This window comes from Artemia franciscana, unplaced genomic scaffold (assembly GCF_032884065.1).
Source record: "Artemia franciscana unplaced genomic scaffold, ASM3288406v1 PGA_scaffold_29, whole genome shotgun sequence".
Lineage (NCBI taxonomy): Eukaryota > Metazoa > Arthropoda > Branchiopoda > Anostraca > Artemiidae > Artemia > Artemia franciscana.
In genome coordinates this window covers 85,143-187,572 of record NW_027062660.1, presented here as the reverse complement: position 1 = coordinate 187,572, position 102,430 = coordinate 85,143, and the positions used below count along the sequence as shown (strand labels likewise).

Here is a 102,430-nt window from a genome sequence, read left to right as displayed (position 1 = left end):
GTTCTTGACAAGTTACGGTGCGTTTGCCTTTTGTTAATGAAAAAACTTTAAGAAATTATTTTAGAATCCGAACTGAGACCTTATAAACGACAAAGTGATGTTATAAAACATTAGAAATGACTAAATTGATTATCTACATCTATCTCTTCTCGCTTCCTCAAGCCCCAATTTGTCGTGGGCTTGAAAAACTGTTGTATCACGTGAAACTTCCAAGCTTGAAAATAATAGACAAATTAAATACGTGTGTTTTGATTGCCTTGAGACAGGGGTCCTCACTAAGAAACATTACATCGTGTTAAGCAGAGGGGTTCGCTGATGAAAATATGTCCTTAATTACTTTGATCCGTATTATGAGAATAACAGAGAATTTATAGTAATAATAATAATAATAATAACACAAGACTAGGATCCTCCTTGTGAATACGCTTGTCGCTTGTCCCGCTTGGCATCCATCCGACCAAATATCAGACGCTTAAAATTGAAAACATTGAAAGAAACGGTTCTAAAAATTATCCTTAGCTATTCGTTTACTTCTTATTAAGGTGGGTTAAGTCAGCCTCATATGATGCCCCTTCGTAATCAACTGACATAAACTCAACATAGACTTGAGACTGAAATACCTTCAGTCCAACTTTCACCCTCATATTCTTCCTGCCTATCAATACAACTTGTCAACTAAAAACCAGAATAGGCTAACATGAACTCTTGCCATTAGACTTTCATCTCAAGAGGATAGCATTAAGCCATATCAGATTAAATCATTACTAGAAAGAGTAATGATGGCTTACTTATGAAATGATGGTCTTGGTCCTTGGATTTACCTTAAATTATCTTAAATCCCATATCCACCTTGATAAGGTGGTGTTGAAACTCCTGCAGAAAGTCTAGCTGGTGGTGTTTCGAGGTTATTATCTGACATCCCAGTTCGGCCTACATTTAGGATTGGTCCAGTCTTAATAGACTCCCTCCTTGGAGGCTTCTAGGGTTTGAGACTAGACGGTGGATTCAGATTGGCAGTCTCAGATTTGGACCAAACATACTGAAAAGAACTGTCTGGGCTCTCGCTTGATGCGACGGGGCCCTGCATCTTATTGGTGTGTCCTCTTGTGGTGGTTAAGAGCGATGGGAAGAGAACATGACTTAAAGGGTCTTTTCTTATAGCTTATGAGTTGTTATTACGGCTCCTCTTTCCCAGTGATATATTGAAGTTAGGAGTTTGGGTGAATTGAGACAATCCTCATAGGGTTTGTCCTGTAGTGCAAGTAGTATAGGGTCAATAGGTACCATCAGGCCCATAGGTACTACTGGTACTTTACTGGTTTAAGATCACTAAGAAGGTTTAAAAGCGATTCCACTAGTCCTGCCGTCAACCTAGGTGAAAGTGTAGATGACGCTATTAACCTTGTTTTTGTTCAATAAAATCGTGACAACTACAGCCGTCCAGGTATCCTTGTTTTATAACGGTCCCCGACCACACTGGTTTCCCATTATCGGGCTTACACATGAGCCCGAACCTCCATATACCCCTCCAGATCCCTACCCTCCCTGAGCTTTTTGTCCCCCAGCTTTTTTCTTTTTTGACCTTAGCAATTTTTTGAAATGGTAATGCCTCGCTGTTTACACTAAGAGGTGAAACCAAGATCAGAGAAGTTTTTTTTTTAGAATTTTCATAGCCCAGTTTTTTTTTCTTAGTGACATTCTAATAGCAAGGAAAAGAACGACTATTGAATGCCTTGCTGTTTAGGCTAAAAGGTGAAACCAAGATCAGAAGAGCTTGTGATATTTTCTTAACGTCTGAGATGCACACAATGGGGCACTTCTTTTTTCCGTTTATTAAACTATAAAATAAGAACCTACATTAAGACTAAAAATGAACAGAATTTGTTCTATAAACTTGTGAATTATGCTCACTTAAGGTCTGAGGGTTAACAGCCCTACTCATGTTAATTTTTGCTCGTTTGGCGTTTGACTCGGCGAATTATTTTTGCTCATTCTTGGCTTCATGGAGCTCTACTTTTCTTCAAAAAACTTGTCAAAAAACTTGTTTTGTGGAAAATTTTAATTAGAGAATATAAACAAATGTGTGATTCATAATAGCAAATATTTTCATCAATGTTTTTAAGCATGAAATAAATGAGGAAATATGCGATGATGTTGACCAAAAATTTATTATTTCTTGAAATAAGATTGACATAAGCAAATACATTAATTAAAATAAACAGTATATTTTCTCAAGATGTTTCGCTCATTTAAATAAGATGAGGAAATATACAATGATACTGCTTAAAAATTATTGCCTCTCGAAATAAATCGGGAATAAGAAAGTGCGTTGTTCAATATGTAAAATAGTTTCATCAAAATGCAAAAGCGACATTGAAAATTGACAATATATTTCGATTTTACCTCTTTTCGTAAAAATATTAGAAAAAGTTGTCCATAAACGCCTATGTGATTTTTTCCAGGTTAACGAATTAATAAGTGAAATCAAATTTGGGTTCCGAAAGGGACATTCCACAATTCATACCTTGCACCATCTGGTGGGATATGTTAGTGGTGTGTTGGATAAAGGGTACTTGCCGATGTCAATTTTCATTGATATAAAGAAAACATTTGATACTGTAGATTTCAAGAATTTGTTGGACCTACTCCAGTGTCTAGGGATTTTCTTTACATTGGTTTGAAAGTTAGCTCATTGGTAGATCGCTGCAGGTAGTATTTAATGGCATCTTCTTATCGACTAAAATGTGGAGCTCCGCAAGGTTCTGTTTTAGGTCCCAAACTCTACTTTGTATACGTAAATGCGACACGTTTTTATGGTCAAGATGTGTGTATAATAACCTTTGCTGATGATACAGATTTGACAGTTTGTGCTAAATCGATCGGAGAGGTTGTGCTGAAAGTAATTGCCCGAGGATGGTAGATTGAAGTATTTCTTGCCAAAGCGGATTCTCCTTTGATTTATCACTCAGTTGTTCCATATATTTCAAACGACTGTTTAATTTGGAGCAGCAATTTTTACAGTAATTTCAAAAGATTCCAGCTTCTTCAGAACAATACCGAAAGGATCGTATGCAAGTATGTAAAGGGTGTGAATCTCACAAGTGCTTGTTTTAAGTCTTTAAATTTGTTTAAAGTGGGCCAACTACGGGATTATCAAGCAGCAGTCTTCGTTTTCCAATTCTCTACCAGTGAGCATCAGGGTGGCTGAGCATCTTTTGGAGTTAAAGAGTTAGTTAAAAGATTGTTTAATAAGGAATGGTTAAATTTGTATTTATTTGTTAGGAGATAGGAGGCAGTAGGGAGGTCTGGTTGTTTGGGGGTGGTAAGAAGGAGTGAATGGATGGGCGGTAGTGAGGAAGTAGAGCTGTTGGGAGGTTTTTTTGGAGGAGATATTGTGATGAAGATTGATCTTTTTTTCTTTTTTTGTGGCATGTTTTTTTCTTTTTTGTTAGTTATTTATCATGTTATTTTTTGGTTTGTTTAGAAAATGGTTAATTTTTACTACTGCATGCCAACAAAAATGTATGTTTTTCCATCAGTGCAGTAGATGCATAAAGTAAAGAGTTACAATTGTCTTTATGAAAAAAGTGTCGTATCGTAAATTATCGTATCCTCCATTTTCTGCATGGGTCCACGTCAAACTTTAATTCTGTTAAATTTTTTCACCAAAATTTTTCTGATTAAAAAGAAACAAACAATTTTGCTTTTACACTGCTAGAATTATTTGTCTTCTTTTTTACACATAATCTAATTTTTTCAGAGGAGAATAAGACTGTACCTGTTCTCTCTAGATGAAATATTAACACCACGGCCCATAATCTTTCAAATATTAACCTTACTTTCGTGTTTGATCAATCTCACTGATTCTTCCCTAGAGAGACACCCCCCCCTACTAGATTCTGAAAAACACATTATCTGGTATTCCCTTTTAGAAAACGAAAAAACAGCTCCCCCCCCAAAAAAAAATTGAAAAATACCTTTTGTTTAAACAAAAGAAGAAGACTCGTTGCCCCTCATATTTTCGTGAAATTGCACACCTGGCAAGGTTACTTCTACAGTATTACTTTTACCATGGAGTAATAACGGAAGTGAGGCTAGGATAGTTGTAAGACGGCAGTCATTCTCTAAACTACTCCAGAAGAAATTGACCAGGGGATACAGAACTAGTAGAATTTTATTTTAGGTTGTTATTTTTCTAGCTCTTTGCAAGGTTGGGAAATTTCATGGGAAGGTAATATTTTGTTCAATTTCCCGTACAGACGTAAAAAGGCTGGTAACCCTTGAGTACTAGATAAGAGTTCTGGATGATATAAAAATGAATTGACATTGGAGAGAGTCGCCATGCGGAAAATTGAAAGGGATGGGCTTCAAGTAGACCTTATTAAAATGACCTTGAAAAATAGTTTGAAATGAGGTCCTCAATTAAATAACTGAGGTGTTATTTAATTGCATTCAAGATTGCTTATGTGCCTTACTTAAACTAAAATTGAGTAATTCTTTCTTTCCTTCAGTGTTGCCACTGCTTGACTCTCCCTGTCTAGTGTTGCCACTAAGATTCATCGGGAAAAATAAGTACAAGTCCTATATATGTGATTGACATAACTGGAACCGATCTGCTCTCTTTGGGGGAGCTGGGGAGGGGGATTAATTCAAAAAATTAGAAAAATAAGGTGTTTTTAACTTACAAATGAGTCATTGGATCTTAATGAAATTTGATATTTTAAAGGACCTCGTAACTAAGACCTCTTGTTTTATATCCTGACCAGATCCAGTATCATTGGGGAGATTTGGGGGGGGCAGACATCTTGGAAAACGCTTTGAGTGGAGAGATCGGGATGAAACTTAGTGGGAAGATTAACCACAAGTACTAGATACGTGATTGACATAGAACGAACGGATCCACTCTCTTTGGTGGAGTTGGTGGGGCAACCTAATTAGGTAATTGGGAAAATGAGAAAAAATGAGGTATTTTTAACTTACGAACGGGTGATTGGATCTTAATGAAACTTGATATCTAGAAGGACCTCGTGTCACAGAGCTCTTATTTTAAATCCTGACTGGATCCGGTGACATTGGCAGAGTTGGAGGTGGAAACCGGAAATTTTGGAAAACGCTTAGAGTAGCCTAGAGAGATCGTGATGAACTAGGACTAGAGAGTCCTAGAAACGTGATTGACATAACCTTACTGAATTGGCTCTCTTTGGGAGAGTTTGGGGGCGTTGGTAATCCGGACAAAAATGGACAAAATTATGCATTTTTAACTTGCGAATGGGTGATCAGATTTTAGTGAAATTTGATATTCAGAAGAATCTCGTGTTTCAGAACTCTTATTTTTAATCTTGACCGGATCCGGTGATATTGGGAGAATTGGAGGACTTAGTGTAATGAATAGTGTAATGAATAATGAAACTTAGTGGGAAAAATAAGCACAAGTCCTAGATATGTGATTGACGTAACTGGAACCGATCTGCTCTCTTTGGGGGAGCTGGGGGAGGATTAATCTAAAAAATTAAAAAAATAAAGTATTTTTAACTTACAAACGAGTGATTGGATCTTAATGAAATTTGATATTTTAAAGTACCTCGTAACTAAGACCTCTTATTTTAAATCCTGACTGGATCCAGTATCATTGGGGGGATTTGGGGTGGGGGCCAGAAATCTTGGAAAACGCTTAGAGTGGAGAGATCGGGATGAAACTTAATGGGAAGATTAACCACAAGTACTAGATACGTGATTGACATAACCAGAACGGATCCACTCTCTTTGATGGAGTTGGTGGGGTGACCTAATTTGGTAATTCGGAAAATGAGAAAAAATGAGGTATTTTTACTTACGAACGGGTGATTGGATCTTTATGAAGCTTGATATTTAGAAGGACCTCGTGTCTCAGAGCTCTTGTTTTAAATCCTGACTGGATCCGGTGACATTGGGGGAGTTGGAGGTGGAAACCGGAGATTTTGGAAAACGCTTAGAGTAGCCTAGAGAGATAGTGATGATACCTGGTGGGAAGAATAACCACAAGTCCTAGATATGTGATTGACATAACCTTACTGAATTGGCTCTTTTTGGTGGCGTTGGTAATTCGGAAAAAAATGGAAAAAATTATGCATTTTTGACTTGTGAATGGGTGATCAGATTTTAATGAAATTTGATATTTAGAAGGATCTCGTGTTTCTGAGCTCTTATTTTTAATCTTGACTGGATCCGGTGATATTAGTAGAAATGGAGGGTGAAACCGGAAATCTTGAAAAACGCTTAGAATGTAGAGATCGGTATGAAAGCATCCCACTCGATGGTTAGGACACATCCGGTGTGTGTCCCCAGCCCTACTACCCAAAATTGCATTTGAAGGAAGAATTAATAAGAATCTTCCAAGAGGCTGACCTCCCAAGCAATAGTGGAAAACAAATTCTGACTACCCCTTTCCAGTACTGCAAAGGACTGAAAAATAGGAAGGCATATTAGAAATACTATCATGATGTTATTAGAGGAGGGGCCATGCTATTTTAGTGATAGTGTGTAAGAATTTTCTTAATCAATGAAATAGAACACTTTCCTTCGCTTTGTTTTTCTTTTCTATTCTAAAACTCATGCTCCTTTGTGAAAAACCATTGTAGTCTATTCCACTTTGATAGACAATCGACTTTTCTGAAAAGTGACCAGTCGTATTAATTTGATATTTTGGATGGTTTTTACCTATCTGTGTTCATTTTTAAAGCGATTCAAGAATGAAATATGCTATAAGTGTTGGGCGACCTCCCCTACTTCTAGATCCTTTTAATTTAAATTTTGGATGGTTTTTACATTCCTACATTCAAGTTTAAATTGATTCAAAAATCAGACCTGCTATTAACGACTTTTTCCTACTTCTAAGTCGTTTTATTTGCGTATGTTATATGGTTTGTATGTAACTCTGTTCAATTTTAAGCTGGTTCAATGATAAAAACCTGGTATTAATCGCTCTTTCCTGCTCTCGACCGATTTAATTTACAAATGTTGGATAGTTTGTACACTCCTACCCTCAGTTTTAACCCGATTCAACCCTCAAGTTCATCTTTAGAAAAATGGTAGCATAAAAATTGATGTGTATTTTTGCTATGCTTATAGGTATTCGTCAGGATCAGGCCAACCAATGAAATCAAATCAAAGTGCCTTCAAACACAAGGGAATGAAATTTCGATTCAGTCACTAGGCAATAAAAGAATAAATCGGTTCAACTTCAGTGAAGTGCTTCCAGAAACGGCCAAGCAGAAGGAAGTATTTGACAAGGCCGTTTTAGAGCCTGTGACCGAATTATTACATGGAGAGGATGCATTAGTATTGACATATGGAGCAACTAGTGCTGGGAAGACGTTTACGATGCTGGTAATTAAATTTATTCTCATTTAAAGGGATAGAGTATGGGGAGGGATAAAGAAAAAAATTCTATTTTTATGTTGATGTCAGGTTTACTAGTCAAACACTTAGCTTAGTGACAGAGAGAGAAGAAGGGGAACAGAATTTAATCCCAATAAAGAGAGAAATGGCTAGAAAGAGTCAGGCAAAAGGGATATTAAATCTCCATTTTGCATTAATGCCAAGTTAGGTCAATATGTTTATTTTGTGAGCCGTATATTGTGACTCTTTTGCTTTTGTAGTTGCCAGGAGAGGTCAATGTGCTTAGTTTGTGAGCCATATGTTGTAACTCGTCGACATTTGTAGTTGCCAGGATTAATGCCAGGATAAGTCAACATTCTATTTTGTGAACCATACGTTGTAACTCTTTGACATTTTTAGTTGCCAGGATTAAAGCCAGGATAGGTCAATATTCTATTTTGTGAGCCATATTTTGTAACTCTTTGGCATTTGTAGTTGCCACGATAGGTCAATATTTATTTTGTGAGCCATATGTTATAACTCTTTGACATTTTTAGTTGCCAAGATTAATGCCAGTATAGGTCAATATATTTATTTTGTGAGCCATCTGTTGTAACTGTTTGACTTTTGTAGTTACAGTACACTTTAAGTAGTTTGGCTTTGACAGTAGTTTATGTTATAGTAATTAAGTAAGAGTTGATTTATTATCATTATTAATGTTTTTTAGCCTCTTTGAAGGGACAAAAGAGGTTGGGAAAAGAAAACTTCCTTGTTTTTGACATGTTTTTTTTCTGACAAAGGACAGACCTACGAAATTATTCAGATAACCATTTATTCTAGAATTCTGACTGCTGAAAATTTTGTTGGCTTTAGATTAAATATATTCATAATTACTTAGCTTAATCATAGCTTTGCCCACATTTTTGATTAGTTTAAATTTAACGCTTAGGAGAACAGTAGCGAACAACACTTGGCTATCTTCCATCAATATTTTTGTTTGTATGACGCAAAAAACATATGAGGGCATTGATTTTGGTTTCTGTTTATGGCCCAGATCAGGTACTGTATGTTGTGCCGCTGTGCAAATAGTCGGGTAGCAAAGTAGCAATGCTACTTGACAGTTTTCAAATTTGTTGGCAGATTTTGTCTGAAAATACCATTTTTACGTATAAAAACAATGTTTATGCCCCGTCGTGCAAAAAGTGGGTAGCAAAGTAGCAATGCTACTTTTCATGGCCCACTAAAATTTGTTGCAAGATTTTGTCTGAAAATACCATTTTTTACATATAAAAATAATTTTTGTTAAAAGAAAAGCTGTCAAACCACAAGTTGTGTTCCGCCGCGAAAAAGGTGGGGAGGCATAGTAGTAATGCTACTTGACAGTTTTCATGGCCTACTAAAATTTTTTGGTAGATTTTATCTGAAAACACCAGTGCTTCCACTATTCCCGAATTTTTTAGGATTACCCAAGAAATCTGCCTTCTCGAAAAAAAGTTGGCTCCTCAAAAATTTCCTTTCGTTCACTACTGCCACCCCTAGGGATTTATCATAAGTGGCAATCCATCCTTTGTAACTCTTAATCTGAGTTAATTTGACACAAGTTTTTTACTTCTTTCCAAATTTTTTGTCTCTATTATTTACTACACATCAAAAACCAGAAATAGATCATTGATTTAATAACATTTCTTCCTATGCTAGTAAAAACAGAATGTTTATAAGATTATACCATTTCATCAAAGATTCTCTTGTGACTCCTGGTAAAGAATTTTTTTGAACAGGTTTACGTTTAGTGTAATTCTAACCCAGGGTTACCATGGCTGACACTTTCGTGTCACTTTGGCTCTTTTTTTTAAGTGGCGCTTGTCGTGAAACGTGACACTTTGTAGCAAAAGTAGGATTTTTTTTCAAAAAAGCGCTTTTTTACAAAAAAGAAATTTAAAAAAAAAAGAAAATAAATAAATAAAAAGCAGAAGGAAAACTTTGAATGCAGAAGCATCGATGTTCTTTTTCTTTCATTTTTCAGTCTCTGTTTTCAGATTCGGAAACGCTATATTGCTTTGTTTATGCTCCTTCATATTAACCATAACCCTTATGCTTCTTCATTATCACATTAATCATAAATAACAGCCACTTTGGGAGCCTGCAGGTTAATTGTCACCAAAAAAGGATTGGACGCACTTCCTCCTTTTAGTTGTTTCCTGGTCACGAAGTTTTGAGTGTAATAAGTCATAATTTCCGTAAGTTTTGTCTCTCATATACCTCAGTAGAAGGATATCCTAAAGTTTTGCCAAATAAATTATTTGAAATATTTAATATCTGATCGACTATTAAATGTATTTATCATAGGGTCATCAATAGCTGCGATCTATGATCGTGGCACTCTGTTCAGTATTATCAGAGAAGAAAAGGTTCAAGTACCCGGACGAACTACAATAATTCATTGACTCTATTTTGTGGAGAACTGGATGAAAAGCCCTCAGTGTAGATGAGTATTACTGTCCCTTTTTTCCTTTTTCTCAAGAGAAAAAGAAAACGGAAGACTTTTTCTCTTATCTTTTTTCGTTTCTTTTTTGCTCTATGAGCAAAGACACTTCAGGAAAAAGAAAGAGAAAAAAGTACTCTGTGGGACGAACTCTTGTTTTATACAGTAAGTACCATTCGCGCTTTAGAGGGATTTAAGTGGGGGGGGGGGCTTGAAAGTTGACTAGATTGGAAGTGTAGCACAAAGCGGAGAATCAGCACTACCTAAGTAAAATCAATATTACTTTTTTGTAGTTGATAGATGGAATTAAAGCCAATTTTTCATGTTTGAAATTTAAAGACGAGGAAAACCGCGCAAAGGTGATCCCAAGCGGATTGACAAAGATTTTAAATTCGAAAAGCTTGTTGGTACCAGCGCGAGCGATGCAAAGCATTGCAAGTGGCAAATTTTAGGAAAATGACACTTTTTATACAAAAGTAACATCATTTTGCCACCCAAAGTGGCACCAAAAAAACCAGCTGAGTGGCAACTCTGTTCTGACTATCGATGCAAAGAGGGTTATTTTAGAAAGTTGAACCGTGAGTTTAAATTTTGTTTTCTTTTGCTATTTTTTGAATTTTCAAAGGTCTGAAAACATAAGAGATTTAGCCAGGATTGAAAACAATATTCTAAAATGAAAAAGGGAAAGCATAGTACCTATGCAGAGAGGGGGAAGGGAATTTCGTGATACATTTGGAGATATTTTTATTATCGAGCTATAAATTATATGAACATGCCACTTGAGACCTTTTTTATACTCTTTTAGAATATAACCGTCGTTTTGTTCAAAGATTAAATGGACCCTTTAAGATGATACCACTTTCTCTTATTTTCTGCAATTTAGTTTTGAGTCTGATTTTCTTTTTTCTAAGGTTTTAGGCAAATTATGTTAATCTTATAGATTAAAGGATGCTTATGTATCATACCTCCATCACTCAAGTTTATGCTATGTAAAACTCGAAAATAAATCGGTTTTATCTGTCAGTCAAAAACCTGTTTTTGATGTTTGTACTGTTCCTTTCGAAATCTTACGGTACCAAAGAAATGAAAATAAAACGTTTTCTGTCCCTCTGGATCATCTTGTCATTTTATACCTGAAAACCACACTTGTCTGAGATTTTTTCCTTTTTTTTTTAAAACTGTTAAGTTTTTAGATGAGAGTCACATTTTTGTCAGTGGTGCCACTTTAGACACGGATAATAAAGAAGTCAACATAAGCATTAAATCCAACAACACTTTTCATTGGTAAAAATTCAAACACCAAAAAATTCTTGATTCCAAAATAGAACTGCAACTTCAAAAGGAATCTGCGGCTTCTTAAGCTCTTTGGTAGCACGTGTTTCTACCTTATCTTTAATTTTTTATCTTTTTTTTAAACTTGGTGTCTAGTGCTCTCAAAACTTTGATAGCTGTCAATGAAGGTCTTTTCATAAATAATTTAATACATCAATTTTCATTATTCTTTTTAAGAGATATGCTTGTGTAAGTTTCCATACAAACAAATCAAACAATCAGAGTGCATTTTGAATATCGTTGAAAAAGAAGAAAAACAAGAGCTAAGAGCTCATATGGCACTTGTGACGAGGCGAGAAGAGCTAAGAGCCAAGAGATCATATGGTATGAGCTTTAACAAAATTCTATGAATCAATAGATTGATTTAAAAAGGAAAATAAGAGGCTTAATGCCGGTCAGGATTTAAAATAAGAGCTCTGAGTCACGATGTCCTTCTAAATATCAAAATTCATTAAGATCCGATCACCAACTCATAAGTTATAAATACCTATTTTTTCTAATTTTTCCTGTCCCTTTAGACCCCCAGATGGTCGAATCTGAAAAAAACGACTTTATCAAGTCAAATTGTGCAGCTCCCTGACAGGCCTATCAATTTTCATCCACGTCCAGAAGCACCAAACTCACGAAATCACTGAACCCTTCCCCCCAACTCCCCCAAAGAGAGTGAATCCAGTATGATTCTGTCAATCACGTATCAAGGACATTTGTTTATTCTATCCACCAAGCTTCATCCCGATTCCTACACTCCAAGTGTTTTTCCAAGATTTCCCCCTCCAACTCCCCCCAATGTCAAACAATCTGGTCGGGATTTGAAATGAGAACTCTGAGACATAAATTATTTCTAAAAATCAGATTTCATTACGATCCGATCATCTATTCGTAAGATAAAAATACCTCAATTTTCCCGTTTTCCAAGTATTCCGGTTTCCCCCTCCAACTCTCCCCAACATCACAGGATCTGGTTGGAAGCTTTAAAGCACAAGATACTTCTAAATATCAAATTTCATTAAGATCTGGTCACCCTTTCGAAAGTTACAAATATCTCAATTTTCAAAATTACTCCCCCCCCCCCCCTCCAATTCCACCAAAGAGAGCAGATCCGGTCCGGTTATGTCAGTCACGTATCTTAGACAGGTTTTTATTCTTCCCATCCACTTTCATCCTGATCTCACCGCTTTAAGTATTTTCTAAGATTTCCGTTCCCCCTAACTGCCCCCCCCCCCCCCAATTACGCTTGATCCGGTTAAGATTGAAAATAAGAGATCTGAGTTACGAGGTCCTTCTAAATATGAAGTTTCATGAAGAGTTAAAAATACGTCATTGTTTCTTATTTTTCAGAATTAACCCCCCCCCCCCAATAGATCGGAACTGTTCCAATTATGTAAATCACGTATGTAAGACTTCTGCTTATTTTTTCCAACAAGTTTCATCCTGATCCCTCCAATCTAAGCGTTTTCCATGATTTTAGGCTCCCCCACCCGAAACTTCCCCCAACGTCACCAGATCCAGTCAGGATTTAAAATAAGAGCTGTGAGACACGATATCCTTCTAAATATCAAATTTCATTGATATCCGATAACCTGTTCGTAAGTTAAATATACTTCATTTTTTCTAATTTTTCAGAATTGCCCCCCCCAGCAACTACCCCAAAGAGAGCGGATCCGTTCCGTTTATGTTAATCATGTATCTAGCACTTGTGTTCATTTTTCCCTCCAAGTTTCATCCCGATCCCTCCACTCTAAGTGTTTTCCATGTTTTAGGTTTCCCCCTCCCATCTCCCCCCCCCCCCAATGTCACCAGATCCGGTCGGGATTTAAAATAAGAGCTTTATGACACGATATCCTTCTAAACATCAAATTTCATTGAGATCCGATCACCCGTTCGTAAGTTAAAAATACCTCATTTTTTTCTAATTTTTCAGAATTAGCCCCCCCCCCAACTATCGGGATTCAAAATAAGAACTCTGAGACACAATATCATTCTAAACATCAAATTTCATTAAGATCCCATCACCCATTCATAAGTTAAAAATACTTGATTTTTTCTATTTTTTCCGAATTAACCGGCCCCCACTCCTCCCCAGATGGTCAAATTGGGAAAACGACTATTTCTAATTTAAGCTGGTCCCGTCCCTGATACGTCTGCCAAATTTCATCGTCCTAGCTTACCTGGAAGTGCCTAAAGTAGCAAAACCGGGACCGACAGACAGACAGACAGACAGACCGACAGACAAAAAGACCGACAGAATTGGCGATTGCTATATGTCACTTGGTTAATACCAAGTGCCATAAAAAAGCTAAGTTAAAAACGAAACGGGTACTATTGTTGACATTATCTAACTTCAAAAAGTCAGGCAACAGAGTTCTCTTCTGCTGAAAAGGTCACAGTTCGGCCACAGGTTGAAAGACGTTAGTCAGTAAAAGTATGTTAATTGACAGTCTGATCAAAAACAATGAGAAGACTGGGAAATCCAGGGCGTGAAGGATCTTTCTGATCAATTTTATCAGGTTTTTAGATCAGAGCCAGATTTGAGCAGATCATAACATCAGTTCAGCAGAGGACAAAATCTCAGTATAAAGGGAGTTTTTAGGGAGAGTCTTAAAGATTGCATCAGAAACAACAGTGCAGGCAGACAGTGGTGTTTTGCAAGTGATTGTCATCAAAAATTAATAAATTCTAATAGAGTTCCTTTCGGCAAAGTCAGGGACCTAGGAATCAGTTTAGCAGAGCACAAGAATGCAGCATAGAGTTTCGAGTGAGTCAAGGGGAAAAGTTTAGAGAATTTTTAGAATTTCAGGTCATTGAATACCATTTGAATAACGGGAGTCACTGTTCGGCCGCTAATTGAAAGGCTTAATCAATAAAAAGACGCGAATTGATAGCAGATCAGAAAAATTGAGAAGACTGAAAAATCCAGGCCATGAAGGATCTTGCATATCACTTGAATCCAAAGAACATTAAAGGCAGAGTATTACTAGAAATATTGGAAGTAATAAATACCTGATATGATCTAGTGAAAACGATATTCTGACTTTAAATAACGGAAGATCGACTTAAGAGCTGTCATTTTCGTCAGCATCGCTATTTTTAACTGTAAAGACAAATTAACAAAGAAGTTAATGAACTCTGATAGCCCTTTCTGTCCATAGGTCAAACTATTACATCTGCATGGAAGAGCTGCATCATCTTATAGTTTTATATATTTTGTTTGTTTTTTGTTTTTTTAGCATGATTTCCGCTATTTTTGTGTGTTAAAATTGGCAACCTTTACTCCCAAAAAATATGGGTGCTTTTCCGTTACATATAGAATTCACGACTTCTAATCTTTACAGAGTGGAGCCTATAATTTTTTTTTTTTTTTTTGTAACAAAAAGATTAACAAAAGCAAACATTTTATTGTGGTTTGTTGGATTTTATTGATTTTATTTGATTTCACAAAGATAAAGATTTGTGTTTTATTGTCCAACATGGGCAGACAATTTTGACGGATCATTTCAAAATTGTTCTTAAATTGGTAAATGTTTAGTCACTGCAATTAGTAATTAATCACAGGTTTGATCCAGGCTCCTCGCTACTGGATAACATTTGGCATTCGGCCACTGAAGTTGTTCACATCCCAACATGTCATTCGGATTGCTCTCTTGACGGTTTATTTCAGGTCATCAATTGTGTCCGGGATTTCCCCACACAATATTTCCTTTAAGGAGCCCCAGAAAATGTAATCTAGCGCACTCAGGGGTGGGGGATAGGATGGCCATGCATTATTAGTCCTCTCCAAATTCGGATACAAAGAAAGTATTTCTAGTTTACAATATGCTCGCTTATCATCTGGTCAAATTGATTGCGTTCAGTCTTGCTGGTTATAGTTTGCTGGCTTTTGTAATCTGGCTTCAGTCTGCAGTTAAAAAGTCAGCACATCATAGGAAAATGGCTAATAATTACTGAGAATAATTGAGCACACAGGTTTGATGGAAATACTTGCTGCAGCAGCTATCGGACAAACCTGTGGGACGATTGTTCCAATCAATCCTTGACGTCTTGAACATAAACGGGCGGTCCTGCAGATACCTATGAGTCACAATGGCTTTCGTTTTTATTGAGCAAAGTTCCACTGTTTTAAAGCTTTTCGTCCAAATGTGCTTTTTTGTGCTTTATATATCAAATAAGAATTTTCTTCCAGAATATTCGGGTCAAAACTGCTTCTTAACAAGAATAGATAACTTCCTTGTAAAATCTAGTTCCACATCCGTTTTGCTTTTTTCCGTCGAAAATTATATAGCTGGTCCATTGTGTGTCAGATAATACTTACAAGTTTCTTTTGTAACAAACCGGAAAAAGAAAAAAAAATTCTCTAGGAAAAAAAATTATATACGTTTGTCTCTCTTTTTACCCCCCCTCCTTTGTATGTACTTGCGTCAGTTTCCACTTAGCCATATCAAACAATCATCAAACAATCTTTAAGTCAATTGAGTTACTGGCAAATTGGGTAAAATTAGTAACAACAGTAAATAAAAAATAAAATAAAACATAATGGAAGTAAAATTAAATAAAAATAACTAGTAAATTAGTAATAACACATCTATTACAGGGTACTACCGAAGATATTGGTATTCTTCCACGATCAATTGACGTAATTTTCAACTCCTTGGGACCAACTTTGAGCACTGGACAATATTTAAAACCAGAAAGGTAAGCTGTTGTCAAGGATGAACGTTCATCTTATCGTTACTCTTGTCCTGGACACAACTTAGATCTTGTTAGCAATGAGATTTTTAGGGAAGAGAGGGGGAAACGGCTTATAACCTGCTTATTTAGCTTCTACAAAATTTTGTAGAGTTGTATTATAATACAACTTTAATATAAAATTTAATATGCATATATTTTTCAATTTATTTGCATTAGGTATATTTTAATATATTTATATTTTTATGTTTTAATATAACCTTAGCCGTTTTAACAAAATCCTTTGTGAATTCCAACACTAAAAAAACTTGATCTGTAGTGTTCAAATTCTTTGATGAAGTCTAGCAAAAATAAGCTAGGAATCATTCTGAAAGTTAATAAAACTGTTTTTAAACTGAACAATTCCTTTTTCTTTTAAGAAAAGTCAAAGAAATATATGCAGAGAAACCCGAATTCTTTGGAATATTAAACTTTTGTATATGTGGCCTTACGACTTAAAAGCTTCACTTTTCGTAAAACCTTATTGACATTATCCACGCCATGTGAAGGCTGGATATCAGGCTACATTATTCGGTATTTTATATCTTTTAACATTTTCTTCACAGAATTCTCCTGGAGCAGAGCACAAGATGGTATTAAGTTTCCCCCATAGCCACACGCCTTAAATTTTAGCAAGCTTAAAAGAGATGATACCAAGTTGATCTTAGCTGTCTTTATCCATTTGTCGGTTGAGTAGATGAGGAGGTAGAAGCTAGTAAACTTTATTTGCCTCAAAGGGTTGCTGTTTTCGGTTAGAAACAATCGTTGCAAAAAACATTATTTTTTTTTTATTTTTGCCATTGTATCGTTATAACATAAAATTGAATTAGAGTTCTTTAAAATTCGAACTTATTTTAACGTCTTTTAACGAAAATATATCTGGTGATAAGAATCCCTGGAGGCTTTCGAGGAGGAAATTGAGGGGGTAGTGGAATGTATCGTCAGTGACAAAATCCTCACGGTGGCGAATGTTGAGTTTGAATTGAGGACAGAATAGGTCATTGGGCGGTAGTTTTCCATTATTTTATTGTTATTGTTAGAGTTTTCTTCGACATTTTTCTAGTTCAAAAACATGAAACTTGTTCTAATAAACTTTAGATGATTTTTTTGGGGTTTTCTCAAAGTTTTTTTGTGTTTGTGTCTCAAAAATGGTAATTTTTTGTCTAAAGCTAAAATTACTGGAAACATAAGTGGTAAATTTCACCTGACAAAACTTTGATATCGGTTATTTTTCATGTATTATATTATAGTTATTTATTATATAAGTAAAGTATTAATCGCCACCACTATTTCGCTTGAATTTTACGAGTTTATGGGGTTGTAAATGATGTTATATATTTACCTTTACACGAAAGTGAAATTTTCTGTCAAAAGCTTACAAGGCTGAAACGTTAATCACCTTAACTTTCCGTTTAATCTTAATTTTCCCCTTAATTTCAAGGGTAAAAGTGCCGCTATTTTAATTTTCTCCTTAATTTGAATTAAATAGTAAATGAACGTTAAATCACAAAGAAAGGCTGTGTAAAACATTTTCCATTGGATTGTTCTTAACTGATAAATTTAATCAGATTTACAAAAAAGCAATTAAACAGCTATATTGCATAACAATCAATTAAAAAAATGTAATTGTATTTATAATTTATGCAATTATATTATATTGCCAAAACCAAGGTTTTGCGGGTGTCTGGAGACCCTACTTCAACAAACGTGCAGCTAAAAATGAAAGGAGAGCCAGTAGAAAATGTTGACTCCTTCGTCTACCTAGAGAGCCTCCTAACTTCTGATAACGCCTGCTCGAGATCGATCAGACGAAGACTTGGCCTGGCAGGCGCCAGCGTCAAGAACCTCTTGAAGCCTCAAGAACCTCTTGAAGCCAATCTTGAAGCTTTAAGAACCTCTTCCTGCCAATCTGGAAAAACAAGACTCTGTCAACTTCTCTGAAGGTGCGACTCTTCAGCTCTCTCATAATCCCAATTGCTTTATGCTCAAGCGAAACCTGGTCAATAAAGGCTGATGATGAGCAAAGAATCTCCGCATTTGAAACTAAATGCCTTAGGCACATTGCAGGGATCACCTACATTGACCGAGTCTCAAATAAAGACCTCCGAAAACTACTCCGTTGTTTCCAAACCATCATGGACCGGGTCAGTAGCCAGCAACTCCGCTGGCTTGGCCATACCCAGTGAATGTCGGCCAACCAGCTTCCAAAAATCACATTAGAAGGACGGGGTCACGGCCCGCGCCCCAGAGGCCGACCTCGTAAGAGATAGAACGACAACTTCCCGGCCAATAACCTCCTCCCCTCCCCCAGCTGCTTCGTCTAGCGCCAGATAGATTGAACTACCGTTGCCATATTCATCGTTTGTTCAGAAGAGAAGAAGCCCCAATACAGCCACAAAGGCCGGACGGGACTGTTCAGCAGCAATGTGCTTTCTATATTTATGTACGCCAGTGAATGTTGTAGACTGAACCAACAACTGGAGAAACGTATCCTTGGATTCGAAAACATTTGCCTTCGAAGGATCCTCAAATTCAGTTGGCATCAGAAAAATAATAATAGGCAAATCCGGCTGAAAACGAACCAGCCCCTAGTGACCGAAGTTATGAAGAAACGAAGATGGACATATTTGGGTCATATTCTATGCATGCCCGAAGAAAGACTTCCCTCAAGAGAGTATCAGTGGTAGCCTGAAAGAAGACGAAGATAGGCCGATCAAAGCACACACTGCGGTGGCAGTATGATCAGAACCTGGAAGAGGCCAACATTTCACTCACTCTACAATGGTAAGATATCACTGCAGCCGCACAGTTTCGAGAGGTTTTGTCGGTGCCCTTTGTGCAACTGATGGCTCAGGAGGGTATATATATATATATATATATACATATATATATATATATATATATATATATATATATATATATATATATAAAGTGAAGATTTATGTAAAGAAATAAGAATAGAAATTGAATATGAACTCTTTTGTCTGTAATTTTTATAGCTACATCTTCTTTGAACTTCTATTTTTAGTTATCTTTAAGATATCACTTATTGAGCCGGTAAGTCTATTGAGTAAATCACAAAGAAAGTCTGTGTAAAACATTTTCCATTGGATTGTTGTTAACTGATAAATTTAATCAGATTTACAAAAAAACAATTAAACAGCTATATTGCATAACAATCAATTAAAAAAATTGCAATTGTATTTATAATTTATGCAATTATATTATATTGCCAAAACCAAGGTTATGAGGGTGTCTTGAGACCCTACTTCAAGAAACGTGCAGCTAAAAATAAAAGGAGAGCCAGTAGAAAATGTTGACTCCTTCATCTACCTAGAGAGCCTCCTAACTTCTGATAACGACTGCTCGAAATCGATCAAAAGAAGACTTGGCCTGGCAGGCGCCAGCTTCAAGAACTTCTTCTGGCCAATCTGGAAAAACAAGACTCTGTCAACTTCTCTGAAGGTGCGACTCTTCAACTCTCTCATAATCCCAATTGCTTTATGCTCAAGCGAAACCTGGTCAATAAAGGCTGATGATGAGCAAAGAATCTCCGCATTTGAAACTAAATGCCTTAGGCACATTGCAGGGATCACCTACATTGACCGAGTCTCAAATAAAGACCTCCGAAAACTACTCCGTTGTTTCCGCACCATCATTGACCGGGTCAGTAGCCAGCAACTCCGCTGGCTTGGCCATACCCAGTGAATGTCGGCCAAACAGCTTCTAAAAATCACATTAGAAGGACGGGGTCACGGCCCGCGCCCCAGAGGCCGACCTCGTAAGAGATAGAACGACAGCTTCCCGGCCAATAACCTCCCCCCCAGCAGCTATAATTTGGAATTCCGATATTTAAAGGCAATCACGCTGCGATAGAGGTGGCAAGAGAAAGGTAAGCAGAAGGGGGGGGGGTGAGTGACTTGGTAGCAAGAGTCGTGGTACCCGCCGGGCGTGCCCCTTAAATTGCGGGGACAAGGTAACCAACCCTCAACACTTCCCTTACTTTTCTCGTAAGGAAACCACCAGTAAAATGGGTGATAACCTAGTGCGGAAAGCAGTGCTGAATTTGAGCTATGATAGCAGGTGTGAAAACAAATGTTTTTACTAGGCGAGGACTCGAGAGCCGTGAAGCGATTTTAGAATCAAAAGAGATTATCTATCGCAAATCGGAATTAGGGGAACGTGTAATAAAACACGTAAAGGACGAGGATAACTTGATGGACATTGCGAAGACGTTCGCTCGCTGTGCCAAAGAAAAGAGACAGCTTCCTGAGTTCGTTATTTTTGAGCCCCAAGAAGTTCCGGCCTGCAATGAAGAGATCGCTGCTTGTGTAGTGTCCACTGTCAACGAGCAAGTTCAATGGCCTTCTTGACCGTTTGAACCAGAAACCATTACCGTGGCCTGAAGGCAACCCTGTTGCTGCTCAAGCTAATGAGTTTACTCCTTCTCCTCCGTCTTACTCAGTAGCCTTGAAAAAACCTCCTCCTACCGTTGTTACCGCAGAAGAAAGGAAAAACTTACTGTCGAATATTTGTGGTGACTAATGTTTAAAGAATTGCCTGTGGCAGGAATCGAACCTGCGACCTTCCGGACTAAGTCCATTGCATCTCCCGCTGTGCTACACAGGCTTATATTTGTGGTGATGCTATGAATGACGACGATTTTGAACTCCGCAGAGGGAAGTACGAATAGCGCCTCGTAACTAAGAACAAGTCTAAAGCAGCAGTACTAGCTGTTACTCGAAGTTCGAAGTGTATATGGCACTTGTGACGAGGCGAGAAGAGCTAAGAGCCAAGAGATCATATGGTATGAGCTCTAACAAAATTCTATGAATCAATAGATTGATTTAAAAAGGAAAATTAGAGGCTTAATGTCGATCAGGATTTAAATTAAGATCCGACCACCCACTCGTAAGTTATAAATACCTAATTTTTTCTAATTTTTCCTCTCCCTTTAGCCCCCCAGATGGTCGAATCTGGGAAAACGACTTTATCAAGTCAAATTGTGCAGCTCCCTGAGACGCCTATCTTTTTTCATCGTCCTAGCTCGTCCAGAAGCACCAAACTCGCCAAATCACTGAACCCCTCCCCCCAACTCCCCCTAAGAGAGCGAATCCAGTACGATTCTGTCAATCACGTATCAAGAACATTTGTTTATTCTATCCACCAAGCTTCTTCCCGATTCCTACACTCCAAGTGATTTTCCAAGATTTCCCCCTCCAGCTCCCCCCAATGTCAAACGATCTGGTCGGGATTTGAAATAAGAGCTCTGAGACATGAATTCTTTCTAAAAATCAAATTTCATTAAGATCCGATCATATAATCGTAAGATAAAAATACCCTAATTTTCAAGTTTTCCAAGAATTCCGGTTTCCCCCTCCAACTCCTCCCAACGTCACAGGATCTGGTCGGAATTTAAATAAGAGCTTTAAAGCACAAGATCCTTCTAAATATCAAATTTCATTAAGATCTGGTCACCCTTTCTTAATTTACAAATACCTCAATTTTTAAAATTACCCCCCTCCAATTCCACCAAAGAGAGCAGATCCGGTCCGGTTATGTCAGTCACGTATCTTAGACAGGTTTTTATTCTTCCCATCCAGTTTCATCCTGATCTCACCGCTTTAAGTAATTTCTAAGATTTCCGCCCCCCAACTGCCCCCGCCCCCCCCCCCCCAATTACGCTTGATCCGTTTGAGATTTAAGATAAAAGATCTGAGTTACGAGGTCCTTTTAAATATGAAGTTTCATGAAGATCCGATCATTCCTTCGCAAGTTAAAAATACGTCATTTTTTCTTATTTTTCAGAATTAACCCCCCCCCCATAGATCAGATCCGTTCCAATTATGTAAATCACGTATGCAAGACTTCTGCTTATTTGTCCCACCAAGTTTCATCCCGATCCCTCCAATCTAAGCGTTTACCATGATTTTAGGTTCCCCCACGCCAAACCTCCCCCAACGTCACCAGATCCAGTCAGGATTTAACGTAAGAGCTTTGAGACACGATATCCTTCTAAATATCAAATTTCATTGAGATCCGATAACCCGTTCGTAAGTTAAAAATACCTCATTTTTTCTAATTTGTCAGAAATACCCCCCCCCCCAACTATCCCAACGAGAGCGGATCCGTTCCGTTTATGTCAATCATGTATCTAGCACTTGTGTTTATTTTTCCCACCAAGTTTCATCCCTATCCCTCCACTCTAAGTGTTTTCCAAGTTTAGGTTTCCCCCTCCCAACCCCAACCCCCCCCCCAATGTCACCCGATCCGGTCGGGATTTGAGATAAGAGCTCTAAGACACGATATCCTTCTAAACATCAAATTTCATTGAGATCCGATCACCCGTTCGTAAGTTAAAAATACCTCATTTTTTCTAATTTTTCAGAATTACCCCCCCCCCCCCAACTATCCCAAAGAGTGCCAAAAGTGCCAAAATTTGTACTACAGTATTGATGCTGTTTGAGTGCTGTTACTAGCGAAAATTTTGTTATCAATTCCAAATGAATTTGCCTTTGAAAGATCAGATATAGTCACTGAATAACTAAATTACTGATTTTACTAGTTATACGAGTAGCCTACGATACTAAAGGCCTTTTTTCGCGTCAACCAAAGAGACTGTTTGAGCTCAACCACTCGGTGTGGTTGAGCTCAACCGCTGTTTTCGCGTGAAACAGTGACAAACCAGGTTGTCATGAAAAGTGATTTTGCGTGAAACAATTGACTGGTTGAACTCTAATTTAACCAGAACTGTCATTGTTTTTAACCGTAGGGTTCTACCATTCATAATTGTTGGTTGACCTTTTCAGGCGTAGATTTCGAAAAGAAGAATTCGTAGGCTATAAATAAGTCTATATAAAATAAGAATTATAAGCTGACAAATGGAATTCTAGCCACGCAAAAGTAAGGTTTAATTTTGTTTTTTTTTCGTATTAGGGCTATTTGGATAAATGTTGAGTTATATCCTGAAATTTGATTCACATAGGCCTTAAGACAGGAAGTCAAGAGTTTGAATATGCTTTTGAAAACTTATGTAGATACTTGGAAATCTTTGTTTCATCCTTTTGATGCCCTAGACTTTACCTTAGCTTGGTAATTTGGCTTCAGAGATAAAACCTTGATGAAGCAAGACCCTAGTGGTTATAAAGCATTGTTAATCCAATTGCTTTTCTTACTAGATGCTTCAAGATGTGTTGCATCTTTGTCAGAACTCTTTACATTTCAGCCTTACCCTATAGGGCCGTGGATAAATTTTCAGGTCAAACTCTAGTTTGGCTACTGTTTGCTATCTTAGAAATGGGTTAAGTCAGGAAAATAGAACTTCCAGTAATGAATCCAAAGCAAAAAATACGTAAAATTCTAGTTTACGTAAAATTACAGTTTCTTTGTACTCCATGTAAGCAGACCTTCTCAGAACATACTTTAGCCTTTAGACCCATCCCTAAAGGTTTTTTTTTTTTAATCTCACCCCCTGGTGCTCTTTTACACATTGTATAAATTGTGAAGAAATGCCTGCCCCCTTGCTAAAAGTCTTAGAAGTATCTTGTGTCAAAATACACCTGATACAGTTTAATTTTTTAGAGATGACACAGAATAGCATTAAAGCTGAGTATTTGCTTTGCAAGAAATGTGTCCCTTCTGTTGTTAAGCATTTTGGGTAGACACTAATCTAACCATGGACATATTGCTGTTGCAAATGGTTTTGCTTAAAATGGTTTGGAAAACAAATAGCAAATGTAAATTTGCTTTTTTATCATTATTTAAGATTAGAATATCACAAAGCTATGCAATCACATTGCTTGTTGTATCTTAAGTAAATACAATCCCTGATGGAGTTTTGTTGATACCTGTCTTAAAACTAATTTGTCTAAATAAAATATATTGTTTATGGGACAGTAGAGAAAATGGCAACAACCATGAATTGAGTTTTTTTCAATATTTCTTTTTTCAAATAATAGTTCTCTGGTCACATTTGTGTTCCTTGCTAAGTTGTTGGCACTCCGGTTTGGGAATCCTTTGTCCAAGGGGTACAGGTTTAATTCCTGGCATTGCTAGTATATTTGGTTTTTACTAGCTAAGTATTCACCATGCTAGTTTGCATCTTAAGTAAAGCAATCCCTGCTAGAGCTTTGTTGACACCTGCCTTACAATAACTTGTCTAAGTAAAATACAATGTGTATTGAAGATTAGTGAAAATGGCTGTAAATCCATCTTGTTTTTTTTTCAATATTTTTTTTTTTTTAATAGTTGTTCTACTCTGGTCGTAATAATGTTCTTGGCTAAGTGGAAAGCACTCTTAGTAAGAAATCCTTTGTCCATGGGGTACAGGTTTGATTCCTAGTATTGCCTGTTTATTTGTTTTAAATGGGGGTCAGTGATGTTAGACAGATCTAAACCAGCTCTAAATAGGCAAATGGAGAAATATGCAAAAGGTAAGCAGGGAGGGTGTACAAAAGCACAAGATTTCTGGCCCCCAGCCCTTAATTGCAATTCTTGGCCAAAGGGTCACAAAGTGGAAATTAGCACTGCCAGTTTAGACCTTGATGTGTCAGTGCTGCCATACTTACTTACTTGCATATTGGTGTTGAGTTTGCCCACATTTTATCTTCATTACTATCTAAAATCATTTAGACATTCAGCAAACTGTCTCAAACCACAATTAGTATTGAATAGTTTTTGGGCCTTACTGACTTTCCCTTTATAGCAAAGGTTTATTGTTGTGTATAATGTAGATATTTTAAAGTAATCAATCATTAAGAAGTCCCTTTTAGTTTTATCAAGTTTTTGAGTAATAAACCTTTTTAATTACCTTAAAATATTTTTTCAGGCCCTTTACTATTGGCTGCCCTTTATATTACAATAATGATTGAAATATATTGTGGTAACTAAAAATTTGGATAATCCAACCTATTTTACCATCTTAAGGTTGTTTACAAAGGTGTATGAAATATTTAAGTACTGACTTAGCTACAGAAAACTTCTAGATATAATAAAATGTAAGCAAGATGGCTCTTACTTTGACCATATCTATGGAAGCACTAATGAGAGAGTGGGTCATTTGATGCATTTGTAGGATTGAGTGAGATGAGAAAAGAAGTGTAGGTTTGATGAGAGATGGCTGGTGAATGTGATGAGGAATGAATGTTTTGCAAGATTTTAAAATTTTGGACAATTTCTCATGTTGACAGTAGAGTGCAGAAGTAAAATTTTGCAATTTTTTTTCTTTGTTTCTGTTATGTTAGACAATGTTGAATATTCTAAAGTGAAGTTTCTTTTTTGTTTGGAATTGTGATGGCCCTAGGGCTTTAGTGCAATACAAATTACTAATGTGTATTCACTTTCTTTAAACAAACACAAGGTCTATGTCTCCTAGCTTTAACAAAGTCAAATGTAATTTTAAGACCATGGATTTCAAAGTAGGTCAAATGAACTTCTGGTAAAAATGAGCAATTTATGAAACATCTAGATTAAAAAAAAGTCTTTTAGACAACAAAGAAGACAATTGAATAAAGAAAAGTACCTTATATCATAATTGTTGTGCACCCTTAAGATAGAAATGAACAAAGCTTCAATTAAGATTCTGTTTGTTTAAACAGACAGAAGGGACAAACCTCCAAGCTTTGACAAATACAATCTCACTTTGTGGCAATCTCACTTTACAATCTCCTATCTTTTCAAAGGGGACTTTCTTTGGATTTTTTCTATCCAACTAAAACTGAAAAGGACAGCATGATATACAAGTGACCTTCCAATTACCCTACATAGCAAGAGAAAATCATTAACTTAGGCTATGCTTTATCTCAATCCCCCTCCCAATGTGCAGAAATATGGCTCAAATTTCATATTTTCAATGCATTTAACCTCCTGTCACGTGTTTTTCTAGTTATTGTTTGTCACATTTATTTAATTTACAGCTACATGGGATGAAGTTAGAGAGACAGATTGACAAAACAAATGGAAAATAGGAAATTTCAGCAATACATTTTTATATTGGGAGGATTGAGAGGTAAAGTAGAGCAAAGTTGAATATAAAATGTGTTACCAGCTATTATTCTAAAAATTATGAAGCATGAATTTTTTTTTTATTATGTTTCTTTCTCTTCAGGTCCTTCTCTAGGGCTTTACCAAATCAAACATTCTATGCCCAGAAAGAATAGCAACAAGGTATAGTCTATATACAAAGGCTTATGTTATTTAACTATGAATATGGAATTTATATGGCAATCAGGAACTGGATATAGGCTAAAGCAAGTAAAAAAGAAAGAAAAAACTTCCCTAGTTAGCTCAGGAGACTTTTAATAGATTACTCTTCAGATAATTTCCTGTGATACATAATTTAAATATTTACCCCTGTACAGTAGGGCGTTAAAACAATCTATCACAATGTAAGATACAGTATATTTATATATGATGCTGATTTACAAATTCCAGGATTCTTTGTTGTAGTTTTCATAATTTTGTTGATAAAGTTTTATATATTCATCATATTTTATTTTATGTCATTAACATTAGCCAAACTAAACTTCTCAATAGAACTTGAATGTGGTGGCTATAATGCACAAGTACTGCAAAAATCTTACAACACATTATGTGTCATGGTAACTGTTCAGTGACAAAAAAAACTATTTTCCTAATTTAGCTTAATTTGTTATATTTTTGTGCTTATCAGAAATATTTTGTTAATTTTAGGCAGCTGTCCCCCCTCAAAAAATTCTTAAACATTTGCTGGTTTATACTTAACTAGTATTCTACTGAAAACAAAAATTAATATATATTTTGTATTGAAGAAATATAACGCCCTTTGGATTTTTTTTTATTAAGATTAAGCAGTTTGCTATTTTCTTTTGTTAGGCTAAGCCTGTAATAGTGCTTTATTGTGAAGAGTCAAAATTTGTAGGGTTTGCAAAGGCTAGCCTGAACAATATGTTATTACAAATTATTAGGTTAAACTTCTGTTTGGTAAAATTCTAGTTTAGATAAATTTGTATTATCTTGAAAAAGGTTTAGGTTAGGAAAATGAAACTTTTAGGGATGGGTCTAGAGACTAAACTATATCATGGGAAAGTATTTTGGAGCATCTAACTCTACTCTTTCTCTCTCTTAAAAATGTTTGCCTTAAATAACCTTAAATCACATTGTCTAATGAAATAAGGATTAAATCCTGTAGAATTGCTGGTTAGTGATGATGACAGTTGGAAATCTCAATATTTGGTCCACACCCTTAAAAATGCTTGTGTTATAAAAGTGAAACCCTTGCAAAATAAATCTTCTACTTAAATGACAAGAAAAAAGCGTTTTTAGTGTCATAACTTTGCTCAATTTCAATTTATGAAGTTTCCAAGATTTGGAAACTTTCAGGATTTACATTTCCCTATATTTAAATACAAAACACTGATAAGGCTTAAAATTCTACTCAAATAAAAAGAATTGCATTTTCAGAGCTAAAACCAGAGAAACAGAAACTGCTTGCTGAAAGTCAAGGTAAGATGTTGTTTTACCAAAATTTTAATAGTTACAGACCAGTCCAGTATGCAAAATTCCCAGATTTAAAAACAGAAGAGGGTTATCACATAAGCTTAGCAATAGCTTCTCAGAGTATGTTTTTAGCTATGGATTAATCACTGAAAGTTTCATTCACCTAACATAACCCCATTCAAAGATAGCAAAAAGTAGCTAAACTGGAATTTGACTGGAAATTTAATCTATAGCCTGGTAGGCTAGTAGAATTCCAAATCAAAACAAAAAGAAGTCAAACTAGAATTTTATCCTCTGTTTAGGGTAGCTCAACAAAGCTAAAGTCTTATCATTTAGGACTTTTTTATAGATAATTTTGCTTTTACAGTATGAATACAACATTTTCCAATATATTACCTGAACAATTTAACCAAAGATTCCACTAGACCCTTCCTATCTTTTCAAATATACCAGAGAGTATGCTAGATCATTTTTCAATTCTCTCTGACCTCAAACTAATGTGAAATATGTCAAATCCGGAGGAAATTAAGCCAGTGCTAAATCATTTAATTATAATAGAATGACACTCTTGACACTTTACGGATGTTTTATGTTTGAAATTTTTTGCCCAAACCGACAAGTAAAAAGAGTGTTTTCGCGAACCAGTTTTGTTTGAGCTCAACCATATGTAATTTTTTTCTGTTTTTGCGTTAAACATACAAGCTGGTTAAACCAAAGCTGTCATTGGTTAAACCAGCTGGTTGACGCGAAAAAAGGCCTTAAGCTCACGTTTACAGCGGCTGATACTGCAGTGTTGCCAGCAATAGACCTAAAAGTTATATCAGAGTAGGCAGAAATTATGGGGACAGAGAAACGGAGAGTTTACTTGTAAAAATGCTGTGGCTTTTTCGTCAATCTTACTAGCTCGAAATTTGACACTGCAATAACAGGTAGTCCTAATTTACAGTTACTTCTCCTTAAAATAAACCGCTATAAAATTCAAAAAACATTTTTTAAAAGTTCTAAAATATTTATGTTATTCCTAAGAGCGCTTCACTTACTTTACCCACACCCCCTGATATGCAAATGTATTTCCCAAATTATGTTTTTTCCTTATATTTTGCTATATGTTCTTCTTTACCTCAAATAGATTTAACGGCAAAGAGGCAATATGGACAAAATCAGGAAACAAAAAAGCGTATGGACAACATATAACATGGGCTAAGTATTTGCAAATTCGGGGGGGGGGTAAATTAAGGCGAAGCATTTTTAGGAAGGTTATAAGTAGAAGTTTAGAATTTGTCAAGTTATTTTCAGAATTTTATAGTGTTTCCTCCTGAGAAGATTAACTGTAAACTAGGGGTGATCAAGTAAGTACGATAGTGGGTTAAAAAGAGGGGTTTATTTGGTTTCCGTTTCCGACATACGCATGAAGAATAATTTGATTGGCTGCAAAATGTGAAAACCAACCAATAGAATTAGAGCATAAGATTATCATAGAGGCATAAGACAGTAGTTTTTTTTTCCCTTTGAAAAACGAATAAAGGCCAGATTCTCGCTAGTTTTGCCTTATATTTTTTTTAAGAGCTCGAATCAAAAATAGTGTGACTTCGGGTCAACAGCGAAACCCAACATGGAAATCTGATCTTTATTCTCAGTCTATGTGGGAAAAATAATAGATGCCAGATTAAAAAAAAAATTGCTGTTTATCTGGAGCAGCTTTTGAATTTTGAAATTAGGGTTACTGATTCAAACGCTTAGCGAAATAATGGCAAAATTAATATTATTACTTTTTCTAGCCCGTACAAAAGCAAAGCAAGCAGTGGACTAAAGTCATAAAAATTTATATAATATTATATAATTTATTTATATAATTTATATAATATTTATGTTATAAATTTATATTTTAATATAAATTTAATGACTCCTGATAAATAGCGAAATCTGATCGTCAAATTTTATAGAATCTTGGATCTGTTCTTTTTTTGTATTAAATGTTTGAAAACAGAGTTTTTCTTACGAAGGTCAAGAGCAAATTTGAGACTTAAAACATAGAAAAATTATTATTTAACAGATTACATATATATATATATATATATATATATATATATATATATATATATATATATATATATATATATATATATATATACAGCTCAAATGAGCTGACTATTTACATCTTCTGATATCTGTAAAGTTTTAAAAACTGGCGCTTTACTGAAAACACGAAACTGACCACGAAAAACAAGATGTTCCCTTAGGAGCAAAAAATTTGATAAGTAGCCAGCAGAAAATAAAAGGCTAATTTATATAGCCGTGAATAGTCTTTCACTATTAGTCTTTCACATAGCTAAGAGCTCATATGGCACTTGTGACGAGGCGAGAAGAGCTAAGAGCCAAGAGATCATATGGTATGAGCTCTAACAAAATTCTATGAATCAATAGATTGATTTAAAAAGGAAAATAAGAGACTTAATGCCGGTCAAGATTTAAAATAGGAGCTCTGAGTCACAAAGTCCTTCTAAATATCAAAATTCATGAAGATCCGATCACCCACTCGTAAGTTATAAATACCTAATTTTTTCTAATTTTTCCTCTCCCTTTTGCCCCCCAGATGGTCGAATCTGGGAAAACGACTTTATCAAGTCAAATTGTGCAGCTCCCTGACACGCTTACCAATTTTCACCGCCCTAGCACGTCCAGAAGCACCGAACTCGCCAAATCACTGAACCCCTCCCCCAACTCCCCCAAAAAGAGTGAATCCAGTACGATTATGTCAATCACGTATCAAGGACATTTGTTTATTCTATCCACCAAGCTTCATCCCGATTCCTCCACTCCATGTGTTTTTCCAAGATTCCCCCCCCCAACTCCCCCCAATGTCAAAAGATCTGGTCGGGATTTGATATAAGAGCTCTGAGACATGAATTCCTTCTAAAAATCCAATTTCATTACGATCCGATCATCTATTCGTAAGACAAAAAAACCCAATTTTCATGTTTTCCAAGAATTCCGGTTTGCCCCTCCAACTCCACCGAATGTCACAGGATCTGGTCGGAATTTAAATTAGAACTTTAAAGCACAAGATCCTTCTAAATATCAAATTTCATTAAGATCTGGTCACCCTTTCGTAAGTTACAAATACCTCAATTTTCAAAATTACCCCCTCCCTCCAATTCCACCAAAGAGAGCAGATCCGGTCCGGTTATTTCAGTCACGTATCTTAGACAGGTTTTTATTCTTCCCATCCACTTTCATCCTGATCTCGCCGCTTTAAGTATTTTCTAAGATTTCCGTTCCCCCTAACTGCCCCCCCCAATTACGCTTGATCCGGTTGAGATTTAAAATAAGAGATCTGAGTTACGAGGTCCTTCTAAATATGAAGTTTCATGAAGATCCTATCACCCCTTCATAAGTTAAAGATAAGTTATTTTTTCTTATTTTTCAGAATTACCCCCCCCCCCCAATTGAGCGGATCCGCTCCAATTTTGTAAATCACGTATGCAAGACTTCTGCTTATTTTTCCAACCAAGTGTAATCCCAATCCCTCCAATCTAAGCGTTTTCCATCATTTTAGGTTCCCCCACCCCAAACTTCCCCCAATGTCACCAGATCCGGTCAGGATTTAAAATAAGAGCTTTGAGACACGATATCCATCTAAATATCAAATTTCATGGAGATCCAATCACCCGTTCGTAAGTTAAAAATGCCTAATTTTTTCTAATTTCTCCTCTCCCTTTAGCCCCCCAGATGGTCGAATCTGGGAAAACGACTGTATCAAGTCAAATTATGCAGCTCCCTGACACGCCTATCAATTTTCACCGTCCTAGCACGTCCAGAAGCACCAAACTCACCAAATCACTGAACCCCTCCCCCTGCTCCCCCAAAGAGAGCGAATCTAGTACGATTCTGTCAATCACGTATCAAGGACATTTGTTTATTCTATCTACCAAGCTTCATCCCGATTCCTACACTCCAAGTGTTTTTCCAAGATTTCCCCCTCCAACTCCCCCCAATGTCAAACGATCTGGTCGGGATTTGAAATAAGAGCTCTGAGACATGAATTCTTTCTAAAAATCAAGTTTCATTAAGATCCGATCATATATTCGTAAGATAAAAATACCCCAATTTTCACGTTTTCCTAGAATTCCGGTTTCCCCCTCCAACTCCCCCCAACGGATGGTGAGAAGGGTGATGAACTGTATGAGAGTCAGGAAGGTGTACTACGTATAACAAGGTCGTAAGAAAGACGCATTTGCACTATCAAGAACGGCTCAGGACCGACTAAGGCCCAGCGGCCACGGGGCAACTGTTTTGAGACTAGAATTGCTAACTGATTGCGCATGCAACTGTTGTGTGACCATGGCCTTGAGGAAGTGAGGTCCAACCCACGAGGCAATCCAGATATTACTGGTTTCCAATCAGTCTAAAACCGGTTACGAATGAGACCCCAGTCATGGTCACAGTTGCGTTGCAGTGCTGTCCCAGACATTTTCGGGAGCTACCGCGTTGATATTGTCCAATTATTTTGGCTCTCAACATGTCAGACCAGGAATTAAACATGAAAGTAGACTAATATCATGATTGTCAAAATGGCTAGTATACAATAACTGAGCAGCTAGGGGTTTTAAGTTTAAACTTTAAGGAGAAGGTTGAGAAGAAAATCGAACTGAATCATAAGAATATATGTGCATCCAGGTAGTCAAAAGAGCACATCTCCAATATCTTAGTAATTTCTAAGGGTATTAAGTTGAAACCTTCAATCATTGGTGAGGAGGGTGTCGAACAAAATCAAAGTAGACTATATACACCTAAGTAGTCGAAAGAGCGCGTCTGCAAAATATCAAGAGCGGCTAAGAGTATTTAGTAGACGCTTTCAGAGGATGCTGGGGGAGGATTCTATACTAAATCGAAAGACACTATGTGCATCCATTTCGTCAAAATGATGAACCTATAATATAACAAGAATTGCTTAAAGTATAAAGCTGAAACCTTTGGTGCATGTTGAGATAAATCCCGAACAAATTGTCAAAAGACAGTATCCGCAACATGTCACGAACAGCTTTTGATATCAAGTTTAACTTTCAAGGAATGATCAGAGAGCAAATTGAATTCAACGATAAGATACTACCTGCATTCAGGTTGAAAAAGGGGCATATCAAAAATATCTCAGCAACTTCTTAGGGTATTAAGGCGACTTTCAGATAAATTGTACAGATGGTACTGATCAAAATCAATCCGCACTATGTGCATCAAGGTTGCCAAAAAGACATATTACAAGTATCTCAGGAAGTTCCATGGACCACAGTAGAAACTTTCAGGGAATAAACAAACATTGTCCAACAAAGTCAAAAGCAACTGTGTACATAAAGGTAAAAAAAAGGGCACATTTATAATATTTCAGGAATAACTAACAGTATTAAGTAAAAATTTCGAGTGCATATCGAGAGGTACATTGAACTAATTCAGGAGACATTAAGTGCATTATGAATGTCAATATGGCATATATGCAATAACTCGGGAACATTTAAGAGTATTAAGTGGGAACTTTCACCGAAAGTTGAGAGAAATGTTAAACTAAATCAAACAAGAGCTAAGAGATTCAACTCGATCCTTCAGCCGTGATACAGGTCTTGCTAGACTGCGTATAAAATATCCCTATTGAAAATTTCAATAGTATCCGTATTCGAGTTGGAATTTCAAATTGATCCCTAAGCCATGATACAGGTCTTGCTAAACTGCGTATAAAATATACCTATTGAAAGTTTCAATAGTACCCGTATTCGGGTTGAACTTTCAACTCGATCCCTCAGCCGTGATATAGGTCTTACTAAACTACGTATAAAGTTCGTCCCCCTGTAATGAAAGCTAATTTCCTTAACCTCTTTGCAATACTCACTTGCCTCCAGACTTCAACCATAAAAAAAAACAAGGTATACTACTTATGGTGATCGGAAAGCAACTGACTGATTGTAAGAACTTTCTAGAGAAATATTTGAATCATGCGTGACTGGACGACCAAAGACCTAATTAGACATTATAGTAATGTACATGTTTCAGCTCTTCCGGGAGTATTGATCATCACTAAAAGGAAAGTCGTACCTCTCTTAGTTAAAAAATTGACTTCCTTGCCCAAGGACAACTTTCTGATGCGACATCAACTGCACTAGCAGGTTTCTAGAAGATCAAAGAGATATGGTTTATGGCTCGTTCAAAGGCTCATGTTCATGTATGTTAGTTTTTTATAATTTTCTCTTGATGGCACCAAAGCGAATAAGACTAGGAAATATGAGAATAACACCATTGAAATCACCACCGCTGCAAAACCTTAAATACAGGTTGACAGTCTCCCATCACGGTTGCATTAGCAGAAGCAGGTTAGTACAGATTAAACCGTGGACAACCGTGGAACAGACGGAACAAGAATTACCAGTTGACACTAATTTGGAAATAGTTTCTGTTATATAGGTTCGACAACCCAATAATTTTCAATAATGAAAACAGTTTCTTTGGAAAATTTTGAAAAGAGCCTGAAACACGTTAAACCCGATGCGATGCCAAACTGAAATAAAAAGTGATCCGTTGAAGTCCTATTGTTCGTAAGCCCGTTGACGCGAGTTTTAAACTCCCCCACCTTGGAAAACAAAGACAATACTATTTTTGCAGCGACAGCACTAACGTGTTTCTCTTTTTCCCCAGCCCTAGGAGGATTCTGGAAAATAGCAGAGATGGCTAAGGGTTCAATTCTTTTGCTGGTTTCTTTCAAATTCGTTGGTTAGTTTCGTACTCTAGGAAAGGCTAACTTAGTGTTATATGCCTAATTGTCTTCTAAGCTATGTTGAATTTTTCTAAGCTTGCATTTACAACTTGCACTCCGTTTAATTCGCTTCTGAAAAATATCAGTAACCCTTTTTTGTTAGCAAATACTTTGTAAAGGCAATGGGCCTGTGAGACCTGAGCCTCACCCCAGACTGTATGGGTCTACCCCGCAATTTTAGCAAATACATTTGCTTCCAAAGACTAACAGAAAAAATAGCTATTATTGTTAGTTGACAATTGGAAGACGGAGGAAAGCCTAGAAATTTTTCCCTATTTGTGCCCTAGACATAATACAGTCAAATGGGTTTAATGACTTTGATATGCAGTATATAAAAAAGTTTCGTGTTGTTCCTTCCTTCGTTCAGCCTACTACAAAAAATGGCGCTCAACTTTATTATTCGAGTTTTATATAATTTGTTGCTAACTAAATACTTACAAAAGGTAACTTCTTTTAAATATTAAATAAAAAAAAACAAGTTTTTTTTAACTGCAAGTAAGGAGCGACGTTAAAATTTAAAACGAACAGAAATTAATCCGTATATAAAAGGGGCTGGCCCCTCCTCAACGCCTGGCTATTTACACTAAAGTTTGACTCTTTCTCGCGTCTTTACTTATTAAAACAATAAAAAATTTAGCGTAAAGAGCGAGGCGTTGAGGAGGGGTCAGCTCCTCAACGCCTATATATATATATATATATATATATATATATATATATATATATATATATATATATATATATATATATATATATATATATATATATATATATATATATATATATATATATATATATATATATATATATATATATATATATATATATATATATATTATATATATATATATATTATATATATATATATATATATATATATATATATATATATATATATATATATATATATATAATATATATATATATATATATATATATATATATATATATATATATATATAATATATATATATATATATATATATATATATATATATATATATATATATATATATATATATATATATATATATATATATATTTATATATATATATATATATATATATATATATATATATATATATATATATATATATATATATATATATATAATATATATATAATATATATATAATATATATATAATATATATATATATATATATATATATATATATATATATATATATATATTGTATAATATATTAGTTCTTCATCACTTTTTCGATGGTTTTATCTCCGTGGGGCTCTTACAAAATGTAATTTTTTTAAATCACACCTTATCTACCCATGAAAGTTTTTGCCCAGAAAATTTCTTTTCCACCAAAAACTAATCCATGCTACCCCCGCCCCTCCTTAGGTAGTGCTCATTTTCACATTTAGCATTTATCTTGTATTGACTAATTCAGTTTTAAGGAAGACATTTGTATCTTTGCTTTTCCTATATCACAAAATGTTCCAGGAAGTCTAAAGAGATTTGTTAATAGCAAGCATAATTACATGTGAAGAAAAAAGGTCTTGACCAGACATCGCAACCATCTTGAGGTTTTCGCTCTTGTAAGGTATTTAGCCAATCTTCAAAATTTATCCTTTTATAAATTTTTTAGTTCGGAAAAACATATTGTCTATTGTCTGCAAATGATTGACTTTCCTTTTCTTTTCTAGATAATGAAGTAGCTGGGCAGTAAATTTTGGAACTCTGTATAAGCCTGTTCTCTGTTGCATTCGTCTTTTTGTGTATAGACGCTTATTTTTACATAAAAAGACAGTGCAGCAGAACTGGTTTCTTATAATTTTAAAGTTTAAATAAAAAAAACAAGGGTTCTAAACCTCAAGTTAAATAGAGTCTCAGTAAAATTCGCGTATATTTTTTTTGCTCCCCTTTTTCTATTTTACTAAAAAAAATAGAACCTTCAAAAATTTTTTAATCAATTTTGCTTCAATTTTTTGCTCATCCTTCACCTAACGAATTTACTGCTCATTGAAGCTGTGCAATTATGTGGCCTCTGCTCCTGCCAAAGAACCTCTTCCTGACTCAACATACAAGAACATTTTTTATTTTATATTTTAATATAAATTAGTCAATAAAAATATGGCTGTGACCAAGTTACCCAGTCAACGCAAACGGACAAAGATATCGCTCTTGCTAACCGAAATGCACCCATTCATGATAAAGTGCAAAACATAACATCTAGCCCAAGCCTAGCCCACGACTGTGTGATCTTGTCAGACGAAATATTACCTGGTGATACGTCATCAACTAGTGCAAATGCACTAGTTGATACGAGCCCTCAGACGCTCGTAGAGAAAACTGACGCAAGAACTCGTAAATACAACATGCTTTGCCGGTTCTTTGAATGAGGGTTTTGCAGACTAAAGAAAAAGTGTCGGTTTGTGCATATATGCTTTAATTTCCAATCAAAATGTTGCAACAAAAGTGATTGCAGTTTTGACCACGTAGATTTGTGTAGTGTCTTAACTTGTAGCAACATAGAATGTGTTTTCGCTCATGTCACTCCTGACTTTCAGAAAACAAGAGGATTGTTTCGGGAAATAAGCTCCACCTCCCTGAATACCCCTACTTTAATATCCCCTTTTAGTTTCCCTCCCCCTCCCATACACACTTTTCCTCCACCTTTTCCCACCATGCATTGTAACAAATATTGTAGTTTTGCCCATGCACCAAAAGTAGATGATGTTAATTCTCCTCCCTAGGGCCCTGTTCCAGTTTTCCTGTCCAAAGATAAAAATTGTAAGAGCCACTCATCTCCCTTCCGCCGTCCTTTTTTAGTGCAACGCACTCAAGCAAAGATTTATCATCAAAGTTCATCAGGCACAGCTCAAAAATTGACAAACCCTTCCCGATCCCGAACTCTCCTCCCTTATCCTTTGCTACCTCCTCCCCCTCCCCGCATACAGAAGTCCTATTTCCTCCCCCCTCACAGTATGCTGCCCTATACCCTCCCTACTCTGCCACAAACCAGCAATTTCTTGACGGACATGAATCACTATTTCCAACCAGGCCCCCTTTCCCAGCACCTTACGAAACCCCACCCCCAGCCCATTCGTTTTATCCCTCGTGCTTACCCTGTCAACGTGACTCATGACTGAGACTTTTTAATTGTCTTATAATGAATCCCAATTGTTCTCCTCGTGCTTCACCCATATCATTGCCCGTCCCCCACCCCCAAATCCCCAAGACAAATCATTTTCATACTCTAATAATTCATCTTTCGATGTTGACCCTAATAGTCATCCCATAAAAGTCAAATGTGCTCCCTTGGTCCCCTATTCTGACTTCATTAATCTGTCCCCGCTAAGAATCCCACCACCCCCCCCCCTGTACCCATTTGTAATTTAAATAAAATTAAGTGTAAAAATGGTACCTTTGCAGGTCGTTTTAAATTTCCCACACTTTTGTTAAGCAACGCTGAAAGTCTTAATTTTGACAAACTTAATGAATTAGACTCCTTTTCTAAAATATATAGATCAGACATAATCGCTATTACTGAAGTGCACGCTCAAAATACACAAATGTTAAAAATGAATAATTTCACCCAGTTTATTAAACTCAGAACCGAAACCCACCCTCTGGGTAAAAAAGGGGATGGAATTCTTTTCTTTGTCCGTAGCGATTTTTATCCTTCAGAAATATTAGTTCCTTGTCTTACTCCCTTTGATGAAATTTTGTGGGTTTGTGTTACCCACAAACCTTACCACGTCCTTTCAATTTGATTGTCCTGTGTTGTTTTTACTACTCTCCTGGGCAGAGAGCGACTGAAAAAATTAATTTTTTTGAAAAATTGTATGGCAGTGCCGACTATGTACTATCTAAATACCCAAATGCTGGAATTTTCCTCTTACGTGATGCAAATGAATTAAAACTTGAGTCTACATGTAATACTTTTAGTCTAAAACAAATTGTAAAAGTCCCTACTACCAAAGGCAATTCTACTCTTGATTTAATATGCACCAATATGTCAAATTTCTACAGACCCGTCACCATTCTTCCCCCTCTCGGAGGTAGTTACCACTTTAGCCTACTCCTATCTCCACTAGCTACAGTTAAACATTCCTTTACTATAACTGAAACCGTCTTTAGACCTCTAATTGACTCAGGACTCTACAGTTTTGGCTCTTGGATCACTAGTGAAAATTGGTCCCCTGTGTACCAAACAAATGATGTCGACTTCAAGGCTTTGTCCCTCCAAAATTTATTGAGGAGTAATTATGAAGCCCATTTTCCGGTGAAAAAAAAATTAAGATATGCTCTACCGATAAGCCTTACATTACTGCGACTTTTAAAAAACTAATAAGGAAAAAAATCAATTTGTTCAAGCAAGGACATATCATACAGGCTAATGATCTAAGAAAGTTCCTGAAGAGAAAATTGAGAAAGGCAGCTTCTGGGTATTACAATAGTAAGGTTAAGGATTTGTATTCTAACAAACCCAAACAATGGTACAGGAAAATTATAGAGATTTGCGGAAAAAACCCTGTTGAAGTTAGTTTTCATCTCACTGAGCCCCCTTACAAGATAGCCAACGATTTGAACCTGCATCTTGCGTCCATTGTACAAAGTCTCCCGCCTTTCACTGGCTCAGGTCAAACTATTCCTCCCTCCACCTCTTTCCTCCAAATGTCTCCCTCTGATGTTATAAATAAAATCCAAAAGCTAAAAAAAGCAAGTACTTGCCCATTAGACATCCCAATTGACTTGATTAAAGCCTTTTCAGACACAATTGATGGACCTTTATCTGATATTTTTAACCATATTACAAAATCTGGTAAATTCCCAAGTTGCTGGAAACTAGGCTTTATTACACCCATCCCAAAGAAATCTTCCAGTCTGACTATAATCAACATGCGTCCTATTACACTCACTCCAGTTTTTTCTAAGCTTTATGAAGGGTTCCTTTGTGACTGGCTTAAAATTAAAATTATACCACGCATTGACATCTGACAGTTTGGTAATTTAAGAAAAACCTCCACAACCCATTACCTTGTACACTTGATTCACACGATCCTAAGTGAACTAGAGAAACCAAATGTTTGGCTAAACCTGGTTTTAGTCGATTTCCAAAAAGCTTACTTATCTTTCATCAGGCCGTTATTGGAATATGCATGTCCGGTCTGGAATTCGCAACTTTCAAATGAACTTAGTGACAAAATCGAGTCGGTATAAAAGCGTTCGCTCAGGATCATTTACAAAGAAGGCAAAATATCCGTACTCCTTTCCTTAAAACTGCACGCATTACCACCTTGAAAGAAAGGAGGGAAAAAATTTGCCTGCTTTTCGCTAAATCAGTCATTTCTAATCCCCGTACTGAGGACTTACTCCCTGATTTTCACAATCTCATTAGACTCCGACTCCCCCGGTCAGCCTCCTTAGCAATCCCAACTTACTCTCCGATCCATGCTGTTACAGAAAGGTTTCGCAAAAGTTTTATACCCTTTATTCTGGAACACCTTAATAATAATTCGTGATTATGTACTTGCCAAATTCCCCTTTTCCTCTATTGCCATTTTTATTCTTTTTTTATTTACTGCAATGTTTTTGTAATTTAATTGTTAAGTTTACTGATTTGCCCTTTATCTTTGATGATTTTGCTTTTTTAATTCCTTTTAATTTTAAGTGTTTGACTTAATGTACTGTTTTGAATTTTTTTTTTCTTAGCTTTTAGTGACATATAAAGCGAATTCGGCTCTATAGAGCTTGTGATAGTCTTTTGCAAATAAATATTATCTTATCTTGGCACCATGGTCTTTACCCTAAAGTTAAAAATTTTCCTAATTCTTTAAAAAAGACTCCTAAAGATAAGGGTCGCTGAATTAGAACAATAAGTAACTTTTAAAAGTGCTGAAATACTTTAACGTGAAGAGCGAGGTGTTGAGGAGAAGGCACCCCCCTATAAACTATAAACAATAATTTCTGTTCCATTTAAGTTTTAATGTTGCTCCTTACTTTGACTTGAAAAAAGTTGTATTTTGTATTTAATAACCCGTTGAAATAACCATTTGAAATTATTTTAGTCTTCAAATTCAATAATCAAACTTGACTTAATGCTCCTGTCGAAATGCTTCCGGTGTCAAGATTGATGCTACATGGCACCTCCATTCAGACCGGTCTCTTGTAAGGATGTGGACATCCTACTGAATATTTATCATGGCTAAGAAGGCACCTGCCGTGTCCTTCCATTAGGTGGGGGGATGACCTCTTGGGTGTTTTCCGCCATGCAGCACGCGATCCAAGTCAAAAATCGTTCGTGTGGGAGTGTCAGGGGACATGCGAAGGAGATTTCCGTACCAACATAGTCTTCGCTGGGTGAGTTGGACTGAGAAGGGCGTTTGAGCAGTTAACGCCAGGAGGTTCTCGTTGCTAACAAAATTGTGCCAGCGTAGTCCTTCAATGCGGCAAAGATGTTTTGTGTAGGCTATATTTACGGTGTTAAGCACAGACTGAGTGGCTTGCCAGGTTTCGGCTCTGTAAAGAAGCATGGATCCCACCGAGGCATCGTATATGCACATCTTGGTCCTACGGCTGATTAAAGGTTTCCTCCAGAGGGCACTTAGTCTCCCAACCACTGCTGAGGCTTTGGTTATTCGGTGCATTAGATCTTTGAGGATTGAAACGTCATTTTAGAGGATAGAGCCAAGGTATGTAAGTTCCTCAACAATCTCAGCTGGTTTGTCACCGACCATTAGGACTGACGGGGGACGCAGTGAGTTATGGGGTTCAACAAACATCCCTTTTGTCTTTTGCCAATTAATCAACAGCCCTATCTTTAAGGCTTCATCAGTAAGGATCTGTAGGGCTTCTGTGAGCCTCGACGGTGAATCGGAGACGAGAGTGAGGTCATCAGCATAGTCAGCGTTTGAAAGTACTCTATCGCCGAACTGCAACCCAAACTGGAGGCGGTTTATTATCCGAGTCATAATGTAGTCTATGACACAATTAAAAAGCTCTATATCAGCAGCATAGCCCAGGTGGACCCGAGTATTGATTTCAAAAGATGGGCTGTGTCTGCCACTGACTTGCACGTAGCTCTCAGTCCCTTTGTGGAGCCGCTCAAAAAGGCTGCAGTACTTCCCTGCTAGTACCGTTGTTTTCAGTATGAGCCAGAGTGATTGCCGGTCGACTGAATAGAAAGCAGCCTGAAAATCCATAAAGGCAACATATGTTTTTTGTTTAAATCTCGAATCTTCTCTACCAGCTGATGCATTATCCATGAGTGCAAAATCCATAATTCATTTTTTAAGTTGTTTGCTAACATGAAAGCTCTAACAGAGGCACACCTTATGGAAGAGGACCTGGATTCCCTGACTCAGTGGTGTGAGTCCAATTCCATGTTTATAAATCCATCTAAGTGTGCTGTTTTACATTATGGTCGTAGAATACCTCCCAACTATACGTATCTTTTGTCTGGTACAAGTGTCCCTTCTGAAGAAATGGTGTGAGACTTTGGTATCCATTTCGATACCCAACTGAAATTTGATAAGAGTGTTTCAGCAATCGTGAGAGATGTGAACTACCGTCTATCATCTTTGAAGAGAAGTTTCAGAAAATTCAATCTTCGAAATTTTCTTTGCTTTACAAGTCTCTCGTTTGCCTACTTCTCGAGCATAACACTTCCGTCTGGTTTCCTTGGAATGTAATGGATGAGCTTCACGTAGAAAAGGTACTAAGGAGAGCACCAAGGTTGATTCCTTACCTCCAACCTCTTCCCTACAAAGAGCGACTCACTAGGTTTGGTATTCCGTCATTACATTTCAGACGGTGTCGTGGTAACCTTATCAACGTTTTTTGTATTATCAAAGGTACAGAAGAAGTAGATTTTGATTCATTTTTCAAACACAATCACTATCACACAACCCACCAACAACGTTACAAACTGTACCTTTCAAAATCAAAGAAGAAAACAGGGACATGTTCATTTGCCTACCCGTTGAAGTCGTCGAAGCTGGAAATGTGCAGACATTTAAACATTCCTTAAAGGAGACATCTTTCTATTTGGGAGTTTTCATGTTTAGTTGTTAGTTATAAGTTGATCTTTTGGTTATGTGTTTTTGTTTGAGTTTATGAGTTGAGTTGTTTTTTTTCTTTTTTTCTTTCTTCTTCTAACATTTAAAAGTGTTGCTAGTTAGCTTATTTTCTGTTTTGTGTCTAAAGCAACAAGCATTATTGCTTTCCGTTTGATGTATTAATCTATTAATAAATAAATAAATAAAAGTTTTATTGATTTAATGAGGCTCAGAGGTTAATATAAATTTAGTTGGACAATATTTGACACATTTGAGTGTTCTGGTAGTGTGACAAAATATTTTAAGCCAAGTTTCGTCAATATGTTTTCGGAATGGGATCTCCGTGCTAGTTGCCCGCGTGGCTATGGAAGCTACTGCATGCAACAATTTTATTCTTCTTTTATAGTTTTGACAGCTGTTTATAAAAGGGTTGACTGGTTTTTAGAGCCATCTAAAACTTATACTCGTTCTTGTGGAATAAGCCAGCTCATTTTGAAATACATTAATTACCTTAATTCGCACTTCGGAGCGATAAACAATTGCAATATTTTGCAATTCGCTATTTTTGTTATATCTTTTAGTTCGATTTCGCTAAAGATTTTCGGATACAATGAATAGTAACGCCAAACTTAAGAATCGACAATTCAAATTTATTTTGAAATATACTCCATGTGAACGTGAGAAGTCTAATGTTAGAAAGCCATTATAGTTCTTTTAGCTGTCAGTTGACACATTTAATTGATGAATAACGTAGTTTAAGGTATTTTTTTTGTCTCATAATAGATCTATTCCAAGTTAAAAATCAACTGAGACTGGTCACATTATGGGTAGGGTAGGCCTAGAAAATTAAAGTAGTAAATGAAAATGTAGTTATATGGTAAAGTTTTAGTTAAGGATTTTCTTGCTATCTCGGAAAGTATCTGAGGTAGGTGCATAAAGCTTTCAAGATATAATTCAGGGCCTATTAGGATTATGTTAGGGGAAATTAAACTTGCAGTAATGAACCCAGGGCCAAAAACATAGGCCTACTCTGGAAAGGTATTCCCAAGCTTCTATGTTAACTGTCTTCTGATTTATAAGTCTTTGTCTTGTAATTCGCCCCCTTGACTAGTCTATAGGTTACCTAGGCCTGTTGAAATTTTGACCAAACAAAGTTTTATCTTAGTTTTCAGTTAGGCTATCACTTTCTTTTTCTCTGGTTTTGGATCTGAAAATGCAATTCCTATTATATTTGAGTAACATTTTAAGTCATGTCAATAGGTTTTTCCAAAATTTAGGAAATATATTTGAAGATCTTTGAAACATCTTAATTTGGGATTAAGCAAAGTGGTAAAGCTGAAAACAGTTTTTGTACTTCTGTTCAGCAGAAGATCTAAATTGCAAGGTTTAACTTTTATAATAACATGAGGATTGGGTAAAATTCTAGTTAATTGACTTCTTGTTATCTTGGAAAGGGTTTAGGTTAGGAAAATGAAACTTTCAGGGATGGGTATGTGGGCTAAATTATGTCCCAGGAAGGTAATTTGAAGTACCCATCTTCACTCCTTCTCCCTCTAGAGGGCCCTGAAATTTGCCTACATGACAGGTCTATACCTATTGAAATTTTGACAAAACAACATTTTACCTTAATTTTCAGTTACTAGTTGCTTTTTCTCTACCTTTAGTTCTGAAAATGCAATTTCTGTTATTTGAGTAGAATTTTGAGCCATATCAATATTTTTTTTTTCAAAATTTAGGAAATGTATTTGCATATCTTTAAAACCTTATAAAATGGAATTGAGCAAAGTTATGAAGCTGAAAACAATTTTGCTGTACTTCAAATAAGCAGAAGACCTATTTTGCAAGGTTTCACTTTTATAACACACATATTTTTAAAGGTCATCAAAGGTCAGGGCCATCTAGAGGGAGAAGGAGTGGAGGTAGTTACTTCAAAATACCTTCCTGAGACATACTTTCGTCTGTAGATTCATCCCTGAAAGTTTCATTTTCCTAACCTAAACCCTTTCTCAGATAGCAAGAAGTCAATTAACTAGAATTTTACCAAGGATTGTTAATGTCACTGCCCTCTAGAGAGAGAACTTTTTTTTCAAAATACCTTCCTGTGACATGTTTTAATCTGTAGACCCATCCCTGAAAGTTTCATTTTACTAACCTAACCCATTTCCAAGATAGCAAAAAGTAGCTAAACTAGGATTTTGCCCTTTTTGTGGTTTTTTGAAATAAACTAATTCCATCTAGGATAAATTCTATTTTGATCCCTTTAGGTCCCAAAAGGTTATTCCTTACCTTGTCCTTAGACTGTTATGTCAAGACAGAAAATTATTCAAAGCTAATTAGATATAAAATTTGGTTTTAAATAAGCCCTTAAAGAACTCTATGATATTACTGTGAAAATTAAAAAAGAAAGAAAAAGAGGACACATCAGTGTTACCCATGCAAAAGTGTAATTTTCCTGTTGGTCAATGTTAGGACTGTAATTCCTGGTTTTTAATAATATGAATCCAATGACATACTTTCTGTTTTGCTTTGACACTTTTTTTTGTGGGGTTTCTGGCTCTTTAAAAATTCCTGCAAATTTGTATTCAAAATAACAATCTGCAATTGAGACTGGTGGAAATAATAAACATCAGTCCTGAATCAGCTAAAAATCACCCTTTTTTCTAACTAGACATTTTTTTAAATATATTTTTAAACTTTTGTTTACTATGTGCTATTTCTACCCCATTAAGGGCTCAAAATGGAATTTGATCCTTGCAGTGATTATTAAATTTAGAAAGAGAGCATATAAAAGCATCAAGATGTTCATTTTTTCCTAGCTAGATTGTACAGAAAAGTATATACTTATACATAATTTTAAAATGCATCAAGTTTCCCCCTCTCCCCTAAATTCAAGAAATAGATTTTAAAATGTCTATAATCTTATCAATCAGTGTTTAGCAAAGATATGAATCTCAAAACATTTTTTAAGTGTCCTTTGGAGAAGGAACAAGATAATCCTAGGTAATGGTAGAGGTAAGCCTAGATATCCTACAAAGGATTGTTAAGGTTCTTGATCTGTTCCTCAGAGTTTCATTTGTCTGAATCAACTACTTTCAAGATCAACAAAAGCACCTAATCTAGAAATTATCTTCTATTCTAAATACACCTTAAGCTACATCTGTTGTTAAGTTAAATAATTGTATCTTGAATAAAAATTCTTTCTAGATGTGATTACAACCACCTTTGCACCATCTATAGCCTAAAATTGATCTGGAGTAGAATTGTTGGTAGCCTAATTGATGCAACATTTATAGGCTAGGCTAAAAGAGATAATTAATCTTGAACAATCACTCCCCAATAATTTTGGGCAAGATTCTTTTTTGAACTATAATAGCCTGACAAAGGAATAATAGCACTCAATTCCCTATTCAACCTTTTCAAAATTAACTTACTCTTTTTTTGTTCTAGTATTATCTTTAAAGGACCCAATAAACTACAATATTACCCTTTTTACAATTATTAGTGAACCAGAAGACATACCTGATACAAGCTAGCCACATCTTGAACTGGCCTTGCAATTGACCTTATTGGCCTTGATTTACCTGAATAAAGAAAGATACAAGGCTAATTTATAAGCTTTGACCAACCCCTTCATTATTAATAATTGAATCAAGCTGAATTAACAACTTTGCCACAAGCAAGATAAATACATGTGAGAACAGAATGTTCTCTTTTTAGCTTGAGTGATTCTTGTCTTTAGGTTCTTTCTCTCTGTTCCAAATTAGCTTAGTTTGATTTTTGAAATTGTGAATATTATATTTTTACTGGAAGTGTTACATCTTTATTTCTTTCTTTGAACAATGGGTTAAATTAATTCAAAATAGATATTATATTTTGTGTTATTATTACTCTGTATTGTATGCATTAGTATAATCTAACAAATGAGTTTAGTCCTTTGTATTATTTCAATCCTTATTATGCTTGATGATGATGTTTGCAGTAATGATTTTTTTTTATGCTGCTGCTTATTACTTCCTGGTTAAGGGTTCAGATACTCCTTATTTAAATAGAAACTCTTGATGTAGCCACTCTTTTTTCAATTTTGCACTCAAATGTCTGAGTCAATTCAGCAGATACTGTGTCTTTGAAAGCTGTTCCCATAGGTTACAACTCTCTGGCTGAAGAAGTGGCTTTTTTCTCTAGTGTATCAATGTGGCTTAAAAGTTCCTTTCAATGCTCTCTAGGCAAGTAATGCAAGAGTTGTGCAAGTAGAGTAGGAAGTGTGTTTTTAAATATAAAAATTTGGGCAAGAATCTTATCTCCTCATCTCACCTTAAGTTTACCTTAAATCACATCTTCTAGTGACTAAGGTTGAAGAACCTGTAGATGTTGCCAGGTAACATTGATTTGACATTCTTTTCCCAGTTCATGAGTGAATCATCACTATATATATATATATATATATATATATATATATATATATATATATATATATATATATATATATATATATGTTGTCATCACTGGATGTGACTAGATGTATCCCTAGTCAGGCATGTTTGAGGGCTAAAAAGGGTGGATGGCACCTAATATACCCTGCTGGATGATACTGGCTTGTCCCACTGTGCATTCCATGACTTGCTGCTGCAATTACAGTCACCACCAACCTTAAAGCTGTCAACTGATCTGACTAACACAGTAGATTTGCTGAGTGAATTCCACAGTGGAACAATGCAATAAGTGAGGAAGTTGACCTTTTCATGGTTTCTGCTAAATTTTTGATGCTGTTTTCTGGGGTTTCCTTGTGTTCTGATGTATTCACTGTGGTCGAAAATGGGTTTAGTGGTGTCACTGCTCATCATCTTAAATGCAAGAAAATGCATGCCTCTCCTGATGACATGCTGGCCACCAAAAAGAGGGCCATTCTTAGTCACATATGCTATAATTGCATCATTGACTGCCCCTTCAATACATTGGGCCAGAACAAAGGTCAGGCTAATGGGTTGATAGTTCTCAGGCTGTGTTCTAGGTCATTTCTTTAATATTGGAGTAATTATGGCTGTCTGCCAATCTGCAGGTAGGCTACTAATCTGAAGGGATAGCTTGAATAGGAAACAGAGCAGCTTGGCTACTATTTCTGCAAGTTCTTTAAGGAGCCTGGGATTTACACTGTCTGGGCCTTTAGCTTTGCTGGGCAGGGGCATCACTATGGGGGGAGAGGGGGGACTCCCCCCTAAAGGTCTTAAGAATACACTTTCATTGGGCAAAACCCAACGAAAGTTCAAAAGATGGTTGATGCGTTGCACTGACAAGCACATAATAAACCAATTTTTTGTCAACTGTCATCAAGTGATGCTTGAAAGTTTACTCGTCTGTCATTACAGAGCGCCAACAAACACGTAAAAAAGCCAATTCTGTAAGCATTAGTCAGGCAATGCTTGAAAGTTTACTTGTTTGCCAGCACAGAGCGCCAACAAACTCACAAAAAGCTAATTCTGTAAGCTTTCATTGGGCAATGCTTGAAAGTTTACTAGTCTGTCAGCACAGAACGCCAACAAACACATAAAAAAACTAATTCTGTAAGCTTTTGTTGGGTAGTACTTGAAAGTTTACTTGTCTGTCAGCACAGAGCTCCAACAAACACAGATTAAAGCAAATTCTTTACAGCATATAAGAAACAAAAGTTTGTCAACTTTTGTCAGACAATGCTCAAATGTTTACTAGTCCATCAACACAGAGCGCCAACTAACAAATAAAAAAGCGAATTCTGTAAACTTTCGCTGGGCAGTGCTCAAAAGTTTACTTGTCTGTTGGCACAGAGCACCAACAAACACAGATTAAATCAAATTTTTTAAAGCATATAAGAAACAAAAGTTTGTCAATTTCCATTGGACAACCCTTGAAAGTTTATGGGTTGGTCAGCACATACCACCACTAGCAAACACATGAACCTAATTCTGTCAACTTTCATTGGGGAAGCATATAATAAAACATAGAGCCACACTATAAGCGCTAACAAACACATAATTAAAGTTGGGCAAATATCGGTAGCAATCTCTGTTTATACATAAAAAAACAGCTGAAACCAATCAGGGATGAAACCAATGCAGCCCAAGATCTTGCGGTAAATAACACATTGAGTATATTCGTTCTTATTCTAAATTTGAAAAAGAGTATTGTCCAATCCATATACAACCTTAAGCAAATTCTCGATGTTGATTCGAAATACAGAAAATGCTATTTCACTAGGGAATCAAACCAGTTTATTGTGAACAAGGAAAGCTTAAATTAGGCTGCCAGTTGTATCAAGTTCCAAAATGTCAAAGTAAGTGTGATTTTGAATTAGTGCAACATTGGATCTAGAACCAGAAGATACGGAAGTTTGGTGTATTGTATTGTGTTGCGCTTCGATAAGGGAATATATTTGGAGGACAAGGAAAAAGAGCCAGAACTAGGACGAAGCTTGCTTGTGAAGTGTGCAAGGAAAAGAAAGATGAGAGATATTTTGAATTTGACTCAGACTATCAAACTATCCACTAGCAAAAGCATCATTCTGAAGAACTGAAAAACAGAATTGAAGTGAAGATTAAGCCAAAGAAAGTGCAAAAGACGACCCTGTTTGAAATTGCGAAATGGCTTAGGCCAGGTGGCTTGCAGAAAACCCCAGAAGAATCCATGGTTGGCGAAAGTGATCTTGAACAGCAAGATGCAAGCTAGAGTCAGTTTAGTGCAGCAAAAAGCATTGAATCAGTATTTAGTGGTGCCTCTTGTTTTAGTACTTCAGAGTTACAGCCTCTTTGTGTCCTTGTTGTAAGTATGATTATACATGTAATAGTTAGGGAGGTAAACCTTCCGAAGTTTAAACACTAAACGCATAAACTAGCTGTCACAAACTTATCCAATTAACTAATTGTGGGTAAATTTTATTGTCAAACAGAGCTGTGAAATATATTTTTCCCTAAAGATGAAGTTATTCCTTCCAAGACACTTTTAGTTGTACGTGATTTAGGCGAATTAAACACTAAAATGAAGGAGTTTCAGTATTAAAATTTAGATTTTCAGGTAGGGAGAACGAATAATAATTTGATGTAGAACTGGAATTCCTAGAAAGGGCAAAATGGACAAAATTAGTAGAAATTTACTTTGAATTTACAAATAAGAAATAATTAGCAATTCATTTAGCTGAGGAGTTGCCGGTTGTTTGGCTACAAAAGATAGTCCTTTGTACGAGGCAGTGATCATTCTATTCCAAATATTGAGCGTCCTTGTATTCAATAATTTTTTGGTACAAGAAACTGAATATGTTCAAGCTATACTAATATTTCTCGGAGCCCTTTTTTAGAATTAACTTGGGAAGTTGGAATATGAATTTACTGCAGAAACAGGCGATGCTAGAGACTCGCCACACAGAAGCACACGGAAATTTATTTTAAATCGTGTAAAAGTTTTCTTAGCCTATTTTCACGTGAAAGCTTCTGCTTAACTTGTTCTGCTTAACTTCTTCACGGGCCTAGTAACCGCTTTGCTTTTGTAATTTTTTTTTAGTATTCATACATTGATTAATTGATTAAAAAAAAAAATGACTAATTAATGCGGATGAAGCATTTCAAATAAGCTGCATAGAGGGATTAGGGTCTGGTGCTTTTAATGTGGTTCTTTAGCGCGATTTTCAGATATGTAAGGAAAAGACATAGATTTTAGGCATTATTTATTTTGGACAATAAGCAGCTGCCAATAGAACATGTCTGTTTCTGTTTACATATGGCTTCTATTCACACAAAGTGTTTGTTGATATCGGTCTGAACTGTTTCGTGGTTATTTCTTTCTTGTTTTTAATGTGCGAAACAGTGTAATAGAAAATTGTCTACAATTTCTTTGGAAGATTTGACATCTGATAAATGTGATGTCATTTATTGCTAGATTCCGGATGTCTCGGGGCTTTGGTCCATGATCGTGAAAAGATATTTTGCTAAAAAATGCGAACGCTAATGGGAAATATGACGCCAAACTATCCACATGAACATGAGAATTTGATGACTGAATAATACACAATGGAGTGGGGGCTGAAAAAACAGTAGATGCGAATGATACTGACATGGCTGCTTTAAAACGTCAAGATAGGTGTATCCCTATATGGCTATACCCTTTGTGACTGGATTAGAACTGATTCGGTCGAAACCACTGCTTTGGATGTTCCTTGTTCCCAACTGCACCTGGACATGAATAAAGGAATAAAAATGCGGCTTTCGTTGCCGAAACTAAAAACTGAAATAAGATGCGTAGCAAGGGTGTCAACCCTAGAATACTTGTCCCTCATTTCCAATCAAATGGCCATAAAGCTTCTGTTGGTGATGTCTTTTCTTTTGTAGCAAGAGACAAGTTTTTGCCCTACTTAGCTGACAAGGAGCTGACTTGGTGAAATCACCAAGGAACAAGGGAAGTGTAAGGACCCCCTCGTTTGTTCACTGCAATTTGTGGCTAACTGAGTACTGGTGGGTACAATACGGAGCTCCAGGGGGGGGGGGCTATTTCCCCTCTTCTGCTTGTTCCCAGTAAAAAATCAGCACCTTAATCGTATGGGAACAAATATAGCGCTATATGAAATTACATAAAAAAAACTAGTTTTTCAAACTGAAAGTAAGGAGCGACATTAAAACTTAAAACGAACAGAAATTACTCCGTATATGAAATGGGTTGTCCCCTCCGCAATCCCTCGCTCTTTATGCTAAAGCTTTTAATTGCTTTAAAAAGCAGAATTGTGGTAAAGAGTCAAACTTTAGCGTAAAGAGCGAAGGATTGCGGAGGGGACAACCCATTCCATATACGGAGTAATTTCTGTTCGTTTTAAGTTTTAATGTCGCTCCTTACTTTCAGTTAGAAAAACTAGTTTTTTTTATGTAATTTCTGACCGTTTTTGAATTAATGCATGTTTGATTTTGGCTCTCCACACATAAATTATTAAAATGAAATTTACATTTTAATTCCTTTTTTGGCTAAATGGCTTTCTCTTAGTTCTGATCAGACGATTTTGAGAAAAATGGGATGGGGAAGGAGGCCTAGTTGCCATGCAATTTTTTGGTTACACAAAAAGGCAACTATAAATTTTAATTTTTAACGAATTTTTTTATTAGTAAAAAATATACGTAACTTAAGAATTAACTTACGTAACAAACTTTTATATTCTTAAATTTTTATTATGTATATGTGGGGGTTTGTACCCTCGTTAATACCTCGCTCTTTACACTAAATCGTAAGTTTTGTGCCGATTTTTTAAGAATGACCCCTGAATCAGAAAGGCTGTAGAATAAATAGTTGAAATTACTAAAAATACTATAGCATAAAGAGCAAGGTATTTATCTCCTCCTAAATACTTCGCTCTTTATGCTAAAGTATTTTTAGAACCCCTCATATGCGTAATAATCTCTGTTCGTTTTAAGTTTCAATGGTACTCCTTACTTTCAATTGAAAGAATTTTTCCATGTTTATTTTTTCATTATTTTTATAGTAATTTTAGAAAATCCTGCGCCCTTTTCATTGAATTTCTGTTCCCCCATGACGTATTTTTCCAAGGAAAGATCCTCCCACATAGACCCCTCCCCTCAACCCCACCCCCAAAACCAAAAAAATCCCCTGAAAACGACTGTACACTTCCCAATAACCATTATTATATGTAAACACTGGTCGAAGTTTGTAACTTGCAGCCCCTCCCCCAGGGACTGTGGGGAGTAAGTCATTCCCAAAGACATAGTTGTTATGGTTTTTGACTATGCGGAACAAAATGGCTATCTCAAAATGTTGATCTGTTGACTTTGGAGAAAAAATGAGCGTGGGAGGGGGCCTAGGTGCCCTCCAATTTTTTTGGTCGCTTAAAAAGGGAACTAGAACTTTTCATTTCCGTTAGAATGAGCCCTCTTGCAACATGCTAGGACCACTTGGTCGATACGATGACCCCTGGGAAAAAAAAACAAAAAAAAACAAATAAACACGCACCTGTGATTTGTCTTCTGGCAAAAAATACGAAATTCCACATTTTTGTAGATAGGAGCTTGAAAATTTTGCTATAGGGTTCTCTGATACGTTGAATGCGATGGTATGATTTTCGTTAAGATTCTGTGACTTTTAGTGGGTGTTTTCCCCTATTTTCTAAAATAAGACAAATTTTCTCAGGCTCGTAACTTTTGATGACAAAGACTAAATCTGATGAAACTTATATATTTAAAATCAGCATGAAAATCCGATTCTTTTGATGTATATTTTAGCATCAAAATTCCGTTATTTAGAGTTTCGTTTACTATTGAGCCGGGTCGCTCCTTACTACAGTCCGTTACCACGAACTGTTTGATTGGAAATACAGATGGCATGCTAGTCTACCTGAGAAAAAGATGAGGCTGGTGAAAATACCTAGAGAGAAGGACCTCTTCTAGGAATTGGAGAAGATCTTTGAAATTAATTTAACTATAAATCTATCTTTAAAGGGTAAAGACCAGTATTAAAACAACCTTAAAGTAATGCAATAACTTTAGCCCATTAACAGAAAAGAAGCAAACTCAACCACAATAACCTTGGAAATAGCATAGATGATGAAAAAAAGTGTTTAAATATAAAATATATTTCCTGTAATTGCAAGGTAAATTAAAAAGTAAAATCAGTAATTGTGCATACTTTTAATATCGTTTATCTTTAATCATTATCATTTAATATCCCAGTAATGTAAGTTAAGTGCAATTCAAAATGTTTGGCCATAATTTCACTACAAAAGGTTCGTGTCTATGGTCCTGAAATAATATGAAATAAAATAAAACAAGTTTTTTTAATGGAAAGTAAGGAGCGACATTAAAACTTAAAACGAACAGAAATTACTTCGTATATGAAAGGAGATGCTTCCTCATCAACGCCCCGCTGTTTACGCTAAAGTTTGACTCTTTCTCTTAACTCTACTTTTTAAAACAGTAAAAAACTTTAGTGTTAAGAGCGGGGCGTTGACGAGGAAGCATCCCCTTTCATATACGAAGTAATTTCTGTTCGTTTTAAGTTTTAATGTCGCTCCTTACTTTCCGTTAAAAAAACTTGTTTTTTTATTTAATTTCTGACCATTTTTGAATCAATGCATGTATTGGTTTTGGCTCTCCGCAGATGAATAATTAAAACGAAATTTGCATATTTATTGTTTTTGCTAAATGGATTGCTCATAGTTTTTAAAGAATGATTATGAGAAAAAAAGGAGCGGGGGAGGAGGACTTTTATTACGTATATGAAGGGATTCACCCCCTCATCAGTACCTCGCTCTTTGCACTAAAGCTTAAATGCTGTCCCAATTTCTTAAGAATGACCCCTGAATCACAAAAGCCGTAGAATAAATAGTTGAAACTACTAAAAATACTTTAGCGTAAAGAGCGAGGAATTAGGAAGAGGTGAGCCCATCATATGCGTAATAATTTCTGTTCGTTTTAAATTTTAATGCTTCTCCTTACTTTCAGTTGAAAAAACTTTTTCATATTTATTTTTTCATTGTTTTTTTTTTTAAATAGTGCTAGAAAATCCTGCGCTCCCTTCATGAAAATTTTCTCCCCCCATGACAAATTCCCCCAAGGAAAGTTCCCCCAACATATACCCTTCTTCTCAACCCCCCTCCCCAACCCAAAAATTCCCCTGAAAACCTCTGTACACTTCCAAATAACCATTACTATATGTAAGCATTAGTCAAAGTTTGTAACTTGTGGCCCCCTCCCTCAGGGACTGTGGAGTTTGGGGAGTAAGTCGTCCCCAAAGACATAGTTATGAGGTTTTTTGACTACGCTGATTAAAATGGCTATCTCAGAATTTTGATCTGGTGACTTGGGAAAATAATTAGCGTGGGAGGGGGCCTACGTGCCCTCCAATTTTTTTGGTCATTTAAAAAGGGCACTAGAACTTTTCACTTCCGTTAGAATGAGCCCTCTCGCAAGATTCTAGGACCACTGGGTCGATACGACCACCCCTGGAAAAACAAACAAACAAATAAACACTCATCTGTGATCTGCCTTCTGGCAAAAAATACAAAATTCCACATTTTTGTAGATAGGAGCTTGAAACTTCTACAAAAGACTCGAACGAAACTTCTGATACGCTGAATCTGATGGTGTGATTTTCGTTAAGATTCTATGACTATTAGGGGTTGTGTTCCCCTATTTTCTAAAATAAGGCAAATTTTCTCAGGCTCGTAACTTTTGATGGGTAAGACTGAACTTGATTATACTTATATATTTAAAATCAGCATTAAAATGCGATTCTTTTGATGTAGCTATTGATATCAAAATTTCATTTTTTTAGAGTTTTGGTTATTATTGAGCCGGGTCGCTCCTTACTACAGTTCGTTACCACGAACTGTCTGATTGTAACCTGGAACTGGTCAAAAAGTAGAATCGGTAATTACGCATGCTTTTAATGTTGCTTGTCTTGAAATATCCCATAATGTAAGTAATGCAAGTCAAAGTGTTTGACCATAATTTTGACTACAAAAGACTCATGGCTATGATCCTGAAATAGTATTGTAGCCTGGTACTGATCACATTAAAAAAAAAGTTGTTGGTTTTTTTGACCATGTTAGTCAGACTTGTAAAAGGCAATATAAACAAGAACAAATTTAGAAGGAAACCTGTATATTCTGATTGTATCCTTAGCTCTGAAAGAGAACAAAAGACTAGAAAAGGAAATGAAAAGGTAATAAAATAAATAATGACCATACAAGAAGATAATGAAAAGATCAAACAGAGCAAAGAAGAAGCTATGTAAATTTTGTCTATAAATTTTTAAGTGTCAAAGTTTTTAGTTTAATTGTGTATAAACTAAACAATAATACATTTAAAAAGAAACGAAATAAAATAAATCAACTGCTTACAATAATAATATAGAATTATACACATGTTACACTTCCAGTTGTCAGCCTCAATTTAAGTAGGTCAGCTGAAGACTCAATATTTTGCAAGGTGTTCTGTTTGTAATTTGACAAAAACTGTAGCACTTCAATACAAGAATCTAAATAATTAGAAAGACATAAATACTTTGGAACAGGGCTAGGTAAAGTATTAGGCTTATCCTTTTGCCTTTTTGAATTGTATTTAACTGAATAGGGCTTGGTAAAGTACTGCTCTTTTACTATTTTGAAATGGATCCAACTGATTATGTCTAGGTGAAGTATTGCCCTTTGACTTTTTTGAATTGGATCCGTCCCCTTTAATATTACATTGCACTAAATATCATTCTATTTTAAGTGCGCAGTTATTTTTTTTATTTCCTTCACCCTCTCCGTATGCACGACTGCACAAGTCTGAACATCAGGAATCATGAGGGGGGTTATTGGTGTCAATTAACGAGAATTTTGGAGAGAGGGGCAGTTTTTTCAATTCTAAGGGTGGGATGTGGAGCAAACTTGCCGTTTTTTATTTTTTTCTGTGAAAAGATGGAAAAGGACATTTTCTCAAAGAAAATACCCCAAATCTAATGGGAGCTTTCCCAAATTACCCCACCCCCCAGAACCTGATGCCATTGGGGGAGAGGGGTTTGGTAATAATCTTATAATTTTAAAGATTAGTCTCTCAGGCCATTTTTAATGGGTAAGTCTCCCTTCTCTGTGCAAATGTATCTTCAGGAATGCGCTAAATATGAGTTTCCATTTTCAAAAAAAAAATCTATGCATTTGATTGTACCAAATAAAAAGGTTGTTCTAGATGTCATGTTATGTTTTGTCTTGTCCTTTCAGTTAACAAAATGTTGAAATTTCATGGATTGAACGAGAGTGAATCAGGAGAAGAAACTAAAGATGAAGAGGCAGTGTTGACCATCGAAGCAAAGGTAAAAAAACTCATCTTGTATATTTAATTCCAAAGGTTTTGAGAGCTTAAGAGTGTTCGGAGTTTTATTAGTTTCATAACCCTGGCTGAAAAAAGGAAAAAAAAATATGTGAAACACTTATGTATATTTAATCTAAGTTTCATTGCATTATCGTTTACAAGGTAGGTTCCTAGCAGCCATATGGTTACAGTAATATAACAATTTCTTTGAAAAAAAAAGTTAATTTTCATAGATTAAGAAAGCAATAGCTGCACAAAATCTCAATTTTAGGAAGGAATGTGCCATGAGAGAGTATGCCCTGGGGAGTGTCATAAACCACCAAAAAGTACATCTTAGGTCTGTGTTTTTATATTTTTTAATCCTTGTCACTCCTTTCTTTTGTCTAGATGACAGTCATAAATTTTTACTCATAATTAAATTATTGGGGGGGGGGTGTAATCAAAATATTCTACTTTGGAGACAGACAAAGCTTCGAAGACAGACAAAGCTTCAAAGCTTTGGAGACAGACAAAGCTTTTTTCCGTGGTAGTATTTCGAAGGATTTATCAGCGTTCTCTATTGAGTTGTTGGGAAGGGTCTCCCTCTGTATGTACAGAAAAATTGCAATAAATAGGTAAAAAAAAGTGAAAAAGGTTCAAATAGAAGCTACAAAAACTTCCTCTACAGCAAAATCCTTATTTTCATCCATTGGCCACTCAGAAAGGATAGATTGATAGACGCATTTCCTGGGTGAAACAGAGAGACAGTTATCATATTTCGGTATCTTCCACGAATAAACTTTTCTGCAGGCAGATAAAAAAAACTGGGAACCAGTGGAACCTTAAAAAAGAATTATTTCTAACCTAGGATTATTGTTATAACCACTTAAGATATGAGATTTGTCTCTCTTTTTTTTCACTTTATTCAAGCTCTGTCACTTTTTGTTGAAATATTTTTTTTTCATTTCTCTGCACTTTGTTTTTAATTTAATGAACTCATTTTATAGGAAGACAACGCTATTTGCCTACACAATGAAGCTCTATCCCTGGTTACATCAGGAGAGAAACGAAGGGCACTCTTCAAGTTTAACGAAGTACTGGATTCACCCTTCGTCAAAGAAGTAAGACTTTACTGGGCAATTTATTTCACTTTTTATTACTTTGTATCTAGTATTAATGACATTCTAAGATGGGGGAGGGGACGCGTTCCAAGGGCACGTTGCATTGCAGTTGAATTCAATGTAACCTAAAGTTCCCAATAAGACCTGTATTTAGAACTGCAATATATAGTTGTTGAAAGATTTTTCTATTTTCTTCCTCGTTGTTTTTGTTTCGTGAACGGATATAGATCATCATGGTTGTTTGAATGAATAATTTTTTTGTGAATTAAGGAGAGCATAGGAGAGACAGATTTGATATTTTGTTATCTTCAAAAAATAGACTCGAGTAAGCACATATCAGAAATGGTAGCTGTTGGAACATTTCATCGTCAGTACTTCTTTCTATCCGTAGTTTTTTCAAAAAGATTTATGTGAAGATATGTGTCACGAATCTAGTATATTTTGTTTCTTTGTGTGTTATTTAAGGTCATTTGATGCCAAGAAAATAATTTTCAAGCCTCAAAGTTGGGTGACCGGCTTAAACACAAAGAGGCCATTAGCAAATTTTTCCAATACCTTAGGGAACTCCCAAAGCTACCAAATTACTCAAAAGATATTTCTTTAAATTTTTTGTAACAATTGTCTTGAATGTGTCTACAGTTCGATAAGCTAATGAGAGGCTAGTTTAAATAAAGATTAAATTAAATATAGTTTGCCACATAAACTAAAATGTTTATAATTGACGAGATAGGGTGGCTGTTTAAGGTATCAGATTCCCTTAATGATGTTTCTAAGATGCAAGAGTGAAGTGGGATCCAACGCCACACTTCGGTGCAGTTTAAACGAAAGCCACAATAAAGTTTCCTACAAAACAGGAGCTATAACTGCAATATATAGTTACTGGATGATCTTTGTTTTCTTGTCATTTCCGTTATCCGAATGAACGTATACCATCAGGGTTACTTGGACAAAAATGATGTAGGTACTTAAGTAAATTTCACTTTGCAGCTTACTTAAAGAGAAGAAAATTTTCAGAATTGGCAAACAAATATAAGCAAATATATGAATTTTTAACTTAAAATATATAAAAACGTTTTTTCCGCTAGACAACTATAATAGCAAAACTAACAGCAAAAAAACCCAACTAAAACAAAAAATTAAAATATCAAAAGCCAAAAGATGAAAATCAATCAGATAATCTTCATATTTGCATTAAAAATTCGTCGTTTCAGTTCCGAAACAGTTATTTACTGAAGACATTCTTGGTTATTTGATTGAGACTATCGTCATTATTATGATTATAGTCATGATTATGATTCTTGATTCATTGATTCATAATCATGATTATGATTACAGTCATGATTAGGATTCTTGATTCATCGATTATTCATCAAGATTATAGTCATGATTATGATTCTTGATTAATGATTATGACTATAGTCTTGATTATGGTTCTTGATCTTGATTCATTGATTCGTGATAATCAGCAGAAAGCTTTTAATGTTTTCCACTTCTTTTTTATCAGTTAATTGTTAATAAAATGTGTTGGAGATATATGTTAAGAATCTAGTATGTAATACTACATACTGTTTCATTTAAATGGGATAAAAAGGAGAATGATCCTCTAAAACCATTGGTGGCGCAAAGTGCATCGAAGCGACATTTCTATTGTACAGGGTGACATCTCTTTTTTACAGGGAGAAGTAGCAAGACTGTTGCCCAACATTGCCGTATTGGGCATCGATCGGTGTATTCCCAGCTATGTAAATTGCCTCATTAATATACATAATACTAAAGTACATATTCGATGCTCTGACCTCAACCACGATACATCGTGGTTGTTGAAAAAATTAAATGATCGAGCACAATTTGCAGTTCAGCTGATGAAGTTTAAGGCTTGACTCAGGCAAGTTTGGTGAAATTGTAGGATTGATAGACTATAATAAAGAATTCAAATCAGAGATCTTATTACCATGAATATATCTCTGATTTTTTTTTTAAATGTTTATCAACATTGTAAAATCCATTTTCTCGATAAAAGGACTTTAAATATCGATCAAGATGTAGAGATTGAGGAAGAATTCATTTTTTTGTGCAATTTCACCGACAATGATTTGACAAATAAGATTTGCAGTTTTTATACGGAGTTGATGACTGTTAACATGTCTAAAGCAACTGTGGTTATTTGCTCCCCAAAAGTTTGACATAGCTAGGTTCTCAGATCACTCCAGCTATACATGGCCTACGAAAAATGTCAACGTTTTTTTTTTTAATAATTTATTTAGGTTTTGAAAAGCATATTCAAGCGTCTAATAAAAAAATTTAATTATCAAATAATAATCTAATAAAAAAATATTATTATAATAAAATAATATTGTTCTGGTATTTACTAAACTTCTCTGAACATCATTCGGAAGCAATTTGTCTGCGATATATGGTAGCCAGGCTATCGACGAAATTTTTTTATTGCCTTTTTTGCGGCAGATATACTACTACTACTGTTAACAGTAGTACTAGACGTACTACTGTTATTTAGCGAAAGTCACAGGCCTAGTTTTGCATTTTCTGTATATTGGAAGAAGCTAAATGCGTAGTACTGTAGTACGTAGTACCTAAATGCGTAGTACGTAGTACGTAGCACTTGGAAGTATGTATGTGTGTATTTCAGCATGTATTTACATGTTTTTTTTTCTATTTCTGTCTATACTATCCTTGCAGTGATTTTATTCACAAAGAAGTATTTTAAGATGTGCCTGTTATAAAAGACTTGATTAAGTTTATCCCTTTTTAGGTTTGTCAATCTACATCCAAAGATCCGTCTCATACTCTAGCTGAGCAGCTTCAGTATTCTTGTTACAAAAATATTGCCACATTGTTAGAAGAAGAGGAGAAATTTAGTGATGCATTGGACTGTTACATTTATGCAGTTGAAATTGATAAAACAGACGCATCTACCTGGTATAAGCTTGGAAAGCTAGCTTTGAAGTTGAGAGACTTTCAATTGGCACGAAAGGCTTTTGAGGAGGTAAACTTTGTGTGTCAAAAATAAAAATTAAAGGTGGCGTTGTAACCTCATGTTATTCTGTCTTGTAAGTTTAACAGTTCCATCAATGGTGTATCCAGGATTTTTTTTTCTTTTTTTTTGGGAGGGGGGTAAAAAAAAACTTTAAGAACGCATCAATAAGCTTTTTATATGCATTTTTCTTGCGTTTTTATAAGCCGGACAAAAATTCTACCCTCCACCCCTTGGACTCAACCTCGAGTTGTAAATAAATCTAAATTTTGGGTGTATTATTGAATAGGGATTATAGTGGACTTCGCTACTTTACCCCATAACGATATCTATCTGATCTAGACTATAATCCAGCGTTCTAAACTATTAAATTATGTTCTATTAAGTCTTGGTCCATTCCACTGCCTTTTTTCGTAAATAATTTCATTTTTTATTATTTTTGTATCTTGAATGTTTTTCCTTTCCTTTATTTTTTCTGCTCTTGTAAAGTTTTTAAGTTTTCATATTCGTCTTTTTTTTCTCATGTCACAAGCGTCATTTTTGTATATGATGTGGGGTTAAAGTAAATTATTCCTATTATAAGATAGACTATTTTTGTGAAACCATTTAACCTGTAAACAGGATGATACATACAAATAAGAAAAAGTAAAACAATGGGAAATTTCGGCTCTATTTCTAAGATGCTAAATATTTATTTAGAAAAAATTCCTTATTGTTTTACCTTTCGTTATTTGTATTGTGGAAAGGTAGATTGGCCTTTTTCGTTATCTAAGCGAGGTACAACTTTTCTTAATGAAAAGATTTTCAGATGGTAAATTTGATATGTAAAATTTCTATAAAACTGAGAAAGCATGTAAGTTGGTGCTCTAACATCCTTTTGCTTTTGGTGGCCTAAGTTTGATAAATGTATGCAAATAAATATTAATTTCGGAGAGTGAGGGAAATACAGAGACAGAGAGATTGAGTATTATGTGGAGATATATTAAAGAGAATTGTAGCCTCCCTACACCAGGTGGGAGTTTACTTTTATAAAGCCATCCAACGTGAATTCTTACTTTCTGACGTATTGCTACCTCTCCTTTAGTATTTATCCAGGAAGCCGTTACAGCAAAATGGGGCGGGTGTGGGGTATAGAATAAGAGAAAACTTTTGCAGCTATGGACGGATTGTTGCTGCTATCTCATTTAATTTTCTACTCTAGATCTAATATACCGTTATTTTTACTATACTACTCTTATTTAAGATTCTAGAGCGCTAAAGAATGTCTCTATCACACCTGCTCACAGGTGAGGAGTGGAAAGTCTTCAGGTCTGAAATTACTCCGACCCCCTCCACCCCCCTCCACACACACACACACACACAAACTCGTAGAGAGAAATCATAAATGGTGGTGTAAAAATTCACCTTTTCCGATTTTTACCCATGCTCCCCCAAAAGTTGCTTGAATACTCCCCTCCCTATCTCATTTTTTAATGGTTAGACTTGTGGACGCCTACAGTCTCTGTTGACATAAGTTTGTATAGTTGATTCAAGGTTTCAAGAACACAGAAAGTAAAATCTAATTGTTGAATTGGCCAAATAGAAACTTGATCAGCAATATATATCTAAAGGAACTATTAAAAACAGAGAATTCAGTTTTTAGTGAAAAACCTTCTTTTTTCAATTATGAAGTTTGTGTTTGTAGCGAGTGCCAATAAAAAATGGAAAAATGGACGAAAAGTTGGTACAAAATAACCTAAAATATTTTTAAAATGTATAGGTTAGGAGGGTGTAGTTTTCCTTTGAAGGTGTAGTTGTCTTTGAGAGTGAACACATTGTTAATTTTTGAATTTTACAGAAGAAAAGTGTTCTTAAATTTAACTAATTAGTTTTATTTATTAGTTTTCACGGTTCAAGGTGAATGATAATGTGGTACTGCCCTTAAAATTTCATGTTTTTGAAAATAAATATTAGAAAGTTGTTTTTTTTTACGGTAAGAATAAACCTAAGATGGGTCCAGGGAATGAAACATCTCTGGATGTTCCCATCCCACCTAAGATGGGAAGATCATTTAAAACTTATTTTAGATTGATGTTCCTGGTACTTTAAACGAATTTAAAGTATGGATCCTAAAAATTAACTCGACTTAGTTCCACCATTTTCATTATTTGGTCTTCTCAGTGTGAAGACATATTGTCTTCACACTAGTCTTTTCTTCATAATGTTTCCTCTTCACAAACGTGTCTTAATTAATCATTGATTTCACAATAAACGTGAGCCAGGTTCTGACAAGTTACTCTCGTCGGCCAACAGTAGCATGGATTCAATTAAATAAATGACGATATTGGAGGGTATAAAATGCCCTCCATAGGATGCAGGGTATAGGGTATAGGATGAGGGATGCAGGGTATAAAAAAAATGCTAGAAGTAGTCGAATCACGAACTTCCCAAGACTATTTTCCAACAATATCTGACATTATTCAAACTGAATCATTGATGTGGATTGTTCTCCAGCAAATATTTCTTCTAGAAATTAGTAAATATCCTTAAAAAACTCATCTATGCAATATTTCCATGCGCAGGGGGCGGTTCCTTATGAAACCCCTCTTACAAAGTTTATTGATAATGAAACTTGCCTTAAACAATACGTTTTTTTTTTGCACAAAACATGTGACTCTGATATTTTTTGTTTACTAAATTCGAATATTTCTTAAAAATTTTGAAGATTTAAATATAATTAATTTAATTGAAGTTTGTCTATGTAAAATATTCAAAATCTAGCTGACAAGTTGTTTTTTGGTTAAAAAAGTGTTCCAATTTGTTAATTAAGAACTAATTAAGAATGCATAACTTGTTTTAATAGCTAGAAATATTTTGTTCAGCCAGGTGGAGATTCGTGATTCACACCCTCATATTCTTCGGCTGGGAAAAGACCCCGAAACCACAAGTTATATCAGGATCTTAAAGATGGCAATCCTAAACGTTTCAGTGATTTACTTATGATAATTTATGTTGTAAGGCTGTATAAATTATGGCAATATAAGACAACAAAAATTGGCATGTGCGGGTAAGGTGTGGTAATGCAATATATGGTACTAAGGCAGATGCTGTGCCGAATTGGTAAAAAGTAACTCACGGCTTTTGATTTCTCACCTGATAATCCTAACAATAGGACGCAATTTTATGGCATTTATTATTATTTTTGGAAAGAGTATTGAATGGGAAATTGGAGGGTGGTGTATTCCCTTTGTCCTATCTAATTTGCGTCTTGCAGAATAAATTTGTAGATTGTTAGATTAAAATGAAAAATGAAAAAATTAAATATTTAAATAAATGATTGATAATTAACTGAATTAAAATCAAATATCAAACGAAAATGTATATGTACGACATCAAATTAAAGCATAAAAAGGATGAAATTAAATTCAAACAAAAAAATTTGTTTCTTGTGTTTATCGTCTGTAAAAGCATCTTTGCTAGTCTGTACTTTATTACCATCGATCTTAAAAGAAAAACTTTTTCTAAAAGGCTTAAGAATGTTGGTTTTTGCTTGGTTGTAGCGATTAGTAGATGTTCTCGTAATCGCAAGTATAGATGACAGTGGCGCATGCTGCATTCCAACTCCAAGTCCAATATATTTAAAACCACCATGTTTATTTTATCACCAAATCTTAAGGTTTCTTCCCTCCCTCTCAAAACTGTTGATTGTTGCATATAAGCTTAATTTATTTGTCTGTTCTTCCGTATGTATTATTGTTATTATGTTTTTCAGTATCTAGGATTGTGCATATTCGTCGGATTTGTGATATTATTCACGTAATTGGCAATGAGTAGAGCTCATGATGAACAAGGAAGCTGCAAAGTCTTGCTTAGGTTGGGAATGTATTAATATTAGAATGCCAGTTGCTCATTTTATAACTAAAATGAGTGGGCTGTCAGTCAGTAGTATATGCCCCTATAGAACCGACTGGTTGAGGCAGGGGTGACTGAGATGAATTTTGCTTAAAGTTACAGGAACAAATAGACAAGGTCGCAGGTGGAAATGTGTTATTTTTATTAAGGTACTTTAATGACCAGGTCGGTAGAAATAGGGATCGATGGTATCCTAGCCTAGGTAAACTTGGTGTGGGAAAAGAAAGCAGTAAATGTTACAGACAGGTGCAATTTTGTAGTTATAACAATCTAGTTATAACCAGTACAGCATTTGGTCTTAAAATGACCATTAAATTAACATGGTATATACATATTGTAAGACAGCTAAACTTATTGATTATGTTATAGTAAACAGAAGACTGGCAGGTCAATGCTAGGGTATATAGGAGTGTTCTTATTCATGTTAAAAGCAAACATCATCATCTAGTAATCTCTAGGGTTAATTTAAAGCTGGAATTTAGGAAGGGTATCTGCCTTCAGGGAACCTATGACGTTTGTAGACTCCAGGTTGTAAATTTGAGCAGAGCTTTCCAGGAACAGGTGACTACTAAACTGGAGACTTTAGATTTTGATAATACAACAACAAAAGAGAGAATAATGAGGACTTTTTTCCCAAGACAGTGAACCAACAAAACATATTTGAATATTTTGGCCCTATGTCTAAGGGCCGTCTTCAGCCGTCTTGTTTTTAAAAAAATAAAAAACAATAAAACACTTACAATAAAAATTCTCAGTTAAAAATCCATTTGTTTTTATTTTAAAATAGCCTTGGCATCATTACTTCTTAACGAAAAGTTCGCAATATTCGTTCGAAAATATCGCAATAAGAAATCATTCCAATTTTTAATAAATACAGTTAGTGAAATGAATGAACCTTTTTATCTTGCAAAATGTTAGCTTTTATCAGACAGTCTTGGCTGAACTTTTCCTTAAGAAGTAATGATGCCAAGGCTATTTTAAAATAAAAACAAATGGATTTTCAGCTGAGAATTTTTATTGTAAGTGTTTTATTGTTTTTTATTTTTTCTTTGCTGAAGACGGCCCTTAGATATAGGGCCGAAATATTCAAATAGGTTTTGTTGGTTCACTGTCTTGGGAAAAAAGTCCTCATTATTTTCTCTTTTGTTGTTGTATTATGGAAAAGCAGTGTGGTCTTCGTCATGATTTTGATAATGTAGAAGATGGATGGAATAATTTCTGGAAAATTGTTTGTGTAGTCGCTGATGATGTCTTAGGGAAGAGAGTTTTAAACACAACTAGGAATATTATTGAAAATTCTTATGTGTAATAGAGAAGCGAGGAGTTTGTAGAGGAATTATTTGAACGATAGATCATATGAAAATAAGAGGAATGCAAAGACAGTTGGGGAAGCTTTAAAATATGAATTGAGGAAGTGTGAAGTGGAAGCCAGGGATAAAATTGCTGAAGATTACATGAGTTTAATAACTAAAACCAAGTAATCATAAAAAAAGAATGCTAAATATAATTATAACAACCGATTATTAGTTATATTTGCAGGAAGCTAAAAGGACTCCGTCATTTTAGCGTTGCAATCGGTTGATTACCCTTTTACTCGCCATTTGTGACTACATTTACTGTTTATAATTTTATTTGCAGTTGTTTAGAATGACTTCTGGCTATGTTTTGATCAGTTCATCAAACGTTTGTTCATGCCTCCTCTTTTTGTTTATGATTTTTTTGCAGGGATTTACAAGGAGATTATCATTTTGGTCCTGTTTAGATCAGTTTATTACCCTTTTGTTTCCTATTTTTGACTGTGTCATTTGTTAATAATTTTATTTGCAGGGATTTAGAATGACTTCTGGCCCTGTTTTGATCAGTTCATCAAACTTTTGTTCACCATTTTTGACCGTGCCTCCTGTTTTTGTTTATGATATTATTTGCAGGGATTTACAACGAGAACCATCATTTTGGTTCTGTTTAGATCAGTTTATAACCCTTTCGTTCCCCATTTTTGACTGTGTAAGCTGTTAATAATTTTATTTGCAGGGATTTAGAATGACACTTCGCCCTATTTGGATCAGTTGATCGCGCTTTTTCGCTGCCCTTTTTAACTATATTAGCTGTTTATAATTGTATTTACAGGGATTTACGGCGACTCCATCATTTTGGCCCTGTTTAGATCAGCTGATCACCCTTTTGTTTGCCATTTTTGACTACGTCAGCTGTTTATATTACATCAAAGCTGCTTTCAAGATGGATCCCACGTTTTTGAAAGGACATGCGATTCGAGATGCTATAGTTAAGGATCAGCCAACTATAAAGGAAGACCTGCCATCTATGTTCAATGATGTGTAAGTTCTTATAATTTTGGTTTCATGTCGCTGATTAAATAAAAAAAAACTATTTTTTTTAACTGAAAGTAAGGAGCGACATTAAAACTTAAAACGAACAGGAATTACCCTGTATATGAAAGGGGCTGTTCCCTCCTCAACGCCCTGCTCTTTACGCTAAAGTTTAACTCTTTCTCTCAATTCTACTTTATAAAACGGTAAATAACTTCAGCGTAAAGAGCGGGGCGTTGAGGAGGGAACAGCCCCTTTCATACACGGAGTAATTTCTGTTCGTTTTAAGTTTAAATGTCGCTCCTTACTTTCAGTTAAAAAAGCTTTTTTTTTGTTTCATTTCTGAACGTTTTTGAATTTATGAATGTTTGATTTTGGCTCTTTTGCGTATTATTTTTATTTGCTAAATGGCTTTCTCCTAGTTTCGATCAGACGATTTTAAGAAAAAGGGTGGGGAGGACGCCTAGTTGCCCTTTTCGGTAACTTAAAAAGGCAACTAGAATTTTTAATTTTTAACGAACGTTTTTATTAGTAAAAATATACAAATTAACTTACGTAGCGAACTTCTATATTCGTATTTTATTATGTATATGAGGGGGTTTGCCCCCTCGTTAATACCTGCTCTTTACATTAAAGCTATTTTGTCCCAATTCTCTAAAAATGACCCCTGAATCACAAAGGCTGCAGAATTAATAGTTGAAATTACTATAAATACTTTAGAGTTAAGAGCAAGGAATTTAAGAGGAGATAAACCGCCCATATGCGCAATAATCTCTATTCGTTTTAAGTTTTAACGCGGATCTTTACTTTCAGTTGAAAAAACTTATTTATTTTGCATTTTTTTTTAGATAATGCTAGAAAATCCTGCGGCCCCTTCATGGAATTTCTCATCTCCCATGACAAATTCCTCCAAGGGAAGATCCTCCCGCGTAGCTCCTCCTCTCAACCCCCCCCCCCCCAACCAAAAAATTCCCCTGAAAAGATCTGTATATTTCCCAGCAACCACTTACTGTATGTTAACACTAGTCAAAGTTTGTAACTTGCAGGCCCTCGTCCGGGGACTGTGGGGAAGTAAGTCAGCCTCAAAGACATAGTTATTGTGTTTTTCGACTAAGCTGAACAAAATAGCTATCTCAAAACTTTGATCCGTTGACTTTGGGAAAAAAATGTGCGTGGGAGGGGGCTTAGGTGCCCTCCAGTTTTTTGGTCACTTGAAAAGGGCACTAGAACTTTTAATTTTCGTTAGAATGAGCCCGCTCGTGAGATTTTAGGACCACTTGGTCGATACGATCACCCCTGGGGAAAAAACAACAATAAACAAACAAACAAATAAACACGGACCCGGTATCGGTCTTCTGGCAAAAAATACTATGTTCCATATTTTTGTAGATAAGAAATTGAAATTTCTACTGCAAGGTTCTCTGATACGTTGAATGCGATGGTGTGATTTTCGGTAAGATCCTATGACTTTTTAGGGGTGTTTCCCCCTATTTTCTAAAAAAAGCTAATTTTCTCAGGTTTGTAACTTTTGATGAGTACGACTAAATTTGATGAAACTTATATACTTAAAGTGAGCATAAAAATCTGATTCTTTTGATGTATTTATTAGTATTAAAATTTTGGAGCCAAAATACTGCTGAAAAATAACAAAGGATCAGCTTATATAACAAATAACAAAGGATCAGCTTAAATAATTAAGGTTCAGCCAACTATAAAGTAAAATCTGCCATCCATGGTCAATATGTAAGTTCTTATAATTTTAAAAAGAGAGGTAAAGAATTCTTGGCCCTTCAGCCAGGAAGTGCAATGGGGGGGGGGTAAGGGGCCAACCATCCTGTGCTTTTGCACACCCCTCCTGTTTATCTTCCCGTTATTTCTCCAGGTGCCCATTTAGAGCTGGGTCGACTCTGGCTGAGCTTACAGAGTCATGCCACTGACCCCCGTCCCAAACTAAATAATTGGGTACACTAGGATTCGAACCCTCGTCCTCTTATAATTTTAGTTTCATGTCACTGATAAGTCATATTCTTGCGGTGCCAAGTTATTGTAATTTACAAGCTATTGTTATAATAGTTAAGCTGTTATAATTTGCTATATGCTTATTTATGCCAATACAGGGTTGTAAATTTTTTAATGTGTATAAATGATAAAACTGACTGGAAAAAATATTGGAACCCAAAAATTGTTGACAAATAACAAAAGACAGACCTTAAGCAAAATCTGTTTCAAGAGATTTAGCTACCATCTACTCTTTCGTGGGTGACTAAAAAAACTTAATAATTCCTAGAGCATGGTGACAGATTTTTTTTTTCCTTTCATGTTCATTAATCCTTTAGCCGTAAGAGACGCCCTATTCAGCTATTTTCAACTTAGTGCTACTAATTTGGAAGTTAATGTCGCTATAATTTTTATTTAATGATTCAAATTTTGATTTGAAATCATCCTCGTAATTTCCATTTCTCATATAGTTGGATAATGTTAATTGAAAAAAAAGGCAAAATGCTTCCTACAAGTATCACTAATGTAACACAACTGCCAGTGTAAGATTAGAATCAAAATCGTTTTTGTTCATATAAGCTGTTCAGCTAAGAATAAATTTCAGCTAAGTGGCCTACGTTCTTACTGTGAAGAAAAAGTAAAAGGTTCCTATAAGCATCACCGATATAATACAACTGCCAGTGTAAGATTAGAATCAAAGTCGTTTTAGTTCATGTAAGCTGCTCGGCTAATAAATAGGTCCCTATAAGCATCACTGATGTAACATAATGTCACCGTAAAATTAGAATCAAAATTGCGACTGTTCATATAAGCTGTTCAGCTAAGAATGAATTTGAGATAAGTGGCATACGTACCTACTATAAAGAAAAATAAATGGGGTTCCTATAAGCATCATCTGATGTAACACAACTGCCAGTGTAAGATTAGAATCAAAGTCGTTTTTGTTTGTATAAGCTATTCAGCTAAGAATAAAATTCTGTTAAGTCGTGTACGTACTTACAGTAAGGAAAATAAATGGATTTCTATAAGGATCACTGATGTAACAACTGCCAGTGTAAAATTAGAATCAAAATAGTGATAGTTCATACAAGCAGTCTAATCAAAAATTAATTCAGACTAAATGACGCTTGTACTTAAAAAAAAAGAAAAACGTCCAAAATAAAACGGAAAAAGCATTGGACAGTACGTATTAAAAACTGACAGATAACAAGGCACAAATGAATTTTAGAATTTTGTGAATTTATGAATTTAGAATGTATGAATTTTGTTCATTCGGCAATGCTTTAGCTGAATACACTAAGTTGCTCTTGAGATATTGCTGATACACCCTTTTGGCAACCCACATGCACATAGTGCTTTCTGATTTAGTTCAACCAAGCTGTTTTCATTCCCTGATAGTTTTACCTAAGTACCCGTAGTATTAGCAATAATAGTAGTCGTAGTAACAGTAGTATTATTTGTAAGAGCAGTGGGAGTAGCAGTAGTGATAACAGTAGCAATATTAGTAGTAGTAGTAGAAGCAGTAGTATTCACATTGTGCCTATTCGGCCATCCCTCAACATACCCTGATAGTTTCAACCCAGTACTCTAAGGTGTTTCTGATACATTGCTGATTGGCCCTTCTGATAACGTGCATGCACATAACGTGTTTTGATTTAGTCTTACATCTCCCTCAACCATTTCTGAAAGTTTCAGTTTAATACCATTAGTCTCAGTAATAATAGCGCTAGTAATGGTAAGTAGTAGTGGTGCTACTACTAGTATTAATAGTAGTAGTATGTACATAGGACCTTGTTACTAGTTCAACACCTGCCTCAACATAGCATGAAAATTCCAAATGCTCTAACTCGTCCGTTGAAGATTGCTGATGCATATTGTGCATACATATAGTCTGATTTGATTAATTTTTGTGGTTACCTCCCTCAACATAGCATGAAAATTTCAAATAGTCTAACTCGTCCGTTGGAGATTGCCTATGCATATTGTGCATGCATATAGCAACCTGCATGCGCATAGGGTGACTTGATTAATTTTAGTGGTTACCTCAAACAAATTGTACAAAAATGTAGATATAAAATAATCGACCAACATTGGTCGATGCGAAATTGACGTTTTCTCGCATTTTCTTATAAAATAAAGACTGAAAAGAAATAGCTTGCACTTTTAGGAATTTGTTGATAGAAAAATATGGTACATAGACCACTAATATGGACTAGTTTCTGTATTTTTACCATCCCTGAGTCGTTGGCAACATACATAAATGCGCTTGATAAAGCGAGCATTAATACACGTTGGATATTACAAGGATTTGGATCCATGCAAAGAAAATTTACACATCCTGTGCCAAAACGCTAGGAATAGCACATGTCCTAACTTCTTGCACATTTTGCCCTCCTCCCATGCACACCTAATTAAATAAATGGTTTTGCACACATTTGAAAATTTTCCCACAGATGCGGTAATGCGCCAGAACAGGCTGACCCATTTTGTCGACTTTCAAGTTTAAAGAACGTGTAAGTAGTACGCTTACTTATCAATTTTGGCTTTTATTTCACTTTTTAGTTACATTCAAGATCCAAGGTAGGTTTTGCCAAGCTGAAATTGGAGCATAGCTAAATAGTGAAAGGACACGATGGGTATGTTTTACTATGAGCCATCAGAAGTAAGGCTACATTTTATTGTCAATAAATACTACTTCTCTACTAGAATGATAATGATAACGGCACTAGAATGATAACTGATACTTTATAATTACACTGACGGTATGACAAGAATGTCTTGTTAAGCTGTCAAAAGTATCTCAAGAGATTGGTGTTATTCATACTCTAAAGTGATCAGCTTCACCCGGTTTTACATAGTTAAGGTTGGGGTTCAACCGGACACAAGCGATTAAGACAAAGGGTCTGGTATTCCAAGGCAGCAGAGGGACTGCTAAGACACACAAATAGTTATCTACTTTATAGAGCAGTCGTCTCCTTTTGAGGGTGATCCGCTATTGCTTCCAATGCTTGCTACTGGCATGACTGCTGCAGAAAATGTTAACTTCGACAATGCGGTGTAAGTCAGGAAGAAGACTCTCGACGAAATGGTGTGGAAATCTCTGAAGGAGCATCTGTTAGGACAGTAGGATCAGGCAGTCCTTATGACGACGAAGCAAAGAAACGGGGGAGAAATCCACCGTTTAGACCCTTCATTATTGTTTCTGCACCTTCTAACTATATCCAAAAGACTGAATATGGACGAATTATCTTCATTTTAATAAGAACTTTGTTCCTATCCTGCGTCTATTTTTGAAGATTCTGGCACATTCCAAAAGAAAATATACCAGAGCTAGCAAAAGCTACCAAGCGACTTTCGGATATTGATACTATTGGGGAAGAGCATATTCTGAATTACACCTACGTCTAGACGAGGGCACTTTGCTTCACAGGATTCCCTGGACGAAGAAATAAACATACTCCGAGATCTTAGACCGATACTTGAACTACGTTTCGGCCGAATATCCAAACACCATTATTGTCTTTGATGGCTACGACATTGCTGCTTCGACAAAAGACGTGACTCATCCTATGTGAAACCGTGTCACTGGAAGGGAAATACTGTTTAGCCTAGAAATGACACTGACCACCAAAAAAATTTTTTTTCGTGCATATAGAATATAGCCCTTCGTCAATGTATTTTCTGATCATTTATGAGGCAAAGGTCTGAAAACCATCCAAGCTAAAGCTAATGCTGACTTACTTACTGCGGTTGAGTGTTCGAATACTTTGTACACTGTTGTTATCGGTGACGATACCAACTTGTATTGTTACTTTTATCATTTTATTCCTGAGCACCACAAGGTCTACTTAGATTGAGCTTCAGAGACCTGCTCTTGATCCTGAGAATTGGGGACGGAAACTTAAGAACGGCATGCTGTATCCTATCTTCACGGATCTTCCAGCGGCATCAAAGAAAGTTCTCACTGTTTTGAAGTATGGTTGTAAGGGATCATGTGATAGTAACCGGTGCAGCTGTCATCAAAATGGCATCGAATGTGACATTGCTTGCAAATCTTGCAAAGGAACTAGTTGTTCTAATGCTCGGGTTCAAATCGAAGATGAAGAATACTTGTGATTAATTAAATAAAATGTGATGAATCTCCAATCCTTTTGCACTTTCAAATTATCTGTGATTTTTTGTTCAAATCAAAATCAATGATTTAAGTAGTTGTGAGAAGTTGCTTATTGGATTCTAAAAATTTGGGATGGTCATGTTTAGGGTGGAGGGTTGGATGGGGGTTTGGTAAATTGTCATGTACACGACTTCTTTTCTGTATTAGCAATCCTATTTTGCCTGTATGAATTCAACTTTGCGTAGTGTTGCTCTCAGACCTATATCGACGCTTGAATTATGGGCATGAGGGGGGGGGGACTGAACGTGAGGATTTATAACAAAAAAAAGTGCATGTTCGTGATCTACGTACCAGATTTACCTATTACAGACTTTCTATACGTACAAATTCAGTTGTTTTTAAAAGTTGTCATTCTATAAGGAAAGACGAAAAATGGTCAATTTTGCCTCGTTCGATTTTTGCCCATATTTTATGTGTTGTCGAATTTTTTTATTTGGTTTCAATAGTACCAAAATCAAAATTATTGCAGTTTGTTTGAGGTTAAACCTTCGATTAACTGTACTATTGTGCCTTTTGGTTAGTTCAACATCCCTCTCAACATGCCCTGAAAGTTTTAACATAATACTCTCAGCTGTTCCTAAGATATTGTCTATATTCCCTTTTCACAACCTGCATGCATGTGTATTTTTGTTTTATTCGAACTCCCCATAAACATTCCCATAAAATTTCACCCCAACACCCCAAGCTTTCATAGTAGTGGTAGTAATAGTAGTAGTAGAAGCCCAGTTACTTTTAAATCTAAAAAAGGGAATTAGAACTTTAAATTTGCAATCGAATGAGTCCCCTTCGAAATTGCTACCGCAATTCCTTCTATACGGAGTGCCTTGGTGAAAAATAAGAAGAAATAAATCCAACAATTGGCGGTAACTAACTGTAAGTAAGGATCGACTCGGCCCAGTAATAGCCGAGACTGTAAAAAATGATTTTAATAACAAGTATTATATCAAAGAATTCGCTTATTACGCTATTTCCAAATGTATAAAATTTATTAAATTTAATGTTAACCATCAAAGGCTACAAGGCTGCAAAAATTTGTCTGATTTTTGAAAAAAAGTGGGAAACACCCCCAAAAAGATAAGTGGCCTTAATGAAATCACACCATCAGATTTAGCGTATCTGAGAGCCCTACTTTAGAGGTTTCAAGTTTCTGTACTGTATTGTGTCAGATTAACGATGCTTCTTGACTATTAAGGTCCTTGTATCAGCCCTGCAATGTGTTGGTGCAGCCGGGTTTAAACTTTGAATCCCGTATTACCAAGTTGAGATCAAACCCATTGGGCCACCAGAGGACTGTGTGCATAGTAGTATGTGGCATAAATATTTGGCGAAATGCCAAATTTAATGAATGTATGATTTAGTACGTTTTCTAGTATGTGTAACGTCTGCTTTTTAGCAATTTTTAGATAAGCGACGTTCTTTATTTGAAGGTCTGGTTTGTGGGATACCTACCCCTGTGATGAAGGATTGGTTCATTCGTTTATGGAAGAAGCACTTTCACTGCGTAAACTCAGATTTCAAGTGCCCCCTATGGAACCAGCAAAGCAAGCAACGTTAATTGTTGATCAACCAACTTTTTTGGCTCTTTGCCACTCTCTAATTGAATACTACGATTCTTTAACCTCAAATCCTGATGGTAGAGTAAGTCACATATTGTTTTGATCTTTTCTGTACCTCCATTGCAGCCATTGGCGTGTAAGGCAGATTCTATAAAAAAGGGTATTTCCTAAATTGCAATTGTTGAAATTGACTGTTACAGCGTTTTGTTGCGAGGAAATCTGTTGACATATTTTAGTATAAACAATTTGATAATTTCGTAAAAAATAAAATGTGCTCATACATTGATATTTTGAAAAGATCGACACTTGATCGAAGTTTTGACCTTACCTACTCGTTCAAACGTCTTGGATGACCTTATACCCAAACAAAACATCTTGTATTAAGTCACATTTTCTAACATAAATAACTAACATGTATATATATATATATATATATATATATATATATATATGTATATATATATATATATATACATATATATATATATATATATATATATATATATATATATATATATATATATATATATATATATATATATATATATATATCTTGCAGTTTCTTACTAAACTATAACTTTCCATACACTACTTACAACTTAATACAGCTTTCCAACCACACTATAAAATTCGATCTATTTAACACAAATACTCTACTTACAAATTTTAATTGGAATAGAAAATTCCCAGCTCTTCTTTTCTGCTTTCAATGTCTGACTAAAAGCAATATATCGAATTTCATCCATTTTTCTAAAATCAGTGTTGGGTTCGTTCATTGACACTTAAGAGGGCACCCACCGAATTATAATATTGAAATGATAATTCAGATTTCAGATGGTCAAGATTTACAGTGCGGTACATGGTTCCTTTGATTTGGTCTAAGTTTATCGTATTTATAGATGTAACATTGTCACTTGCTACCATTAGATTTCGGCTCAGAACGTTGGTCATTCAATGCTTTAAAAATTAAAAAATTTAAACTTATTTTGGTGTAGGACAATTACCTGTGTCGGAACTTATTGAAATTGACTGGAGCCGAATTGCTATTCGAACTTTTGTAAGTTATTAAGTAGAAATTAGATGGATAACAATAATCCAAGCTATGTAACCAACGAAAAGAGTAATCAGGGTCATATTAAGACCTTGCGAATCGCCTAGTCTAATGAAAATTTCGTGGATTGATTATCAAAATATATTTCATATTGGCTGTAATTTGCTACCTGGAATACTGTACACGAGAGGGGAAGGGAATCACCCTTGAAAATTGTTAACCCTCCCCCCATACCGGAAAACGTTTGCTTGTATTCAATGCTTGTATTTATTATTTTTATTATTTTGTGATTGTTTGGATTTGATCTTTCTGCACACCCTGCCTAGTGTAAGCCTGATAATTTAAGTTAGTATTGTCTCGAATGAACCAGTGTTTGACGGTAGGTTTGAGTGGTATTTCGGTGTTGCTTCTTCAATAAGAAAATCAGGCATGAATAGTTGTGTTTATTTCAGTAATATGATGTATTTTTTATTTTATTTTTTTTTCTCGTTAGTATACGAACTCTGCTCCTCGCCAACGAAAAAAAAAATGTAAAATTGTGTATTTCATTGCTACTGTAAAAGAGAACCTTGAACCTTGAAAAAAGTGATAATTTCCTGATCATCTAGGTTAGGAAATGATGAATGCAATGGTCTATATATATACATATATTTTTTTATTTCGATTCATAATAAAGACTCCTTATTAGAATCCCAATTAGTCCCAACTTTTCAAAAATACTTTAAGTATTGTTGCAAAAATATTTTAGGTATTGTTGCAAAAATATTTTAAATATTTTGTAGTACTGTTGCAATATTATAAAAAAAAATCGAATTACTCAAGATCGAATTAATAGCTTTTGCTATAGAATGATATCTTTATCTTAATTTTGTGCTGAAGTGCAACAAAATATAAGTTTTTTGCTATTATTAATTATTATTATTATATTTAATAATTAGCGATGTTCTAAAAAAACTCAGAGAACTTAACCCAAGCAAGTCCACAGGCCCAGACAATCTACATCCAAAACTGCTAAAAGAACTTGCAACGGTAATAACAGAGCCACTAGTCTACATTTACAGAAAGTCTCTTGAACTCGGTGAGCTTCCCACTATTTGGAAAAAAGCTATTGTCGTCCCAATATACAAAGGTGGGAAACGAGAAGACCCATCAAACTACAGACCGATCAGCCTCACTTGTATTATGTGTAAAGTACTTGAGTCTCTCATTGCAGACCACACCCTAGAACGCTTAAAACGAGAAAAAATACTTACCGAAAAGCAGTTTGGTTTTCTTAAGGAACGATCTGCAGAGATCCAACTGCTTTGTGCCACAGATGATTGGAAGAAAAACATCGACAAGGGGTTCCAGATTGATCTCATATACTTGGATCTCAAGAAAGCCTTTGACAAAGTTCCCCATAAGCGTCTCGTCAAGAAGCTCAGGAAATACGGTCTCTCATCATCCGGGTCCTCATTCAGTCTTCTTCAATGGATTACGGACTTCTTAACTGGAAGAAAGCAAGTTGTGTGCGTAGAAGGTTGTCTCAGCAATGCCGAAGAAGAAGTTCTTAGCGGAGTACCCCAGGGGTCAATTCTCGGCCCCCTTCTGTTTAATCTCTACATCAACGACCTAGTTGAGGGCATCAAATCTGACATCCTTCTCTACGCGGACGACACAAAGCTCTATCGTGTCATCTCGTCATGTGAAGACATTCACCACCTGCAGGCGGATCGATGACTGGATGAGGAAGTGGATCATGGAAATCAATACCCAGAAAAGTCATATCCTCACTCTGGGTCCACAAAACTTTTCATCCTCATACTTTCTTGGTTCCGCTGCAATCACTCTTAGTAGAGAAGAAAGAGACCTAGGCATCTTAGTGGATTCTGAACTGAACTTCAGTAGCCACTATGAAGCTGTCGTCAAGAAGGCTTCCAAAGTTGCTGGTATGATCAGAAGAAACTTTTCGTGCGAGGACGACAAAATGCTTGCTACGCTCTATAAGTCCCTTGTCCGCCCGATTCTTGAGTATGGACATTGTTCTACAAGACCATACTACAACAAGGACATAGATGCTCTCGAAAATGTTCAGAGGAGGATAACTAAATTCTCTCCCAGGTTACGCTTCCTTCCCTACGAAGAGCGGCTTAGAAAGCTTGAAATCCCAACCCTCGCATATAGATTCCATCGTGGTGATCTTATTGAAATGTACAAGCTCTGCAATGGAGCCTATGATAACGTACCAGCCCAGAGAATTGTGCAGTTCAATAAAAATCATCTCCGAGGACATCAGTACAAAGTGAGTATGGAACGTTTTTACAAGGACATGGGCCGATGGACTTTCGGCAACCGAGTTGTTCAGCATTGGAACAACTTACCAGAAAGAGTAATCTGCTCCAGAAACCTACGGACATTCAAGAAGGAAGTTGATGAATATTATTCAAGTGACATTTTCTCCTTATGCAAATTTAGAAGAAATGCAAATTAAGATTTTTGTTTTGTAGAGGCTTAACGGCCTGCCATCAAATTTGCGAATATATTTATTTTTTATTTATTTATTTATTGTATTGCCAGCTTTTGCTATTATTACTTTTTTATGATTAAATTTTTAAAATTTTTTTGTTTTTCCTGGTTAGCCTGTTCCAATCTTTAAAATTGTTTTGATAACGCTTGCTAGATTGCAGCTACTGGTGCAACCATAAAGAACATCAGTCTGAATTTTTTTTTCTTTGTCTTAAATCTGCGTCTTAGAATGAAGACGCAGATTTTACTAGAATTTTATTATTAAATTTTATCAAAAAATTAAATCACCTGTAACGCTGGTTCATTGTTTTATTTATTACTAGCTGTTGGGGTGGCGCTTTGCGCCACCCCAACACCTAGTTGGTGGGGGCGCTTCGCCCCCCCAATCCCCCCCCGCGCGCGTAAGTCGTTACGCGCTATTGTAGTTGTGTCCCTGTGATTCTAATGATTGCCCTTGAGCTTTGTTGATGGTGATTGCTAATCGACCATTCCCTGTGTCGCCGTCGTCATTTATATATCCCCCTGTGCCCCCCGGCGTCCCCGTTGTAGTTGTGTCCCTGTGTCCCGGTCGTCATTTATATTCCCTGTGTCCCGGTCGTCATTTGTGTCCCGGTGTTCCAGTCTGTAATTTCTCTTTGAGTTCCCCGGTCGTCATTTATATTCCTTGTGTCCCGGTCGTCATTTGTGTCCCGGTGTCCCGGTCTGTATATACATTCGTTTTTGAATTTGTCCTTTTTTTTAGTTTTTAGTTTGTTACCTTTTTTTTGTTTTTTAGAATGATTGCCCTTGAGCTTTGTTGATGGTGATTGCTACTCGAACATTCCCTGTGTCCCCGTCGTCATTTATATATCCCCCTGTGCCCCCCGGCGTCCCCGTTGTAGTTGTGTCCCTGTGTCCCGGTCGTCATTTATATTCCCGGTGCCCCGGTCGTCGTTTTTGTCCCGGTTTCCCGGTCTGTATATACATTCGTTTTTGAATTGGTATATGATGAAATAAATTTTTGTGTTTTTCTTTTTAGTTTTTTTCTTGGTTTTTACTTTTTTTTAGTTTTTTTAGTTTTTTTCTTTTTTCTTTTTATTTTTTTTGGTAGTTTTTACCTTTTTAGTTTTTTTATTTTATTTTCATTTTTTTTAGTTTTGTTTTTCTCCTTTATTTTTCAGTTTTTTTCCTTTTTTGTTTTTTTTTCTTTTTTAGTTATTTTAGTTTTTAGCTTTTTTAGTTTTTTTATTAGTATTTAGTTTTTTTTCTTTTTAGTTTTTTTTTGTAGTTTTTACCTTTTTTTTAGTTTTTTAGTTTTTTTTTACTTATGTCCTGGTCGTCATTTATATTCCCTGTGTCCCGGTCGTCATTTGTGTCCCGGTGCTTTGTTGATGGTGATTACTAATCGAACATTCCTTGTGTCCCGGTCGCTTTCTCTTTGAGCGTCCCGGTCGTCATTTATATTCCCTATGTCCCGGTGTCCCAGTCGTCATTTGTGTCCCGATGTCCCGGTCTGTAATTTCGTCAATCAACAAACATGACGTCACTCGACACACACACACACACACACACACACACACACACACACACACACACACACACACACACACACACACACACACACACACACACACACACACACACACACACACACACACACACACACACACACACACACACACACACACACACACACACACACACACACACACACACACACACACACACACACACACACACACACACACACACACACACACACACACACACACACACACACACACACACACACACACACACACACACACACACACACACACACACACACACACACACACACACACACACACACACACACACACACACACACACACACACACACACACACACACACACACACACACACACACACACACACACACACACACACACACACACACACACACACACACACACACACACACACACACACACACACACACACACACACACACACACACACACACACACACACACACACACACACACACACACACACACACACACACACACACACACACACACACACACACACACACACACACACACACACACACACACACACACACACACACACACACACACACACACACACACACACACACACACACACACACACACACACACACACACACACACACACACACACACACACACACACACACACACACACACACACACACACACACACACACACACACACACACACACACACACACACACACACACACACACACACACACACACACACACACACACACACACACACACACACACACACACACACACACACACACACACACACACACACACACACACACACACACACACACACACACACACACACACACACACACACACACACACACACACACACACACACACACACACACACACACACACACACACACACACACACACACACACACACACACACACACACACACACACACACACACACACACACACACACACACACACACACACACACACACACACACACACACACACACACACACACACACACACACACACACACACACACACACACACACACACACACACACACACACACACACACACACACACACACACACACACACACACACACACACACACACACACACACACACACACACACACACACACACACACACACACACACACACACACACACACACACACACACACACACACACACACACACACCACACACACACACACACACACACACACACACACACACACACACACACACACACACACACACACACACACACACACACACACACACACACACACACACACACACACACACACACACACACACACACACACACACACACACACACACACACACACACACACACACACACACACACACACACACACACACACACACACACACACACACACACACACACACACACACACACACACACACACACACACACACACACACACACACACACACACACACACACACACACACACACACACACACACACACACACACACACACACACACACACACACACACACACACACACACACACACACACACACACACACACACACACACACACACACACACACACACACACACACACACACACACACACACACACACACACACACACACACACACACACACACACACACACACACACACACACACACACACACACACACACACACACACACACACACACACACACACACACACACACACACACACACACACACACACACACACACACACACACACACACACACACACACACACACACACACACACACACACACACACACACACACACACACACACACACACACACACACACACACACACACACACACACACACACACACACACACACACACACACACACACACACACACACACACACACACACACACACACACACACACACACACACACACACACACACACACACACACACACACACACACACACACACACACACACACACACACACACACACACACACACACACACACACACACACACACACACACACACACACACACACACACACACACACACACACACACACACACACACACACACACACACACACACACACACACACACACACACACACACACACACACACACACACACACACACACACACACACACACACACACACACACACACACACACACACACACACACACACACACACACACACACACACACACACACACACACACACACACACACACACACACACACACACACACACACACACACACACACACACACACACACACACACACACACACACACACACACACACACACACACACACACACACACACACACACACACACACACACACACACACACACACACACACACACACACACACACACACACACACACACACACACACACAACACACACAACACACACAGACAACTTATTTTTATATATACAGATTATCTTTTTTTAATAAGAGTGCCACCCAGGTTTTATATTTATTGTGTTATTTATATTTATTTTACATTATTTTTATTCCCAAACCTTTTTTGGTGTCTATATTAACTAATATCTTATGTAGAAAGCAATGAGCAACATCGTAACTTAAAAATAACAGAAGTTATTCCGCTTGAGTGGTTTTTCCTCCTCTTCAACCGGTTTCTATTTACGCTAAAGTTAAACTTTTGTCCCAATTCTTTAAGAACGACTCCAAAAGACAGGGGGTCCTTGAAATGGAATGCGCAGCTTTTATAGTACTAAAAACCTTATCGTAAGGAGCGAGGGATGGAGAAGGGGGCAGCCCCTCTCATACAGGGAGAACAGTGACATAAAACCAAGCCAAAATAAATGAAATAACTATTCACAAGTTAGATTAGGCAAGAATTTTCTCCCTAACGGTAAACGCAGCTTGTGTAAAGACCCGATTTTGATTAATGGAGTCCAATGATCTTGGTATAAAACCAAGGTATTTGTTGTGTATAGCCAGTTCGGTTTTAGAACAGATTTACGCCCTTAGTAAAATCTTTGTATTGATTTACCAACTGATAAGAAACAATCAATTACTTTCAGTGATAATTATTTGCTTTTGTATTTTAGTTCGAGGGCCCCAGGTAACCAAATAGAAAACTTCAGATTTTTTATTTTATTATCATAGGTTCAGTACATTACTCAGTTCATTATTTGTCCATTTTACTTATTATCAGTGTGTTTGAGTATGTATTGAGCATTATTATAACCATATTATGAATATCTAAAGCTTAATAAAGAGTATAAAGTGCCCAATTTGCTATTACCTGCCGATTTAGGATGAAGATCATAAAACTTGTTAATGATTTACTTTCTGCATGCATCCTATACTATTGATCTTAGCCTCTCTTAGAAAGTGGAAACTAAAACTGTTTTTCGGATCTTTTGAATTTTTTAACAAGGACATACTAGTCCAAGGTTTTTCTGGCACCCAAGGTGTGGGAAAAATCAGTTTGACCTATGTATTACCAGAGAACTTCATGGGAGGGTCTAAAGAGTAAAGATTTGAATAGAGTAGGATGGGCGAGGAGCGTGTGTAGCTGTTTTGGCCTCAGGTGGCTTGGTCTGCGTTGAATTGTTAGTAGTTGTAATAGCATGTATTACTCGAAAAAGACCTAAACAGACCCTCGGGGAATTCCAGTCTCATAAAATTAAAGTCATTTGGACTGGTGTCCTATTTTTCGACCTGGAAAATTATATCGCTTAGTTGTGACCTTCAAAGGTCCGTCGGGCTTCCCCTTGTGTGTGCACTCACGAGCTTAAGGAAAGAATCCTATGAACCAGTGTTGAAATTATATCTAGTTTATTTATTGATTTCCTTTCAAATGCAGGAAAGGATGAATTTCATAATAATTTTAATCAGTGAGAAAAGAGAATATAATATATTATGGAGAAAATAGAAAAATATAAGTTTCTAGAGAAGGAAATGAGATATAAGAAAACCTTTTGAAGCAGTGTACTAATCAAGTGTCTTCTAGTCGTTCTCGGATATAATCAAAGTCAAGTTGAAGTCTGAAGCTCCCCTATTGATCAGCTCTCAACCGTCTTCTGATACGCCTTCCGAAGTTGAGGATACCGACTTACAGGTAATTTTAATGGTGATCCTTTAACGGAGATTTTTTCAATGCCTTTTTCCTTCTAAAGTTTTGTTTGTTTTTATCTCTATTTTGACTGATTACTGCTTATTAATATGAAGTATTCCTTTACTGTGCTTGCTATTTTTCTTAGGAATATTTATTTTTCCTCTATTGGTAAATTAAAATGTATTTTGTTTTAATTGTATTAGCCTTTTTATATGTTATAATTTTTTAATCAAAGAACTATATGAATAATACTGTTCTACCATTATAGATATTGATTTTAAAAAATTTTGTTTATTATTTTTACTTGTTTTGCAATTCGTCTCCCTTGCGAAACTTACAGTGTAGTAAATAAGTATAATCGTCTGGATTTGTTGGGAAAGATAAAAGAAAAGTGTGGTGTTGTCTAGACTTATTAATTATTGCACTATTGTACTATACTAACTGTTTTCTAGCGTTTTATAGATTGGACCGTTTAATTTCCTTAGTGATCACTGGTGTCCGATACCCCTTTCAATTTTGTTCCAAATTGTGAAAGTACAATTTGTTCGAATCTATATGTTTTGTTTTTGCTTTTCAAAGAGAAATTCTAACAAAATGATTTAAAGTATTTCTTATTGTTTTATTTTTATTCGTTTTGTTAGTTTTTTTCTTATAATTTTACACTATAGATAAGAAAATAAAAAGAAGAATAAAATCATAAAAAAGAAGAATATAACGATAAAAAAGAGGAAAAAATCATAAGTGTATGGTTTGCTTGAGCAAATTAAGGCCTTGTGACATCAAATCAAATCAAGGTAATTTACAGTAGCGAAAAGTCATATACTCTCCATTGAAATTTTTTTCACAGATCTCAGCCGATGCATTGCTCTGACGGTCCGGTCCGTCAACTTACACAATCACGCGCTGTGAAATGTGTGACATGTTCGGGAAATAATTCGCTACTGTATATTACTTATAAGGTGCATCAAAAATCAAATAGTTTCAACTCAAAATCATTCCAAACAAACTACTGTAATATCTAGTTTTGTAATTTTTTTTTAATTATAGTTTTTTCCAATTTCAAATATATAAAATGAATTGAGGTTAAAGGCATCCATGGATAGTTACTAGCGTCAAAAAATGTACAAACTTTTGAAAAATTGAACAAAGTACCCTCAGCTAAGAGGGTTTGATCTTGATGAAAATATTTCCGTGGCTTTTATTGTTCTAAGCTTAGTTGGAAAGTGTATCTGTCTATTCTTCTAAAGTTTTCACACCTCCGTAAAAGCACCGTTTGGAACATAGGCGAGGAGGTACCTGGTTTGAACCCCCCCCCCTTAAATTTTTGTCCGACTCATAAAAATATTACAAAATTTATAAAAACAAATTTCTGTCGTTTTTTGAAACCCCTGATTTTTTTGGGGGGTGGAATGAAAAAACTATTCACGTTTAAATTTTTATGGCTGAAAAGTGTTTTCAAGTATAGTTAATTACTGTGACTTACATATAGCCTGTCCCTCACAGCCCTGGGCTAAGGATTGTACATCAAGCAACTCGTTCACTTTTTACAATCAGTCGAACAAAAGGCTTAAAAAAGAAAAAAAAAGGAACTTCAGCGCAGTCCTTGATATTTGAGAGCCTGATCAGAAATATTCTCTTTTTTACATCGTCACTGAATTCACCATGTTTACTAATAAAGTTTCCCATGAAAATCCGATGCTTCCAAGACGACGACACTTATTTAACTTTCTTGTGACGCACTTTGTATAGAAACACACAAGTTTTCTTGTTATTTTATGCTTCTTTTTTACTTTTAGTTTTTATTTTCATTGTTTTTTCCTTCTAGTAGAAAACACTTAAGCACATGTGCTAATAGTCAGACCATTAACAATATTAACACAAAAACGTTTTGTCTGCTGGAAGTAAAGTGCGAAATTAACACTTAAAAGGAACAAAAACCATTGATAATCAGCGTACGCAGCATATTTATCTTACGATAAATTCACATCAAATTTAATTAGATTTACATTAAATCATTTAAAAAGATTTAGAAATTTCATGTAGATTAATCTAATTTGAATAAAAAATCATTCCGTGAAAATTCTAGGCAGCATCTTGTAGGATTATAGAACTAGTGCTGTAGCGAGAACACAAAACAATATAGGCTATGGTTTTAGTAGAATGAGTGCTAAAACAGGGTATTTCAGAATATTATTTTATGGGGTGAATTCGTTTTATTTGATACATATTTTACAAAATGAGAGCCCAGTCTGATGGATGGCTCTCTTGTTGACCTAAAAGGACATTCTATTATTACCTTGTAGATAAACCTGAGACTTCCTGGTAAATATCCAAGCTATGGACTAACTTCAGAAATACGTATCAGTAATCATCTATACTATGTGTCGAGGTGTGTGCATTCGTGGAGTTTATATTAGAGTTTATTAGTTCTTGATTTCGAATAATACTTAAACATGTTTCCAGAGTTAAAAAGTGTATTTTACTGGCTTTTGATGCTATAACTGGTAATACCAATGGGTGATCTTAAAGTCTGTCGTTTTCGTGTTCTTTTTAACGTGTTTACATTAAGTCTTTTTTTTGTATTCACTTACAATTTTATTTACTCATTTTTTAAAGTATTTATATTTGTATGTTGAAAGCTACTGACAGTAATATCAATATTTATGTTGATATATATATATATATATATATATAATATATATATATATATATATATATATATATATATATATATATATATATAAAATATATATATATATATATATATATATATATATATATATATATATATATATATATATATATATATATATATTTATATATTTATATATTATATATATATATATATATATATATATATATATATATATATATATATATATATATATATATATTATGAAAAGAGAAATCACCAATTCAACAGCACAAACACAAAAAAAAGGAGACAGAAGGAGAAAAGGAAGACTGTTTTCCTAAATTAGTGATTAATATAGACCAGCACTTGAATGAGGCCTTAACCCTTCTCATCCATACAATCACATAGGTCAAACAGCATAGCCATACACAATCAACCATAAAGAATAATCCATGGACAGGCTAAAGAACGGGAAAAACAGGGCTAAAGAACGCAAAACCGCGCAGTTAGATGAAAATCCACCTGGACAGCGAGACTCAAAACATATCAAAACTAAAATGATAGCGATGATGATTGGGTTTGGGATTTTGACTTGGATAAGGTCATCAATGCCTACCAGATTTTAGTTAAAAAAAATAAAGGTTCGGCGATATGTATTTCATAGTGACGCTGAAAAATAAAGAAGAAAAAGAAAACTGAAAAAAGAAAAGGGTAAAAAACTAAAAAAGCTAAAAATAAAAAACACTCAAAGAGAAATTACAGACCGGGACACAAATGACGACCGGGACAGAGGGAATATAAATGACGACCGGGACACTCAAAGAGAAATTAAAGACTGGGATACCGGGACACAAATGACGACCGGGACACAGGGAATATAAATGACGACCAGGACACAGGTATTTAAGAAAATCGTTCAAAGACAAATTTTTAATTGTAAGAAGATCGTTGAAAGAGAAATTTCAAATTGTAAAATGACTGAAGAACCTACAATGGCAACAGCCGAGGAAGCTGCTCAAAACGAATGTATTCAAGCCGAAGTAGCTGAGCTGGTAAAGCGTCATGTTCCAGGCTCTAGATCTGAGAGGTTCCAGGTTCGAACCTTGGCTTTAGCATTAATACAAAAGAAGAAATAAAAACTAAAAAAGGTGAAAACTACAAAAAAAAACTAAAAAGAAAATACTGAAAAAACTAAAAAAGCTAAAAAGCACAAAAAAACTAAGAAAAGGTAAAAAACTAAAAACTAAAAAAAAAACTAAAAAAAAACTAAAAAAAGGTAAAAACTAAAAAAAAACTAAAAAGAAAAAAAACTAAAAACTAATAAAAAACTAAAAACTGAAAAAGAAAAAAAAACTAAAAAAAGGAAAAAAACTGAAAAATAAAGGAGAAAAAGAAAACTAAAAGCCGGGACACAGGGAATATAAATGACGACCGGGACACTCAAAGAGAAACTACAGACTGGGACACAAATAACGACCGGGAGATATAAATGACGACCGGGACACTCAAAGATAAATTACAGACCGGGACACCGGGACACAAATGACGACCGGGATACTGGGAATATAAATGACGACCGGGACACAGGGACACAACTACAACGGGGATGCCGGGGGCATAGGGGGATATTATAAATGACGACGGGGACACAGGGAATGTTCGATTAGCAATCACCATCAACAAAGCTCAAGGGCAATCATTAGAATAATGAGGTATAGATCTGAATACGGATTGTTTTTCCCATGGACAATTTTATGTTGCATGTTCAAGAGTCGGTAAACCTGACAATCTATTTATATGCACAGACAATGGGACAGCAAAGAATGTTGTATATTCGCAAGTTTTACGTAGTTAAAAATATATATATATATATATATATATATATATATATATATATATATATATATATATATATATATATATATATATATATCTATATTCACAGGTGGGACACTACAATGGTGCGTAACTAATATGGCGCGTAACGGCTTACGCGCGCGGGGGGGGGGGCTTGGGGGGCGCGAAGCGCCCCCACCAACTAGGTGTTGGGGCGCCCCACCCCAGCAGCTAATATATATATATTATATATATATATATATATATATATATATATATATATATATATATATATATATATATATATATATATAGCTTCTTGTTTAGCTTCTTGCTTTCAATGAAGTGTTAGTTTTGCATAACTCCAACAAATAATCGGGAATTACTATCAGTTTTCTTTGACCTATTCATGTTATAGATACATGTTTCATAGACCGAAAAGCAATATTTTTTTTTCTTTTATGTTTTCCTCTTTACTTCCATAAAAAACTTAAGTTGCCATGTAATTTGCTCCTTTTTGGTGCAAAACAAAACTAGCAACGAGTTCTATACCTAACTTAAGTAAATGATACAGAAATTAGCTAGTGGTATGTTTTGTTGAAATGTAGCATTATGCATAGGTTTTATTTTTGATTTCATTTAAACTTTAACAGAAATATACGTCGGTTGGCCATTATAGGTCAAATTTCTGTGAGGTTAATGGGTAAGTATTCCGGGGGATGATTTATGTATTGTCAACAGAATCATTCTGGAAATAGTTAAGGATATGCTGTGATCACATGACTATAAAGAAGGATTTGAAGGGCTTTCAACTTTTGTGATTAAAATAGTGTTGTTTCCAGTTTTTAAAATCACTCCTCTCCGGTTATGTCCCGTAACGGCATCCATATGGCATTTAAATTTGTCCCTATCAGTGTCGATTTACGAAAAGTACTTGATATTTAACATTTATATGATCCTTAGTTTATATTTCCCGCCCATTTCTTGTGTATGAGGAAAATAAAGACATGAAGAAAAAGAGGTACGTTAATGATATGTTTCTATAGTTTTCTATATATTTTCTGTTTTCTATATTTTAAATATGTTTTCTATATGCAAAAATGGGGTTTTACTTGTTTTTAATGTGGAGAACTGCAGACTTCTGACTGAATATTTGTTGCAATATGCCTCTATATGCCTCCATCCTGACATTCGTTAAAGTACGTATAGTTAAAGTACAAAATAGTACAAAGTTAAGTACTTAAGGTAGTTAAAGTACATACAAAGCCTGGAGACAAAACTTCTTCTTGAATGTAATCCGAAAGATGGCATAGGAGCCTTGGCACTAGTAAGAATAGTTATTCATACCCTTATTCATTTTTGAGGCTTGGGGCAACCCATTCATATATTTTGCGGCTAGCTTGAACTAAAATTTGACAAAGGTTTCCGAGAAAAAAAGGTCGCTTGGGAATTCCTTTAGACCAATCAAAAAATTGCCAAATCTAAAACACTTGCCAAACAATGAAAGGTTGGAAAGGATTGACCTAATGTCATTCTAAAAAGACGTTGTGATTGAAATATAATTTTCTATAATAAAATACCTCCACTCTAACTCTAACAAAAGCATCTTATTTGAGTAACGATTCAGATTCGGAAGGACTCAACTTAATATAATTTGAAACAAGGCGGTATTTGTTGATTGTGAATTTTTCACTTAAATTTTTCACTTTAAATTTGAAATAAGGCGGTATTTCTTGACTGAGAATTTTTCACTTAAATTTGTCACTTAAAATTTGAAACAAGGTGGTATTTCTTGACTGTGAATTTTTCACTTAAATTTTTCACTTAAATTTTTCACTTAAGTTTTTCACTTAAAATTTGAAACAGGGCGGTATTTCTTGACTGTGAATTTTTCACTTAAATTTTTCACTTAAAATTTGAAACAAGGCGGTATTTCTTGACTGTGAATTTTTCACTTAAATTTTTCACTTAAGTTTTTCACTTAAATTTTTCACTTAAATTTCTCAGCTTTGACTTTCACTGAGTCCCTCTCCCTCCTTTTAAAAGGAATCTTTCAAAACTTCCCATTGCGAGACTTGGGACATAAAGAGCTTAGAGAATCGAAGCAGAATCGTCAAGGATGATTTGCAGAAATTCTTACCCTATTTTATTGCATATTTTAATAGTGACTAATAACCACGTTGAAAATTTTCAAATTTATTCTGGTAAATATATATGTTACCGCGAATATCCTCAAATTGGTGAATGTCGACATTCACCGGTGAATGTCCGAAATGCCTTTTTTTCTTCTTGGATTTAGTCTGGGTTGCCAGTCAACTTTTTTAATTCAATACAAGGTCTGATGATGACAGGTTAAGTTAGATAAGATTTGGTTAGGTTAGCTTAGGTTACGTTTTAAACCCATTTCTGATATTTAGAATCAAATTTAACCTAATCTACCCTAATTTAACTTAATCTAACCTAAACTAACATAATATAACCTAATTTTAACTTTTACCATCAAAGCTTGCGTAAGACTGAAAAAACTGACTCGCAAAGCTAATTGAATCCAAGCAGAGAAAAAGAAATTTCGGACATTCACCGGTTAATTTCGACATTAACCAGATTTCAGACATTCATGATAACATATACATGGTGTCATTGGTGACGTAGGGACAATATGAAAATACTATTCGATATATCTTTTATGATCCGTCTAAAAATAATAATCATTTCACTTGTAAAACAGAAAGCAGGTCGACGGTAGAGATGGGAGGATGTATAAAAGAAAGATTTAATTTGAACTTCCTGGAAGGGTGTAAAGATGGAGGCTTTGAATGGATGAGGAGCGTGCGTAGCTGTGTTGGCCTCAGGCGGCTTGGTGCTGCGGGAGTTGTTAATAGTAGTGGTGGTGGTTTCACTTGTATCCTTCCCCTTTATAGTCCCATATATAAACATAACGAGTATATTTTTCTGTTGTTTTGCAATTTGTCGATGCTTTGTTTATTTGTAAAGGGGTTATCTGAACTGTTAAAACTATTTGGTCTATATCTGAATATATTAGGCCAATCTATCTATCTATATAAAAATAAGTTTTCTTTGTGTCTGTCTGTCGAGTGACGCCATGTCATCAGGTCGTCATGTCGTCATTATGACGATGACGTCATTAAAGGTATTTAAGACATTCGTTCACGGAAAAATGTTTAATTGTAAAATTAAATGTCAATAAAATTAAATGTGTAAAATTTAAATGTCAACAGTCGAGGAAGCTGCTCAAAGAGTCTATACCAAAAAACTTGCTGCTGATAGAGAAAGTAAGAATAGAAAGCGTGCCGAGGAATCACAAGAGCAACGCGAAACCAGACTTGCTGCTAAAAGAGAAAGTGAAAAAGAAGGCGTGCCGAGGAATCACAAGAACAGTAAGAAAACAGGCTTGCGGCTGATAGAGCAAGTAAGAACAGAAAGCGTGCCGAGGAATCACAAGAGCAACGCAAAACCAGACTTGCTGCTAAAAGAGAAAGTGAAAAAAGAAGGCGTGCCGAGGAATCACAAGAACAGCAAGAAAACAGGCTTGCGGCTGATAGAGATAGTAAGAAAAGAAAGCGTGCCGAGGAATCACAAGAGCAACCTGAAAATTATCGCCTGACATTCAGGTACAGCCCAGTCGATGATTATAGCTTGAGTAGATGTGTTCAAGTCGGGACTATGTCTAAAATTTGTCCCTATTGCAAGGCCTTGAAATTCAATGGTGAAACAATGGGAATGTGTTGTGCCAATAGAGGAAAAGTTAAACTTCCTCTATTGGCTGCACCACCAGAGCCATTGAAGACTTTGTTTACTGGAACTACGTCAGAATAAAATATAACTCATGTTTCCAAATGACGTCGTTTGGTGCCCAAATGGAAAATCCAGATCAATTTATGCCTACTTTCAAAGTAAAAGGGCAAATTTATCATAAAGCTGGGTCCCTTCTACCATTCTCAGGCGAGAATCATAAATTTTTACAATTGTACTTCATCAGTGATAGAACTTCTGAATTGAATGCACGTTGCGAAATTTCTCCCAACGTTGAAAGGACAATCGTTTCCCAATTGCAACATCTTTTTCACGAAAATGATAATTTAGTGTGTCTGTTCAAAACAGCCATCGATTTGATGCCTACTGATACGCATAAAATTGTTATATCCGCTGACAAAACGCCTCCTGGTCAACATGTGCGTAGATACAATGCTCCAACTATCGACGAAGTGGCAATCGTTATGGTCGGTGATCAATTTTTACCTCGAGATATTTTTCTTCATAAGCGAAACGCTCAGTTGGTAAGAATTGCTGAAACTCATCGATGCTACGATGCCCTACAATATCCTATCATTTTTTGGGATGGAGCCGACGGCTATCACTTTAATATTAAATTCATGAATCCAGCCATTAATAAAGAAATGAATAAGAAATGCAATGCAATGCATTATTATTCCTATGAACTAATGATTCGGCAGGATGAAGACAATTATATTTTAAAATGCCGTCAATTGTTTCACCAATACGTCGTTGATATGTATGCAAAAATTGAATCAGAACGTTTGCTATATATCCGTCTGAATCAGACCAAGCTCCGCTCTGAACAATACATTCATTTGCGAGATGCAGTTGTAAATGACGGTAATACCACAAACGTTGGAAGATTAACGATTTTACCTTCGTCATATGCTGGCAGTTCCCGTCATATGCATGAATATGCTCAAGATGCTATTGCGTATGTTCGTCTCTATGGTCGTCCAGATTTATTTATTACACTTACATGTAATCAATCTTGGGACGAGATACAGCAGATTTTACTTCAAGGACAATCGGCCTATCATAGACATGACATTACGGCACGTGTCTTCCGGCAAAAGTTGAAATCACTGATAAACTACATAGTAAAACTTGAAGTGTTTGGGTCAGTGCGATGCTGGATGTACTCAGTGGAATGGCAAAAACGAGGTTTGCCACACGCACATATACTAATCTGGCTACATAATAAAATTACTTCTGTGTGTCTGTCGAGTGACGTCATGTTTGTCGACTGACGAAATTACAGACCGGGACATCGGGACACAAATGACGACCGGGACACCGGGACATAGGGAATATACCATCGACAAAGCACCGGGACAAAAATGACGACCAGGACACAGGGAATATAAATGACGACCAGGACACTCAAAGAGAAATTGACCGGGACAGACGACCGGGGCAAAAATGACGACCGGGACACAGGGAGTATAAATGACGACTGCGACACTGAAAGAGAAATTACAGACTGGGACACCAGGACACAAATGACGACCGGGACACAGGGAAACAACAACATCGGGGACGCCGGGGGGCACAGGGGGATATATAAATGACGAAGGGGACACAGGGAATGTTCGATTAGCAATCACCATCAACAAAGCACAAGGGCAATCATTAGAATAATGAGGTATAGATCTGAACACAGATTGTTTTTCCCATGGACAATTATATGTTGCATGTTCAAGAGTCGGTAAACCTGACAATCTATTTATATGCACAGACAATGGGACAGCCAAGAATGTTGTATGTTCGCAAGTTTTACGTAGTTAAATATATATATATATATATATATATATATATATATATATATATATATATATATATATATATATATATATATATATATATATATATATATATACTAGCTGTTGGGGTGGCGCTTCGCGCCACCCCAACACCTAGTTGGTTGGGGCGCTTCGCGCCCCCCCAAGCCCCCCCCCCGCGCGCGTAAGTCGTTACGCGCCATAATAGTTACGCGCCATTGTAGTTGTGTCCCTATGTCCCACCTGTGAATATATATATATATATATATATATATATATATATATATATATATATATATATATATATATATATATATATATGGTTTTAACTACGTAAAACTTGCGAATATACAACATTCTTTGCTGTCCCATTGTCTTTGCATATAAATAGATTGTCAGGTTTACCGACTCTTGAACATGCAACATATAATGGTCCATGGGAAAACAATCTGTATTCAGATCTATACCTCATGATTCTAATGATTGCCCTTGAGCTTTGTTGATGGTGATTGCTAATCGACCATTCCCTGCCCCGGTGTCCCGGTCGTCATTTATATCCCCTTGTTTCCCCCGGTGTCCCCGTTGTAGTTGTGTCCCTGTGTCCCGGTCGTCATTTATATTCCCTGTGTCCCGGTCGTCATTTGTATCCCGGTGTCCCGGTCTGTATATACATTCGTTTTTTAGTTTTGTTTTTCTCCTTTATTTTTTTCCTTTTTTTTCTTTTTTAGTTTATTTAGATTTTTAGATTTTTTAGTTTTTTTTATTAGTTTTTAGTTTACTTATGTCCTGGTCGTCATTTATACTCCCTGTGTCCCGGTGCTTTGTTGATTGCTAATCGAACATTCCTTTTGTCCTGGTCGCTTTCTCTTTGAGTGTCGTCATTTATTTTTTTATTTTTTAGTTCTTTTAGTTTTTACCTTTTTTAGTTTTTTTTAGTTTTTTAGATGAAATTTTTTTTTAGTTTTTTCCTTTTTAGTTTTTTATTGGTTTTTACCTTTATTTTAGCTTATTTTTCAGTTTTTTCCTTTTTTTTAGTTTTTTTTATTTTTTATTTTTTTTAGTTTTTTACCTTTTTTTAGTTTTTTTAGTTTTTTTATTTTTTTAGCTTTTTTACTTTTTTTATTAGTTTTTAGTTTTTTTTGTAGTTTTTGCCTTTTTTTAGTTTTTTCAGTTTTTTTTTTAGTTTTTTATTGGTTTTTACCTTTATTTTAGCTTATTTTTCAGTTTTTTCCTTTTTTTTTAGTTTTTTTTTAGTTTTTAGTTTTTTTAGTTTTTTACCTTTTTTAAGTTTTTTAGCTTTTTTATTTTTTTATTAATTTTTAGTTTTTTTTGTAGTTTTTGCCTTTTTTTAGTTTTTTTAGTTTTCTAGCTTTTTTATTGGTTTTTAGTTTTTTTTTGTAGTTTTTGCCTTTTTTTAGTTTTTTTAGTTTTTTAGCTTTTTTATTTTTTTTATTAGTTTTTAGTTTTTTTTTGTAGTTAGTTTTTTTAGTTTTTTACCTTTTTTTAGTTTTTTTTGTTTTTTTAGTTTTTTAGCTTTTTTATTTTTTTTTATTAGTTTTTAGTTTTTTTTGTAGTTTTTGCTTTTTTAAGTTTTTTAAGTTTTTTAGCTTTTTTATTAGTTATTAGTTTTTTTTTAGTTTTTGCCTTTTTTTTAGTTTTTTTAGTTTTTTAGCTTTTTTATTTTTTTTATTAGTTTTTAGTTTTTTTTGTAGTTTTTGCCTTTTTTTAGTTTTTTCAGTTTTGACGTCACCTGATCCAGTTTTTTCAGGTGACGTCACCTGATCCAAATAGATTGTCAGGTTTACCGACTCTTGAACATGCAACATATAATGGTCCATGGGAAAACAATCTGTATTCAGATCTATACCTCATGATTCTAATGATTGCCCTTGTGCTTTGTTGATGGTGATTGCTAATCGACCATTCCCTGTCCCGGTGTCCCGGTCGTCATTTATATCCCCCTGTTCCCTCGGTGTCCCCGTTGTAGTTGTGTCCCTGTGTCCCGGTCGTCATTTATATTCCCTGTGTCCCGGTTGTCATTTGTATCCCGGTGTCCCGGTCTGTATATACATTCGTTTTTTAGTTTTGTTTTTCTCCTTTATTTTTTTCCTTTTTTTTCTTTTTTAGTTTATTTAGATTTTTAGATTTTTTAGTTTTTTTATTAGTTTTTAGTTTTTTTTCTTTTTAGTTTTTTTGTAGTTTTTACCTTCTTTTTAGTTTTGTTAGTTTTTTTTTTTACTTATGTCCTGGTCGTCATTTATACTCCCTGTGTCCCGGTGCTTTGTTGATTGCTAATCGGACATTCCTTTTGTCCTGGTCGCTTTCTCTTTGAGTGTCGTCATTTATTTTTTTCTTTTTTAGTTCTTTTAGTTTTTACCTTTTTTATTTTTTTTTAGTTTTTTAGATGAAAATTTTTTTTAGTTTTTTCCTTTTTTTCTTTTTAGTTTTTTATTGGTTTTTACCTTTATTTTAGCTTATTTTTCAGTTTTTTCCTTTTTTTAGTTTTTTTTTATTTTTTATTTTTTTTAGTTTTTAACCTTTTTTTAGTTTTTTTAGTTTTTTTAGTTTTTTAGCTTTTTTACTTTTTTTATTAGTTTTTAGTTTTTTTTGTAGTTTTTGCCTTTTTTTAGTTTTTTCAGTTTTTTTTTAGTTTTTTATTGGTTTTTACCTTTATTTTAGCTTATTTTTCAGTTTTTTTCCTTTTTTTAGTTTTTTTTTAGTTTTTAGTTTTTTTAGTTTTTTTACCTTTTTTTAGTTTTTTTAGTTTTTTTAGTTTTTTAGCTTTTTTATTTTTTTTATTAGTTTTTAGTTTTTTTTGTAGTTTTTGCCTTTTTTTGGTTTTTTTAGTTTTTTAGCTTTTTTATTAGTTTTTAGTTTTTTTTTGTAGTTTTTGCCTTTTTTTAGTTTTTTTAGTTTTTTAGCTTTTTTATTTTTTTTATTAGTTTTTAGTTTTTTTTGTAGTTAGTTTTTCTAGTTTTTTACCTTTTTTTAGTTTTTTTAGTTTTTTAGCTTTTTTATTTTTTTTATTAGTTTTTAGTTTTTTTTGTAGTTTTTGCCTTTTTTTAGTTTTTTTAGTTTTTTAGCTTTTTTATTTTTTTTATTAGTTTTTAGTTTTTTTTGTAGTTTTTGCCTTTTTTTTTAGTTTTTTCAGTTTTGACGTCACCTGATCCAGTTTTTTCAGGTGACGTCACCTGATCCACGATCCACAGATCCACAGACAACTTATTTTTATATAGATAGATATATATATATATGTATTCACAGGTGGGACACAGGGGGACACAACTACAATGGCGCGTAACGACTTACGCGCGCGGGGAGGCTTGGGGGGCTTGAAGCGCCCCCACCTTCTAGGTGTTGGGATGGAAATATATAAAAATATATATATATATATATATATATATATATATATATATATATATATATATATATATATATATATATATATATATATATATGTATATCTATATATATAAAAATAAGTTGTCTGTGTGTGGATCTGTGGATGGATCAGGTGACGTCATGTTTGTTCGCATATGACGTCTGAATTATTTCACACTAATACAAAAAGAAGAAAAAAACTAAAAAAGGTAAAAACTACAAAAAAAACTAAAAAGAAAAAAAAACTAAAAAAGCTAAAAAACTAAAAAAAAACTAAAAAAAGGTAAAAATCTAATAACTAAAAAAAAACTGAAAAAAATAAAAAAAGGCAAAAACTACAAAAAAAATAAAAACTAATAAAAAAACTAAAAAAGCTAAAAAAACTAAAAAAACTAAAAAAAACTAAAAAAAACTAAAAAAAGTAAAAAACTAAAAAAACTAAAAACTAAAAAAGAAAAAAAACTAAAAAAAAGGGAAAAAACTGAAAAATAAAAGAGAAAAAGAAAAACTAAAAAAATATGAATAAATATATATAAAAATAAGTTGTTTGTGGGTTATGTCTGTCTGTCTGTCTGTCGAGTGACGTCGTGTTTGTCCGCATATGACGTCTGAATTATTTCACACTAATACAAAAGAAGAAAAAAAACTAAAAAAGGTAAAAACTACAAAAAAAAACTAAAAAGAAAAAAAACTAAAAAAGCTAAAAAACTAAAAAAAAATAAAAAAAGGTAAAAAACTAAAAACTAAAAAAAACTGAAAAAACTAAAAAAAGGTAAAAACTAAAAAAAACTAAAAACTAATAAAAAAACTAAAAAAGCTAAAAAACTAAAAAAACTAAAAAAACTAAAAAAGGTAAAAAACAAAAAAAACTAAAAACTAAAAAAGAAAAAACTAAAAAAAAAAGGAAAGAACTGAAAAATAAGAGAAAAAGAAAACTAAAAAAATATTAATAAATATAAACTATATATATAAAAATAAGTTGTCTGTGTGTGGATCTGTGGATCTGTGGATCAGGTGACGTCATGTTTGTTCGGATATGACGTCTGAATTATTTCACACTAATACAAAAGAAGAAAAAAACTAAAAAAGGTAAAAACTACAAAAAAACTAAAAAGAAAAAAAAACTAAAAAAGCTAAAAAACTAAAAAAAAAACTAACTGAAAAAAATAAAAAAAGGCAAAAACTACAAAAAAAATTAAAAACTAATAAAAACTAAAAAAGCTAAAAAACCTAAAAAAACTAAAAAAACTAAAAAAAGGTAAAAAACTAAAAAAAAACTAAAACTAAAAAAGAAAAAAACTAAAAAAAAGGAAAAAACTGAAAAATAAAAGGGGAAAAAGAAAACTAAAAAAATATGAATAAATATATATAAAAATAAGTTGTTTGTGGGTTATGTCTGTCTGTCTGTCTGTCGAGTGACGTCGTGTTTGTCCGCATATGACGTCTGAATTATTTCACACTAATACAAAAGAAGAAAAAAAACTAAAAAAGGTAAAAACAACAAAAAAACTAATAAGAAAAAAAAACTAAAAAAGCTAAAAAACTAAAAAAACTAAAAAAAGGTAAAAAACTAAAAACTAAAAAAAACTGAAAAAACTAAAAAAAGGCAAAAACTAAAAAAAAACTAAAAACTAATAAAAAAACTAAAAAAGCTAAAAAACTAAAAAAACTAAAAAGAGGTAAAAAACAAAAAAAAAACTAAAAAAGAAAAAACTAAAAAAAAGGAAAAAACTGAAAAATAAGAGAAAAAGAAAACTAAAAAAATATTAATAAATTTAAAAAATGTAAATATAATATAAATTAGCAATCAACAAAGCACCGAGACACAAATGACGACCGGGACACAGGGAGTATAAATGACGACCAGGACATAAGTAAAAAAAAACTAAAAAAACTAAAAAAATGGTAAAAACTACAAAAAAACTAAAAACTAATAAAAAAACTAAAAAATCTAAAAATCTAAATAAACTAAAAAAGAAAAAAAAGAAAAAAAGGAAAAAAATAAAGGAGAAAAACAAAACTAAAAAACGAATGTATATACAGACCGGGATACAAATGACGACCGGGACACAGGGAATATAAATGACGACCGGACACAGGGACACAACTACAATGGGGACCGCGGGGGGCACAGGGGGATATAAATGACGACCGGGACACCGGGACACAAGGAATATAAATGACGCCCGGACACTCAAAGAGAAATCACAGACTGAACACGGACACAAATGACGACCGGGACACAGGGAACAGCTAGTATATATATATATAATATATATATATATATATATAATATATATATATATATATATATATATATATATATATATATATATAATATATATATATATATATATTATATATATATATATATATATATATTTATTCACAGGTGGGCCACAGGGACACAACTACAATGGCGCGTACCTAATATGGCACGTAACGACTACGCGCGCGGGGGGCTTGGGGGGCGCGAAGCGCCCCCACCAACTAGGTGTTGGGGTGGTGCGAAGCGCCACCCTAACAGCTAGTATTATTTAAAAATGATGTGTGGATGGGGATAACAGATGGAAGTAAGCATGATCGTGTGATTAAAAAAACATGCTGCATTGGAAAGAAGAATTTTGTTGCTTTATTTTTTTTTATAGTCTTGTACAAACCTATATTCTAGGGCTATACATTGGACCAATAGGATCAGGGATGCGTTGCTAGTGAAATAATTATTATATTTGAAACAACTCAAAAATCCGCATCGAGTTGTGTCTTCACTCTGCTCCTGTGTTACCAAAGAAATCATTTACATTTTTACCTTTATTTTATATTATAATTTTTTAAAATAAATTTTTACCTGTGATTTTATGACAACTTTTAATATTGATAAGAGTACTTTTACATTGATGGAAGTACGTTATACGCATTTTGGATTTTTCTGGTATGTATATGCTTGCCTTGTACTAGTTGAGCGAGTAAGCTATTTTCTATTCTTTTTTTGGTTGTCTTTTGGCTTTTTTTTTTCTTGACTGCAGTTTGTTCTGTATATTTAAGTCAAAATTTTTGTGTTTGTAAGTTTAGATTTTTGTTGTATTTTGGCTTTATGGCACTTGGCATCTACCAAGTGACATACAGCGATCGCAAATTCTGTCGGTCTGTCTGTCGGTCGGTCTGTCTGTCCAGGTTTTGCTTGTTTAGGCACTTCCAGGTAAGCTAGGAGAGTGAAATTTGGCAGGCGTATCAGGAACCAGACCAGATTAAATAAAAAATTGTCGTTTCCCGATTCGACTATCTGGGGGGAGTGGGGGATGGTTAAATCGGAAGAATTACGAACGGGTGTTCGGATCTTAATGAAATTATATGTTTGGAAGGATATTATGTCTCAGAGCTTTTATTTTAAATCCCGACTTGATCTGGAGACATTGGGGGGAGTTGGGGGGACCTAAATCTTTGGAAAACGCTTAGAGTGGAGGGTGCAGTGGAGGGAAAATAAGCACAAGTCCTAGATACGTCTTTGATATAACCGGAACGGATCTGCTCTGTTTGGGGGAGTTGGGGGGATGGTAGTTAATTCTGAAAAATTAGAAAAAAAATGGGTTACTTTTAACTTACGAAGGAGTGATAGGATCTTAGTGAAATTTGATGTTTGGAAGAATATCTTGTCTCAGAGCTCTTATTTTCAATCCCGACCGGACCTGGTGACTTTGGGGGGAGTTGGGGGAGGGAACCTAAAATCTTGGAAAACGCTTAGAGTGGAGGGATAGGGATGATACTTGGTGGGAAAAATTAGCACAAGTCCTAGATATGTGATTGACGTAACTGGAACGGATTTGCTGTGTTTGGGGGGGGCGTTAATTCTGAAAAATTAGAAGAAATGAGTTGTTTTTAACTTACGAAGAGTGATAGTATCTTAATGAAATTTGATTTTTAGAAGATATTGTTTCTCAGAGCTCTTATTTGTAATCCCAACCGGATCCGGTGATATAGGGGAAGTTGGGGGGGGGGGGGCTAAAATCTTGGAAAACGCTTTGAGTGGAGGGATCAGGATGAAACTCGGTGGGAAAAATAAGCACAAGTCCTAGATACGTGATTGACATAATCGGAACAAATCCGCTATCTTTGGGGAGTTGAGAGGGGAAGGTTAATTCTAAAAAATTAGAAAAAATCACGTATTTTTAACTTACGAAGGAGTGATTGGATCTTAATGAAAATTCATATTTAGAAGGACCTCGTAACTCAGATCTCTTATTTTAAATCCCGACCGGATCCAGTGTCATTGGGGGGGGGGGGAATCTTGGAAAACGCTTAAAGCGGAGAGATCAGGATGAAATTTAGTTGGAAGAATAATCACAGATCCAAGATACATGGCTGACATAACCGGAGACCGAATCCGCTCTCTTTAGTGGAGTTGGGGGGGGGGGGGGGAGTAATTCGGAAAAATTAGAAAAAATTAGGTATATGTAACTTCCGAACGGGTGATCGGATCTTAATGAAATTTGATATTTAGAAGAATCTTGTGCTTTAGAACTCTCATTTTAAATCCCGACCAGATTTGGTAACATTGGGGGGAGTTGGAGGGGGGGAAAACCGTAATTCTTGGAAAACGTGAAAATCGACGAAAAAGTCTTACGAATGGGTGATCGGATCTTAATGAAACTTGATATATAGAAAAATCTTGTGTCTCAGATGCTCTATTTTCAATTCTAATCGGATCCGGGGACATAGAGGGTTGGGGGGGATGAACCAGAAATCTTGGTAACCGGAAATCTTGGAAAACGCTTAGAGTGGAGAGATCAGGATGAAACTTGATGGGAAGATAAGCACAAGTTATAGATACAAAATTGACATGATTGGAACGGATCCGTTCTCTTTGGAAGAGCTGGGGTTATTAATTACTCCGTATATTAAATGGGCTGTCCCCCTCCGCAATACTTCGCTCTTTACGCTAAAGTTTTTAATTGTTTTAAAAAGTAGAATTGTGGCAAAGAGTCAAAACTTTAGCGTAAAGAGCGAGGGATTGCGGAGGGGACAACCCATTTTAATATACGGAGTAATTTTCTGTCCGTTTTAAGTTTTAATGTCGCTCCTTACTTTCAGTAAAAAAAAACTAGTTTTTTTTTTTTTAATTTCTGAACGTTTTTGAATTAAGGCATGTTTGATTTTGGCTCTCCGTACATAAATTATTCAAATGAAATTTGCATATTAATTCTTTTTTTGGCTAAATGACTTTCTCGTAGCTTTGATCAGACGATTTTGAGAAATAAGGGGATGGGAAGAAGGCCTAGGAGGCCTAGTTGCCCTCCAATCTTTCGTTTACTTAAAAAGGCAACTAGAACTTTTAATGGGGGTTTGTCCCCTCGTTAATACCTCGCTCTTCAGACTAAATTTCAAGTTTTGTCCCAATTCTTTAAGAATGACCCCTGAATCAGAAAAGGCCGTAGAATAAACAGTTGAAATTACTAAAAATACTTTAGCATAATGAGAGAAGTATTTATCTCCTCCTGAATACTTCGCTCTTTATGCTAAGTATTTTTAGAACCCCTCATATTCGTAATAATCTCTGTTCGTTTTAAGTTTTAATGCTACTCATTACTTTCAATTGAAAAAAACTTTTTCATGTTTATATTTTCATTGTTTTTTTTTTTAATAGTAATGCTAGAAAATCCTGCGCCCTTTTCATTGAATTTCTCTTCCCCCCTGAAATATTCACTCCAAGAAATGATCCCTCCCACATAGCCCCCCTCCCCTCAACCCCACGCCCAAACCAAAGAAATCCCCCTCAAAACGTCG

At 35.3% G+C, this 102,430-nt stretch overlaps 2 protein-coding genes across 2 annotated transcripts; both read left to right on the top strand.

Annotated features, from left to right (window-relative positions):
• The first annotated feature begins 2,719 nt into the window (after window positions 1-2,719).
• On the top strand, window positions 2,720-36,244 carry LOC136041563 (kinesin-like protein KIF20A). Its single transcript, XM_065726249.1, has 4 exons — window positions 2,720-2,899; window positions 7,108-7,365; window positions 15,759-15,859; window positions 35,826-36,244. The coding sequence occupies exons 1-4, from the start codon at window positions 2,720-2,722 to the stop codon at window positions 35,827-35,829; spliced, it is 543 nt and encodes a 180-aa protein (XP_065582321.1). The 3' UTR covers window positions 35,830-36,244.
• Window positions 36,245-42,830: 6,586 nt separating this feature from the next.
• LOC136041557 (calcineurin-binding protein cabin-1-like) lies at window positions 42,831-84,572 on the top strand. Its single transcript, XM_065726245.1, has 7 exons — window positions 42,831-42,942; window positions 55,900-55,991; window positions 56,977-57,090; window positions 59,861-60,094; window positions 66,101-66,309; window positions 73,900-74,110; window positions 83,114-84,572. Exons 2-7 carry the CDS (start codon window positions 55,908-55,910, stop codon window positions 83,243-83,245), a joined length of 984 nt encoding a protein of 327 aa, XP_065582317.1. The 5' UTR covers window positions 42,831-42,942; window positions 55,900-55,907; the 3' UTR covers window positions 83,246-84,572.
• Window positions 84,573-102,430: the final 17,858 nt, after the last annotated feature.

Bases quoted from the DNA above. Each gene is read 5' to 3' on its own strand.
- LOC136041563 (XM_065726249.1), top strand. From the start codon at position 2,720: ATGGCATCTTCTTATCGACTAAAATGTGGAGCTCCGCAAGGTTCTGTT. The intron at 2,900-7,107 runs GTAATTGCCCGA...CTATGCTTATAG, and splicing joins TCGGAGAGGTTGTGCTGAAA to GTATTCGTCAGGATCAGGCC. The intron at 7,366-15,758 runs GTAATTAAATTT...CATCTATTACAG, and splicing joins GGAAGACGTTTACGATGCTG to GGTACTACCGAAGATATTGG.
- LOC136041557 (XM_065726245.1), top strand. From the start codon at position 55,908: ATGTTGAAATTTCATGGATTGAACGAGAGTGAATCAGGAGAAGAAACT. The intron at 55,992-56,976 runs GTAAAAAAACTC...CTCATTTTATAG, and splicing joins TGTTGACCATCGAAGCAAAG to GAAGACAACGCTATTTGCCT. The intron at 60,095-66,100 runs GTAAACTTTGTG...TTGTATTTACAG, and splicing joins CACGAAAGGCTTTTGAGGAG to GGATTTACGGCGACTCCATC.